The 143941-nt window shown below is 39.5% G+C and overlaps 11 protein-coding genes and 2 pseudogenes across 20 annotated transcripts; 7 read left to right on the forward strand and 6 right to left on the reverse strand.

Annotated features, from left to right (window-relative positions):
- Nucleotides 1-767: 767 nt before the first annotated feature.
- Nucleotides 768-3548, reverse strand: LOC102708053 (wall-associated receptor kinase 2-like). Its single transcript, XM_006653243.1, has 3 exons — nt 2747-3548; nt 2139-2279; nt 768-1951 (listed from the first exon to the last, which is right to left on the reverse strand). The coding sequence occupies exons 1-3, from the start codon at nt 3546-3548 to the stop codon at nt 768-770; spliced, it is 2127 nt and encodes a 708-aa protein (XP_006653306.1).
- A 17784-nt stretch (nt 3549-21332) lies between these two features.
- On the reverse strand, nt 21333-25470 carry LOC102708614 (wall-associated receptor kinase 2-like). Its single transcript, XM_006653245.2, has 3 exons — nt 24591-25470; nt 22888-23052; nt 21333-22706 (listed from the first exon to the last, which is right to left on the reverse strand). Exons 1-3 carry the CDS (start codon nt 25468-25470, stop codon nt 21529-21531), a joined length of 2223 nt encoding a protein of 740 aa, XP_006653308.2. The 3' UTR covers nt 21333-21528.
- Nucleotides 25471-42669: 17199 nt separating this feature from the next.
- On the forward strand, nt 42670-45401 carry LOC102708892 (chloroplast envelope quinone oxidoreductase homolog). The gene is made up of 4 exons (XM_040523077.1): nt 42670-42900; nt 43572-43713; nt 44239-44330; nt 44476-45401. Exons 1-4 carry the CDS (start codon nt 42814-42816, stop codon nt 45169-45171), a joined length of 1017 nt encoding a protein of 338 aa, XP_040379011.1. The 5' UTR covers nt 42670-42813; the 3' UTR covers nt 45172-45401.
- A 60-nt stretch (nt 45402-45461) lies between these two features.
- LOC102705616 (nuclear transport factor 2) lies at nt 45462-50288 on the reverse strand. Its single transcript, XM_015836670.2, has 9 exons — nt 50071-50288; nt 49811-49951; nt 49355-49700; nt 49031-49272; nt 48222-48384; nt 48015-48136; nt 47858-47923; nt 46494-46560; nt 45462-46010 (listed from the first exon to the last, which is right to left on the reverse strand). The coding sequence occupies exons 1-9, from the start codon at nt 50137-50139 to the stop codon at nt 45745-45747; spliced, it is 1482 nt and encodes a 493-aa protein (XP_015692156.2). The 5' UTR covers nt 50140-50288; the 3' UTR covers nt 45462-45744.
- Nucleotides 50289-62190: 11902 nt separating this feature from the next.
- Nucleotides 62191-66360, forward strand: LOC102705900 (probable magnesium transporter NIPA2). 3 transcript variants are annotated; one of them, XM_015836252.1, is made up of 9 exons: nt 62191-62308; nt 62861-63031; nt 63499-63555; nt 63883-63973; nt 64058-64218; nt 64506-64633; nt 64715-64852; nt 65300-65392; nt 65860-66360. In XM_015836252.1, exons 2-9 carry the CDS (start codon nt 62905-62907, stop codon nt 66016-66018), a joined length of 954 nt encoding a protein of 317 aa, XP_015691738.1. In that variant the 5' UTR covers nt 62191-62308; nt 62861-62904; the 3' UTR covers nt 66019-66360. The 3 variants fall into 3 exon arrangements, with proteins under 3 accessions (XP_015691738.1, XP_006652194.1, XP_015691739.1); XM_006652131.3 differs by lacking the exon at nt 62191-62308 and having other exon boundaries at nt 62715-63031; XM_015836253.2 differs by lacking the exon at nt 62191-62308 and having other exon boundaries at nt 62976-63021.
- Nucleotides 66361-72442: 6082 nt separating this feature from the next.
- On the reverse strand, nt 72443-75669 carry LOC102709172 (U-box domain-containing protein 9-like). Its single transcript, XM_006653247.3, has 2 exons — nt 74929-75669; nt 72443-73799 (listed from the first exon to the last, which is right to left on the reverse strand). Exons 1-2 carry the CDS (start codon nt 75667-75669, stop codon nt 72684-72686), a joined length of 1857 nt encoding a protein of 618 aa, XP_006653310.2. The 3' UTR covers nt 72443-72683.
- A 2787-nt stretch (nt 75670-78456) lies between these two features.
- On the forward strand, nt 78457-86760 carry LOC102706185 (protein DETOXIFICATION 16-like). 3 transcript variants are annotated; one of them, XM_040523684.1, is made up of 9 exons: nt 78457-78641; nt 84149-84442; nt 84551-85095; nt 85176-85262; nt 85365-85421; nt 85539-85777; nt 85891-86009; nt 86128-86214; nt 86344-86760. In XM_040523684.1, exons 2-9 carry the CDS (start codon nt 84197-84199, stop codon nt 86401-86403), a joined length of 1440 nt encoding a protein of 479 aa, XP_040379618.1. In that variant the 5' UTR covers nt 78457-78641; nt 84149-84196; the 3' UTR covers nt 86404-86760. The 3 variants fall into 3 exon arrangements, with proteins under 3 accessions (XP_040379618.1, XP_040379617.1, XP_040379619.1); XM_040523683.1 differs by having other exon boundaries at nt 84172-84442; XM_040523685.1 differs by lacking the exon at nt 78457-78641 and adding an exon at nt 80717-80903 and having other exon boundaries at nt 84172-84442.
- Nucleotides 86761-88548: 1788 nt separating this feature from the next.
- Nucleotides 88549-94849, forward strand: LOC107304061. 5 transcript variants are annotated; one of them, XR_005811707.1, is made up of 5 exons: nt 88549-89700; nt 91284-91575; nt 93302-93376; nt 94359-94389; nt 94499-94849. XR_005811707.1 is itself a non-coding variant. In XM_006653248.3 (2 exons), exons 1-2 carry the CDS (start codon nt 88581-88583, stop codon nt 91319-91321), a joined length of 1158 nt encoding a protein of 385 aa, XP_006653311.1. In that variant the 5' UTR covers nt 88549-88580; the 3' UTR covers nt 91322-92132. The 5 variants fall into 5 exon arrangements, 1 of the variants encoding a protein (XP_006653311.1); XR_005811705.1 differs by having other exon boundaries at nt 94359-94849; XR_005811708.1 differs by lacking the exon at nt 94359-94389.
- A 3164-nt stretch (nt 94850-98013) lies between these two features.
- Nucleotides 98014-103311, forward strand: LOC102709736 (putative disease resistance protein RGA3). 2 transcript variants are annotated; one of them, XM_015836280.2, is made up of 4 exons: nt 98014-98172; nt 98275-98386; nt 99013-101860; nt 102936-103311. In XM_015836280.2, the coding sequence occupies exons 3-4, from the start codon at nt 99015-99017 to the stop codon at nt 102943-102945; spliced, it is 2856 nt and encodes a 951-aa protein (XP_015691766.1). In that variant the 5' UTR covers nt 98014-98172; nt 98275-98386; nt 99013-99014; the 3' UTR covers nt 102946-103311. The 2 variants fall into 2 exon arrangements, with proteins under 2 accessions (XP_015691766.1, XP_040379548.1); XM_040523614.1 differs by having other exon boundaries at nt 98164-98204.
- A 4738-nt stretch (nt 103312-108049) lies between these two features.
- Nucleotides 108050-108850, forward strand: LOC102710017 (annotated as a pseudogene).
- A 4266-nt stretch (nt 108851-113116) lies between these two features.
- LOC102710299 lies at nt 113117-115847 on the forward strand (annotated as a pseudogene).
- Nucleotides 115848-118692: 2845 nt separating this feature from the next.
- LOC102710585 (60S ribosomal protein L35) lies at nt 118693-120364 on the reverse strand. Its single transcript, XM_006653250.3, has 4 exons — nt 120274-120364; nt 120027-120162; nt 119770-119926; nt 118693-118995 (listed from the first exon to the last, which is right to left on the reverse strand). Exons 1-4 carry the CDS (start codon nt 120275-120277, stop codon nt 118921-118923), a joined length of 372 nt encoding a protein of 123 aa, XP_006653313.2. The 5' UTR covers nt 120278-120364; the 3' UTR covers nt 118693-118920.
- A 10662-nt stretch (nt 120365-131026) lies between these two features.
- LOC102706465 lies at nt 131027-135569 on the reverse strand. Its single transcript, XM_006652133.3, has 4 exons — nt 135373-135569; nt 135184-135297; nt 133755-133859; nt 131027-131542 (listed from the first exon to the last, which is right to left on the reverse strand). Exons 1-4 carry the CDS (start codon nt 135476-135478, stop codon nt 131286-131288), a joined length of 582 nt encoding a protein of 193 aa, XP_006652196.1. The 5' UTR covers nt 135479-135569; the 3' UTR covers nt 131027-131285.
- Nucleotides 135570-143941: the final 8372 nt, after the last annotated feature.

The following is a 143941-nucleotide window of genomic DNA, read 5'->3' on the forward strand; positions in this document are numbered from 1 at the left end:
TTTACACCGTTGTACACGGTTATGATTGTGATACGAAGACTCGAGGATTGACGTGAGGTGATTCTTTTGAAGGAAATAAACTAAACGACTTATTAGCAAACAAAAAATAATTTATTGATAAAACTTTTATATATGTGTCTATAGAGTAAAACTAGTGCTTAAAATAAACTATGATGAAAAAAATCAACTTCAAAAATAACTTTTAAAATTTAAATTCTGACTTATAAGTAAAAACAAAAATAAAAGAAATAATGCCCTATGATATCATTTCTCATGTGAATTACTATCCATATAGATTCTTAGGGTCGACCCTGCCTACGTGTGACCCGAAAATCTAACACAATCATATCGGTCCGTCACCAGGCCGAACAGGGGCTTGTCTTGATTCTTTTAATAGGCCTCCATAGTAACCATGTAGTCGTAAACAAATTACCATATCATGAATAACACTAGGATGCCTGGTCACAAAATGCTGTGCTAGGTCAATATAGGGTAGTGTCTCATGCAGTTCTCCAATGAAGCACATCTACAATAATGCGCAAGATATATTGGAATAGAATTATTCAGATAAATCAGAGTATTTACCCTTTGTTAATACCAGTAATAACCACCCATACCTTGGTGTGCACAAAGTTTTCAAAGGGACATTCTAATTAACAATATTAAATTCGACGATTATATAGAATGGACATGCATAAGGCAAATATTATTGGCCTATGGATATAAGACCTCGCAATGGGACAACAAGAGCAATGGTACTTGTTGGATCATCTAGCAAATTCTATGCTCAGTGTGGACACCCTCCGAAGACTGTCATAACCAGTCGATGATTTGCCTATAAAATACTCCGATGTGTCTGCAGTTAAATGTGATAGTGCCAATGAACTAATACATGTAAGTACCCCACCGTCTTGTTGTACTTGTCTTGCCATTCGTTGCAGTTCCTCTGCAACCATGCTCATTGTTGGTCTGCTCTCACTAGTCATTGATATGCACTGGCTTGCAAGCCTTGCTAGATTACCTATCAATTTTGTGTTATCTTCATGCAATATTTCAGGGTCTATGAGCTCAAGAAAGAGACCATCTTTCATGGCCTCTTGAAATACTAATGTGAGGCTGACCTTGCGTGTTGACAATGGCGTTCGACGAGTTAAGAGCTCAAGAAGAACAACCCCAAAACTGTAAACATCACTCTTGTCCGTGAGCTGAAATTTCAATAGGTACTCTGGATCTAGATAGCCTATTGTCCCCTTCACCACGTTGTCATTTTCATCCGCTCGGCTAATTTTAGAGCACCCAAAATCGGAAATCTTTGGGATAAAATTGTTGCTAAGGAGTATGTTGGAGGACTTGACATCCCCATGTAAGATAGGGTGCTCCAGTGAGTGTAGATATGCAAATGCTTCCGCAGACTCAGCAGCAACCTTTAGGCGGATCTCCAGTGTTCTGATGGATGGATCATTTTGGATGTGGATTAGATAGTATAATGTCTTATTTGGCACAAATTCATAGACTAGAACCGGAGCTTCAAACTGCAGACAACAACCAAGAAGCTTGACAATGTTTTCATGATTAACCCGAGAAAGTATGAGGAGCTCCTGTGTAAATTCTGTTCTACTGTTCTCATCAAATCCCTTGCACACCTTGATTGCAACAGGGTTGTTTACTTGATCAAGATTATACCCTTTAAAAACAGTACCCTGACCTCCTTCACCGATGATTAACATCTTGCAAAAGCTTTTTGTGGCCAACTCAATTTCGTCTCGGTCATACAACTTAAATGAAATGTTGATCTCTGCATTCATCATATTTGTTAATAGTGCGCCTCCATGTAGATGAAAATACTCATCCCTCTTTATCAAGAGGTCTTGTCTTTTGGTTCGTTGTTTGTACTTGATCCATTCTATCCCTAATAAAGTTGTTAGAGCGACCAAAAGAGATGCACAAATTCCTGCCAACCAGAGGAAGACAATAATTTTCAACTCATTCATATCAATCGACAATTAGTCCATCGCATGTTAAAATGAATCAGTATGCAACACCTCGAAATATAATCAATTATAATCATGAAATTCATAATTTCATATTTTATTTAAATGTATATAAATACAGAAAATGATTAAAAATTTTGGGTGTACCAATAGCTAGCCCTTTGTCGCATGGTCCCTTGTAGGGATTGCCTCTTGTACCAAACGGGCAAGTACAATTGTACCCTCCATATTTATTTTTGCATTTTCCGTGGCAAGGGTATGTATTTGGTTCCTCACACTCGTCAATATCTGCAAAACAAATATAGGTGATAATAGGAAATGGAATTCATTGATACTATGTTAAACAAAACTGGCAATTTAGTGGATTGCAAAGATAAATTATATACAACTGTCTCTTTTACACCTACGGGTAGGTACGATAGCTTTTATAATTATTTACTTCTTCCGTTCCAAAACAAATGGAGTATCTAACGTACCCTATACCCCTACACCCATCTATGCCCTTTTTTGGTGCCAAGTCCAAAAAACCAAGCCCAAAACATATTAATAGAGGGAATATAGTCTTTTTACCTATCTTCTTATTACCCATTCCTGATTTGGAAACATGGTATTGGTGTTCACATCCTTTAATTAAATCACACGCTGATATGCGCGTGTCCCAATGCTATGGGTGTTTTGCACCATCTAATAACTAATCTGAAATTGACTTGCTTAATAATGCCTAAAACGATGCATGAGATTTATATGCACTTTACCTTGGCAGCTGCCGGGATCTTCTGGCCTCAAGTAAGGATTTCCATGGAATCCTCGGGAGCAGGTGCAAATGTAGCCTGGTCCGTTGCGCGAGTTCACGCACACGCTGTTTCCGCTGACGCATGAGTAATTGGGCCTATCTTGCGCTACCTCGCACGTCTCGTTGCCGATGGCCCAATCCACAAGCAGCGGCGCCCGCCCGCCGTAATGATCGTTGAACGCCGAAGTAGTAGAGTAGTTTGCGGAGAAGTTGAAGCTCGACGTCTCCAAAAGTGCCGCGTAGCTGCAACGGCTTGTCTTGTAGATCTGCGTGGTGTTGAAGCCTGAACTAAACGTGACCCAGTAGTACTGGAGCCCCTTGGGGATGGCTGTCTGGCAGCAACCTATCCCGGAGCAGACACCGTCGACGAGCCTCTCGGGGTGTTCCTGGCATGTGGCCACGCACCCGGTTGTCAGTGTGCCGTTGACACTGAGGTAGGCGAGCGTTCGGCACCCGATGGCGGTGAACTTGTTGCCGGAGTCGGAGAGTCGGTATGGAGTGTCCGTCAAATTGATCGACCAACCCGTGCCGTTCATCCCACGAGAGGTACTGTTGTAGCAGTAGTTGGCTATGGGCATCCTCATTCGGGCCTGACCTTCAAGCAGCGAGATGTTGAGCAGCTCCACGGTGATGTAATACGGTTTTCTGCCGTCCTCTGTGGTGTTGCAGGTGAGCTCGAAGCCCCGCATGGCGCAGCGAGGCTCTAGACCGAACGGGTATGGAATCTCTACGCCTCCGCAGCTTCTCACGCATCCGTCTGCCATGGCGGCCGGACATACCGCAATCACTACGCACAGACCTATTATTAGGACTGCTAGAATGTTGAACGATGGCGCCATGGAGCACGATTTGTGAATAATCTCTATGTGATCGATGTGTTCTGGGCGATCTTTGTTTGGCGTAAGGTAGCTAGCTATATATGCATAAGGAATTATAGGGCAATACAGTATATTAGTGGTAAGAGTATTTCCGTAGACTCGTAGTTTTATCTTTTCGCTTCTGCTTATAAGTTATAAGCTAAAATTTAAATTCTTAATCCTAAATTTGATGTTAATTTTACGAGTTTTTTAATCGTAGTTTATTTTTTAGTCTTTGCTTTTAAATCGATATGAATATATATATATATATATATAAGTTTTATGCACAAATTATTTTTCGCTTGTAAATATATCATTTTGATTTTTGTCTAAAAAAACCAATTAAACAAACAAACATCTAAGAAGACGATCCAATCCACGAGCGAAGATTCTAATTCTACCGATTCTGCCTTGACTTGGACTTCTTCCAAATCCATGCATGTCTAGCGTTAGGCATCACAATCCTTGGGACACCAGACCTTAATGGTACTACCGGGGTATGTAATGATTCGATCAGCTACTCATAAAACAAGCAGGAGTCTTTGTTCTTACTCGTAGTTCAGACGACTTAAATCGTACTATTACATACGTATGTCCGCTAAAAGGCTTGATTTTCTTTATAAATTTCTTTGTGATACAATTTTAGAAATAAATCCCGTAAATACTTAAGCTATGTTCTTTTCTTCAAATTATTATCAGCTTTTTTTTCTTGTCTTTACATGCATGCTTCGTAGCATTATAAACGGTGTTTTTTTTTTCCAAAAGTTTCTTTATAGGGATTAATCATTTCACCTTTCTGAAGTAGATTTTTAATTTTATATATAGTAGTTAATTCTATTATTTATACCATTAAATAGCTATAAAAAAATAAAAAGGTACACACTTTATGTTTTATCCAGAAAGAATTGAAATTCTCAATCATGGGCTGAACCCTTATTTTTAAATTTGGGATTAGACCTAAACAAAGTTTATAGCGCACCGTCATTATGTTTCGAGCGTTGTTGGTTTCGTTAGATTTTAATTAACGGTTTAAGAGAAACCCTAGAAATATTACCCCAATCATATTTGAAAACTAGCATAGAATATTCTTTTCTTTAATTTGAGATCTATGGAGGCATAACCTGCTGTTCATCGCAAAATAAAAGTTCTAGAGAATTTTATGTAGATGTTTTAAGTGATATCATTTTTTCTCTTCCTGCATGGTAATTGACATGTTATGTATAAAACAATATATACAGGAGACCATTGAGTTCATGCTGTTGTTTTTATATGAATATTGTTGATGCTTGTTCTGCTCTATGTTCCATACAAATTATGGGTGGTTTGTTCTGGTTAAATAATTCATGTTTCATGTGATCATCGATGTGCAATTTAGTTCTTTATTCATGTTTCTATAGATAAGCATTGACACTATTTACTTGGCTTTACCGTAAATGCTAAGAACATATTCATGATTGTTCGAGATGAAAACTACTATTTCAGTTTATGAATATACACGATGGAAACTACTCTAGTTGAACTCGTGCGTTTGTTTCAAATAAAATAAAATAAAATACCTTTCGTTTAACAAAAGATCTTTGTGTTTGGTTCAAAGAAAAGAAATATGTTTTATTAATTCTTTATTCACTAAATGTGTTGCTTCTATTATTTTAAGTTTCATATTGTACTTGCTAAGTATGTCTATCCTTGTGTTTTTTAGGTTGTTAATATAAAATGAGACCAGTATACATGGGCGGTAATGGATCATTGTTTACCCACATCTAGCTGAATACAATTTAAACCACAGTTTTATTATCATAATGTTATTTAGTCTATGTCGTGATTTGGGCTTGTAATATTATTTTGGCATATCTTAGCGTATACGTTGATCTTATGGTTCTAGTTATGGATTGAACGATGTGTATGTTACTATTATTTATTTCTCATACAACAGTCTGTGGTGGATATTGCTATTTACATAGGAGACATTGCTGAAATTTCTAATTTATTTAGTGGTTAGTGGTTTTTGAGTATGTTTTAAGGTAGCACTCCTGGTATGTCGATATCTAGGGCATTATAGTTGGTATCAGAATGTCGTTATATCTTTGAGAATTGAATTGAATTACAAGAGTAAAGATTGAGTTTTTTATCTCTATTTTAGCTGGATTATGAAATAAAAGTATTGTTTAGGTTGTTAACTAACTTTCGTTTGCATTTGTAAGTTAGTGCAAGGTGCATGCTAAATATTTTAATTGAAGAAATAATAACAATAATCAACGATCACGATTAAATAGAAGCTATTACCTCCTATAGGGGTAAGATAGAGCACCATAAGACACCTAATATATTGGCACTAGTGTTGTTTTTTAAGAAGAGTCGGCACAAGAAAAAGCTTAGACAGCCGAACCAAACTAAACCGATCAAGGAGAGGAAAATATCTTGAAGTCATTTCTCCTTCGTCTCCCCCTCTCATTCAACATAGTTAGGCTGCGTTCGGTATAAGTTATCTTATATAGTGCGGGAAACGTAGTAATAGATTAGTACATGATTAATTAATTATTTAATTATAAAAAAATTAAAAATAGATTAATATGATTTTTTAATAACTTTCATATAGAAAATTTTTACAAAAAACACACCGTTTAACCGTTCGAAAAGTATGCGCACGAGAGGCTCCCCCACTTATATCTTAGATTCTTTGTCTTTCCACAATCAATATAGGACTATTCAACAGTTATTCGGGTCGAACTAACAGGCAAGCTATGACCTCATTTTATAAATATGGGTCATTGAATTTATTTTTAATTGTTTTCATGTTATCTTTCTAATTCCCGCTTTAAATAGAAACACACGGAAAAAATAAGGAAAAGAAAGAGGAGGCCACCACACGCACACCCTAAAACCCTAGCAGCCACCCATGACAGTGTGCGTGCGTTGCTGCTGCCGTGTTCTGCAGCTACAGTGAGAAGACAACAAAGAACACAAAGAGAGGAGGAAAGTAGGAATAAGGGAAGAGAAGGAATTGGAGATTTTTGGTGGTTCCTAAAAATTCATGATTTTTGTCCCAATCTTGAGTTCTTCTCTGCAAGAGTAAATTTATTTTTGTTCATGGAAATTTAATTTTCAAAAATAAATCAGTTTGATCACCGGTCGCATGAATTGAAATTCTCGATTATGGGTTGAACCCATATTTTTAAATCTAGAATTAGATCATCGAGATCTAGATTAGACAATCTAAACAAAGTTTATAGTCACTGTCATTATCTTTTAAGCGCCACTAGTTTCGTTCGATTCCGATAAACAGTTTAGGTAAAACCCTAGAAATAGTACCGCAATCAGATTTGAAAACTAGTATAGAATTTTATTTTGTTTAATCCGAGATCTACAAAGGCATGACCTAATATTCATGGTAAAATAAAAGTTCTAGATAATTATATGTAGATGTCCTAATTGATATCTTTTTTCGCTGTTTGCTGGTTTATAGGGACCACTATGGCCGCGTTCGTCCAATGGTGGTAAGTTAACTTATCCCGGTGAGAAAACATAGTAATATAGTAGTACATAACTAATTAATTATTAATTATTAAAAAATATAAAATAGGTTAATATGATTTTTGAAAACAACTTTCCTATAGAATATTTTTTGCAAAATATACACCGTTTAGTAGTTCAGAAAACATGCGTGTAGGAAACGAGTGAGTTAAGTTAACTTACACCCTAGACGAACGCGATTCTTTTCTACTCCATGTTACATGCTAATCACAGGTGATTTGTTCTGGTTAAATAATTTATGTACCATGGGAGCCGTCGACGTGCAATCTAATTCTTTATTCAAGTTTCCTTGGGTAAGCACTGCCATTGTTTAGTCGGCTTTAATGGTAAATGCTAAGGATGTATTTATGAGGATATGGGATGAAAACAACTATTTCAGTTTATGAATATCCGGGATGGACAATACTCTTGTTAAACTCGTGAGTTTGTTAAAAAATTGAATTTGGTTAGAAAATATGTATTTATTAATTTTTATTCGCTAAATATTCTGCTTATATATATTTTTTTGTTTCATATTGTACTTGCTAAGTACGTATATCCTCACTCTTGTTTTTTTGGTTGTTAATATAAAATGAGATCAGTATGCATAGGCGGGTAATAGACCGTTGTTTACGCACATCTAGCCAAACACAATTTAAACCGCAGTTTTAGTACCACAATATTATTGAGTCTATGTCGTGATTTGGTCTTGTAATATTCTTTTGGCCATTTCTTAGCATATACGTTGACCTTATGGTGCTAGTTGTGGATTGAACAACGTGGATGTTACTATTATTTGTTTCTCATACAACTGCTGTATATCCCTATTTACATATCAGAACTCGCAGTAAATCTGTGGAAAATGAATTGAATTATAAGAGTAAAGATTGAATTTTTTAATATCTAGTTAACTAACTTGCATTTGCGTTTGTATTAAATAACATAACAAAATTTCACGCACTTCTACACAATAGGATTTGTGTTTGGGGTCCTCATTTTATTTATGCTTCCGTTATTTTTATTTATTTATTTGATTGCTTTGTTTAATGTTTAATGTTGTACTTGGTAAGTATGTCTAACCTTACGTGTGTTTTTTTATTGTTAATATATATAAAATGAGACCAATATTCATTGGTGGGTAATGAACCATTGTTTACCCACATCTAGCCGAATACAATTTAAACCATAGTTTTAGTACCACAATATTATTTAGTTTATGTCGTGATTTGGTCCTGTAATACTATTTTGGCTATATCTTAGCTTATACGTAGACCTTATGGTGCTAGTTGTGGATTGAACGATATGTATGTTGCTATTATTTGTTTGTCATACAACTTCCATTCATGAATATCCCTATATTTTACATAGGAGACTTTTCTAAAATTTCTAATTATTTAGGGGTTAGTGATTTTTTTAGTATGTTTTAGTGTACAACTCCTTGTACGTCGATATCTAGGGCAGTGCAGTTGGTATCAGAACTGCGGTATATCTGTTGGAATTGAATTAAATTACAAGAGTAAAGATTGAGTTTTTTAATCTCTATTTTGGTTAGGTTATAAAGTAAAAGTATTATTTCAGTTGTTTACTAACTTTCATTTGCGTTTGTATTAATTAACTTAACAAAATTCACGCACTTGTGCACAATACGATTTGGGTTTGGGGTCGTCATTTTATCTATGCTTCCGTTTGTTTTTTTTATTTTATTTGTTTTTTGCTTGCTTTGTCTAGCGGTGGAAATATGATTGTTGACTAATTCTTTGTCGTTGTGGTTTGGTCGTATCATGCCTAGGAGGATTATTACGTGTAGGTAACCATTGCATGCAGGCAACACTTCGCAATCACAGCGATATACGGTCTCACGCGCATCAGTTAATTACCTGTAGCAGTCATCGGTGTCTGATCGTGGTGATCCTACGCACGATGTATGATGCATATATCAAGTCCTGCACGGTGCTGCTGAGTGCTGACAAGTCCTGATCGAGAATGCTTTCAAAACGTAACATGGAAAACAACACCATTTTCCACGATTTGCACTGCCATATATTTCAACTAACGAAGACAAGGTGGTTTCTGCGCTACGGTTTGCCATAGGAGAACATAGTTGCTGGCTTGCCCTTGCAACGGATAGTCAGTAGCTGCGCCCATTCAACGGCCAATCGGCATGGGATAAGCTTGATCGCTTCTTCAGCGCACTAATATATGAAAAATCCCGCACTTTAATTTCCACATCAAACTGTCAGTTGAGTCTTGTGTACTGGCTGATAACGACTTCATCTGAATCCAATGAGCATGAGAGTGCTGTAAAGGTTAAACATAGTTTTAGAATTGAGTAACATTTAATTAGTAAAGTATTCTTAGTAGCTTTCTCTTAGAGGGTCCGAAAAATGGTATTTTAAACCTTGAGAAGACTCTGAGAACCACGCACATAACGTAGATTCTGACAAGGATTGAAATATTGGAATTGTAAATTGTGTTCATTTCAGAAGGCTACGCCAGGGAAACCTCTTAACGGCAGAATTTGGCATTGACGGCTATTAAGGGGTTAATGCTGGATCGGATGAATATGACATTTGGATGAAGTCGATTGGTAAGGAAATCGGATAAGGAGAAAGAGGAGATCGGCTGATGGAATTCGAATTGGACAGAAAGTAAGAATTGGATTCGGACAAAAGTCAGTGTACAAGATGGAATCGACTGGAAGGGAACGGACAATGTAAAACAGGATAGTTTGGCATCAATAAAACCTTACTTTTTGTTGACGTCAAAAGTTAACTGTTGATGTGTCACAAACAATAGCCTAGGAGTCACGTCTTAGAATGCTCTAATGCAGGATCTAAATTCTTAGAAAACTAGATGTGCCAGTAGGTTTGATCCTGTAACTGATAAGATATGAAAAAGACATGAAAAAATGTTAAACCCAAAGACTCTATCGGCCAGGAAGTCGATATCGCTTCAGGACCCTAGCTGATACGTTAAAGCAATCAATTTTACAGGAATTTAATGATATAATATAAAAATACCTTATCGGTTGAATTGTGAGGTGGATAATTGCTAAATAGTTCAACCAACTAACCTCTCTTGAAAGATCGGACTCAACCGAGATAGTTTCAAGATTAATAATCAGCCTATCGGACTGATTTAGTATTTATTTCACATGCAGTTAGCAGCTGATAGGGCGCGACGTGAATTAAACATGGTAAAACTAGATTACTAGACTAATCGTCAGCATAAGACAATAGTAAATAACTACATGTATGCTCACATTAAACCTATAAGCTTAGTAAGCAAGCCAATAGACTACCTAAGATAATGTGGGCTACAACTTCAGCGATAAGATCATGTGAATACTCAATCTAATATATAAACATGAATCTGACTAACCAGATTGATCGGACTAAACTGAGCCAGAATCAACCAAGCAAAACTCATATTGACATATTCAATAAAGCGCTCATACAATCTTGTCGAGAACCTATTGTACTTTAAACCAATAAATAGATCAAAACAACAACAAGCCTCAGGTGAACCGTCGAACAGACTAGATAGAGGGTCGAACTAAATAAAGGCAGTTCTATTTAGCCGATGCGACGAGTTGACAATCACGAACTACATTGCGAAGCTCAGAAACCTCACGCCGAGAGCTCGCTCCTGTCAAAAGTTTGGCAATGTGCCGAAAGATGTATTTATCGTATGATTATTGATTATTTACAAAACCGTAAGGTGTTGTATTTATACCCCTAAAACTAACTAAAATTGGATACGGAATCGTATCTATTATCTAACTTATTACACACGAACTCTATCCATTTCCCGAATCTATTTGCATGTTTCCAGGCCCAATCGGACTCTTCTCCTAATCCGAGCCAATTCTTATCGACTCTATCTGAGTTGCTTTCCAATTGCTTCTTATCCGTTCTGTTATTGTTCCTGATTTTCCCTCCAACGACTATTTCAAAATTCTGGTTAACACTTTTGAACCAAAATTTAAACAATCATATAAAATTTAACCATATTATATTTGTTGAAATTCATTCATAGTTTCAATTACCGGTAGAAAATACCGAAGCTTTTAGTGATTCTTACTTGTGCCCACTATAAATGTGAGTTGGGCGAAAGAGAAGAGAGACTAGACACCCCTATTCCCAATACTCCAAAAAGGGTTTTCTACGACCAGTTAAAACATATTTTCATAGGCGGGTGGGTTGCCACATGTGAAGACACATCTTGACAGACGGTGTAGCTCTCTCGCCACCTGAAAAGACTATATTTGTAGGTGTTAACTGTGAAATTTTGATAGGCGTTAGTATTTTGACCATGGATTGGTTGTGGTACAATCGAAATTCGATGCGATTAGGAAGGTTTCCATAAATGGCACTTACAATTTCCTAACTGCTAATGTATAGGTTTGGAAGCTGATATATATATGCGGGAAGGTATTGATATAGAAGTTTGATGGTTTCCAAATCAGACTCTTGTACAACTTCCTTAGGTTTGTTAATTCTTTTTCTTTATTAATGTAGATTTCTGACTTGTTGCCTATAACTGGAATTGGACTCATTTTCCCCAAGGGTACAAAAATTTCTACCCTAAGTTTTGCAAAGGAAAAATCAATATCAATATAATTTCGGCGTATCACTATCCAAGGTTCTAACTTTCGTTGAAGCAAGCTCTCCGCTAGGCTACATTGGTTAAGTTCACCTTGAGTGCGTGAGTAAGTTGTTGACAAATGGTAGTTGTGTTGGTGAGATAAAGACTTTCGTGGTTCAGTCCAATATTTTGATAGATCTTGTACAACTTCTGGTTATCATCTCATTCTCAATTCGAATAATTCTTATATCTTTGATCTCTTTGGTTAATTGGCGTGCAATCTTATAGATTAGATTAAGATTTTCTTAGTTCAATCCAATAGTTTGATCAAAAAATATGTTTGTACACACCAATTTGTCTAGTATGATCTAAGTTGTAGTTGTCTCTTGAATTGTACTGATCAATCATTTTTAGTATTTTAATTTAGTTTGATAATTATTGTTTGTTATTCTTAATCTTATACTGTTTCGGTTAGGTTGATCAAACAATATTTATCAGACTACTTTATCTTACTCACTGTTTCATCAGAGTTTTAGCTGATAAATTGTCATGTTACTGTGTGCTCTAAGCCATCGGCTCGTGAGATGGATAGCCAAATATAGACCGGTAGGCTGGTAGAACAGAGGAGTTGAAGCAGACACTATTATGGCTTTTGTAGACATACGAAGTAAGATTCTTCTTCGCTTCCGTGCAGTTGGGGGGCGGACCAGATAGCCTAATCAAGCACCATAGGCGCTTGGCCACCATAGGTGTTTTAAAACTCCATTGGTGAAGTCAGGTAGGTAGTCGAGAAGGAGAAGTTGGACGGTTCCATGAGAACCACGTAGCTGCAGGGTGTCGCGTTGCAGATCCTTGACTGTTCATGGTGTCGTCGAACCATACCTGGTTGAACCGTACATGGATGGCGCTGGTCAGGTCACCTTGCAGGCAGGAGGAAACGCAGCTGCTCATGTTGTTGTTCACACGCATCATTTAATTGGTTGCCGAGGTAGAGCAGTGTCCGGCAGCCCATGACCGTGAACTTGTTGGAGTCGGAGAGCATAGACGGCGTGCTAGTCAGATCGAACTGCCATATTCTCTAGTTAATGGAAATACTGGCTTTGCTTCAAAAGAAGATACATAGATTATCTTTCATGTTCTCTAGTTGTTTCTGCCTTGGTATTTACTTGAGCGAGAGGAACTATGCAAAGTAACTACTAGAGCAAGCAACTTACTAGAGTGCTGCACTAATGGAGCTATATATTTAGGGGTCCACCTATTGATCAAATGTTTAAAAATTTTAATTTTATCAATCAAATCCGGTCATTTCTATTGAATGATAATTTGAAGGCATGCATACAAGTCCAAAATCTTAAACACGCCCTTCCCTCAACCACCGCATGCATTGCACGTGTATTTGACAGAAAAACAAAAAATCAAACGTTTAATCAATAGTAAAAGTGATATATTTAACACGCATGAGTGCATGAAAAATTTATCGAAAAGTTTACTTGTGGGCCAAAATTTTTTATTTTCTGAGGGGTCGTTACTGCCACAAAACGCCTTAATTCCTATACCCTGTGAGAGAATGCCTGGTAACTTATCCATCTCATACTCTATCTTAAAAATAAATATAAATGTTAAAGGGTAAAAGAATATGGTATAGCACTTACTCCAATACATCCTGTATTTTTAGCTCCATATGTGGAGAGAAAAACTGTAAATTTAAAGTTTATCTCTCTTTACTCCAAATACCAAATGTGATGCAACATTATTTATGAGTAGTATATGCTCAAGAAAATTGGTAGTTGATGCATATTAACAAAATACAGTTATGTGTGATGTGAATAATGTAATATAAAAAATCTACTGGAATACAACCAAATATGAATAAGAATTTTTTTAGACCGTTATTCAACTAGAAATATAGAAGATCAAATTTAAATGAGGTGCTGCACATGCTGCTAGTGTCGATCAGACAAAAGAGAGAGAAAAAAAAGTATCCCACACCTCAACCCGCATGCATGCCGCTCGAACAGATCAACATCAGCACTAGCTGCTGAGAGCCTGAGACTATATTACTGTCGATTCATGAAAAAAGCTGCACTGACGTACAAGTAATATTGTTCTTAATAAAAACCCAGCATTAATGTTCCCTACACCAGCGTTGGTTTTTAAGATGAATAGGCACAAGAAGAAACTGAGGAAGCAGAACCAAACTAAACCATTAAAGGAGAGCAAAATATTTTTTCCGACAATTTTAACGTCCTTAAAAAATACTTCTAAATACCAAAATTTATCTCAAGTTACATAGTAACTGGAGGCATCAAATTTTACGTAAACCGACAATGACCTCAGGTTATATTTCACTGGTTCAATCTATCGGACAACAGGTGTAATACCGTTTAAAAGATAGAAGATTTCATATCTACGACAAAACCCTTGGTATAATTTGTCTCTTCATGTTATTTTCAAAATTTTAAAATGTTAACACCTCCATGCTAAAATGTACTAACCCTGTTTCACAATATAAAATATTCTAGTATAATGTGAATTCTTGACCCAGCTAGTGAACATTTTCTTAAAATAACACACTAGCACAGCATTAGAGGTATAAAGTGTAAATTTGTGAAACAAATATAGTTTTCCAAATTTTTAATAGAAAGCATATGAATAAAGATATTTCTATTTCTGGACAGGTGGTTTTCCCATAGCTGGTTTGGCTTGCAAGCTAGCTCATTATGTCTAACGAGTTGTACCCCTTACAGTCTATGTTGAATATATAAGCACATAACGATTTAATTTATTCTAGAAATAAATCATGATATTAACCATATAAATTATAAATTATGATACTCAGATCATACGATCTACACATGTAAACTAGACAGTAAAATATAAACAGTCCGTATACAAAAGGCATGGCAAACACGTACCGAGTGTTCTGATATTGTTGTTGATCGTGTTGAAGAGAAACCGCACAAACTAGAGGAATGACGGGTGGTGTTGGATGTTGTCGACGACGCGCAACCCTCGAGTGTAGAGGTAGATGAACCTTCATGGAAGACTAGTGAGCTATCACGTAAGGCGCTGCCCAAAAACCTTATTGCCGCTTTCTCCAGGTGCAGGACGTTAAAGGCAAAGGTTCCTAAGACCTGCTCTCCCGATCATCGGTGCATGCTAACGAGTGGGATGGAGTAGACTACGAGCGACGGAGTAGTACAGAGGAGGAGGCAAAAACCTTGATTGTTTTTTCGTGTTATGCGACTATGTGGGACCGATCCTAAACCGAATCCAAGCGTCCCTCGAATCACATAACTGCCGAGAAAGTTCAGTTACGCGCAAAATGATACAGAAACAGAACTTCGATTAATTATACAAATCAAATAGTTTTTCATACAACTCCAGACTAGGCTAAAACACACGCAATGGGTCTACAACGTTCCACTTTACAAACAAAAGACGCAACTCTACACCACAAGAACAGCCTAAGCATAGAGTTGACCTAAAAGTCAAAGTCTTTGTCTTCGCCCAACTCCTAAGGTTTCTCAAACACTTCGGCTTCATCTGTAACTTTTTCTTGATCAACTGGAGCTAAAAGTATGCGAAATTGAGTACTCAAGTACTCTACCAGCCAAGCAGGGCAAAAAAAATAAAAAGTAATGCATATTTATCAAAGGAGGAAACTACTTCAACTCTTTAACCTTACTAGTTGTTTACAAATAAACCCAATCAATAACCCGTAATTATAATCAAAATATAACCATCATTTTATGTCATTCACTAGTCATCTTAAACATCATTCCAACTCTATCTTTTGCCACCACTCTATATTCACGCATAGACATATATCAATTAATCGGAAGCACGACATATTTGAATACCAAACGACTCTGCAGCATCTACCCAGCTTTACCCACACGATACCTACAGCTAGCCAAGTTGTGGATAACATAACACAATATTGTCCCACGCTTATCAAAGATCTTCCTAGCAGGGTAAAGGATTTTGTGGCTGTTGACCCCATCTCGAATGTAGAGGGGCTGTGTTCTAACTGGTCATAACTTTCACCCACTATTGTGCCATCTTGGAGGCACATCAGCTCCTCTAGACCACACTAGGTTCACGTAGTGCCCTGGGCACATGCAGCACCCTCACTCATACAATTCTCACAACACTCATTGACCAGTACACACCTAATACCGATATATTGCCATATACACTCAAAGGTTGCATATCATCAACTCACTAGAGCAGCATATGCTATATATGGCCGAATATTTTGATCATGTGGATGGGAGTAAATTAAGTTACTTATACTGGCATAAGGTTATTAAGGCCTTGCAGCTTTTTAAATAAGCCATATAACATCCATGCTTTCACATAAAATAACGATAACCATGTATATATTTTGCTTTAACAATAATCATCTGGTTTGAACTAGGATTATGAACGCTTAACATGCACAATATCAAGGTATATATGGCAATATGTAAACAATAGAGTAAATGGGTAATTTCAGATGATAATTTAATTAATTAACAGATGCAAGCTAAATATGTACTTCAAGGTAAGTACGAGTATCCAAAATATGACCTAGCTCCAAATTAGGTTCAAATATGATCAAAAGAATGCTTAGGTTGACTTTGGGGCTGGCATAGTCGTCCGAGGCTTCGGCCCTATCACTCCAACGTTGTAAGCGTTGGCAGCGAACTCCGATCCGGCTCCTTCTGGATATGTGATGACATAGTCTATCGATACATAAATAAAATAAAATAAAATAATTAACTCCAAATAAAATACCGAAACATAGAAAGTGCAGAAAAAAGGTGAAAAAAATGCTAGAATGATTTTTTGGATTTTTGGGATTTTATCGGTCACAAACCCTAGGAGTTAAAAGGAGTCTAGAGAAAGTTTCAGAATTGAAATTGGAGATCAAATGATGGGATAAATTGATTTGGGGTGAAAAGGCTATCTTTGGAATTATTTTTAAATAGGAATTTGTGTTCTTCTCTTTATTTCTCTTTCTTCTTCTTTCTCTCTTTCTTTCTCTGTCATTCACAGAGAAGGCAGCCGGCAGGGGAGGAGGCGCCGGCAGCGGGAGGGACCGGTTCTGGCCATGGGGCACCGGATCTGTGACCTAGGGGCCCGATCAACCCCGTCCAGTGAGGCGGCGGTGGTTCTGGCCGTAGGCAGAGTGGATTCAGGGGAGTGGGGGAGATGGTGAGACGGACAAACGGATGGAGCAGGGAGATGGATGGATGGATGGATGGCGGCGGTAAGCTTGAGCTCTAACTCAGAAGCTTGAGCAGTGGGAGGTAAAAATCAGGTTTTGCTTGGAAATTGACTGGGTTAATGATAGTGAATGGATGTACGATGCTAGGGTGGGAGAAGGTGGTGCGTGGGCGGTGGCAGTGAAGGGATGACGACCGACCGACGGAAAGATCTGCAGAAGGGAACTGGGGATGGTGGAGAGATGGGCTGGCTCGGGCCGACTCGATCTTTGTCTGGTTTGGGCCAAAAGAGAAAATTAAAGAAAAACGGGTTGGTAACGGATCGAAAAAGAAAAAATGGGAGAATTTTAGGAAGGGACGTAGCGGATTCATCCATAAATGGGAGAATTTTGGGAAGGGATTTGCACTTTTGAAAGAGAAAAAATAAAAACGACGAAAGAAAAAGAACGGAAAGAACGAACGACTTTTAAAAACCAAACAAAACGAAAAACTTGACACACGAATGTTTAAACTTTACCACAAATTAAAATGGTTTTAAAACTTAGTAAAATTTTAGCGGTGTTACAACGATGAGATGATGACTCGGTATATATAAAGATAACAGATCGCGTGATATCTCTATTTCACGTAAGCTTAAGTTATCCAAACTCCACACCACTTAAAACATGGTTGCGTTGATGAGAACCCAGTTTTGATGGATCACTCACGCACATGTCATGTACACACTTCTGGCGAGACAAGTAAGCACGTGTTCTACCTCTTCTCTACACCACACATGTCTCAAATGGTTAGGGTACTCTCCCCTTGTAAGGAGGTCTCCCTCTCCCAGAATAAACAATATGGTACTAAACTTTCTCATATGACATGCCATAAGTTGTATTTTCGTGATTTTTTAAAGATTTAATCTTCGTATGGACTAAGACCCATATATTAATTCAGCAGCCTAGTCCAGCTTGTTAGCAATCCTGAACAAGCCGAGGCAAGCTCACCGAAACATAGCGAGCTACCTATCACACGTATTTGTCTTTAGCAGGCTGTAAACTTTTTTTTGTCTTTGCTACTTTAAGGTAGCAACCAGAATAAAGATGTTCGACCGATTTTTTCCCTTGGCTGAACATGAGTGGAATCCCTTTGGCTAATTTTAATACACTAGTGAAAACTCAGAGTAAACACCGTATTCCTGGTAAAAGAAATAGTGGATAAAAAAACAATCTGATGTGATATGATTAATGTGTTGTTTGCCACACGGACCATTTCAAAAAAAGCAATTTTATATTTCTTGAGGAGGTACCAAGAGGTACCAAAATTTTAATGTAAAATTTTGATACCTCTTGATACCTAGATACTAATAGATACCAAATTTTACATTAAAATTTTGGTATCTCACGGTATCTCTCACATTACCTATTACCTATTTATTACCTATTTAAGTACCGTAAAATTATTCTTTCGGAAAAGATGGTAGAGCAGACTTAACAGACGCGTCGATGATTTGAAGACTTTGAAGTCAGTCGTCGTCGTCGTTGCATCTAACCTTGGTCCGAATAGCGTTAAACATCACGCACAGGAATCCATTGATGCACATCCAAGGGGATGACTGTGTGGCGTGAAAAAAAACCAAATGATATGGTTGCAAATAAAAAATAATTTATGTATTAAACTATTATTTATGTATTTTTAAAGATCTAAAAATCAAGACGGTAAAATAAACTTATGTGTAAAACCTTAAAATTAACTCTAAATTTAAAATTTAAAATTTAAATTTTAGTTTATAAGTATAAACACAAATGAAAAGATATGGCTATTCGCAGCAAAGTACCATGACAATCGTCCCTTGTGCTCCATCATTTTCTCAATGTGCAGTGACTCTTCTTTTTTATCAAAAGTCATGTCTGTACAGTATAGCTTCGACTAAACCTGCAAAATTAGAGTACCACGTGAATTGATATCGAGTGACTGATACTGATAGCCAACCTTTACACCGCTGTCCACAGTACGAGCTGAAAGCAATCACTCTCCTAGCAGTTAAGGGCTAAATCCTGAGTTAATTAAAAATGTATCATTCAAAACTAGACTAAATTGGGGTAAAATTAAAAATCTTATAGCCATTAAGGTTTTTCATTACATAGTGTTCACAATTTTGATTTGATACTTATGTTAAATTTTGTATTATCAAATAATTTGGTTGTTTTGAAAGGGAGTTATTCAGATTACAATTAATTGTCGAATGATTGTAATGTCAATAGAATTCATAAATGCATATGTTCAAGGACTATTGCTTACTGATAATTGAAGTAGAAATTAATGGCAATATGACTCAATCAATATTTACATTCATGAAGGCATGGTAGAGGCGACTTGTTCTTGAGATGATTAACTAGGTTGGAGAAAGAATGGTTCATAACGATGTGATTGGTGTAGACAAGTCACCCAAAATACATGGAACAGATGCCTTTCTACTATTGTGACGTGACTTACATGTCATGGTCGCTTACGACATCAACTCTGACCAGACAGTTCCGAATATTCACCTCGCACGACTATAGTTCTCGCACGACTATAGTTCGTCTTGGACGAATAATGTCGTAGGTCTCGTTTAGCTCCCAAAAATTTTCACTCAAAAGCATCCCATTAAATTTTTGGACATCTAAATAAAGTATTAAACATGAATAAATTGAAAAACTAATTGTACAGTTATGTGAGAAATCGTGAGATGAATCTTTTGAGTCTAATTAGTACATAATTAGCCATAAGTGCTACAGTAACCCACATGCGCTAATGACAGATTACTTAGGCTCAAAAGATTCGTCTCGCAGTTTCCATGTCAGCCGTAAAATTTGTTTTTTCATTCTTGTCCGAAAACCCCTTCCGATATCCAGTCAAACGTCTGATATGATACGCAAAAATTTTTATTTCACCAACTAAACACCCCCACGATCAAGGGTGGACCTACCATGAAAACAACGAGCCCTGACTAACCATCACTAGAAACCATTAAGAACCTGTTTGGATACCGGGACTTTTGTTTAAGTCAATGTCACATTAAATGTTTGGACACTAATCAGAAGTATTAAATATAGACTATTAATAAAACTCATCTCATACTCTCGACTATTTCGCGAGATGAATCTATTGAGCCTAATTAGTACATGATTAGCGAATATGATGCTATAGTAAACATTTACTAATCGAGACTTAATTAAGCTTAAAAAATTTGTTTAATGAAATACTCTTTATTTATGCAATTAGTTTTGTTATCAGTCTATATTTAATATTTCTAATTAACGTCTAAACATCCTCAAGGGACTACCAAAAAAGTCCTTAGATCCAAACAGTTCCTAAATCATTCTGAAATTTTATGCTAAAATTCAATAAAAAAAAAGAGGTTGAAACAATTCGTATCCCCTAATATCATTTATTGGATCTACTACTCATAGCGATCATCAATGTCCGTCTGTCCCCTTGTTTACCCCTGATCAACGGTGGTGGGTGCTGACAAATCTTGAGAATGCTTTGCAGCTTTCAAAATATCAGAGAAGCGATTATTGTACGAATAGGTAGATAGATGGCGAGGATGCCAAACACAATAAACAAGAGCTTGGTACCTTGGGCTTAGCATTATAAGACTTTTTAGCCTTGTCTAAATTTATTAATTAATGAACGTATATAATTTATATATGTCCAAATTTATTACCATCTATATAAATCTAACCAATGCTAGAAAATCTTATATTATGAAACGAAGGAGTAACTACCACCGCTAATTATTTTATCGGAATTGCCAACTAGTGGAAGACGGAATTTTGACCTCAAAACTATCCATTTAGAGCATTTTTTTCATCCTTGAGTAGGTATCATAAGATACCACTGTTTTCTATGTAAATTTGGTATCTTCTAAGATACCAAGAGCTACCAAATTTTATATAGAAAACAGTGGTACATTCTAATACCTTTTCAAAGACGGTAAAATTGCTTATCCATCTATGGATTGTTGGACCATTTTAAGGTTCATATTTATTTAATAGGATATGATACATCCAGCGGATATACATAAATATCGATGTGAGACTTAGGTTTTACGATCACTTAGAATTGGATGGACTCAAGTAAACTGTGCGTACGATGACAATACTAGCCAACTGGCAATGCCAACTTTGCTACCATCATGTCCAGATTCATGCGAGATGGTGAGGAAACAGTTAATTAGTCAGTCTTGAGCTCAGAATGTCATGCACGTGCGTGAATTTCCCAAGCCAACTGCGCCATGTTCTTTATCAATTAGTTATATATACATTAAATCTAAAAGTAATCCGTAATTACTTCCAACTACACTACAGCTATATTTGAAAGTTTTTAGCAAAACACTCTTTGTATAGCTATTTTCTATTTTATTACAATTCTACTAGTCATTACTTCTATGACACACTTAAATGCTACAGTACTATCCTGCTTTACAAGCTCTAGTACACAGTGACAAGTTCTTTCACCTCTACTTGGGAATAACACTGTACCCAACACACACCTACAAACGACACGAGGGACTGATCGATCCATCAAGATAACAAACTATGTATCAATCATCTCGCGAATTCTATGCTCAACACAGCTTTCTTCTCGAGACTATAAACCCCGCTAGTCTTAGTGTCACCATACCACGTGGACGTTGTGGCCCCCATCTCCATAAAGCTTATGTCCTCAAGAACCAGTGGCGGCTGTGGGCATCGCTGCACTTCATCTTCTGCTGCTAGCCGCCGGAGCTCCGCCGCCACTAGTGTCATCGCCGGCCTTGTTGCACCTGGCACAACAAGGCATTGAGCTGCTAGCACCGCTGTCCGATTGATCACCCTCATGCTAGCTTCATCGACTATTTCGCTGTCAAGGAGTTCAACGAGTGTGCCATCCGCCATGGCCTCCTGGAACATCAAGGTCAAGCTTTTCCTTTCTTTTGACAGTGGCCTCTTACCAGTTAGGAGCTCGAGAAGAACGACACCGAAGCTGTACACGTCATTCTTGGCCGTGAGCTGGTACTCCACTAGGTAGTCCGGGTCAATGTACCCTGGTGTGCCTTTGGCAATAGCTTGAGTTTTCTCATCGATCGTGGAACACCCAAAGTCGGACACCTTCGCAACCAGTCCCTCGGCGAGAAGGATGTTGGCTGGCTTGACATCGCCGTGGAGTACCGGGTGCGGCAAGGAGTGGAGATGCGCGAGCGCATCGGCGGACTCCGCGGCGATTCTTAGGCGAGTTCCGAGAGTGACATGGTACCTCCTACTCCGCTGGAGGTCTAGCAGCTCCTGCAGCGTCTTGTTCTGCACGAACTCGTATACAAGCATTGGCGCCTCGAACTGGAGGCAGCAGCCGCGCAGCTTGACGATGTTGGGATGGTCGACGCGGCAAAGGATGACCAGTTCCTGCATGAATTCCATCTTCCTGCTCTCGTCAATCTCCTTGCACCTTTTGATTGCAGCGGCATCTCCGTCTAGCACCGCCCTGTAGACGGTCCCCTGCCCTCCTTCCCCGACGATGTGCACCTTGCTGAAGTTATTTGTGGCAGCCTCGATCTCTTGTCTGCTGTATAGGGTGAACCCAGCGTTGCCCTCTGCTTTCATCATTTCCAGGAGAAGCTGGCCTCCATTCTGTTGAAAAAATTCGTCGTTTTGTCTTAGTAGAGCTTGTCTCTTTATGCTCCGTTTGTGCCGGATCACTTCCCATCCAAGGAAACCGAAGAGGCAAGATAGTATGATGGCAGCAGCACCTTGAGGGAGAGAGACAAAGCATTAGTTGAAAGGTTTTATGAATGTACCATCTATAGCTAGCTGTGTTTGACATGCATCGGTGCACTTGAAACACAATATAGGAAGTTAGGAACAGATGTTACAGATCAAGGAAACCATAAAGATGAGGCAACGTAGTGTTGGAATGATAAGTATACGTACCAATTGAAAGTTGTACCTTTGGCGTAAAAAACTTCTTTCGGCATCCTCCTGGAATAGAGTAATTTCCTCGGGTACCCGGAGGACAGAAACAATCAAATCCTCCAGGATTATTGCGGCATTCTCCAAAGCACGAGTAGTTCTCAGGATGTTCACATTCATCAATATCTACAATCAATTATATATATATATATATATATATATATATATATACATTTATACATTTATATATATTAGTTTTTTGAAATAGAAAAACTATAAGATACACAAAGCTAGAAAGGAAAAAACAGTTATTTTTTATATGGTTCCGGGTTGCTCCTTAGTCTGGTCTAGTAGTGAGAATACACAATAGGAAAATTATACATGGAAACAACGGATCCTAACAACTTTCAGAAGGGAGAAACACACACGAGGGGTATTTTTGTAAGTTGAGAGAGGGTATCGCCGGTTAATTATTTAGGCCTATATTTATATAAATTATAGAGAAGCGGATGCATTAGTTGCTTAGTTGCATCCTTATTTAAAGGTAGAATAAATAAAAAACCACAAAAACCCTGCTTATATGATGGTTGGATGTATCTGTTTGGACTTCTGTGCCTGGGCTACCGACAGAACTGAAATGTCATAGTCAACGTAGGAAATATTTTGGTACGAAAACTTGAAATTAGAATATATGTTTTCAAAATTCACAAGCTATCAAAAATTTGGGTCTAAAATTTTATTGTCGAATTCTGAAACCAGTTTATATATATTCTACTTCCTTCATCCCTAAGGCCCCCCGTGATTCAAAGGAATTTAATAGAAATTTTAGATAATTTTATTCCTATAGAAATTTTTCCTACAAAGCCTTTTGAATCAAAGGAATGAACCCTATGAAATTTCTATGGAATGCATCTTACTATACAAGTTTTGGAGGAAATTTAATAAGAGGTTGAACGTCATGGAAAAAAATCCTGAGTCTATATCTCTACTGAAATTTCTGTATTTTTTCTATGGTCCAATCAAACGGTAATTTCTACGTTTTTCCTATGTTTTACAATCCTCTGTTTTACACCTACATTCCTATCAGAATCCTACGTTTTTCCTATATTTTGCGATCCTCTGTTTTACACCTACATTCCAATCAGAATCCTATATTTTTTCTATTCTTCCGTTTTTTATTCCTGTGATTCAAAGGGGCCCTAAATGTTTGACGCTGTTGACTTTTTTTATACACGTTTGATCTTTCCTCTTATAAAAAAATTTACATAATTATTAATTATTTTTATATCATTTCGTGTATTGTTAAATATGTTTTTATGCATATATATAGCTTTACATATTTGACAATTTTTTTGAATAAGACGAATAGTCAAACGCGTATAAAAAAGTTAACGGTGTCAAATATTTAGTGATGGAGGTAATACGTAATAAAGAATACAGTACATTCTAACACTACCTACTTTATATACTGTTTGTCGAGAATATATGCATATGAAATAATAAGGGTTTAAAAACTTGTAGCTAGGATATAGGATTATATATATGGGCAATTTATTATCACTGAGAAAATATCCGTAGGTACTAAAATTTACTATTAAAATTTAGGTAACTCAATATACAATATACAAAATAACCGGAGATACTAAATTTTACATTAAAAATTTAAAAATTTATTGTACCTCCTATTTTTTTTAAAAAAAGTAAAATTTCTGAATGATATTTACCTTGACAACCATCATGACCTTTAAGATAAGGATTGCCTTGGTATCCTTTGGAGCAGTTGCAGGTGTAGGCTTGTAGAACGGATGAGAAGCAGACACTGTCCTGGCTTTTGCAGGCATACGAAGTAAGATTCTTCTTCGCTTCTGTGCAGTTGGGGGCGGACCAGATAGCCCAATCAAGCACCACAGGCGCGCGGCCGTTATAGGTGTTGTTAAACTCCAATGGCGAAGTCAGGTAGGTGGTCGAGAAGGAGAAGTTGGACGATTCCATGAGCACCGCGTAGCTGCAAGGTGTCCGGTTGTAGACCCTCGACGTGACGTTCATGGTGTCGTCGAACCATACCTGGTAGAACTCCAGGCTATTTGGGATGGTTGTCTGGCAACAACCAATACCAGAGCAGGTGCCGTTGGTGGCGCTGCTCAGGTCACCTTGCATGCAGGAGGAGACGCAGCCGCTCATGTAGTTGTCCGCATCATCTCGGTTGCCGATGTAGGCTAGTGTCCGGCAGCCGATGACCGTGAACTTGTTGGTGTCGGAGAGCATGAACGGCGTGCTAGTCAGGTCCAGCTCCCATCTGGTGGAGTCCATTCCTTTGGAGGTGGTGTTGTAGCAGGAAGAGGATATGGCGTTCATCACCCGGATCTGCGCAGGCTGGAGGGAGATGCCGAGCACCTCGACATCTCCGTGGAACGGTATGCTGTTGTTGCAGTCGATCGCGAAGCCAGGAAGAGAGCAGTTGTCCGAACGGATGCCGAACGGGTAAGGGATGTCTAGGCCACCGCACTTGCTGTTCGGGCATTGCCCCTTCGTGCCGCCGGCAAGGAGCGCCGCAGCAAACGCTACGGTGAGACATAGGATTTCTAGCGCTCTATGGGAAGCCATGGATGTCATGAGCTGACCGTGTACATCCATGTGTACCTCCGTTCGACGAATGCTCGAATTATATGAAGAGACGAGCGGATCGGCTTGGTGGTTCCTACTTGGACAATAGCCATGCACAAAATTTTAACATATACGAGAAAGCGATAGATCCAACGACCTGGACAAAGTCTTCGCACAGGCTACACCCATTTCCCCTGGTATAAGCATTCCTGCAAAGATCAATATGTTGTTTTTCATATTAAAGAACATCCAACAGCCTTTTTTTAAATGCCCCTAGCTTTGCTTTTCTAGCTAGTGGTGCAAGAAGCTTCCGGTTTAAATCCTGTTGGAAATGTTCTCGTCATAATTCGTATAGTCGTTGGTTAAACGCCGAGTTTAATAAAACAATTTTTAGGTGAGCCGAAACTATATATGTTGTTTTATATGATCATTCCAACAAAATAATATATAGCAAGACTACTGTGTACCCCTTAGGATAACTACTTAAACTAGAAGCGATAATTGATCGATAATAGCAGGATAGTAAATAAAATATTTTAAATTTCAGCTTATAATTTTTAATTGTATATTTAGAAAATTTCACATATTCTAGTTGAGAAAAGCCGAACATTTTGAATTTGGTTAATAGTAAGCAAGGACGACTATTATATGTGCATTAATAGTCTACTAATTATTTGGTCACGGCAAGTCAATGCAAGGTCCATGCTAAATATTTTAATCGGAGAAATAATAACCAACGATCAGGATTGAACAGAAGCTATTACCTCTTAGGGGTAAGATAGAGCGCCATAAAACACCTAATATGTTGGCACTAATGTTGTTTTTTAAGAAGAATCGGCACAAGAAAAAGCCGAGACAGCCGAACCAAACTAAACCAATAAAACCAATAAAGTAGATGAAAATATGTTTAAGTCCATTCTCCTCTCATTCAACATAGTTATTCGGATCGAACTAACATAGTTATCAATAGGGGTCATTGAATTTGTTTTTAAATTTGTTTCTGTTATCTTTCTTCCCACTTTAAATACAAACACACATAAAAAAAAGAAAAGAAAGCCATATGGGCACCCTAAAAACCCTAGCCACCGTTGACGGTGTTGCCGCTTCCGTTTCTGCTGCTGCTGTTGCTGCCGTGTTCTGCTGCTACAGCGAGAAGAGAACAAAGAACCAAAGAGAGGCAGGAGGAAAGTAGGAAGAAGGGAAGATAAGGAATGGGAGATTTTTGTTGGTTCCTAAAAATTCAAGATTTTTTTCTTAATCTTGAGTTCTTCTCTGCAAGAATAAATTTATTTTTAATCATGGAAATTTAATTTTGAAAAATAAATCAGTTTGATCACTGGTCGCATGAACTGAAATTCTTGATTATGGGTTGAACCCATATTTTTATATCTAGGATTAGATCGTCGAGATCTAGATTAGACGATCTAAACAAAGTTTATAGCCACCATGATTATCTTTCAAAAGCCACTAGTTTCGTTCGGTTCCGATAAACGGTTTAGGAAAAACCCTAGAAATAGTACCACAATCAGATTTGAAAACTAGTATAGAATTTTATTTTCTTTAATCCGAGATCTACAAAGGTATAACTTAATATTCATAGCAAAATAAAAGTTCTAGAGAATTCTATGTACATGTCCTAGTTGATATCATTTTTCGCTTTTCGTTTGCTGGTTTATAGGAACCACTATTTTCACGATGTTATTTTCATATGAATATTGTCGATTCTTATTCTACTCCATGTTACATGCTAATCGTCATAGATGTTTTGTTCTGTTTAAATAATTCATATCCATGGAGCCATCGATGTGCAATCTAGCTACTTTATTCATGTTTCATTGGGTAAGCATTGCCACTGTTTAGTTGGCTTTAATGGTAAATGGTAAGGATGTATTCACGATTATCTGAGATGAAAACAACTATTTCAATTTATGAATATCCGGGATGGAAACTACTCTTGTTGAACTCTTGGGTTTGTTTGAAATAAAATAAAATTCCTTTCATTTTTAAAAAATTGAATTCGGTTTAAAAATACGTTATTATTTTTTATTCACTAAATATTCTGCTTTTCTTTTTGTCAAGTTTCATATTGTACATGCTAAGTACATCTATCCTCACTCTTGGTTTTTTTGGTTGTTAATATAAAATGAGATCAGTATGCATAGGCAGGTAATAGGCCGTTGTTTACGTACATATAGCCAAACATAATTTAAACCATACTTTTAGTACCACAATATTATTTAGTAGTCTATGTGGTGATTTGGTCTTGTAATATTCTTTTGGCCATCTCTTAGCATACACGTTGACCTAGTTGTGGATTGAACGATGTGGATGTGGATCTCATACAACTGCTGTATATCCCTATTTACATATCAGAAAGGGTAGTAGATATGTGGGAATTGAATTGAATTACAAGAGTAAAGATTGAGGTTTTTTTATCTCTAGTGAAATAACTTGCATTTGCATTTGTATTTAATAACTTAAAAAAATTCACGCACTTGTGCACAATAGGATTTGGTTTTAGGGTCCTCATATCATTTATGCTTCCGTTGTTTTTATTTATTTTTTCTTGCTTTGTCTAGTGGTGGAAATATTATTGTTGACTCTAGTTGAACTCGTGTGTTTGTTTCAAATAAATTAAATTCCTTTCATTTTAAAAAAAGTACTTGCATTTGATTCAAAGAAAATAAATGTTTTATTAATTCTTTATTCGCTAAATTTCTTGCTTATACTTTTTTTAAAAGTTTCATGCCGTACTTGCTAAGTATGTCTATCTTACGTATGTTTTTTGGTTGTTAATATAAAATGAGACCAGTATGCATGGGCGGGTAATGGACCATTTTTTACCCACATCTAGCTGAATATAGTTTAAACATAGTTCTAGTTTCACAATATTATTTAGTCTATGTCATGATTTTGTCTTGTAATACTATTTTGGCTATATCTTTGCGTATACGTTGACATTGTGGATTGAGTGATGTGTATGTTACTATTATTTGTTTCTTCTCATACAACTGTCTATCGTGGATATCCCTATTTACATAGCAGACTTTGCCAAAATTTTTAATTTATTTAGGGGTTAGTGGTTTTTGAGTATGTCTTAGTGTAGCACTCCTAGTACGTTAATATCAAAGGCAATACAGTTGGTACTAGAACGATGGTATATCTATAGGAATTGAATTAAATTGCAATAGTAAAGATTGAGTTTTTTTAATCTCTATTTTGGTTAGCTTATAAAGTAAAAGTTTTAATTAGGTTGTTAACTAACTTTTATTTGCGTTTGTACTAAATAGGCTTCCAAATTTCACGCGCTTGTGCACAATAGGATTTGGGTTTGGGGTCCTCATTTCATTTATGCTTCCGTCGTTTTTATTTATTTTTTTGCTTGCTTTGTCTAGTGGTGGAAATATGATTGTTAACCTAATTCTTTATCGTTGTGGTTTGGTAGTATCAAGCCTAGGAGGAGTATTTCGTGTAGCTAACCATTGCAGGCAACAATTCGCAACCACAGCGACATACGGTCTCACAGCGACGCACGATGTGCAAGCTACAAATATAACAAGTAGAGGACGATGCATGATACATCTCTAGGAATTCACCAGCCTAGCTAGCTTGTTGGCCCCTTCACGGTGCTGCTGACGAGTCCTGATCGAGAATGCTTTCAAAACGTAACATGGAAAACAACACCATTTTCCACGATTTGCACTGCCATATATTTCAACTAACGAAGGCAGGGTTTGATCCTGCGCTACGGTTTGCCATAGATTGCTGACTTGCCTTGGCAACGGATATATAGTCAGTAGCTGCGCCCATTCCACGCCCAATCGGCATGGGATAAGCTTAATTGATCCCTTCTTCAGCGCACTAATATATATATAGGAAAAATCCACGCCCATTATATATATTGTGTACTGTCAGCTCTGAATTCAGAGACCATGAGAATGCTGTAGAGGTTAAACATATGTTTAGAATTGCGTAACGTTTAATTACTAAAGTATCCTTAGTAGCTTTCTCAAAGTGGCTAGGAAAAATGATATTTTAAACCTTGAGAAGATTCTGAGAACCCAATGCATAAAACGTAAATTCTGACAAGGATTGAAGTATTTAAATTGTAATTAAATTGTGTTCATTTCAGAAGGCCACGCTCTGAAAACCTCTTAAAGGCAGAATTTAGTATGGATGGCTCAGCCTGCAAAGGGGATGGGATGGATCGGCCGTTACCACCCCTCTCTGGCTCATTTACTTTGATGGGCTGGCCCGACCCGACCCTTCTTTGGAGGGACAGTGGCCGGACCATTAGATTTGTGGGCTGGACCGTTTGCAGTGTCTCACTGCATGTCTGCATAAGGTCAAAACATGAAACAATAACACAACTATTCAATTTGTTTTATCATAGAACATGTCTGTTTGATGCCGTCTCGAGTTGATAGGCCAAATAAGAGAAAGGCAGGAAACAATAACATAGCAGTTCAATTTTTTTATTATACGTTATGTAAGCAAATGCTCACAGTTCAAAGTAGCATCACACCAAATATTATTCAATAACACAACTAGCAAAGGTAATGGAAGAGATCACTAAAGGTTTACACTATGGCACCATCGTTTACAACAGTTAACAAACAATAATAAAGTAGCTCTGTTGGAACTTGGAAGTGCTTAAAGAAGCAAATAATAGCGATGCAGATACATAATCGATCGTGTATGAGATGAAAGGTTCAAAATAAGGAGCGCCGCAGCAAACGCTACGGCGAACCATAAGAATTCTCTCTCTATGGGAAGCCATGCATATGTATGGAATTCTATCGTGTACTTGTGTACCTCTCAGTTCGACGAGGGCTCGTATATGAAGACGAGCGGATCGGCTTGGTGGCTGCAACGACCTTGACAATGGCCACAAAATTTTTAACCTACGAGGAAGCGATAGATCCAACGACCTGGACAAGTCTTCCCACAGGCTACACCCATTTCCCCCTGCCAGAAGCATTCCTGCATAGATCACCAAAACACTGGGTCATCTTTTTACCTTTTTTGAGAAAAAAAAAAGATAAACGATATATATTACAAATGAAAAATAATTTATGAATCAATTTTTTATATACATACTCATAACGATCTAAAAACCAAAGCTAGAAAATAAATTATAATAAAAAACCTATGAAATAACTCCGAATTTAATGTTAAAAAATTAAGTTTTAGCTTGTAAGCCCAAGTATATGTCAAAAGATAGGGCTATATTGTTTTTCATATGAAAGATCATCCAGCAGCCCTTTTTTTTAAATTGCCCCTAGTTTTGCTTTCTAGCTACTGGTGCAAGAAGCTTCTAGCTTAAATCCTCTTGGAAATGTTCTCGTCATAATTCGTATGGTAGTTTGTCAAACGCCGAGTTTAAAAAAATTAGGTGAGCCGAAACTATCATTTCGAAAATAATATAGTATATGAGAAATTAAATCTCTAATTCTAGATATTATCTTTATTTTTTAGATGATGAGAATATTGGCTTTACTTCAGGAGCAATTTTGTAGTACTTGAGAAACTACCAGGAGCTACTAATTTTATAGTTCTTGAGAAGAAGGTACCATGAGGTAAAAAATTTAGTGTAAAATTTGGTACCTTCTAGTACCTATGTATCAATAGGTACCAAAATTTTACATTAAAAATTTGATATCTCATGATACCTTCTCAAGAACTGTAAAATTGCTCGCTGAAGAATTGGTATCTCCTATTAGCACACTAAATTAGTACCTCTCTCGGTGCATGTACAGTAAAATTGTTTTTACTTCAAAAAAATCCACGTAGATTTTCTTCATGGGCTTTACTTGTTTCTGCTTTGGTATTTATTTGGGCGAGGGGAACTATGCAAAGTACTACTAGAGAGAGCAACTTAATTACTACGTGCCCTACTAATCGAGTTATATTTAAGATTTTTATTTACGCTTTTGCATTGGTCAAACGTTTGATTTTTTTTTTTTGTCAAACACACACGTAATGCATAGGGCTAGAGAAGGATGGTGTGTATGGAATTTTTGACTTGCGTACATGTCTTTAAATTATCATTCAACATCAGTAACCGGATTTCATGGATGAAATTAAAAAAAATTTAAGGTACACCAACTCTATTTGTAGTCATCCATTGTGCATTGATCGGATGACTAGTATTACACTAACCTGTTATATGTGGTCAGAGTCATTTATTCATTTGTTACGTTATAATAAGTAATGAAACAATGTTTTCGTATATAGAATGTGGATTAATAGAATATATGTTCACATACTAAGAAATCTTAGCCTTTGACGTGTAGCTCGAGATACGTGCTATATATATATATATATATATATATATATATATATATATATATATATATATATATATATATATATATATATATATATATATATATATATATATATATATATATATATATATATATATATATATATGTGGATGGATGGACGGAAATGATATTACTTCATTTTAGTGGTAAATTGTCTCATCACAGTTGAGTTAGCGTGTACTGCTGTTAGGCCTACATGAACAGCTACAATTCTTGAATTTTTTTTTTTTAACTAGAGTAAGCCTATGTAGTTTGACTATTCATTTATCATGCCTAAAATGCCCCTGATAGATGAAGCATTCATGTTATGTTTCCGGGGAACACATACAACACAACAAATCGTCTCTCTCCTGTTTTGTATAACTCGCTGGCGGCCGTGCTCATTTGCGAATCAGTAATCCAGCGTGAAAAATATAATAATAAATTAACACATATATAATTAATTAATTACTAGTTATAACAAAAATTAAAAATAGATTAATGTGATTTCTTAGAACAATATTTAGATTTTTTAAAAAAAATACGTCGTTAATCAGTTCAGAAAACATACGCACCAAAAACGAATAAATTCTGGGTTAAGAGGAGGAAAACTCGGCCGGCGTCTCTCTTTCAACAGCCGCGGGCGTGGCAGTCATCTCGGCAGCCCTCTGGGATCTGGGAGGACATATCCATTGTGACGCCGGTGAGGCGTGCTTGGGCAGTTCGGCCAGACCTACCGCTCGGAACCGTCTCAGGGCTCTCTGCTCTCTCGACTCTGGAGTCTGGAGCTCAATCTGAGCCTGAACACTCGGAGAAAAAAGACAAAAATGTTTCGGGCTACAGAGGATGAGACTATATATAACAATTACTATCTCCGTTTCATATCGTAAGTTTTTTAGTCTTGTCTAAATTTTAGTTTTAGAGATTAATTTTAGACAGATCAGATACTCTAAGGTTGTTTTTTTAAGAAGAATTGGCACAAGAAAAAGCTGAGACAGCCCAAAAAAACTAAACCAATCAAGGAGAGGAAAATATCCTTAAGTCATTTCTCCTTTGTCTCCCCCTCTTATTGAACATAGTTATTCGGATCGAACTAATCGGCAAGGCCCTCAGGTTAGAACCCATCCATATTTTTATTTTAACATATGCTATGATTAATTTTTTGGCACATGTTTCATCATTTGTCTTATTTTAAAATTTACGTAATTAGTATTTATTTTTTATAATTGGATTAATTGCTAAATGCATTTTAACTGTAAATTTGCAATCAAACAATGATCAAATTAACACGTAGTATTTCACTAGTTTAGCGTATTGGACGACAGGTCCAATACCGTTTCCTACCTCAAAACCGTTTCCTACCGTGTTCGAGATCGCCTCTCTGCCTGGTCCACTCCGGTTTATTGTTTCCTATAACCCAGGGAAATGTTAATACCTCCATCCTAAGATTTTACGTTTAATTTGTCTCTTCATGGCACTTTCAAATTTCTAAAATGTTAATACCTCCATTGATCATGTATATTGCTATGATCAAATACATAGCCAAAAATTATTGTATATTTGGGAGGAAAGGAGGAAGTAGTTAAACGGCCTACTTATAAATGAAAAATAATTTATAATAAAAAATTACATACGTCTTTTTATAATCTATAAACAAAGACTAAAAATAATTTTTGATAAAAAACCTAAATCAGCGTAAAATTTAAGATAAAAGTTTAAATAAATAAAAGCGGAAAGATGACGATAGAAATATACATTGGTGACCCCTTTATTCGTGGCAGCACCGATGACCTTTAAAAGAACCGGCACCATGACCTCTTCTCCTTAAGATATAATGGACATGTTTATTCCGGTGACATGCACTTAACCATTTAATTATTATAATGTAGTGGCGTGTAAAGACTTATAATCAAATTATAGTTTTGTAAACCTTTGGGTATAAAAGATTGCGATGCCATTATGGCAATATCTTTCCGGTTGATTTACCACAGATAATTATTATAAGCCCTTGTCTTTTTCTCTCGTGCTTTGAATTTTTGTCCTTAAACTTAGAGTTGATCTTGGCGTTTGTTCATTGTAGTTTATTTTTTCGTTGTTGCTTTTAAATTTCTAAAAACGCATATATAAAAATTTTATTTATAAATTATTTTTTATTTATAAATATATCGTTTGACTTTTTACGTCGGTATGATTCGCACACCGACCGTTTCAAAGAGGATGCTCCAACGAACGATAATTATCAAAGTCTCCTTGGCAACTCGCCGTGTTCGTCCAAACAAATAATGTTCAACGTTACATTATCACATACATCACATACAAGAATTTAACGCGCATGCAGCGTCATATACTGATATACTCATATCGTATTCAACACTTCAACTTGCGTGCGTTAATTCCCTTTACCCTCGTCTTTTTTCTGCTTATATTTTATAAGTTAAGCTTTAAATATTTTATTCATAAATTAGAGTGTTGGGTAATGTCATTGACGCGCACCCCTCGAGCATAGAGTAAGACAAGCCGTTATAGAAGATCAGCGAGCAGTCGAGAAACGCGCTACCTAGAAACGTTATTGACGCCTTCTCCCAGTACAGAATATTGAAGGTGAAGGTTCCGGAGACCAATTCCTCCGATCTTTGATGCATGCCAGGGAACGGGATGGAGTAAAATACGAGCAACGACACAGTACAGAGAAGGACACAAAATCGTTGATTGTTTTCATGGCTTTTGGCCTAAGGCGGTGAATCGATTTATGCAGAGATAACAGGATGTCTGATCAGTGATGCACCGTCTCCACTTCGCGTAACCAAACCAGGTAAGTCACACATAAATCTTAACCGGACTCCACGTCATGCCGCGTCATGCACCAGATTATTCAAATAAAACAAAACCAAATTGCAGCAAAATAAAATTACGTGAGCGTAAGGATGAGGAATCAATTTTAGCAGACCATTCACACACATGTCACGTACGTACGTGTGCGCCTGGCCGGTCTAGCCTGGCTGGTCAAGCCAGGCGGTTGGGCGTGTGTGCGTGTTCTTATTCTCTGGACGTCAAAATATTTGCTGAATTTTATGTTCCGACAACAGCAAATGCTTCGCCCTCATTTTTGCTCTTTTGCATACACTTATAAGTTAAATTTTTAATTTTTAATCTTAAATTGAAAGTAGATTTTTAGAGTTTTTCATTATTTTTTTCTCAACTTTTAGATATGTATATCTAGAAACACGTATAAGAAGGTTTATTAACAAATTATTTTTCATTTTCAAATAAGTCAAATGATCACCCCTTTATACTGGCTGATATATATCGACTACATCTGAATTCAAATACCGTGAGTATGCTGTAAAGGTGGAACATATGTTTAGAATTTCCTAACATTTAGTTACTAAAGTATTCTTAGTTGCTTTCTTTAAGCGGATAGAAGATTGCGATAACCCCTAAAAAAGTAGATTTTGAGAAAGATTGAAATATGGAATTGTAAATCTGTTCATCTTCAGAAGGCCACGCATAGGAAACCCTTGCAGGCCACGTTCGGCCATGATCATAAGTTAAGTAAGCCCTTCTCGTTTTCTGCCGAACTGCGTATTTTTTTACAAAATTTTCTATAGTAAAGTTATTTTAAAATATCATATTAATCTATTTTATATTTTTTAATAATTAATAACTGATTAATCATATACTAATCTATTAGTACGTTTTCCTTGTAAAGTATAAGTTAACTTATGCCCTCCTTAGATTCGGTAGTCACATCTCAAACATGTAGGGACCAGGCATGCTACCTTTTTAGTTCCATCACGACATTACTGATTTCAATAGCCTGTGTGGTAGAACTATGGCGCGAGAGAAAGTTTGAGTTCCATTTATCTTGGCTAGACGGAAGAAAATATGAAAGGTCAAAAATATACTCATTGCCGTGTGCTTCTGTTGATGCCCGAACATAGATAATTGCTATATATATTTTGTTAATCATGTTCTATCATAAAAAATGCTTCGTTCGTAGTTGTCGTGTAGACAAGAGGGTCACAAGATATGGATGCTTCTGCGACAGCACCTACACGGTTGAAAAATTGGACGCACAATCGAGCAGGGACCAGCAGTTGGAAGAGCCGGGCTGCCTAGCAGGATGGGAGTTGCTAACAAGATAGCTACTCGCTACGAGAGCCACACCGTCTACGTTTAATAAAAGACGGAGTTAAAGAAACCACTGCTGAGCTGAAATCATGTGGATTCACTGCACCGTAACACAAAACCCTCAAACAGACGATCCATCGCTAGAGACCAGATATGAAGACAAAATGTCGGTTGCGTAAAACTCAGCCTGCAAAGGGGGCGGGCCGGCCTGTTAGCCCACCAGCCCGTCTCTAAATTTTGGCACCAAAATATTTAGTTTTAGGATACAGCTAAGGCTAGACCCATTGGACCCTATATTTAACCCTTGCTCATTGGACTCCAAGCAGAGCGACGGCGGCTGCAGCTCCCTTCCTCTGGCACCGGCAGCGGCGTGGCGCTGTTCTTGATCCCCTACAGGCTACAGTGACGGCTTCAGCGGCGGCGGCGGACGATGGCTGTGGCGGCGAATGGTGGACCATGGCTGTGGCTGCGGCGGCCTCCATGGTGGACTGACGAGTCGATGACCTCTCTGCTCCCTGACGGCCTCGACCTCTCTACAGCCGCCGTCGTCTCCTAGGTGCGGAGGGGAAATCATCTGTAATGCAATGCAATGATGCTGTTAGTATCTAGGATCTTGTAATTTGACTGCTTTCTAGCTACATTTTCTTCAGTTATTTTGGCATCAAAGTACGTGGGAACCTACACATTCTGAGGATTTGTTCTGAACTCTAGTTGTCGTAGGTCTGGGACAACGATGTGTTGAAGAAAAACACGATGTTGAATTGTTGATAACCTGTAGTTTCCAACAGTGGTTTAATTTTCTCAAGTCTTTTTTAGCAATAACTCACTATTTGTCCCTAAGGACATTAACCTCACTAATTCAGTATTTTTCTGAGCGAGCTAGATAAGTCTGCATCCACCATGAGAACGCTAGCAATAGAACTTTTTGAATTTTGAATTTTATTTATTAAATAACTTATAAATTTAATTTTGCATTTTCAAAAAATCACACCGCCCTCTAAGAGAGCGGAAAGATGACGTGGCAAACGGCCACTCAGTCCTGAAGGACGACCAGAAACGGCGACACGTCAAATTTTATATTTAGGCCACGTCCAAAAATTTTACGATTTAACCATGGTTTGATAGACATGTGTATAATGTATGAAATTGTTTAATCAATAATACTACTTGGGTCTCTTATGGAGATTCGACCTCTGGTCTCCAAAATAAAAGCAAGGAACGATGACCACTGAGCCAAGGGAGTACTTGTGATTAAACAATTACGTAGGTAATACATATTTGTATCAAACCACGGGTCAATAAAAAAATCCCAGTTCAATCACAAAATTCCCAGACGGCACGACGAAATTTGCATTTAGACCCTTTCCGCCATCGCCGTGCACCGTTTCCAGCCGTCCCTAGTAGGAAGAATAGGCACAGGGAAATTGTACATGAATATCGAAAGTGGTATTGGAAACTTAAGAGTCTTTATTACCTACATAGTATTCATGTTAGAGCAAGACTAATAATATAGCCAACAAGCTAGCTATAAGACTTTTTATAGTCTTCTCTTAGTCCACCCATATACTAGTTAGCTTTTCATCATTAATGCAGGACCCACATGTCACTCTCAGAGTTTCTTGGTTTCTGTGCCCAAGCTGACTACACGCTTACAGTCTGCTTACACTCTCTCTCATCTACTCTATCCTCCACGTAAGCATATAGCCAGCTTATAGCCTAATATTATACTTGCTCTTAGGCTATTGTGGGAATACCCTGTTTGAGCTCGGTATCCCGAAACCACCCACGATCGTCCAGGATTTTGATCGTGCACAGATTGATAAACAGAACGGCTTCAATTACAATACCGATATAATTTACATGAAATAACATACAAGAGACAACTACAACAGCTTTTAGGGGCCAAACGGCCAAACTCACACAACAGACTAAAACACAACAGACTAACCTACAAGCAAAAGAACCAAACACAAAACCCAACTAAACATCACAGGAACGCCTGAGAGCAGGCCGACCTAAAAGAACTCCTCGCCACAAAAGAACTCTTCACCTTCTGACGCTTCTTTGGCGAAGAACTGCTCCTCTGAACCACATTATATGCAAGGGGGTGAGTACTGACGTACCCAGCAAACCACAAACCAAGAATACAAATAGAATACATGCAAGTAGTACAAGGATATAGGGTTTATCAAGATTGGTTGATAACAAGCCTATTATAAATAATAATTTTTTTTTCCTATTTTCATAAAACAGCTTATTTGCAAACATTTATAAATCAAAGGTTTAAAAGGTAGCAATATAAATCACCATCATTCTTATCTGATTCCAATCCAGATTTTAATTATAAAAACTACTCATACCATAAGAATAGGAATCACCCAATGACACATCTCCATTAACCGGGAGCACGGCGTATTCGAATACAGTACGACTCTGCAGCGTCTGCCCAGCGTTACCCACACGATACCACGACTGGATCAGAGTCGAGACAACAGAACCGTTCATTAGTCCCACTTACTACTAGTACCGCCCAGTGGGATATCATCCGTCCTAGCAGTCGGGCACTCGCTCGGCCACAAGCAAGGCATAGTAGGGTCGCTGCTTTCACGGGTGCCACTGTTGTGAGATCATGTCAACTTGGCCCGTGGCCCCTTCCACATGTCCACTCCTATATGCTCCTAGAGCCTCTAACAGTCGTTCGTATAGTGGGACCACGTACTAAGTTAAGTCCGATTACTCGGTTCCGTGGATGGGCGCGAACTATATCATTTTCCATGGCATAAGAGGGTTTTTATCCTTATATCCGGGGAAGCAACCAAATTAGCATAGCACATGCATAAAATAAACACAGTAATACATGTCATAATATCCAGAACAACAACCTTCACCCGGAATCACCTTCCATATCACTCAAGACAAGTGATTTATATCAAAACAATATTTTATGTAGCTCGATAGCGTCATCATGTGACGACGGGCACAACAGATGTATGTGTATAGAAGTTTGGTGGTATTATCCACTACAATGTTATTCTGAAGTATGCAAAGCTATACCTAGGTTATCAAGGTACAGGATGTAACAATTCAAGGTATTGGCTGTAATAACAAGTATATAAAAAAGACAGTAACTAATGTAACAAGATTATTTGAAAGTAATAATACGCCAAAATAACTTTGCAAGTAATTAATGCATAAAATAACTAAGTGGTTCTCTACTTAGGTTCTCAAAATGATCAAAGGATGGTTTCGTGGCTTGCCTTGCACAACGTGGTCTTCTGAAGCTTCAACGTAGCCTTCAGGGTCCACGTCAGCTCCTGCAGGGTCGTCGACGGCTTCGGGTTGATCTATCGCGCACACACACGAATTAAAAACAAACCAAATAAGCCTATAAACAAAATCTATAAATAAACGAAATAAACAAATAAAGAAAGGACAAAACTGGAGCTGAAAGGGATAGATTAACGATTCAAAGGGGTGTGAAAGGCTTCAAATGGATTTTAGGAATTCTTGGATGAATAGTAACCCTAGGTATAATTTAGGGTTATGCCTTCGAAATTTTAGATGACAACGAAACTATCGCCGTTGAATTTGGAATGACTCAAAGAGTCGGATGATGGTTTCGGATTTTAAATCCGGGATTTGAAAGTCAAGGAATTATTTAAACTGGAGAAAGAATTATTTAAATTTGGAGAAAAGGATAATTTTTGGATTTATTTTGGATAGAAAAAGAAATTAGGATGGACTCCAAATATTTTATTTTATTTATTTTTTTCATTTTTTTTCTTTTATTTATTTATTTTTCTTTTCTTTATTTATTTTTTTTTCTTCTCCTCCTTTCTTCTTCCTTCGATCGTTCTCCTTCCTTCACGTTCTTTCTCTCTCTTTCACAGGATGGTGCCCGACCATGGAGGGCAGCCGGGCGGCCAGGGGAGCATGGCTACGGGACCAGGAGGCCGAGGGGGTTCCATTCCCCTCGATGGCGGTGCCCAGGACGGCGCCGGGAGGGCCGGCGGCGGTGGCCGATTCAGGCCGGCGGCGGCTGCCATGGAGGCACCGATTCCGGCGAGCTCCGGTGAGGTCAGAGGCTGGGGAAGGTTCAGGGAGTTGTGCGGAGGCTGCTGCACGCCCAGGTGAGGCCGAGACATCCGGAGGTGGCGGCGCGACGTGCAGCCGATGTAGGACGAACAGAGGAGCAACGGGTGGCGGCGACACCGGTGGGTTCCGGCGGTGATTTGGCTCTGGAAAGTGAGGGGAAAGAGGCACACGAGCATGGCGAAGGTGATTGCTACCTTGATCTTGGAGGATGGCGATGGCAGCGGCGGATTTCGTGAAAAACGGCGTCGACGGCCGGTTGAGTCCGGCGGCGTCCTTGCGCCGGCTGCGACGAAATAGATGAAGATGGTACTCGCCGCCCCGAGGGAAGGATCGGAATGGACGGCTTTGTTTTCTCTGGGTCGTCGGCAGCGGGAGAGAAAGGATTGGAGAGGGAGGGCAGAAACGGTGGAGAGAGGCGGCAACCGAGTAGCTGACGACGAGCTCGCTTCGAGTCGGTTCGGCCGCACTTCGAACGACGACGCGTGGCAACGGAGCAGCTACGTGTCCGCTGCCTTGGCAAGGCATCGACAGCAACGCGCATACGGAGAAGAAAACGGAGCGAGAGACTGTGCGCGCAAGAGAAAAACAAAGAAGATAGATGGCTGGGTGGATGGATGAATGGATAGATTTAGTCTAAAATAAATTAGACAATGTTTTAGAAATTTAAAAGGAATTTAGATGACGACCAGTGGGAGCGAGAGAGAGTTGGATGGGTGAATGGATGAATGGCTGGACGGATGGATGGATTTGATTGGATGAATACACAAAATGGCGATTCGCGTGAGATCGACGACGAATCGGAACGAATGAACTCGGGAAATTATTGTTTGAGATGAATTTAGAAGATTTGCGATAATTGGATGAAATATAAATATCCGAGATTTGGATTCGGACTATTTTGAGCGAATGTGATATTGTCCTGAATTTTTTTTTTAAAAAAAATAATTTCGCAAAACTTTTACCCTGAGAAATCTAGTATGTTACAGCTATTCACAGTGTTGGTTTCATTTTCAATAAGTACGATGCCATGTCAGCAAAACTGATGACATGCTATAAGATTTACGAGGGGTGAGATGAAATTAGTTTCACCTAGATAAAAACCGGTGGTGCACTATTTCCAACACTTTGAAACTAATTGAAACTAGAATTGGAACACAATCAGTTCCATTTCAACTTCTCCCCACCCAATCCAACCATAGTTTATGTGGTAAATTAAATACAAGTTTGCCTAACAAACAACGAAAAAAATAAAACTGCACGTTAGAAGGAATGGTTTCATTGATGGTTTTATAGCACTTGAGCTAATGTGGTATCTTGGAAATAACAAAATGAAATTTGCCATTAGGAATAGCCTTGGATTATTAAGAAGGTAAAATAGATAAATAATGAATGTATAGGTTCATTTAGGTAGTCTAGAATTGTTAAAATGGGTCCTTTTTCCAAGTAATCCTTCAGTTAAAGCTATCCCTATTTATAACTTGTAGGAGAAAAGACGGAATGAACATAGTTAAATCTTTATTGCAGCCCCTGTTTATGTTTTTCTTGTTAATACGTCATGTTTTCACATGTTGCGGTGACAAAATTTGATTGGGTAAGAAACTAAGGGCGTGTTCCATATTAGTTAACTTATCTCCCTCATTTTCCGCGTGTACGTTTCTCAAACTGTTAAACGGTGTATTTTTGGCAAAAACTTTTTATAGAAAAGTTGTTTTAAAAAATCATATTAATCTATTTTATATTTTTTTTAATAATTAATTAATCATGTACTAATCTATTACTATGTTTTTCGCATTAGGGTAAGTTATGTACGAGCACTCAAACAAACACGGCCTAAGCATATCTTCGCAATATTGCCCTACCAAAAATTTTCCTTTAAAGAGAAACTCTAGTAAAAAAATAGCAACTTGGGTGAACATCTTGCATTTTAAAGACCAGATAAAAAGAGTTTTTATGTAAAAAAAATATTTGCCTAAAATATACTATTTTATAAGTTCAAAAAGCATGTTGACAAAAATCCATAATCTCGTGGGAAAAGAAAATATCGAAAGTTTCTTTCATATAAATTGGTTTTTTTAGAAAGGCAAAAGGCGTGTTTGGCGTAGCTTCTGGTAGTTAGAGATTCTAACCGAATCTCTAAAAGTCAGAAACTCTCTAAACAACACTCAGCTGATAAGAATTTAGAGTTACATAATCTAGAAAATAAACTAGAAAAAAAACCAGCTTCGCTAACTTTTTACGAGATGCTTGTCAGAATATTAAGCTCCCTAAACAGCCCTAAGTTTACTCGCTAGGGATAATTGGGCTACCTACCAGGTGAGAACAGGCTTAAGCGCCTCAACCGGCGCGTGCATTTCAAGGCAGTGCGAGACAACGCGGACCACCTCCCGCTCCGGCTCCACCTACGTGCGCGGCTCGCCGCGACCGTTCACATGGCAGGCAGGTCGGGATGGGCCGGGCGGGCTGGCGCGCCGCGTCACCCGTGACGCGCCCCCCAAACCCCCTCGTACCTTCTCGAATCCCGAGCCACAGCCACCGCCACCCTCGCCGACAACGTAGGCCCCACACGTCCGGACCTAGAGATCCCCTCACGCCACCTCGCGTCGCGTGCGTGCGTGCGTGCGTATAAATACATATACCCAGCACAAACCCGCACGACGAACCAACCAACCGACGCAAACCAAACCCAACCCCTCTACTGCAGCGACGAGATTCTCCCCTCCCCTCCAATCTCTCCGCTCACTTCTTCGTCTTCTTCTTCTCCTTCGGTTCCAACCCCTCCACCCTCCTCTCTCTCTCTCTCTCCTCCCCCATGGCCGCTGCCGCCTCCGGGACGCCGCCGGCGAAGATGCGGGCCGTGCAGTACGACGCCTGCGGCGGGGGAGCCGCCGGGCTCAAGGTACCGAGCGCGCTCGCACAACCCGCCTCCTCCTCTGCGCTTTCGGAAGAGTTCTCGTAGCAGTCGATTGATTGGTGATTTGATATAATTTTCCTTGCTTGATTCGTTTGTTGGCGACCTCTGGACTGGAGTCGCGGACTCGCGATAGAATTTTCTTTGTTACGCTTTTTATGGTCAATGATTTTAAGGGCTTTACTGGATTTTTATAGATGCCAGGATCAAATTACTTCAGGTGCTGTGGTGATTACGATTTAATCCTATATTACGTGACTACAGAGTAATGTTTGGTGATTCTCCTGTTGTAAATTTCATGTCACTGTATATTTAGCGGAACCAATTTTTCTTTATCCCAAGACTTGGAAACAACTTCTTCTTTCTCCCAAAAACTTGGAAACACTAAAAGGTGTCAACTAGTTAGCCAAAGAGTAATTAGGATGATTGACCGTTGACTCTTTTCACTCCAAATAAGGAAAATTACTAAACTAGAGTTACTAGAGTCAACTAGGTACCTACACCATTCCTGTGGGCCAGATGGATGATTCCCCTGTTCTTAGGGTTGAACTGTAGAGATGAGACTCTGGTTGTACTCAGCATTTTTTTTTCTCGTATCCTATTTTTCTCCATTTCTTTACAAGAATCGGTAGAAACATTTTAAAATACTCCTTTTGCAGCATGTTGAAGTTCCGGTCCCTTCAGCGAAGAAGAACGAAGTCCTGTTGAAGCTGGAGGCGACAACCATCAATCCAGTTGACTGGAAGATTCAGAAAGGGGCGTTGCGTCCTCTGGTGCCTCGTAGACTGCCTTTTATCCCAGGTAAATTAGATACTCTCGTTGTGGAATCACATAGCTTTTTCTTTCGGAGTTCTTCATATGTATCGATTCAGGAATTAGAAATACACTAAGGGGTGGGAGTCAGGAGATGGATGGACAGTTGGGGCTTAGCAACAACTCAAACATTATCACTGAACTGACAATTTGCTAAATTTATCTTCTACACTTATTGCTGGCAGCAATGATGCTCAGCCTTTAACACACGAAGTGCTTTTTGTTAAGATTGACAGAAAGAAACCCTGTTTAGAGTTAATTGTCATATATATTGTTCCTTACTGTATCTGATTGAATTAAGACCAGATGACAGAGTAAAACATGCCTTTCTTCCAGCAACTATGCCTGGAATAACGCTTCATCAGTGTATAGTCGACACAAATAGTAATTGATTTACACTAAAATCTGTTCGTGAACATGATCATAGCTGCATCTCTATATTCTTTTTTTTTTTTGAAATTCTATAATAATTTTTTTTTTTTGAAATTCTCATCTCTATATTCTGTTTCGCAGTGACCGATGTTGCAGGAGTAGTTGCTGGTGTGGGTCCTGGAGTGGAGGAGTTCGCAGTGGGTGATCAAGTAGTTGCTATGTTGAATTCTTTGGTAAGTTCATTTCTTTATCATTTGTGTCCTTCAACTTCAACAATATCATGAAAATAAATATATTATTGCCAGTCCAATTATCTCAGCGTGCGTCTGAATTGTAAGGTCGATCAATGTCTGAAAATTTATCCTTTTGGGACTACAGAACGGAGGTGGATTTGCAGAGTACGCCGTATCGTCGGCGAGCCTGACCGTCAAGAGGCCGCCCGAGGTCTCGGCCGCGGACGGCGCCGGGCTGCCCGTCGCGGCGGGCACGGCGCTCCAGGCGCTGAGGTCCATCGGCGCCAGGTTCGACGGCACCGGCGAGCCGCTGAACGTCCTGGTCACCGCCGCGTCGGGCGGCGTGGGCCTCTACGCCGTGCAGCTGGCCAAGCTGGCGAACCTGCACGTCACGGCCACCTGCGGCGCCCGCAACGTGGAACTGGTGCGGAGCCTCGGCGCCGACGAGGTGCTGGACTACCGGACGGCCGAGGGCGCCAGCATGCGGAGCCCCTCGGGGAGGAAGTACGACGGCGTGGTGCACTGCACCGTGGGCGTCGGGTGGTCGGCGTTCGAGCCGCTGATTAGCGCCGCCGGGGGGAAGGTGATCGACATCACGCCCAACGCCTCCGCCATGCTCACGTCAGCGCTGCACGCGGTGACGCTGCGGAGGAAGCGGCTGGTGCCGCTGCTGCTGTCGCCCAACAGGGCCGACCTGGAGCTGCTGGTCGCGCTGGTGAGGGACGGGAAGCTGCGGACGGTGGTCGACTCGAGGTTCCCGTTGAGCGACGCCGCCAAGGCGTGGCAGAAGAGCATCGACGGCCACGCCACCGGCAAGATCGTCGTTGACATGGAAGGCTGATCATGTAGCAGCATCTGCTTGCTTGGTTTGGTGATATTACGTTTATTTGTTTTTTTCTCTTCTGCTTTCTTAATAATTTGGGAGTTGTAAATCCTAGGGCATAGATCGAGACTACACTAGTTCTATTGAGTTTTTCATTGTTACTGTATACTTTGAATATGTACATTTAATGACAATTCATGAACAAACGATCTTGTGCTGATTGTGGAATCTCTAAATCATCACTTGCTTCAAGAGTAGATAAAAACTATCAACTCAACCGCTAGAAAAGAGGGCACAAGACAGAATGAGGAAAAACAAACATCAGATGCTCCAAAAAAGGGTTAAGCTTACCAGGACTACATCTGAAAATTCTGAATAGACGTATATGCTACAATTAGTAAACCAATATGACCACTGCTTTCCCTTGCCACAAAACAAGAGAAGCTTTGCTTCAATTTATGACCCGATTTGTGCTCATAATCTCTCTCACATGAACCCCAACTCAACACATACTCCCTTGCCGAATCTGTGACAATTCCAACCCACGAAAAATATCAAACTTCTACCGACGCATATAGCCACTAACTCCGCTCACTTCGCGGCTGCACTAGTGCCCGATGGCACCCGGCCAGCACGACCACCTGCTGCACCAGAGTGGTCGACACGCTGGTAGCCAACATCGCCACCACCACGTGATGAACCACCTCTACCAGCACCTCTGCCTCCGTAGTCGGATCGATAATTGAACTCACCCCTTCCGTAGCCCCTCCCTCCAGTGTAATTGCCGCGGCCTCTCATGCCTTCACCCCGGAAGTTACCACCTCTACCAGGAGCAAACCTTCCTCTGCCACCACCACCTAACAAAAATAGGACATGTTGATGCTTAACGGAAAAGAGAAGTGAAAAGCAAAATGGGGATGCAGACAGATAATGATATTTTTGACCATGGCATATGTTTGAATTTGAACAATGAAATGCAAAAATCAAATGGTTCTACAGAACTTGTATTTTCAGGCAATTCGGTTTTTCTTTTGTCAGAAATGACATTGTTTTCTCTAAATATAATCAGACAATTCAGGCCCTTTCGATTACTGGGACAGAACCAGGAGGGGCAGTGTATGAATTGTGATGGGCACAGCACATTTTTTTTATAACAAATGTGAGCACAAACTAAAAGAACACATCAATTATCAAACCAATGCAATCTGCATGAAAAGTGAGCTACATCAAATATTCATTTGTCATAAGTGCCCAATTCAATAGCCCATAGAAACATATCCAGAATTTCTTCCAAAAGACCCAAAACATTGACAAGACACTACAATACTTTATGAACTTACCACGTGAACCATTAGTTCTCTTTTCCTCCACAAAACATTGACGATCACTTATCATCACAGGAGAACCCTGCAGAGAGTTCATCAGATAAAAAGATCAGTTAGTTTGTACTTATCATGATGACCTGTTGGTGTATTCACTTGAGCTCTTGTAGTCTTGTCAAAGCTGATTCAGCATTAGAAAAGAAATTGTATTAAGGTAGAGTATTTTTATAACAACAGTACTAATACACACAATGCTTAAATTTCTTAACAATAGAATGAAATAAAGCATCTGTGGTTTGCTCCTCGGTGGAGACATGTGAAATAATTCTCTCTTGTACATAAATCACCATTTATCTTAATTGTCAGTCAACCCATGGGTCATATTATCAGCACCATTAAGATAGTAAAATGTATTTTCAAATCAAAGAATCCAAACTAGATATATTACTCAGGGACATTGATAATCATCAACTTTGTAGATGTAAAGAAAATACAACATCCTTTTTCCAATAGTGCAGGCATGCTAGTGTTAAGATATTGGGAATAAAAGAGAATCATTATTCCCAGCTCCACAATTGCTGGTTAGATTATGGCCCATGTAGTTGAATTAAGTACAGAGGAAGGATCACAAGAGCTTTAACCACTAGTCCAAATCCATGAACATCCCCATGCTTTAAAAAAATAGGTGGGGACGGTAAGGGGAATCAAAGCTCTCAGCAGTCCAGAACTAATGGGATCATAAATTGCCTACTAGCAAATAACAATGAACAGCTAACATTCCAACGGCATTGATTCCACCAACCGAGCAGATAGCAAGGTCCTAAAGGTTGCATAACAGCATCAGGCCACTACCGGAAAAAGGAAATGAAAAAAAGGGTGATGGGACAACAGGGATTATACAGCTTTATCAGTAAATATTAAGTATGAAGGCAGAGTTGACTCAAGTAATTCAGGAAAGTAAGGGTGGATTTAGCTGAGCAAGGAAATCGCCTTTCTTATATATTATGTTCTACATCTAAAACCAGAAGAATTTGGCACAGGCATAGTTACATTGTAATTTGGACTAGCTCAAAAGCTAATTAAGAAATGATAATACACACTTTTCTTAGTTCTATCTGCTAAAATACGAATAAACCAACAGTCATAGAAGAACAAAATTAGAAAAAGATAATGCCATGTATACATGCCCTCACAAACATCTAATCCCTCCCAAGAAACTTATTAACACCCCTGTCAAATGAACTTACGACAACTCTTTAGTCACATATGCAAGCAATTATCATCAAAATACACTTTGCAACAATTCTATAATAACTAGATGAAAGAAATGAAGATGAGCAATCTTCAATATCATTGAAGACAGATTAGTTAATGGGAATTACCGCTATTGCGCTTTGGACTGCACTGGGATCTTCAAACTCCACAAAGCCGTAGCAGAACCCTTGAATCTGTGTTATCAATGAAAATAAAAGGAGGGATGGTTGGCATTGAGACTGACTCACATAAAGCTCTACTTTTATGTACAGCGATAAAAAGTACCTTGTGACTTCTAACTTGGATTCCATCCGGCTTAATAGCGCCAAATTTCTTGAACGCTTCTTCTAATTGTTCAGGTGTGGCATTTAAAGGCAGACTTCGTACATATATCGCGTGTGCGTCAACTTTGAAGATGATTATGAAAGCATTTCAGGCAGAGATCAATCACATAAAAAGGATTTTAAGTACAAGTTTCAATCTAGATAATACCTTCTGCTTCTTGAATGTTGCTGCTTTCAGGGTTAGGACTGAAAGTTGGAGCATCAGCAACTGGAGCAACAGGAACTGGAGCAACTTGCCTCTCTTGTTTCGGTGGCACCGGCCTGGAAGGAATTGCAGAAATTTGTGGTGGAGCTTCTTTCATGACTTTGACCTAAAACACAAGAAAATGCAACAGTGATAAATCTTACCATTACCAGCACTGAAATGTACAATATTGTACAGGCAGTATAACTATCTTAATAAAAGTAAACATTTATTATTTTTTATTGTATATATTTTAATAGAAACTCATAGTCAAAAATAGATTTAGAAGACCGTGTCGTTGTCCAAAACGACAAGAATTATAAAACTGGAGGGAGTAGATAATCGCAACCAACTAAACTGCTACTGCAATTGAAAACAGAAAAATCATGACGCCAAGAATTAACACATCAATCTTGATATAACCACTCCTATTCCCAATCACCAAAATGATATTCCCCCCATTGATTTATTGCGTAGTGCAGTATTAACATTTTCAGCTGGGTTTATGCAGCACTAACATAACTGGAAGGTTTCATGTGAACATCTACACATCAGAAATTGAAATGCATCAGGAAGCAAGAAAAATCCTGGCAATTACTTATGCATGTTTGCTCGAGGTTGAAACAAATGCAGAACTCCATGAAGGAACGAAAATTACATCTCACCTTTCATGATCAGATTCAGAGGTATTAAGAAACGTATGCAAAGATCTATGTATCATACAGGTGACTTTCAACTTGGTGGCTGGTAGGAAAACAGCCTTAAAAACTTACAATTGAAGCATACGACTTCTTGGGGGCCTCCTCCTGCGGTACAGGGGCAGGTGGGCTCGGAGTAGCCACTGCTACGTTATTTGGCACTTCATCTATAACTTCAGGAATCGACGTTTCCTCCACAGCAGGCTCCTCTGGGTTGTTAGGCGGGTTATAAGCCTCCTCACCGTTCGGATCAGCCTCCTGAGGGTGAGTTGCAGTTGCAGGCTCAGCCACATGCTGCTCCGGCTGCGAAAAAGCCTCTACAGATGGGCAAACACAATGAATTTGACCATATGCTCCATAGTAAAGAAACAACATTGAAAATGCTCAACGACCACGCACCCTGTTCCCGAGGTACACTAGTGCCATTTGCTGCAGGAGCAGACACCGAATCCGCCTCCTGAGCCAGATTCTGCTGTGGCGGTGGCAACGGCTGGTCCAGCTCTGGCTCCTGCTCCGGGTCCTGATCCCCCTCCCCGACGTAGCGCAGAATGTCGTTGAGCACGAAGTAGCCCTTCTCCTGCGGCGCGAGGAAGAATGACTGCGAGAACTCCCTGCGCACGTCGTCGCTCCCGGTGAGGTGGCCAGTGACGAGCACTGTGACGCCCCCTCCCAGCGACTCCTGCGCATCGACCGCCTTGATCTCCGCCCGCACGATGTCCATGGACACGATCTTCGCGTTAATCGCCTGCGCACACAACCAAAAACACACCCAAACCCCTCACAAACCCTTCGGGTCTGGGCAGATCTGAGCCCGAGGGGAGCCAAAACGGTGGCGCGAGAGCGGCCGGTACGCACCTCCATGGTGGTGACGGTGTCCATCTCGGCGCCGGCGCCAGCGGGGCGGCCGATGCGGCTCCCGTCCTGGTAGAAGCGGTGCACGAGATCCGGCGACTGGTGGAGGATGTTGTAGTACTGGTGCACGAACGCGTTCCCCACCTGTTGGTAACCGGAACACGCACGGGAACGAATCGAGTCAGCGCGGATCCAGCAAAGCTCGGCGGCGGCGGAAGGCGTACGGATCAGGGGAGGGGATGGGAGAAGCTGTCGCTGCTTACCACTTGCGCCGACGGCGGCGATCCGGGCGCCGCCGCGGCGGCGGCGGCGGAGGGCGGAGGCGAGGCCATGGTGGCGGGTACTACGACGTGCGGCGGCGGCGGCGGCGGAGGAGGAGGAGGAGGGGTTAGGGTTTTTGTCGGGGAGGTGGGGCTCTCCTCTCCTGTGCGCGTGCGCGTGTGGGCGGTCGCGTTTCCGGCAAAATTGGCGAGAGAAGGAGCGACGCGGCGGCGGCTGCGGGGGTAGTAGTATACGGGAGGGAAAGAGAAACGGAGGTGGGAAGCGGGGCGGCACGTGCGATGCGATGCGCGGGGGATGCCGATCCGACGGCGGGGATAGGATGCGGGGTGGTGGTGGCGGCGGTGGTGGGGACGGGCCTCGGCCCGGCGGCACGGGCGTCACGTGCGCGGCGGGTAGTGGCGGCAGCGACTCGATCAGGCGAGCGGGCGGGGGGAGGCTGGCTGTGAGAGCGTGAGACTATCTGTGTGGTTTTCGGTGGTTGGGATCTCGACGGGGTATCTGGGCTTTCCGAATTATTGATTCTGGTGGGGGATTTTTGGCCGAGAACGGCAGCGACGTGTACGAAGTGTTGTATATGGGTGGTTTGACTGGTTTGGCTCAGGTGAAAGAATCGGCTAGATCGGCATGTTGGGCTGCGGGACCATATCAAATCGGATGTTTGGACACTAATTTAAAGTATTAAACATAGACTAATAAAAAAACTATTTTCATAAATGAGTGCTAATCCGCGAGATGAATTTTTTAAGCCTAATTAATCCATAATTAGAGCATGTTTACTGTAGCATCACATAGGTTAATCATGGATTAATTAGGCTCAATAGATTCGTCTCACGAATTAGTCCAAAATTATGAATGAGTTTAATTAATAGTATACGTTTACTATTTATAATAAGCGTCCAAACATTCGATGGGACAAAGGACTAAAAATAAGTCCCTTGTCCCAAACACCACCTATGCTACGGTATAATAGAGTGGTTTCCGTTACTCACGTAGGTGAACAGTTTACGAGGAGGAGTTTGGGAAGTGGGGTAGGATAAATAGTTTCATGGGCCCATGCGTATCTTCTACAAAACACGGCAACCACATAAAAAAATATGTGAAACCCCACACACCATACTAGATATGGAGGAGGAGATAGCGGAATGGTGGTAGCGTGATCTAGAAAAATCAATGTACTAGTTTGTGCACACGAAATTAATGAAAATAAGAGGACCACAACCAATGCCAAAGCATCACTACAAATGACAAAACTGTGTCGGCTAAGCGATGGCAGTAACAACCATATTAATGGGTCATTCCTCATAATTGTCATCACCCTGAGTGTTAGGAGCTCCTCCACATCACCAAGCCAAGCTCCACATTCCCTATACGCATTAGGTGCAGAGTGGCAGTGACCTTGCAGCCGAAACTAAAACTACCACCAAGCTCTAGCTCCAATCCACATTGTCACTGAGCTGCACACACCACCAACCTCTGAGATAGTTGGGTCATGCCTCCTTGATCGATCGCCCTTGGTGTTAATTGACTACATTGCATCAATCTTGGAGAAAGGACTAGTGACCTTGGAGAGTGGAGAGGGCAAAGGTAGCGGAGGAAAGTCAACCCTGTGAGGAGGGAGGGATGTGGGAAGGGAAGGATTTATGTTCATATGTTTATATTTTTGGGTGTTTGTGTAAAAATTTGGACTTACATGTGAATTGATAAATACAAGTACTGAAATATAAAATATTAGGGGCTAACATGAAATTTTGAGACTATCAATTGAAGCTAAATGCATCATGAAAAAAGAAAATTGCCTCTTGAAGCTACATGCACCATAAAAGAAAAGAAGATTTTCGAAGAGCGGTCTTAGCCCACGTGGCACTGAAGACAACTCAAATAAATTAGGTTGTATTGTGAATGGCATAAGCATTGGACCTACATTATGCAGAGGTTTAACTATTCACCACTATTTATAAGATCTATCAATCCCTCTCACAACACCCTTTCATACAGAATGGCAAATATGTTGTCGCTGATCCCTTAAGAGTGGTAAAATTTTAATTTTTCCAAAGTCGTATGGGTGTATAAATCTCATTTAGGTCATGTTTAGGATAATCTCTTCCAACTTTAGCTTCTTTGAAGATCTCCAATTCTACAAATAATTTATAACCATGTAGATCTTAAGAATTTGTAGCTAGAGAATGAACTACTTCCTCCATAAAAAATACAAGGAGACCAAGAGTTTGAATTTCATCCAACAATATAAACACATGTCCACCTACCTTCTCATCTCAATCAATCATAATCATCCATCATTTGTTTTTATCACCTACTTCTCCATCAATTTCCACCAATGACAACCCTCCACTATCTCAACTTTGATCGCTCAAAAAAAAACTCCAAATGTTCTTGGGGCATGTACAACCCATAACCCATAGACAAGTATCGTCTATAATCCGCCACGTAAGTAGAACTGGCTCATGTGTACACTATTGAATGAAGAGAGAGATCCAAGTCATCGTCTCATGAGACACCAGCTTCGCCCCGTGCTCTGAGAAGAAGGCGACACATTATAGGGAGTGTCTCCTTCTAGCGACGATGCAATCGATCTTGTGTGGGCACACTCATTTGCCGAGTAAATCTGTTGTTCGTGCAAGAACTCCACCCCTGCGCGCTTTCTCCCCAGCCTCACTCCACCTCATTTGCATTCTTAATATTGTAGCAGTTGTGATATATATCACTCTGCTTGTTATACATGTGTAACCTGGTATCCAACTCGCTCAAGCAAGTGGCTTGGCTTCCTTCACTTCAGAATCTGCAGCTACTTTGATTTCTATTGTTTCACTCTTTACCGGTGATGCCACACCTTACTTAGATATACTCCCAAGCTACTTTGGCCTCTTTGGAGCGACATGATTAAGTTCCCAAGCAGCAGGGGCAATCTATTTGAGCTTGTCGGTGAGTAGCTTCAAGGTGGCATCATGGGCAAAGGCAACTGCAACTGTGGGGATATACCTAGATCTTGGTGATGGTGTGTGTGGTGGCATCCTCGGTGTGTTGATCTGCAACTACATTAATGAGAACATCACTCCTTCGGATATAAAAAACAATCCTCCACTAGTCATTCAAGGTACAATCCCAAGAGCTCACGCGTGACAATTGAATTTAGAGGTGAGCTCGTTCCTAAGTTCTTTTTTATATGATTTTGAGAATAGATTGTTACCTAATGATTATATTATGATCAGGGCCGCGTTCGCCGGAGCCAGTAAGTTAACTTACTCGTCTCGTTTTTCGCACGCACGCTTCCCGAACTGCTAAAGGGTGTATTTTTTACAAAAAAATTCTATAGTAAAGTTGTTTTAAAAAAATCATATTAATCTATTTTATATTTTTTAATAATTAATAATTAATTAATCATTTATTAATCTATTACTACGTTTTTCGCGCCGGTGTAAGTTAACTTATCCGACGCCTCCCGAACGTGGCCCAGGAACAATTTAGAGGACAAGAGGACACTTAGATAGATACTTAGAGGCGTGGAGTACCAGCAAGGGCGTCCAAGTCAAGATGGAGGCCCAAACCACGTCGACTTCGAGTATATTTTAGAGTCAAGGACTAAATTTGTACTAAAATAGGCGTCTAGGTCGCATACATGCTTGGATTGAAGCGTTCTTTATATGGATGGAAAACTAAGAAGATAACATTTTTAATGGTTCTAGTCCCATGTCCAAATTCATTACGATTCATTGGGAATCGACCAAACAAGTTGATGTCCAAAATCTGCTCTAGTGTTGCGTCACTGAATTTTGGACTTTGGGCCATGTATCATGTTGGAGTCCGTTAGGGTTGTGTCAAGGAGTGTTTGCAAGCCCCTAAACTCCATATATTGGTAGCCGCCACCACTTATAGGGTTTGAGTTTTGCTTAGATTAATATGTGAAGAACATTTTCGTCGATCCTTCAGTTTTTGAGACCCCAACTTGTGACTTTAATCATTCATGTATAATTTGGTTGCAATCTTTCTTGTTTGCGTTCTTTGATTCGCAAGCAGGGATTAGCCTTCTCGCGTGAAGTCAACTGGGTTTCGACATGGTCGATAACTAGATGTGACATGGTGCTATGCTTCGGGGCTCGACAATGTGTTGTTTAGAAGCCGGATCGACTTGTTTTGCAACTCCACCAAATCGATTGTTCATCAGAACCTTTCGAAAGATTGAGAACCCTTGTCCACATCGGTGGTGGAACATGGTGGGAATCCGATGAAAATGCTGAAAGCAGAGGAGGACGGAAGGAAGGAAGAGGTGCAAGAGACGTGAATGTGATGGGATTCTATGGGGTTGTCAACTATGGTAGTTTGATCTTCTCGATAGCATTGGTGTTGCTCCATGGGCTTTTCCATGTGTTGTCTCTCATTCGCTTGTGACCGCTAGTCATTGGCCTCGACCTCAATAACCATGACAACCATATGTACATAACCAAATCTATACATCATCTGGGCCTTCTTGGTATATGCATTTAAGTATAAAATCTCATCAAGCTAACATTGACAACAACATTGGTGTAGATCGGATGCAGATGGGTTGTCGTATCAATCATCCACCACCTACACAGAGGTTCCAAAAGAGGAGGATGTGTGCACATAGTTGTATACTTGTATATTTACCTCTTTCTTCTATCTCCCCTTCTAGAATGCTCCTTGTTCCAATGACTTCAATCACCCCTCTTTGTTATACGAAGATTAGTGTGGAGGGAGATATTTAGCCTAATTCTTTCTTATAATTAATTAAGGTGTAATGACTACGGTAGCCTAGACAATGTAGTCGGAGTGTAGGACCCTTCAACAGTGATGAGACGGTGGCTGTCGATTGTATAATTACAAAGTAAGAGTGCATCATTCAAGTCCTTTGACAACACACGGATATTTAGTACTTATATTTAATTTCCAAGCAGTTTTATCTTTTTTATTCTACTTATACAGAATTTAAATTTCTAACCATTAGATTTGGGGGGTTTTATCTTAGTTTACTCTTTAATCTTACCTTTTAGATTGCCATGGACATGTATATAAATTTTTATTTATAAATATATCGTTTGACTTAATGTCTAAATAAGCCAAACTATCGACCCCAGTATGTCTAAGGTAAATTAAATGAACTACTTGAATAGAAATTACCCCCCATTACTTTCTGGAAGAGAAGCAGCAGACGAAAAGTGATTACTATGGGCTGTCAGTGGGCTAGGCCGATACGAAGGTGACGAAGCCTATCAACTCCTGTGGTTAGATCGATCGAGCTCTATCATCTTGAATTTTTACATCACAGACAAATCGTTCCATGCATTATTTATATCGCATTAGCTCTATCCCATCGTTTGCTGGCGACGAAAATATATATGATACTTTAGATATTTAATAACAAAAATGATGTCATTAACTATTACTCTCTTCGAGTTTTTTTACACGATTAACTTTTAGATTTACGTTTAGCTATTCGTCCTATTCAAATTTTTTATTCAAATATACAAAATTATAAATCATACTATAGTTACTTTAGTAATAAATCAAATCATAACAAAATAATCAATACTTATATAAACTTTTTGAATAAAACGAATTGTTAAACGTAGATCCAAAATCAACGGCGTCAATTAAAAGAACACCAGTGAGTACAAAGCTAAAAATTACTTTATAAAAGTGAGATAAGGAATCTCTATATAAAAACTTTTAAAAATTATATTTAAGTACTACCTCCGTTTCATATTGTAAGACTTTCTAGCATTGTCTAAACTCATTCATTGATGAATATATATAATTTATATATGTTTTTAGATTCATTAGCATCTATATAAATCTAATCTAGACAATGCTAGAAAATCTTACATTATGAAACGGAGTGAAACGGAGGGAGTAATTAAAAGAATGCATAGCGATATCTTGGATTCGTATACATGCCATTGATTTGATCATGGGACCCGTGAGGCGTTTAGGCATTTGATTGCTAGTATGTATGCGCATATTTGAGGTCAAAATTTTAGCTCCATGTGTGCTAAGACACAAAACCATAGAAGTTCCTTTGTCAAAATGAAATCTTTAAAACAGGAGAAACCTTAGAGCTTGTGTTGCTATAAGTTGGAGTTAACTTTTGCCATACCAAAAATTTGACAACTCCAATAGTATCCTATATGCTAGGTAAGGATGAAAGTGATACGGATAGTTTCCGAGTTCCGAAGCTATTTTTGAATTCGGATAGGGCCGGTTCGGATTTTTTTCGGATTTTTCCGGATTCGGATTCGAATTCGGATAGTTTTTCCCGGATACGAATTCGAATACGATAATGTTGTTATCCGCCGGATTGCGGAATCGGTCGGAAACTATTCGGTCTTTTTTTCCGGATATCCGCCGCTTCATAGGCCATAGCCCAAATATTGTTGATTGAGCCCAATAGCCCATAAGGCCATAGCCAGGTTAACTCAGACCCAGACACCCAGTACGTGCGTGCAAGCTGCGACTGTGAGCATGCGACCAGTGCGGTATCGGCAACTCCACGCCGTTGGTGGGTGGCGGCGCATCTAGATCCCCACGCGCCCACGCCACCCGCCCGCCCCTGCCGCCGTCGCCCATCGCCAGGCGTCTCTCCACCTCCCCTCGTCTTCCTCCTCGCCATCTCTGTCGGCGATGCCGACGCCCCCACCACACCACCTCCACGCGTCGATACGGCGACGCCCCGCCGCACCACCTCCACGCGCCGACACGCCGACACCTGTCGCGGCACCATCGACGCCTTGTCAAGTCGCCGTATGTGACGCCGCTGCTGCTACACCACCACAAGTACGACGACGCCTGCCGCACCATCACCACCAACGAATCATCGTGGAGCCATCTTAATTCAGCGATTCATCATCTCAACTGGTGTTTGTTTGCTCTCTTGTATTCTGTGCATTTTACTGCTCTCTTCTGGATGAACTATCTTATGTATGAACTAAGTGTGAATGTGTGACAGGCTGTGACTGTAATGAATTTATTTATGATTAACTTATGCTGTTATGTACTTCTCTCTAAATTTGAATCTGTGACAGATATGAATTATGTGATTTACATGTGGTGTTTCGAATTTCAACACATGAATGTGGTGATGAACTGATGATGGGGTCATGTCGATGGTTTTCTATGATGTGTTTCATTGAAAGTCAATTATACAACTATTATTTTAGAAAAGGTAATCAACTATATATCTTCCTTGATTTGAGACGCGTGGCTTGAGGGGTTTTCAAATCCAAAAATTATTCGTTACCGTATTCGTTCCGTTTTATATTCGGTCCGTATCTATATTCGACACTATTCGATTCCATTTTCATATCCGGAGTTTCTGATTCTGATTTCATATCCGAAAAAAAATATGAAAATGAATATGATATAGCTAGTTTCCGTCCGTATTCGATCCGTTTTCATCCCTAATGCTAGGAATGCTATATTTTTTGCTCACACCAGTTTAAATTCTACACTACCAAATTGAAAACTTAGTTTCAAACCAAACAAACACTTAAAGTACCCCATTCGTTTTTTATTTGATGTTGTTAACTTTTAATTCTACGTTTAACGATTTGTTTTATTAAAAATACAATTTATTACTAAAAGCACTATAAGCATGAGCATAATTTCATATATTTGTATAAAGCTTTAAATAAGATGAACAATTAGATCTAAAAGTTAACGGCGGTAGGTGGACCGTAGCGAGCATAACCGGGGATAAACTTGGCAAACATTTCTCTAGGTTGCGCCGTGGTTGCTCTTGATTAAAACCCCCGTACTCTATGCTCTATGACATATGTGCAGTGATTAGTTCGATGAATATGCGCTACGATGTTGTGTTTAGTAGTGCTTAAGCTCCAAAAAGTTTTTGATAAACTGAAAATAGACTTAAATCACTCTGTTTTTACTATGTGCGCTCATGTTTCTATAGAAAGATTGAGAGCCAGAACCGTACCAAACAAGCATGGCGAATTAAAGACCATTTTGGATTGCCACATAAACGTGATTCCATATATGCAACTTCAGCAGTACTACCTGATTGGAGCTTGGAGTGGAGCTAAATTTCGATCATGTTAATATGGTAGCTTATAAAATTATTAGCAGTGCCAAAACCTATCCACGGGCAAAGAACCAAACTTGTCCTGCACAGAGGCTTCAATTAGGCATGGGGACCAAAAAAGAAACGAAAAAACAAAGCACTTTTGGGCCTAATCGTGCTATACTTTGGGCTCGGTCCAGGCCAGATTTCATGTGGCCCACCAGAGATAGCCAACAAAGCTGGTTCCACATTGACTATCGATAAATTTGAATATTGTTTTTTTTAAATCCATTATTCAACATTCTGGTGAACTGTCACGATGAACCCACGTATTAATATAAATAAATTGATAACAGAAAAAATTTAAATCATCCTGTCCACTTTCTCTATTTTTTTGTATTTAAGACCGTTGACATTCATCTTATTTAAAAATTTCATTGAAACAATACTAAATTATCAAATTATCATTGACGACAGGTGGAGAAGGGAGCACAAATTTCATTGAAACAATACTAAATTATCAAATTATCATTGACGACAGGTGGAGAAGGGAGCACACTGCACGCATATGCAAGAACCGTCATCGTACGTACAACTACTAATCTCTCCGTTTTTTTAATTAACTTTGTTGACTTTTCATCTGCGAGTGATCATTCATTTTATTTAAAAATTTATATAACTATTAATTATTTTTTTATAGTTTGATTTATTGCTATAATAAATTTAAACATGATTTATAACTTTACATATTTATAAAAATAAATAAATAAGATAAATAATCAAATTTAGATAAAAATCAACAATGGAAATTAAATAAAACCGAAGCGAGCACCTTGGACGTGCGTCCAAACCCAAGAATCTCCGAATCTTTCTCGCGTGAGAGACCAGGGTGGCAGTGCAAGGCACGATCCAACACTCGAGAACGTGCACACCAGCTAGCCGGAGATGTCTACGTTTCGTCTCGGGCTCGTTTGGGAACCGGTGAAAATCGCACGAAGTGTTGACTAAACTTTCTAATCGGATAATCGGATGTTTGAACATTTATTATGAATAGTAAATATAGATTATTAATAAAATTTATTTATAATTTTGGACTAATTCACGAGACGAATCTGTTGAGCCTAATTAATCTATGATTAGCCTATGTGATGCATAGTTGTGAAAGGGCATGTAACCTAGTAGTTACAGTGAACTAAGTAGCACCCAAAATCCTAAGTTCAAATCTCTATAGTAGCATGAATTTCAGATTGGGTATTCAAGGGGCTAAGTCCCTATTTGGGCTAAGTTCTCGAAATAAAAATAAAAAAAAATGACCTTATATATCCAAGTGGATACAGAGGCCGGGTAAAAGTACCCTTCTCTAAGAAAAAATGTGATACACAGTAAACATACGCTAATTATGAATTAAGTAGGCTTAAAAAATTTGTCATGTGAATTAGCTCTCATTTATGTAATTAGTTTTATAATTAGTCTACGTTTAATATTTATAATAAATGTCCAAACATCCGATGTGACATGAGACTAAAAAGTTTAGCCCGATCTAAACACCCGATCTAAACACCACCTTATACACCTCAATCTTCTCACTTTTACTTATAATTATAACTTAAAATTTAAAATTTAATGTTAATTTTACAGTTTTTAATCATAATTTATTTCACTTGATTTTAGTCGGTCATTGCAGTAGTTTATTCTCGGTATTTTTTAACTAGCTAAGGATGCATATTAAGAAAAAAAATACCTAAAAGTGTTACATGGTCGCTAAAGGCCATTATGCTTTATAATCAACATAGACCAAACATTATTTTGCTCTCGTAAAACGTTACGGCTTATTTTTTGACAAATGGGGCATTAATAATTTACATAAAAACTTGAGTAGTATAAAATTACTTTCTCCGTGCTAACATATAAGACGTTTTTGTTCTCCTCAAAGTTAATATTTAAATATTTTGATTAATAATTGAGGTAATGATATAGGTGTTTTGTATCATCTACTATGTAGTACCATTAAATTCGTATTTGAAACAAATTCATATCATGCAGGTACTGGTAATATATATATTACAAAGAGAATAATATCAAAGAATTAGTATATTTGGAAATGTTCTCTGTTAATACCATGGGGGCTAATAATTTACGGGATCCCATTTCCAAATAGCATGATATCGCCCGTCAACATTATAGGAGCTGGTCATGTTTGATGTCATTATATTTATAAATTATGTACCTGATCTGATATTAATAGAGAGATAGTGATACTTGTAATTATCAGATCGGATAGTCATCAATACAAAGTTATATCCGATGATACAACTAAGAGGAAGAGATGGGAAATGGTGGAGATGGTTAAGGAAGGTTAATTGTATAATCCAACTCATGTTAACGTTAATGTATGACCCAACATAATATATTAATATCCAACACTCTCACAATTTGTTGGAACATATATTGGATTGACTACAAATAGCACGGCTAAGGCCCTTTTGATTCAAAGGATTTTCATAAGTATTTTAGAGGGTTTTATTTCTATAGAAATTTTTTCTATAAAACCCTTTGGATCAAAGGAATGAATTCTATGAATTCTTATGAAATGCATCTTTCTATGCAAGTTTTGGAAGAAATTTAGCAAGAGGTTGAATCTCATAGAAAAAATTCTTTGAGTCTATATCTCTCCTTAAATTTCTGTGTTTTTCTTATGGTCCAATCAAACAGTCATTCCTACGTTTTTCCTGTGTTTTACAATCATCTGTTTTATACCTACATTTCTATCAAAATCCTATGTTTTTCCTATTCCTCTGTTTTTTCAATCTTGTGATTTAAAGAGGCCCTAAATATTTTTCTTTCCCCTTCGACACATTTAAATGTGATGTGTTAATTTTTATAGCTCATCTTACTGTACTCGTTTTATTTAACCTAGCTTATTCTCAATTTCTTTCTTCGCCTTTACACACGCGCACCCCTCGCTGCTTAATGGTATATTTGTTCCTCGTCTCATAATGCCAAAGTAATTTTCAACTTTATAATACTACAATTCCATAATTCATACCATTAACTAGCTATAAAAAAATCGATTTCCCCTTTTCAAAGTTGGTCTATATAAACAACACAGCCTTGCCAGTGGGGAGCAATTTCATTTTCTGAAAAGAAAAAATATTTTTTATGAAAAGAAATATTAATTTTATGATCGGTCGCTGCCAATGTGGCAGTCCCGTGCTCGTCCTTTTCCGAAAGAAGTTCCCATTGTAACGGAAGAAGAAGAAGGCGATCTTCCCCTGCAAAATCCGAGCGCCACCCGCCTCCGCCTCCTTCCCCAAGCCGCGCCGCCGCCGTCTCCTCCTCCTCCTCCTCCCCTCCGGCGATCTCCCCCCCCCCCCCCCACGGCAGGTACGCTCCCCCGGTTCCGTCTTTTCCCACCCACTCTTCCGAGCCCCCGTGAACTCTTGTCCGCCATCCTTTGCCTGATCGCTTCGTACGTGGAGTGGAATGGATGAGCCCTAGACCGTCCTCCTCCTTCTCGGGATCTTCTCGTCTCCGGGGGTTTCTTGCCGTTTGAACCCTAGATTAATCGCGAGTTTTAGCAATCAGCATTACCAGAATTTCTCTCTCTCTCTCTCTCTTTTTTTTTTTTGATAGGGAGAATCGGTTAGCGTGATCGATCCATCGGGGTTCTAGTCTGCGTGTTTTTTTTTCTGTTTTGCTGTTCGGCGATTAGCCATGGATTCTTTGTTCTTGTGAAAATAATTGGCACTAGTAGTGTTCTTGAGGGAAGCAGTAATTCGAAGAAGCTTGTTGTCCACAGTACGATCGTTTCGTTGTTCTCGGCGCCTTTATTTCCCCTGCTGGACAGACCGGCGCAAAAGCTTGCACCTTTCTTTCTTGAAATGCTTTTCCCGTGGTTGGCTTTCTCTTCTATCGTTTACTACTGCGAGCATCTACTGCTCATCTATATGTGTAGAGTTTGGCCGTGTCCTTTTCCTGCGCCTCACGAAATGCGTCCATTTGAGGTGTGCCAATAAGACGGAGGTCCACTCATGATGGAAATGGGACTCGCTGTTTTGGTTTTGAGGGAAGTGGTGGATGCGAGTTGCGACGACCGATCTTTTTCGTGATCTGTTTGGAACCGACTTCTCGTGAAGTGGTTTGGAACCTCGATTGGAGAGTTTTTCCTTGTGGTACAACTTTGTGCTAGTTGTTGCTAACTTGCTATTTACCATGTTTTCTTTTTTAAAAAAATGTTTTTAATTATTTGACTGGCTCACCATCTATGCTAATGCTATGCTCTGTTTTGTCTCTGCACTTGCCCTTTCCTTTTGTTCCAACTTAATTGGAGGATTCCAATTGAGTGGTTGGGCTCTTCTTGTGGATCTACTTCTATGTGCTCTATAGGTTGTTTATTCCAACTTTTTTAATTAAATTATGAATTCTCTTGTTCAGTGACCAAAATCTTGTGAGCTCTAAGTACATACCCAGGATTACTTTTACTGAGAGATGCAATTATTGCATCTAGGGCTGTCTGATAGATCGAAACGATTGAACTAGTTTAGCGGTTCCGTATTGGGTTGTTTTATTGTTCTTGTAATGGCACTGGATGCACCACTGCTACAAATTGAGACACTACAGAGTTGATTCTATATCCTATAACCCAAGGTTGTTGCGTTCCTTTGAGAAACAGAATCTAAACATTTTTAAGTGGTTTAGTGAATGGAAACTCTGTTGTTGTGTAGGACTGTTATTGGATTCTGCTGTTTTGGAAAGCAAATAGACTGAGATGGTGATGTCCATAGACAATGTGAGGGGCTTCGCACTGGCCACATCATCAAGTGCATTTATTGGTTCAAGCTTTGTGATTAAGAAGATTGGGTTGAAGAAAGCGGGGGATGCTGGGGTAAGAGCAGGTTGTGCCTCATCCTTTTTCTGGTTAAATAATTCATTTTTTATTTGCATATAAGGCGTTTTTTTAAGTGGTTGTTTGGATCCATGGACTTTTTTGGTCCCTTGTCACATCGGATGTTTGAACGTTAATTAGGAGTATTAAATATAGAATGATAACAAAACTAATTGTATAAATAAAGACTATTTCACTAGACAAATTTTTAAAGCCTAATTAATCTACGATTAGCAAATATTTACTGTAGCATCGTATTCGCTAATCATGGACTAATTAGTCTCAATAGATTCGTGTCACGAAATAGTCCAGAGTATGGGGTAAGTTTTTAGTCTATATTTAATACTTTTAATTAGTGTCTAAACATTCGATGTGGCAGGGACTAAAAAGTTGAAGAGAATGCCTTGTCCTGCAATTACGCTTCGGTATCTACACAGGCTCTTTAATTATAATCCATTCTATCCTCATGATTTGCAGGTTCTGGAGGATACTCATACTTATATGAACCATTATGGTGGATAGGAATGACAGCTAGTAAGTAGGGATTACATTGTGCTCTTTTCTATAATTCTATTGATAGTGCTTGCCAAAGAAGCCATTCTGAGTGTAACCCAGTTGCCATTTGTTATATCTACTAATTCATGAAAATAATTTTGTTGTTACTACTAAGGTAGCTTCTACGCTCATATGTTAGACACAATATTAGATGAAAGATTAAAATAATGAGTAACCGGTTGTCATAAGTACAACACAGAAACCTATTTCTATCATTATTTATATATGATACATATAAAGCTTCAACAATATTCTATAATAATACAATGTAAGCTCAAACTATAGATTTTATCTCCTCTTTTACAGTGATTCTTGGTGAGGTGGCCAACTTTGCAGCGTATGCATTTGCTCCTGCAATACTCGTCACTCCTCTAGGAGCACTGAGCATCATATTCAGGTTTTACACATATCTTTGCTTCTAGGAGATAATATTGCTTAATCAATAATATAATGTTCCCTTAATACTCTTTTATTCATTCAGTGCAGTGCTAGCACACTTTATTTTGAAAGAAAGGTTGCATATGTTTGGTGTTGTTGGTTGCATATTATGCGTTGTCGGTTCAGTTGGTATAGTTCTACATGCTCCAAAGGAGAAAAAGATTGATTCTGTTAACGAAATATGGCATCTTGCAACTCAACCAGGTAGATCTTATCTCAAAGTTTTTTAATAGTTGTTCTAGTTGTCATTGCAGTAGATATAGCTATATGTTTACCTTTAGGAAAAGTGATTCTCGAACAATCAGTTTCTTGAGAATATTCACATGCATGACCTGTTTTTGTGGAAAACCCATTCAATGTGCTGCGATTTTCCCATCATTCTACCAGAATTAATGTATGTATGTGCTGCTTGTGGATATAGTTTCTAGGTAATTATAGGTATTCTACTTTTTAAAATTCATTTTGGTGCATAAGAATAATTTTTCTTTCAGGTTTCATAGTCTATTCTTGCCTGGCGGTAGTTGTTGCACTTGTTTTAATTTTCTGGGTCGTTCACCGGACCGAACAAAGGAAAATGCTCGCATATATTGCAATTTGTTCTCTGATGGGATCTCTTACGGTAGGCTCACTGTCCTTAACAATTGAACTGTTTGAATCAAGTTGATCCATTACCTTCTAATAAAGCCTGTACTTGAGGCAGGTTATCAGTGTAAAAGCAGTGGCTATTGCTTTGAAGCTCTCATTTAATGGAGTGAACCAATTTATCTACATCCCAACGTGGTTCTTTATTGTTGTGGTGATTATATGCTGTTTAGTGCAGCTCAATTACTTAAACAAGGTACATGGTCACATCATATGGAAACATTGAGCACTTTTTTACTTGAAGAGATCGTGCTGTTTCTTGTAAATAGATCGCTACTTTTTTTGTTACTGATATATGTTTATTACTGGTACCATCTATTTATTTTGGTTCTTGTGGCTCAACATGGGACTTCTGTTCAGAAAAAAAATCACATGAACAATGATCCATGCCAAGAACATCTAGTCTTTCTGTAAAATAAATATTTACTTCACACTGAATCTTGTGCGCTGATTTATTTCTGTGTAGAGTCTATCACGTATGAATCATTCCCCATCTCTCACAAGTTCCTTGATTTCTTCATTTTACATTTCTTAATCGTGTTCTATGCTTTACATCATTTTATCTCGGCCTGTGAGTCTAACATATTGAAGTCAATATCTTCTTTCTTTTCTTAACCTTTTCTGTGAATTTTTTTTATTGTAGGCACTTGATTCATTCAATACAGCTGTTGTTTCTCCTGTCTATTATGTGATGTTCACCATTCTTACTATTATTGCCAACATGATCATGTACAAGGTGATGTGCGCATTGTTTATATCTTTCATTAGTTCAGTTCATATGATATTTCTACATTAAACCACTTGCCTATTTGATGAAACCCAACTCTGAAAGTATAGTGTGTTTCTTGAAACTTCATTTCACGGAGAAGCTATAGCACCATCTTGAAATTTGCTATGTAAAACTAAAACTTTAACATCTGTCATAAGCTGGTGTATTCCATGTCTAGTATGACATTGTTGACCAAAAAAAATATTTCATGCCAGTATACATGATATGCATTGTTCATAAAAGGAGCCTGTATCAAGATTCTTGTTGCAACTGGACTTGTAGCATTCTTTTAGTTTGACTCAGAGAACTAGTTTTCGAATTATGCGTGACATTCCATTGTTCATCTTCTGTCTTTTGATAGTGTTAACTCATTGTTAATGTGGCTTTTTTGGAGATTGACAAAACATTTGATGGTGACTAAATTTTCATTCCAGGACTGGGCCTCTCAGAATGCAACCCAGATAGCAACTGAGCTTTGTGGGTTTGTGACAATTGTTGCAGGAACTTTTCTTCTGCACAAGACCAGGGATATGGGAAACGAACAATCTGAATCACCATCTCTGAGAGGAGAATGTGAACTCCAGAATCATTAGCTAGTAACATACGTCGTTGAACATCTAACATATACAATACCTTCTAGGATCTCAACACATGATGTACCTTGGAGTCACTTAAATGATACTGAGTTAGCTCGTTGGAAATTTAGGATATATATACAAGCAGAATCATATGCTTTTCGCTGGAATATTTTGATAGATCAATCATGGAAATGGTTGACCATTTTGTTAGTTCATGAAAAACTAAGTAATTTTCCTTTGTAAATAGAGTTTGCGAAACTTGTGTAAGTACGTGCTGTGAAATGCCGAAGCAATGGCTCAGCTACTCCTGTCGTCCTATGTTGCATAAGCCGAACCATTTATAATATCAATGCAATGCCCATCTTTTGGTTTATTATAGGAATAAACGGAACGACATATTTATAAATAAACAATAATTTATAAATAAAAATGTTATATATATATATATATATATATATGTTCTTAGCGATCTAAAAGTCAAGATTGAAAAATAAACTATGATGAAAAATCCTAAAATCAAATCTAAATTTAAGATTAAAAATTTAAATTTTGATTTATAATGAGGGTGGACACAACCAGCTTTCCTACTGTGCTCATTTAAACCCTCATTGGTTTTGGGGACAAGGCCAATTTTGTAAAACCTTAAATCAAATTACCATAAAACTATAGATTTAAAAAGTAATCACAATTCTACTTGTTATGGATCTATTTATTCATATAAAAATTTTGATTTATAATGAGGGTGGATACAACCAGCTTTCCTACCGTGCTCATTTAAACCCTCATTGGTTTTGAGGACAGGGCCAATTTTGTAAAACCTTCAATCAAATTATCATAAAACTATAGATTTAAAAAGTAATCACAATTCAACTTGTTATGGATCTATTTATTCATATAACTACATATTTTGTAAACAAATATGCAAGGACAAAAACACAAGACCTAGATAGACCATAGGAAAAAACACATTGGTTTCTTAGATTCATAATTAATATGTGCATCCACAAATAAAAAATAATCTATCTCAATGCTTGAACCGCAACAGAAAAAAAAAAGGAGGCTGCAACGATGCTGACGATGATGGACATCCGGGCTTTACTTTAAGCATGACTTGATTTTTACATAGTTATAGAATTTTTTTAATAAGATGAATGATCAAACACATATAAAAAAAGTCAAAAATGTTATTTATTGAAAACCAAAGTGAGTACAACAAATCATTATAGCTACATTTTTTTTGTTATTTTCAATCAATTTGTGGTTTTATAGTTTACCATTGTCCATCTTATAATTGACCACAACATCAGTATTATATTTGGTGTTGGTTGTGGCTTCTTTAAAAGCAAAGAACAAATTTACTCAAGTATCGTTTGATCTGAAGCATCCACCGCTGATCGAACGGCCAGGACTAATCCTCGTGCTGCAATTCTGCAAATGCTCTTGTGCACAGGTTGTGCAGAGAGGCATCTCAGCAAAGCTGAATGATTGACGTGCGCACACTATATTTAGTTTTTCTTTTTCTTGATTTATGTGGGTGCGTTTCATAAGTAAAATGATACCACATTTGATCCAAAATAAGTTTATTTTTTAGTTTTTAAAATAATATTTCGACTCTTCGTCTTATTTAAATTTTTTTACGATTAATATTTTTATCGTTACTAGATGATAAAACATGAATAACACTTTATGCGTGACTAATTTTTTTAAGTTTTTATACAAACTTTTTATATAAGATGAATGGTTAAACATTAAACATAAAAATCGAAAAATAAAATTATTATGGGATAGAGGTAGTATGCTATTTTAAAGTTTTTTATATAGAAATTGATTATCATACCTTTTAAAAGTAGGTTTTAACTTTTGAGTGAGTAATTTCATAATATTAAAAAAGTAGATAATCTTTTATGTTTTGCTGTATTAGCAACAAAAGAAAATAATCATTTTTCAGTTTTTTGATAAAATGTTTTAACTCTACGTTTTATTTGAAATTTTTCTGCGATTAATATTTTTATTTTTACTCGATGATAAAACATAAATAGTATTTTCTATACGACTAATTTTTTAAATTTTTTAATAAATTTTTTAAATAAGACGAATGATCAATTGAAGAAAAAATAAAGTTATTATGGAACGGAAGAGGCAGTAGCAATAGCGTGGTGTAGCATTGAACGAATCCAACACCATTGCGCCAATTTTCGTGTACGCTCCCGCCACTTCACGCGGCGTCGTTTGAACGGAGGCGGCCGTCGCGACCCTCCGTCTCGTCGTATCCCGGCGCCACCAAAACCCCTCCCTCCCGCACGCCACGACGCCGCCGCGCGCGCCAGCCCTGAGCCTGAGACATGGAGCCGACCGTACGCGACGTCCTCGCCTTCCACCGCATCGACCGCGCCGCCTACGAGCTGCTGCTCTCGCTGGGGGCCCCCCGCGCGGCCGCGCGCAACGCCGTCGCGCTCCTCATGTGGCTCCACCACCACAGCGCCAGCGCCGGCGCCGGCGCCGGCGTAGACGCCGTGGACCGCGCGCGCCGCCTCGTACGCACCCCGGAGGACGCCGCGCGGCTCGTCTCCGAGGCACGCGCCGTCCTCCACGGCGGCGGCGCCGCCGCCGCCAGCCTGGAGCTCACGCGGTGCTGCTGCGGCGGCGGCGCAGAGGAGACGCTCATCTCGTCCATCCTGGGCGGCGGCGGCGTCGACGTCCGCCGCTTCTTCGCGCTCGTCCCGGACGACGCCCCGCGCCGCGGCGTCGCCGAGGTGCTCGACGGCGTCGGGGCGCTTGTGTTCGACGACTCTCTGCACGCGCTGCTGCGCCGCCACGAGGAGGAATGCGGGTGCACCGGCGGCGCGCTTCTCCCGCCGAAGCTGGCCGCGCCGTACCGCCCTCACCTGGCGCCGGGTCCGGCGGATGCGGCGATCGGGGACGACGGCTGCCGGTCGCTGTTCGTCACGTTCTCCAAGGGGTTCCCATTAACGCGCGAAGAGATCGAAGAGTACTTCACTGAGTACGTAGCTCATCTCCAACTCTCAAAGCAGTGCTACTTAATTACTGCATGCATGCGATAAACTTTGACCGATTAGTTGGGAAACCATGCATTTATGGGTTCACCATTCCGGTTCATATTGGGATTTGGGAATACCATTTTTCAAGCCTCTTTTTCTTAGTCCAAAAGCAAAATTATTATACAATCACCTATGATATTAAAACTAAAAAAAAATCATATTGTTGCCCTTAGCTTTTTCGGCCACTCGTGCTGTTCGAAAACTTTCCAACCTTAACATTTTAAATTATGGATTCAGGAAACTGTTATCTACTTATCTTTCTCCTTAAGATTATTAGAATATTTATTTCAAAGTTTAAATCTCTGTATTTTGATATCATAGGAAAAGAAATGTTTTTAATTTGAAGTTAAAAGTTAACTATTTTTCAGAGGTTGAATGATATAAATCCAGGTTATATATAGATGAAAACTTGAAGGTCAAATTTTCAAATTCCAATATAAAGAAATTCTCCATATAGTTTGGTAATTACTATCATTTTGGATATGGTTAAGGTCAAACTTTTAAAATTTTGACTATAAATATTTTTTTAAAATATTTAGTTTGAAAACTGTTATACTAGGATAACATGTATAAATGGGTCTAAAAATTTCTTTAATAGAAATACATTTTTGTATATAATATATTAATATAATGGAAATTCGTAGATAAATTTTGGAGAGCATTTTGTTGTTCAAAATGATAGAAATTATCAAACTGAAAGGAGTGATAAGCTAGGACGAGGATGAAAAGTCCAATACTATATAACTGACCATCCTAAAAAAGTAGACATATACAAGAAATTGGTCATTTTGGTTGTGTGCGTGCGGGTAATTAAATGGCCATGTTGCGACTTTAGTAATAGAAAATGTAATGAAGGTGATATGTTAGGGTTTGTGTCATATGGTAACATTTATCGGTGCGCCGACGGCATATACTATGGTACTATTTCACAAGTCATGAGGGATCATGGTGACATTCACAAAATTCTCTTATGTGTGACAACTGACAACCAGTGTTAGTGGGGAATTTAACTATTTACCACTATTAAAAGTGACATCTATTTAAATGTCATTCTTATGTTTGATCTTATATTTTTGCTATCGGAGAGAGAAGATTGTCTAATGTTTTGTCACTATCGACTACATGACATGTCACATCATAGTGCCAACATGGATATGATGTCCAGAAAAGTCTATTTTGCCCATGGTCCAACGTATTTGATCTCCATAGTGGTGTATACGGTATTTTTATTTTGGTGATTCAACTTATATAAAAATATTTTTCTAATAAATAAAAATATTATTTAGTTAAAAAATTATATAAGTTGAATCACCAAAATAAAAATCCTGAATACAAACTACGGAGAGAGAGGGAGATCAAATACATTGAACCATGGGCAAAATAGACTTTTTTAGGCATCATGTCCATGTTGGCAAGGTGATGTGGCATGCCATGTAGACGAAATTGGCAAAATATTAGACAATCTCCTCTCTCCGATGGCAAAAATATAAGACCAAACGTAAAAATGACATTTGAAGAGTTGTCACTTTTAATAGTGGCAAATAGTTAAATTCCCCTGGCTAGCAGCCACAGGTTGGTTGAGTTTTTTTTTTCTAGGACTTTTTTCTATATATTCATGGTTTTCAAACTACAGAGAAAATTGTAGTTTTGACAATCGAAACTAGTGGCGGAACTAGACCTAGTTCATAATTCCTTTAGTATCATATAAAATTTAAAAATAGATAATACTACATTAACTTAGCCTTACTCTTTGAACTTCTATGTTCCGCCCCCTAACCGAAACTACTGTTCCACTTATGCTGCAGGAGGTGGGGCGACTGCTTGGAGAAGGTGATGATGGAGAAGACGCCGGCGGCAGGTGGGCCACCGACGTACGGAAGGGTCGTGTTCCGCCGCCCGGCGATGGCGGCGGCGGTGCTCGGCGGGGAACGCCTGGTGAAGCTGGTCATCAACGGTCGGCAGCTGTGGGCGCGCAACTACGTCCCCAAGGCAGCCTAATTCAGCCATAGCTCCACCAATTAAGCTAGAACACACACCAATTACATATATATATATACTCCTATACTAGCACGCTTATGAGAGACAATCCACAGTTTTTGTTTAGGCTATATACATGAGAAATTCCACGGGGCTTGACCACGGTTAAGTATCAAATTTTACACTAAAAATGTTTCGCACCTTAAGACATTGTATCTAGATATATTAAATTTTACACTAGAAAATATGGTAACTTCTAATAACATTCTAAGGATACTATAAAATACCTTATATACGTATATAATTAGATATCAATACGTAGCTGACTCCGGTGCATTTTACTGGTAGTAGAATTTAATCCATAGTTCCATATCATTGATATATTTTTATCGGATGACTGTGATTAAATTATACTACTAATAATATTAGGTGTAGTATAAATTTAAAGGGATAATATTGTCGTTTTTATTGTGGTCTTTATTATAAAAAAATTATAAAATACTACTAATCAAGTAATTAACAAAGTATAAAAACACCCCTTTTTACTGGTAGTATAAATACTACCAGTAAAATACACTGAAGAGTTGCCCTTTCAATATACATAGCCTCCCATGCATGGGCCATTACATACGTTATGTTCTGTGATCCATCATCCACCATGGCCATGTCATTCGTAAAGAAGAAAAAAAGTGGATCAAGACGTTTTTCAGATAATGGCAATAAACCATGTTGGATGGCTTTGATAGAAGATAGGTGATTAAGCAATTGGACATGCAAATTTTATTAGATGACTTTCATTAAAAAAAATTAGTCCGTTAAGCCAAAATGAGATCGGTTTGATGGATTTTGGGAGATTTGCTGCCCACCTGTTGAACTACATTGCATCAAGGCCAGCGGTTTTCAGACATTGAACAGTGCATCAAGAGAACAGCTGGAGCTGGACTCTTGTTTACAACTTGTATTACAGGTAGACAACTGCACTGAGATGTTATATATAAGAGGAGAGAGTGATTGTTTGGCTTATTTAGGGAAAAAATAATTTGTAAATAAAAAATTCATATACATGATCTTACCGATCTAAAAGCTAAGACTGGAAAAACTATGATAAAAAGAACTTAAAATCTACTTTAAATTTAAGGTTGAAAATTTTAATTTTTGTTTATAAGCATAATCAAAAACGAAAAGATAAGACTCAAGGTTATGTATGTTTCAAATTTTAATCTGACATGGAAGGATCAGATTTGTCAGAATGCACACAATTTCATACGTTATCTCAGAGAAAAGGATTTCAATATTGACCTCCAATGCTTGCAGTTAGCCAAAGACACGCCAACCAATTGTATTAAGACTTGGAAGTATGTAGCTAAACTTCACATCCATTGAAGCTATATTAATCAGGACTGTGGAATGGCAATTCATCAATACAGTTTTTTCAGCTATACACACTGGAACGGTACAACAATGATATGTTCAAATACTATCAGTTATCCTTTTGACATTCAGAAAAGATCAGAATAACTCTTTAGCTTGAGTTGAGCTACCGTAATGTACAGGCTACAAAAAATGTGCTATGTCAAAGAATCAGGTATGACTCCCAGCTACAATTACACTCCTGTTCCTACACACATGTTGGCCTGCCGATGATCAACCTATGTATCTGTATGTCCGAGGGTGGAACGACCTCCTCTGCAGCCATGAAACAATGACCCTAATATCCTTCTTGGTCTGCTCTGTTAAATCAGTATCTATAGGCATTTCCAAAATCCCCTCAGAAGATGTTTCAGAAGATGTGTCACTGGCTGATCTTTTTGAGGCAGATGCACGAGCAATGTTGACACACCTTTGAATTTTCGCTTGGATGAAGGTATCCCAGAGGCTCTCAATCATCTTCTCGCAGTTGTCATCACCAACAAATGATTTCAGCTTATCCAGAATCTGAGTCATGGCCAGCTCAAAACCCTTAGCCTGCAACAAGATGCTGCGGGCTTCGTCCACCAGGTTGTCGTCGCGCAACAAGGATATAGCAGCATCTGCTACTCCCTCTCTGAGAAATCTGCCCCAGTTCTCCTGTGCTTCGCAGAGACTGGCGATTGCCATTGCCACCGTCTGCTTGACATCTCTGTCTGCCACCAAGAGCAGCAGCTCCATCAGTGCAGCAAATCCTCCAAGCTCACCAATCTTGATCTTGTTGTAGTAGTTGTCAGCCAGCAACCCAAGGATTTGAGCACACTTGACTCTTGTGGCCACAGGCCCTAGCAATGCCCTTGCAATCAGCACGGGTATGGCATATCGATCATCTCCTAATATCACTTTATTGGGGCTGTAGGAAGCTGTCTTCGCGATGATTTTGAGGATAATGCCGTCCAGTTCTGGGTCAGGGTCCAGGCATGTCTCTGGTAAGATGCATGCAAGCTTTGTGATCATGCCTGGGCTTCGGCCGAGCAGATGCAGGAACGAGCACTGAGCATTGTTCATGAGTTCGTGCAGGCGTAAAATGGCATCAAAAGTTTTGTCAGAGATGCTAGGGGAGTGAGCCAAGAGGCTGATTTCATTCAACAAGGCTTCCTCATCAGAAGATATATTTGCTGGTTCTGCAATTGCCGTCACATCTGCAATGTCATTTTCTCTACGCCATAGCGTTATGCACAGCGCGATGAGGATATTGGGGATGAATATGTTGTCGTCGAGAATCTCATCAGTTACTGGACAAACGCGTCTGTTTTCGCTCCACCATTTATCCAATGCCAAAACATCAACAGTCTGTTGCCACAGAACAGATGCAGTCAGTTATCAGTGAGATAAAAAAAAAGCAAGTAGAATCAAGGAGTTAATATTCACCATGGATGATTTCTTTTATTCTTGACGAAAGAGATAAATCCTCTAACCGACTAAGAAGCACAGTAGTTAGAAAAATTATGGTGAGATTTAATAGGACAAATGGAGATATATAATGAAAAACAAATCCTTTGTAATATATGATCAAACAATTTAAACATATGGATTTTTCTACATTGCATCACTTGAACAAACTCAAGGCATCTTGCAGGATCAAACTCAGGCAACAAAAAACTCCATTTTCACGTATAATCACATTTGAATCTCTGAATTGCGTTCTATAAAAGGCCATTGCTGAAATCTACATGATGAAAGACAGGAACTCCACAACAATGGTGTACTTCAGGGAACTCGTCCCATCAAGATTATGTTTCTTTCCCTTTTTAAAGAGAACATGTAAAAAAAACAACAATTGCAAATTATAATAGTTTTGTTTGGTGATATCCTTTGGCCCAAAGGAGCAAGCATAACGTTTTCTGAAACAAAACAAACTCTAGTTGGAATCAAGTCCTCCAGAACATGTAATCATAGCACCTAAGGGAAGATTCCAGTCAGAACTTGATTTTAGCAATCTAAGAGGAAATCTGACATCCAAAATAAAGTGCTTCTAGAATCCAAACTAACAGTAGCGTTACTAGATAAGAGCTCAGTTCCTCATAGACAGACACTGACAAGCCAATAGAACACTAACATTTCCACATTGCTACCAAGCCCAAAGGAGCAAGCATAAAGTTTTCTGAAACAAACTTAATCAAGTTCTTCAGAACAAGCTACAGGGGATCTGAAATCAACCTAACAGAAATAACATAACAAGATTCCAGGCGGAACTTGATTCAAACAATCTAAGAGGAAATCTTGAACCCAAAGGAACAATAACATTGCAGATTCCTCACAGACAGAAATTTGAACAAGCAGACAGATCGCACTAAGAAAAGATTTCCACATTGTCACCAGCACTAAGAAAATAGTAGGAATTATCCAAGAACAAGTGTAATGGCAAAGAACAGCGCAAGAACATGCTAATAAATTGAAGAAGGTTAAAGATTTGGCGCACCTTTCCAGAGGAGATGACGACCGGATTCTCCATGACCTTGTTGGAGATAGGGCAGAGGAAGAACTCCGGCACGGACACCGAACCAGTCCAGTACTTCCTGAAATCGGCGCCGCGGTGGGGCTCGTCGGAGCGCGCGGCCTGCAGGGCCCGGAACGCGCAGTCGAAGAGCTCGAGATGTGGCACCGGCGAGCGCTCCTCGTCGTCGTCAGCGCACATCTCCGTGAACCACGCGAGCTCCTCGATGGCCTCCCACCGCCGCAGCCACCGCTCCAGCCCCGCCAGGTCGAGTACCTTCCGGTCGACGAGGAGCGCCCTCTTGATCTCCCCCAACCGGACGCCGGCCGTCGCTGCCATCGTCATGTCCAAGAACTCCACCCTCGCCTTCTCCCTCCTCTCCGCCTCGACGTTGGCGAAATGGCCGACGACCGCCGCCGCGTCGACGACGGCCGGCGGCGCCTCGAGCTGCGGGAAGGAGAAACTCCCGGGCTTCTCTTTCCCCTTCCGCGTGACGGCGGCGGATCCGCCGCCGCCATCCGACGGCGCGAACAATCTTTCCCTTGAGGCGCCCTCCCTCAGCGAGGAGATGATCTCCTCGACGAGGCTGCTGCTCCCGTTGTCGGCTCGAGCGCCTCCAGATCGCTGACCCGAGGCGACATCCGGCGACGCCGTCGGGCTCCTCCTGCGCGTCCGCGCCGAGGCGGCGGGGGACCTCGGACTCGACGGGGCATCCGGCGACGCCATCGGGCTCCTCCTGCGCGTCCGCACCGAGGCGGCGGGGGACGTCGGGCTCGATGGGACATCCGGCGACGCCGCTGGGCTCCTCCCGCGCGTCCGCGCCGAGGCGGCGGGGGACGTCGGGCTCGACGGGGCACCCGGCGACGCCGTCGGGCTCCTCCCGCGCGTCCGCACCGAGGCGGCGGGGGACCTCGGGAGTCCGCCCGGCCAGGGAGTCGGCGGAGGGGACGGGAGCCTCGCCCTCCGCGGCGGCCGCGCCAGGGGAGGTATGTCCTCATCGCTGACCCCTTCCTCCATCCAGTTGATGATACCGCAGCCTCCGTCCGTGGCCGGCGAAGCGGGGAGGCGCCGGCTTCTTGCGTTCTTGGCGTCTTCTTGGCTAGAGAGAGAGTTGGGGAATTTGTGGGAGGGATGGGTTTTGGCGGCAAGGAGGCGAGGGCGGTTTGGGTTTCGGCCGTGCATGGACTGTGGATGGGCCGAGATTGATGCCCATCTAAAAGAGATTTTTATTTTTTTTTTCATTTTTTATTATCAAGAAAAAATTGTTTTTAAAAATAGCAAATCTAACCCCCAACGCCTAGCAGCGGGCGTGAAATATAAAATGCTCACTGGCTAGCCGTGGCATACTACGCGGCAACCGACAAAAGAAGTGTGATGTGCGATCGTTGGATAGTCATAGACAAGAAATGTGACTGCAATGGTTAGATAGTCATAGAGTGTGAATTTTGCAGTTAGTCCCTCACCGCCCATCTACTAGGCGTTCTATCACGTAGACGAGGCCATCTGCAAAATTGCTAATACAGATAGGTAGAGAGGGCCTAACCATTTTGTAAGCAGCCCCTTAGAGTATTCCTAACAACTCATCCATACTATCATTTGTATAACCATCCAAAATAGATTCTCTATTCATATCAAATATCACTCCAACATAATCTTCACATTACATCATTCATATATATTTTATTAATATTTTACGACCACATCTTCTTATGTTGTTATCGCTCTATCCTCTTGTGATTGGATTTTGAGATATAGAGAAAAGAGATAAAACATCCATATTTGGAGTTTCTCATTTTAATATGAATGATACTTTATTTTTTGATGATAGAATAGATGACTTGCTGAAACCTTTTTTTTCTCACATCATCTATTATTAAGATGGATGATAGGATAGATAATACGCCGAGTTTGCTCTTACTGCCCTATAGCTGATCGTTTTAAGACTGAGCAAGGGACTACTTACAAAACAAATACGAGAAGTATTGGAAGGCTTCTTCTCTCCAGTGAAGAGAAGAGAGAAAGAACTTTTAATTTAATTTTATTTCTTTGATATTTTTTATTCACCTAGATGCATAGAAGAACCAACCACAAAAAAATCTAAGCTCAAACGGTCGAACATCCATAGAATTCTTCAAAGTTCTATCCAATGGGATTTCAAAGCTTCTTGTCCAAAAAAACACAATTTTGTAAGTGGAGTTTCAGATTCTAATTTTGTCAAACCTAGCTAAGCAGAGATCTAAATGCAAGATATATTTTAGCGATAGATCTGATAGTGAATGCATTTTGTAAGTACAACTCTTTTAATTTCACGTAAGTGGTGGTGTCGAATGCCCCCATCTTGTGTAACAACGATCGAACCACTGTCTCTTCCCATGGAAGATGCAACGCACATGACACGACATAGACCCTATCGTGGTATCGTGGTCACCGGCGTTTTGCGACGCATGCCGGTGAGGATTCTCTACAGCACCGTTCCATTTTTGAGCGTGTTTGGTTAATAGTTGAATATTCTTTAAGACCTATTCAGTTTGAATGAATTTTTAAAGAAAAAATGGAGGAATTGAAATGTTTTCTTTGAAAATCGTATAAAATTTCTATGACACGAAGAAGCCCTTAGCCTGGCTGATGTGTGATAGGACGTGTAGTGTATGGTTGTATCTGTTGGTTGAGTCTGTTTTTTTCCGGACGTTTGGTTGGTCCTGCCCTTGTTTAGTTGTGAAATAAATATTTTGGATGTCACGTCAGACGTTTGACCAGATATCGAAAAAGATCTTTTGATACAAATGAAAAAACAAATTTCGCTTGGAAACCACGAGATGAATGTTTTGACCCTAATTAATTCATCGTTAACACATGTGAGTTATGTAGCACATATGACTAATCATGGATTAATTATGCTTAAAAGATTCGTCTCACGATTTTCCCCTAACTTTGCAATTAGTTTTGCTTTTTATCTATGTTTAATGCTCTATTTAGGTGTCCAAAGATTCGATGTGATGTTTTCGGAAAAAGTTTTTTGAGAACTAAACCGGCCATCATATTAGCCATAAAAAACAAAACTAACTGCACAGTTATGGGGAAATCGTTATACAAATCTTTTAAGTCTAATTAGTTTATGATTAACCATAAGTGCTACATCAACTCATATGTGCTATGTTAGGATTTATCTTGTTGTTTTCATTTTATTACTGAGTTGAGTTGCTGAGCATTGAGTTAGTTGCATGTGCTAGGAGCAAGTGAGTGAGTGTATGTAGTGATAATTGTAGGCTGCATGCAAGTGAAAACATGCAGCTACTGCGCGTTGCCTTGGAGGAGTGGCCAAGTCACGGCTGTTAGTGGTACTTTGCATGCAAGAAAGTGCAGCTTGCATGTAGATTAGTTAGTGAGTGGGTGGTTAGCCATGAGAGTGCATGGCCGGGTCGTGCGGTCAAATCGTGGTTGAGTGATTGCTTGATTAGCAAGTGTGTGTGGCTATTTAAGCATGTAAGTGTCCTGTGATTAAGTGCAGTGGAGAACTGAGAGTGCATTGCTTTAGCCGCTGGTGTGCAGCGCTGAAAAATTCTTGTGCGTGCGTCCTTGTATTCATGTGTTTGCCTTCTGGTTAGAATTTCCAATCGCGTGTGTGATCTTGTGCTTGAGCTGGGCCATCGTGTTAATGACGGATTTATTAGACTCAAGATTCGTCTCACGGTTTCTAGGTAAGCTATAAAATTTATTTTTTTAATTTATATCTGAAAACCTCTTCCAACATCCAATTAAACATCCAATATGACTTTTTAACCAACTATAAACACACCCTAAATCTCGATTTCACATAGCTGGTTCTGTGGAATGCCCCACTGCCTTGCATGCCGCTGCAGCATCTATCGTTGAGTTTGTCTGTTCCCATTGACGCGACGCACCAGAGATTGCCAACTAGTATTGATTTTTTGATGCTGGGGTGTGTGTAGTCGTGACCTCGTGGGAATTTATAGCACACGTATAAATATGGTTTATTAGCTGACTCTTTTAATCGTCATATAAGTAATTTGGTGACGTAGAGGAAAGAGAGGTAATTAAGAAGGTAGAAAAGCTATTGTCATGCATGACAACGGCTTAGAGTCGACTCTGATTATTTATTAAAGAAAACTTTTTTGCATGAGGGTGTATAAATAGAAAACTAACGTAATAAAAATTATTTTATTGCATTAGTGAAGAAACCACACCTGACTGTATCTTTATACGTATTATTATAAAATACTCTTGTTGTTGACGTGGCTTGAGATTAAGCCTACAATAAGCTCTACCATTAATCATATTCTTAGAAGGAAGACAACTAGAGTTTGAATGGTAGGGGGTTATTGACCGTGCTATTTGGATGGTGGGTATCGAAAGTTTTAGTGGTAACTGAGAAGGTGAGCTTTTTTATATCTGTAAAAGATAAAAAAAAAGTCTCAATTAGCCAAAAAGAAACAACCAATGTATCTACATGAGCTATCTCCCTTCTCTACCCAATTTTGGCTCGGTCCAGTTCTGTCATTTTCACCAATTTTTTTTATCATTTTATATGTTCCGTACATTGCTATTATTTAACTATCATAACATTCATATATTGAATAAGTTTAGTTTTGATATTATACAAGTCAATTGTTTAGGTTTTGGATGCACTAAATTTTGTTAACCTTCTGCGTTTCAAACACCCAACTTTCTTAATCTTGGGCCCACCACAGCCCCAGGGAGGCATGGATCGACCCAGGGGTAAAATTTACGTTTATTTCAACTAAATAAATTAAATTTTATTTTATGTTAAAAACTAGTTTATTTATTTTATGTACAAAATGCTATAAAAATCAATGTATGCTTGATCATGGATATATGTATGCATTAAACAACATACAAACAACCAAATAAACAACATCGGTCTGAACTATTGCCTAGTTTATCTGTTTCGCTATCTATATGTGTCAAATAGACAACAACTGTTGAATATGCTCATAAACGGGTAGGAGTTATTGACCGTGCTATTTAGATGGTTGTTCAACTAAATAAATTAAATTTTATTTTATATTAAAAATTAATTAATTTATTTATTAAACCAAAGCTGATCCTAAATTATCGACGAATAACAACAGATGTCCATACAGTGGATGGCTCCTGGAACAGTGTTACTACCAACCAATCAGATCGAGCAGAGAGAGCGAATAAAATTTAGGCTAGCTGGAGCCTGACGGCGATCGACCTACCCTGTTTTCCTCCAAAATTTTTAAGTTTATATCACATCGAATCTTTATACACTAATTAGAAGTATTAAATATAGACTATTAATAAAACTCACATTATACTTGAACTATTTCACGAGACGAATCCATTGAGCCTAATTAGTACATGATTAGCAGTAAACAATCGCTAATTATAAATTAATTAAACTTAAAAAATTGTCTAATAAAATAGTCTTTATTTATGCAATTAGTTTTATTAGCATATATATTTAATAGACCTAATTAATCTATAAACATCCAATATGATAAAAGACTATAAAAAATCACTAGATCCAAACAGCCGTGGGAGCTCTGGATTCTAGTATCTGTCCAGCCATGCATCCAAAGATCCAGCCGTGATCTCCAAGAAAAAGCACACACTGACAGGCTGACAGCCATGAGCCATGGCCCCAGCACCGCACCAGCCACCGCCGCCGCCGGTAGCCGCCCGTTGCTCGCGCGAACATGCAGATATGGCGCACGCAGCAAACACCACCCGTTTTTTTTTTCTTCTCTCTCTTTTGATCTTTTCTGATGATTAGCTAGCCTCGCCTCTCTTGTGTCCGTCCGTCCTGCTCCTGCATGCGAGTCGGACTCAAGGCAGCGCTTTTCGTTCTTCCATCTTGCCCGAGGAGGACGACGAGGAGGAGACGGTTTCTCCTCCGTCTCCGGTCTCCCTCGCCGCCGCCGCCGCCGCCATAAGTGGCGCCTCCTGCGGTAGCGGTAAGCACGGTTATTATCGGTTTTTTAATTTTTATTTATCATCATTTGTGTCGCGTCGAAGAGATTGGCTTCTTCAGGAGTTTTTCCTGCCTCGTTGTTTTCTCTTCTGTCGATTCTTCTCCCTAAGTAAATTGGAATTGAAATTGCGAATTTCGTTACGCTTGGACTTATTATGGATACACTTGCTAGACTTTGTTAGTATTAAAGTTCAGAGGTACATTTTTCGTTTTTTTTTAAAAAAATTGAAGATTCTTTTTTACCATCTTTAATGAGGTACTTTAAGATACCTCAAATCAAATATAAGAACTTGTAACGTCAGGTATTAGGCTCCTTGCAAAATTTTAATAGCTCTAAGTATTTTTTTTGTAAGGATCATAAAATCTCTCATTTTTAAAACAGCCTTTAAACTTTGTAATGTAAATAGATGTTTCGTTCGACTTTTGAACCTTATCCTTGCAGTTTTGAACCAAATGCATTCTGCTATAACAAAATGCCTCCAGAATAGTCAAACTCCAGTATCGCCTCACTCTTGTGGCTCTGAACCAAATGCATGCATCTGTTGAACGCTGGGTCGTCGACGTCGTAATCAGAACGAGTCTTTGGCACGCGAGGGTCAGGCATGAGAAACAGAGAATAAAAAAAAAACTGAATGGTATTTTTTTCAGAAATTTTGACATGTGCTGGTTCAAAAAAAATATCGATTTCCTCTTCCAATTACTAATTCGAATTATAGTCGTGTCACAAGTTCAAACGGTCCTTTTATAAGTACAATTCTAGCTCTTAATAAGCAACTTAATTAGTTGCGAAGAAAAGCGAGCTAAATTTCACTCGGTACATAAGAAGGCGATAGAGAGTACGTGCTCAGTTGGGGTAAAATGCAGCTCAATTTAAATGAAAGATAATTTATAGGATAACTTTAGAGCTCCATCTTTTTGTTTCTGTTCATACTTATAAGCAAAATTTTGAATTTTTAACTTTAAATTTGGAGTAGAGTTTGAAATTTTTTTATCGTAGTTTATGTTCTAGCCTTAGCTTTAAATCGCTTTGAACATATATATATAAATTTTATTTTCTAATTATTTCTCAATTACAAATATACCGATTGGTTTTTCCTTGAATAAACCAAACAATCACCCCTTACACTATGTAAATATATTATTTACAGGATAAATTTGAATTTTATAAATGTGACTGCTGTGAGACAGAGATAGGAGCATAGGAAAGAGGAGCAGATCTGGTTGATTAACCTAGCTGTGTTATTTTGTTGATGAAAAATAAAATATTATCTGATTTTTTGTAACTAATTAATGATATAAACGATGAAATTAACTATTGAAAAGATAAAAATCTAGTTTAAGAAATATGAGATAATAAACTTTTGTAAATATTTTCTAAAGACACACAGTTTAGCCGTGCCATATATAAGGACATAGCCTAATAGTACCATATAATTTGTTTCCGACCTAATCTTTTTGCTTTTGTTTATGCTTGTAACCCAAAATTTAATTTTTTTACCTAGAATTTGGAATTAATTTTAGTTTTTTTATTTTATTGATTTTTTTAGTCTTTGCTTTTAGATCGATAGAATCATGTATATAAAAGTTTTATCCATAAAATATTTTTGTTTGCAAATATATATTTCGTTTTATTTTTCTAAAAAAACAAAACGATGAGCCTGTTCATCTTTAGACTAGTAGTGCAAAGGAAATAGCCACACATTAGGTTATCTAGTGTAGAGTGTCCTAATCGGCAAACATTTCTTCGTTGTTTACTGTTGAATCCAGTATTATAGTGTTATATGTTAACTTGCTAAACTTGGCTACCAAGCTAGCTGTTGTTTTCCCATGTTATACTGAACTTCAGCGCTTTGACTGCAATATATATTACAGTTACAGTGAAGCCGGCTCACTTTGACTGGCGATAGCAGTCTTAGCCTCGTATTTTTGCTTTTTATACGTATACCTAACTGTTAATGATTAAAAAAATAATTTATAGGTAAAACTTTTATATATGTGTTCTTAGTGATCTAAAAATTATTGTTGAAAAATAGACTATGAAAAAAAAACCAAAATCAACTTCAAAATTAAGTTTTAAATTTAAATTTTGGTTTATAAGCATAAACTAAAAGGTTTGATATTTGTCTTAAAAAACGGTTTCAAAATACAATGAACTGCCATACATCTTTTTATAGGTTTTACAATAGTAATAATAATGAAACTAGCGCTTTGCTGACCGTTTTGCCATCCAAATTGATACATTTTAAAGTATTTATATAGTACTGCTTAGTATATTCTACTTCGGTATTTGTTCATAAAAAGAATCTCGACCGTTGCTTAAACGCTACTACAAGCAGAAAATATATGCTGCCACTAGTCGTTGATTTGATGGTAAATAAATATGATCATTGAGTTTTAATATACTATAGTTGAGAGCATGGTTAAACAGCTCAGCATTTTTTTGGGTACAGGTAGTACTACTGTCATGACCAGTTTGTCCTTAAATCCAGTTCTATAAAGTGCGTTAGTCTTCCTTGAATATCCTCTCTGGTCACAGGCTAGTGACTGCTATTTCGTAATGCATATATACCCCTATATTTTAGAAAAAAGCTAAACACTATATTTTAGAAAAAATAATTTTATGAATAAAATTTTATATATGTATTCTTAACGATCTAAAATCCAAAGCTGAAAAATAAGAAAAGATAAAAAAAACCCAAAATCAAATATAAATTTAAGGTTAAAAATAAAATTTGATGTATAAACATAAGCCGAAGTGAAAAGATAGAAATGATAGTCAATACTTTTACACTGTAACCATCGATAACCCTTAGAAAAACAAATATTTTTATCCAACTATTGAAAATGATGTCTCCATACATTTTGTGTTAAAAACAGTCTTAAAATACTGTAAATTTGCTACATGCTTTGTCGATTTTATAGCAGTAGTAGTAATAACACGAACAATCAAACTAGCGACTTGGTGACAGTTTTGCAATCCAAATCATTGCATTTTTTCTTTGTGTGTGGAGTTAATAGTATATACAACAGTACTGTCATGATCAGTTTGCCGGATAAGACATATCTTTGTTCTTTCCTCTGCTCGTTTTAGCCTCTGAACTTGGCTGTCAAGGCATGCGTGCCCTTGGTTTCCTCGCGGTTTCGTCCCAAATCGCATGTCCTTATAAAGACTTTTTTCAGATCATCGACTGATTTGCTGCTGTTGCTCACAATCTTCACTTGAGTTAGTTCGCTTCTCATCTCACAAGCAGAGCAAGAAGCTTGGAGCGAGCTGGCATGGCGCAACCGAGCATGGTGGAGCCTCTTCTTGGAGGCAATTGGGCGAGGAAAGGAGGAGAGAGCTTGGTGGTGGCCGAGGTGAGGAAGCAGCTGTACCTCGCCGGGCCGCTCATCGCCGGGTGGCTGCTGCAGAACGTGGTGCAGATGATCTCCGTCATGTTCGTCGGCCACCTCGGCGAGCTCGAGCTCTCCAGCGCCTCCATCGCCACCTCCTTCGCCGGCGTCACCGGCTTCAGCTTGCTGGTACGCGTTCCGTACATGAACGAAGCCTTCGTCTTTGGGCAGGTTTTCTTGAATTCGCCTGACAGCTTGGTGTTCGACCGGTTTCACGGCTATGGCTGGCGGCGGCAGTCCGGCATGGCGAGCAGCCTGGACACGCTGTGCGGTCAGGCGTTCGGGGCGAAGCAGCACCACCTGCTCGGCGTCTACAAGCAGAGGGCCATCCTCGTGCTCGGCCTCGTCAGCGTGGCGGTCGCCGCGGTGTGGGCGTACACCGGGCAGCTCCTCCTCCTGTTCGGCCAGGACCCGGAGATCGCCGCCGGGGCCGGCAGCTTCATCCGGTGGATGATCCCGGCGCTGTTCGCGTACGGGCCGCTGCAGTGCCACGTCCGGTTCCTGCAGACGCAGAACATCGTGCTCCCCGTCATGCTCAGCTCCGGCGTCGCGGCGGCGAGCCACCTGCCGGTGTGCTGGCTGCTGGTGTACAGGGCCGGCCTCGGCAGCAAGGGCGCCGCGCTCGCCAACGCCGTCGCCTACCTCGCCAACGTCGCCATGCTGGCCGCCTACGTCAGGCTGTCCCCGGCGTGCCGGAGCACCTGGACGGGGCTCTCGCCGGAGGCGCTCCGCGACATGCTCGGCTTCCTGAGGCTCGCTGTCCCTTCTGCTCTCATGGTCTGGTAAGTTTCATCTCTTCTTCAAAATTTCAGGTAAATTTCTTGTTTCGTGTTGAATTTGGCGAATTTTACATGTTCTGCAGCTTGGAATGGTGGTCATTTGAGCTCCTTGTGCTGCTCTCCGGACTACTCCCAAATCCTAAGCTGGAAGCATCAGTATTGTCCATTTGGTGAGCGATCGATCGATCGATGTTTTTCATGATTTCAACGCACATTCTTGGCAACCAATTTGCCTCCTCTCCTCTGATCGCAGCTACTGAATTTCCCTGCAGCCTGAACTCCGGCTCCTTGGCATTCATGATCCCTTTCGGTCTTGGTTCAGCCATAAGGTCAGTTTCATCAAATCAAACTGACAAACACACCCGTTTCAGAAACAAAAACAGGAACTGATCAGAAAACTTCTACGATTTGGTTCTGGAGGTAACAATTCTCTGTGATCATTTCAGCACCCGTGTTTCAAATGAGCTCGGCGCCGGCCGGCCGGAGGCGGCCCGTCTGGCCAGCCGTGTGGTGATGGGGCTGGGCCTCGTCGTCAGCGTCATGGTTGGGCTAACAATGATCTTGGTGCGCCATTTATGGGGCTACGCGTACAGCGACGAGGAGGAAGTGGTCCAATACGTTGCCAAGATGATGCCCATTCTCGCCGTCTCGTTCCTCTTCGACGACCTGCAGTGTGTTCTGTCAGGTCGGATGATACTCATAACAAACAGAAATCTGAATGTTTTTGGAACATATTATATCTAAATTTTGTATGATTATCTCTGAGAAATCTGGAATCCTTGTTTGATGTTTATTCAGGTGTTGCTAGAGGCTGTGGGTGGCAAAAGATTGGTGCCATTGTGAACCTTGGAGCATACTACCTTGTCGGAATTCCTGCGGCGCTATGTTTCGCCTTCGTCTACCATCTTGGTGGAATGGTGATCCTACTGCTCACATGAGAAATCATCAACTCCCCCCAAATTCTCTCTCTCTTTTGAATAGAAGAAATTGATCTCTGAACTCTGAAGTCTGAACAATACTTTTTCAATCTTGCAGGGGCTGTGGCTGGGGATAATGTGTGCACTCATCGTGCAGATGCTGTTGCTGCTGGCCATAACGGTGTGCACCAACTGGGAGAAAGAGGTGAGCAAATCATTCAGAGCTTCTTGCTAGCTAGATCACATATGCAGATATACTCCACCGTGTTTTTGTCAGCTTTTGTCAGTGTTTTTCTTGATGTTGTGGCCTGTTTGTCCGTGTGTCTTACCATAGGCTCTGAAGGCCAAGGAGAGAGTTTTCAGTTCGTCCTTGCCTGCAGACATGACGAATTGACGAGATGGCAATACAGGGACTGATGCAAGATAGGAAATTTTTGTGTCTGGCAGTAGTGGCCAAGAAATTCTGCAAGGAGATAAGAAGCTCATGGAAAATCGCAGCTCTGGAGCATCATCATTCATCTCCATGGAACCCATCAGCAATTTAGCATGGAATAGCTTTTCTACGTTGAAACGCCGGCCAGTGAAAAAAAATTCCGATTTGGTTACTTTCGGCAGATGCAGAAACAAAATATTTCGGTCAGATGCAGAAATAAAATGTTATGGAATAGAGAGAGAGAATTTTGTTGACTATAGTGGATGTCAGGATTTAGACAATGAAACAATTTTGGTTCTACTATTGATTGGATGATTACCGTTACGTTTTTGTCTCAATAAATCTTCCTCATCCTTATAAAAATCCCCTATATTAACTCTACATGAATATAAATGTTAAGAATATCGAAATAATCAGAATCGATAAACTCCTAAAATTCCCACATTAATCGATAACATTAACAGCATAAATTCAGAGGTTCTGGTGGCTGGCAGGTTTGGTTGATACACACGGGCACACGGCACAAGTAGAGGCGATGGCAGATGGGCATGGGCCTAATGGGCCATGGAATGGCCATCTTGAGCATTCAATGCTAAGGGGAATAAGTTCACCAGAGGTCTCTTAACTTAACATCGAGTTTTCAAATCATCCCTAAACCATAATACCAAAAATATTGGATCTTGAACTTACAAATCCCGTTTAAAATAGGTCCCAGGACAGTATAAAAAGATGGTTTCTCTGACGTGACATTTTAACCCAAGTATACTTGTGCTGACTAAGCGCTTACATAGCAAGAGTAAATATGGGCTGAGGTGTCATCCTCACCCTCAATCTCTCTTGTCCTCCATCTCTTTACCGGTGAAAAGGGGGGTCGCCACCGATAGCTCGGCTTGGGAAGAGAGGACGGCGGCGGCGAGGCAGGTCGTCGTCCGGGGTGTTTTACGGCGGACGAGGCACGCCTGGCTCCGGCTCTCACTGTGATCTCTGCATGCATTGCCACCGTTGCTTACATGGGAATTAATTGAACAAACACAAACAAAAAATACATAGGAAGAAGAACACATGGCATTGCTGATACCCTCAGATCTTGGAACTCAACAAAAGACCGATTTTGCATCAACAACTTGAGCCATTTCACATGAGATTAGCCTTTTGCTTACCTGTATCATCTCGACACCTTAAATCCCTAGCCAAAAAAAAAAGCAAATACTGCATTACCACTAGCTAGCATTACAACAACTAGAGTTAGATCCAGATGGAACCCGAACAGAGGAGGGGAAAAATTTTCGCAAAAAATACACCGTTTAATAGTTCGATAAACGTGCGCATGAAAAAAGAAAGAACCTGGGGCTAGAAACATGGATGCCGAACATAGCCTATGTACAATTCGTACTAGTATAGATAGAAAAATGATATCAATCCAAACATATGTATGATATTATTAAAACTGTCAAAATTTTTGTTAAGGCTAAAAGTTTGCATTAATTTAGTTAGGGCCAAGGCCTCGTTGTTATAAACAGTGTATTTTATGGAAATTTATACTTTGTTGAAATAATATATCGTTTTCTATTAGCAAGTTTTTCAAACTACTACCAGACAACGTTTTTTGGAAAAAAACATAAGTTGATTAAAAAATCAAGTAAATATATTTTTCTAGTTTATAACAATTAATAGTTAATTAAACATATACTAATAATAACAACGTTTCTTCTACGTCTAAAAAAGCTTCTGGTAGAACGAACCGACTATCGCTAGAGCTCTACGAGGACTTTTTTATTTTTAAACTTTTTAATAAATAATTTTATTACTAATTATCGAAGAAAAATATTTTTAGCATATAAAGTTTTTGGCCATTCTATCATTGGTGACATAGCAACGCAACGCTGCCACGCATGATGTTTAACATGGTAGATAACGTTGTCTAAGCTGGTAGATAACTTGTCTTGTTTTGTCATGCTGTTAATGAGGAGACCAAAATGTTTATACAGAGAAAATATTTTTCTTTATACTTCAGACTTTCAGTACTAAAATTATTTATTAAAAATGTTTTTAAAAAATTCAGCTACAAGACAGTGCGCACCGTGGCCGTCACTTTCCCCCAATCCCCATCCAAAACCCTCGCTCCCGCTCCGCTGACCATGGCGCCGCCGCGGGAGCCGACGGCGGGCGACGTCACCGACTCGCTCGCGCCGGAGCTCCTCTCCGAGATCCTCCTCCGCCTCCCGCCGGACGACCCGGGGCACCTCTTCCGCGCCTCCCTCGTCTGCAAGGCGTGGCTCCGCGCCGTCTGCGACCCCTGCTTCCTCCGCCGCTACCGCGCCTTCCACGGCTCCCCGCCGCTGCTCGGCCTCCTCCACAGGCTCCAGGTCTTGCAGGGGGACCCCGCCCCGCGCCTCGCCCGCACCACCGCCGTGCCCCTCTCCCCCGACCCCGCCTTCCGCCGCGCCCTCGACTGCCACCATGGCCGCGTCCTCCTCCACGCCTCCGACGACGACTGGTACTTCATCGTGTGGGACCCCGTCACGGGCGAGCAGCACCGCCTGCCGGAGCCCGGCATCCCGTGGCTCATCTACTCCGCCGCAGTGTTCTGCCCAGTGGGTGGCTGTGATCACCTCGACTGCCATGGCGGTCCCTTCCGAGTGGTCTTCGTCGCCACCGACGATGATGACGAGCTCGTTAAGGCGACCGTGTACTCGTCGGAGTCGGGTGCGTGGAGCACACCAATCATTCTTGATTATGTAAGCCCACAACAGCGTCTGCAAGACATCTATAGCGGTGAATTGTTTGCGCCGTATGTCCTGCCTAGGCGAGGTGCCCTCGTCGGAGATGTAATCTACTTCACACTTCGGAAGAAAGACAGTACAATCATTGAGTACAACTGGAACATGAACTGCATATCTAAGATTGATGGGCCCGCGCGAGATGTGTACGCCGTGGCCCTCATGGAGATGGAGAATGGTTCACTGGGGTTTGCCTGCATTCAGGGTTCCAGCCTTTATGTGTGGTCGAGGAAGGTGAATTCAGAAGGGGCTGCAGAATGGGTACAATGCTGGGTCATCGAGCTGGAGAAAATGATACCCGTTGCCAATGGCGATCGTAAACCATTTGTGGTTGGCTCTGCAGAGGGTCTGGGTCTCGTCTTCGTGAGCACGGGTGTTGGCTTATTCACGATCGAGCTCAAGTCAAAGCAGGTGAAGAAGGTTGAAGAGCCTGGGGTCTACTATAGTGTCTTACCCTACATGAGCTTCTACACTCCTGGTAATTTAATAGACCTTGACTATCTGCTGTCCTACATTTTCTGTGCAGATGCTATTTATTTTTGTAGTTGTAATGTGACTGCAATATTTGTTACTTTGTGTTACACTGACTGACAAAGACAGTTTTTTTATGTTAGAGAATACTGAATATATGGCATTGGAAATAAGAAACTGATTTATTTTAATGAGATTTGACCATGCATTGTTAATTGCTAATATGCATAAGAACTCCAGTATCAGCTGTTACCTGCTAGAAAAATTAAGAGTAAACTTTACAAAACTACACATAGTTTGATCAAACTATCACAAAAAATATAGATGTAAGGGCTTGTATCACAAAACTATAGATTTAACACTAATTTTTTTCACAAAATTACAGATTTAAGTCACTGTATCACAGAAGTACAAATTTAACATCAATTATTGCAAAACTACAACTTTTGTAACTTAAAAAAATAATTTGGATCTCTATTAGTTAAATACCCGTGCTTTGCTACGGATTTTATGATGTGTTATCAAATTTTCTTATATGAAATAGTCACCTTAATTTGAATTTCTATGTAGATACCAATCTATATTTAACTGGTTTTTAGTATCAAGAAATTTGAGGGCTAAATTGTAAAACTGTACTGAGGGTAGGTGGTGGTGGCAGATTCACTGCCATCACCACTACTCCTTTTTATAGGAGTATAGATGAAATAGTCACCTTAATTTGAATTTATATGTAGATATCAATCTATATTTAACTGGTTTTTAATATTAAGAAATTTAAGGGCTAAATTGTAAAACTGCAGTGAGGGTAACCACCACTACTCCTTTTTATAGGAGTATAGATGAAATAGTCACCTTAATTTGAATTTATATGTAGATATCAATCTATATTTAACTGGTTTTAAATATCAAGAAATTTGAGGGCTAAATTGTAAAACTGTAGTGAGGGTAACCACCACTAGTCCTTTTTATAGGAGTATAAATGAAATAGTCACCTTAATTTGAATTTATATGTAGATATCAATCTATATTTAATTGGTTTTTAATATCAAGAAGTTTGAGGGCTAAATTATAAAACTGTAGTGAGGGTAACCACCCCTACTCCTTTTTATAGGAGTATAGAAAACATGTAGTTCTTTCATAGTATAACCACAATTTCTGTAGTTTTGTGATACAAGACCTTCGATATGTAATTTTATGAGTAATTTGTAGCTAATCTGTAGTTTTGTGATAATTTGGTTAAAGTACCTGGAGTTTTGTGTTTACTCAAACTTTAATGTTATTTTAATTTCTGGCTTAGCTGAAGCTAACTTCTTAGGCTAAAATGATAATGTAGTTGATGAAGCATGAGGTGGCTACTAGGCTAAAATGGATATTGCTACATATTAGAGAACCTTGTTGCTATAGTATTATCCTTTTCCCTCTCTTAAAATTTTTTAGAAAGTATTTTGTTACTTTCTGGCAGAGCTGAAGCTGACATCTCAGACCCAATCCTGTAACCTTTGCCACTGAGCATATAGCTTGTCTAATTGTAAATTTTGAGCTGATCAGTTGGTTATGAATTGTTTCCTTGCCTCCTCGGTGTCTTTTCAGATTGTGGCATATTATCATCGCTAGCGAGGACTTGCTGATCTTTGATGTCAAGCTCAAGAGCAACATTTTGCAAAATGGACAAATCCATCATCTTGATTCTGCTGCCATTGACTTCTTACAGAGCTACTACTATGAACTCATCTATTTTCTGGTTGGTAGTACAATTATGAACAATGCAAGTCAATGTGGTTGTCGTGTTGAATTCATTCTACCAATCATGAAGGCACTAGCTATATTCAGTTTAATAGGCTTGGCATCTTTCAGCTACTGTTTGGTTTTATGTTGGGCCCAGGTATATGAAACTAAATTTATGCTGACTTGTGTTGCTTCCATTCAGAGTTCTTCATTGTTCGTTTTGATCATGTTTGCTTTGATTCCAGCCTTATAGAAATGGGCCAGCTATCCAGTCCCATGCCATAATGTTTGCTAACGATCGTTTGCATGCATAGTTCATTGGTGTTAGCAATCATAATTTGTCGTTCTGAATTTTATTTTCCTAATGTATGTATCGGTTTTGCATCTTGATGAGTTTCTCGCTGTGAGATTTGACCAAAACGTTCCACCAGAATCAGTGAGAAAAACAGCTCCTTCCATTTTCCTTGGATTTTTTTAAGGTACACTCCGGTGCACGTGAGCCATCCATTAAGACTAATCCAATGGCTTAGATAGATTATCAATGTGATAGTTAAATTATGTAGTAGTGCAGTAAAAGGACAATATAGGTTAAAATAATTGTGGCATTGTTGTAATTTGGGAGTATTGGAAGTGTAGAGTGCTAAGGGCTTCGTATGGGGATTAGGCTGGTCTTGTCCTAGACCTAGGGCAGCACGGGATGCCGTCGCCGCCGCCGTCGGGAGGGCATCCCGCATCGACGCCCGCCGGTCCCGTTGCCGGTTGGGCAGTTGGCCGCCAGTCCGCAACCGCCATCACAATCCGCTCCCCCATCGACGCTGACGCCGTGAGATGGCACTCCCGCGTCGACTCCCATCGGTCTGGTAGCCCGACGGCCGCCGGTCCGTAGCGGCCGTCGCAAGCCGCTCCGGCCAACCGTGCATGTACATGGATGCTGGTCTCGCTGCCACCGTCACAGCGCTCCGCTACCTGCACTGACTTGGCACACCTGGCGCACGTCCTACTCCAATTCCGCCTCACCTACATCTCCTGCGAGTCCCTTGTCGTCGGTTGCACCCCTGCGCCATCGCCGCGCACTACGCCCGCTCCCTCAAGGATCTATAGTTTGACATCTTCGTCATCCTGCCCATCCCACAGGTCAGCTTCATCTCTCATCACCATTTTCAATTCACCCCCATTTTCACCATGGGGATCAAGGATCCTGAACACCTAGACCGGCATGATTCATGCACATCACGATCTAACCATGTAGATGGTTGATTAAACGCTCGTGATTAGTAGGCATTCATTATGTCTGTTTCTGAGACACATCACAGCTTCCTTGTCGAACATGTTACAGTAGGAATTGTAGGGCACACTACATTAGCAAGTACATTGCAGGTGCAGACAATCTCCAGTTGCTAGTGAGAGAGCCCATGTGTAACCGAAAACCTGCAAGTTTCTACTTCCCTACTTGTTTATTGAATGTGACAATGGATGTACGTAGTGACTAGTGAGGCTTCGACTACTGGAATTACCCTGGCCACAATGATGGATGGGTTAGCTAGAATTCTGACCGAAACTCAGTAGTAGATAAGTGATAATAGAGTTCAATGAGCTTACTGAAGAAGTATGGATGGATGAAGGTGTAACGCCAATGATTGGCAGTGGTCGTAGACTAGTAGTCCACAGCCGTCGTCACAAGGTGTTCCCCCGTTGACGCTGTCGTCGTCGGATGCCACTCCCGCCCCTCCACTTGCGCTAGCTCCGCCACCGGTGACCCACCCATGCGGCCCTGTTCTATCATGGTTTTCAAATAACTAAAGCCATCTTTTGAAATAATTCAGTTCTATCTTTTTTGTTGCCTATGTGAACCATAGTTATCTGACAAGAACATTTCTCGTAAGGTGTTTATAGGACTTGGGCGTCTTCTGTTGAACTGGCAGAACATATTCCGGTATGGTTCTCTGAGCACAAGAAAGGTAACATTTAAACATCAACATATTTCTGTATTGGAGAACAATGTGAATGCTTGATACATCTGAATGCAATGTTCAACATTTTGGGTTCTCTGTTTCAAATATAGTTAAAAATGTATTCAAGGAGTGTCTGCCATCTGCAGGATTTTCTTTTTTGCCTACTAGTATATCATGAAATTTTTTTATCCTGTATATTCATGTGATGCACTCAAACTACATTCAGTTACAACTAAATCAGTATGTTTTTCTTGTACATAATTTCACTCCTTCTTAATATATCCCCCGGTTCTTACCGGAAGTTTTCAAAAAAAAAAATCAGTATGTTTTTCAGGTTCTGGTATGTTGCTTTTCATGGCTAAATTTACCATTTTTTTTACAGTGGAAATTACATCTCCTGCATTACTTTGAACATGGAAGCAATAAACCAGCGTTTGATTGTCTTCTTTTGCGTTGCCATTTCCTGTTGCACCTGTAAACTTAATCAATATTCTTCTAAAACAAAGGAAATACAACAACTTAAATCTAGCTGTCTAAAATTACTCGTGGGCTCGCCTGCATCTGGCATCCTTATTAGTTGAAATGTTTCTTTGATCATTTTCTAGCTCTACCTTGTTAATTGATATAAGGCACCTAGATGTCACATATTTATTGAGATACCCTTGTTAATTTATATATGGGACCTAGCTAAAATGTTTCTTTTTTCTAAGAGTTTTACTCACATTCTTCCTTTTGTACCTCGAGGTGCCGGTAGCTCGTGATACCAAATCATTTCTGATCGCTGGATCCAACAGTACACATCCTACTTAGCTAGATCCAATGGTGAGAAACGATTTGGTACCGTGAGATACCGGTACCTCAAGCTAAAAAAAAAGTAAAACTCTAGCTAGATCCAATGGTGAGAAACGATTTGAGGTACAAAAGGAAGGACGGAAGTAAAACTCTTTTTCTAAACTGTGACTTATCCTCCCTTGTTTCCGAACACCAGATGTTGAAACCAGGAGGTTCAGCTGAAAGAGGTAGTAACACAGAAATTGGACGAGGCAACTGGGATTTCTGCATGCCCTGTTATGAAATGTTAGGATATTATCTTCCATTCTGTCTAAAAATATGTTTGTTGCAATGCAGGTTCCTAAGCTTAGAAAAGATTACATTGATGGGGTTTCTGTCCAGCTGATTTGGAAGAGAAACTTGCTTTTGGAAGATTACATTAATGAGGTTTCTGCCTGTTCCAATGATTTAGGAGCTTAAGGAGACCGCACCTTGCATTTTGTAAACAAATTAGGTAAAGTAGCTGGCTGTATTTGTTGGCTTGTGCACATTTGGTTTCGGAATTGTATTTGTGTAACCAATCCATGTTGGTTGTAATTACTTTGTGATGTATATATGATGTTTGGCGCACAAACCAGATTGTACTGCTGCTGTAAATTATTTCTACAGATTGTGTGATGACATGTGTGATAGCATGAAAGAATATAACATCGCTTTATATAGTGTTTATTGGGCGTCCCTGCTGGCTGCTCTGCTGTGGGCCTGTGGCCAATCTGTTATTGTTTGTTCAAAGTAGGGAAACGATACTGAATTCTATCGTAAATCCATAATCATGAAACATGACCTCGTTCGTACAGCTTACTGAGCAAACTTTAATGGCATTCAACCAGAAGAAACATACATGGTCTACTCCCTTCCCTCCATTTCACATTGCAAGTTTTTTACCCTCATACAGATGATAACCTCAGGACATGTAAAATTTGCAAGATATCTCTAGGGAACAACTAAACAAGGGGCATACTTGCATATTCGCTCCATCTTGTAGAGCATCATTACTTTGACTGTTTTGACTGCTCAAATGGTGCTCGCACAAATAATTGTCTATGGAGAGTGACAACTGCTGAAGTTTGGTGAGGATCAATTCGGGAGAGCAAACTAATGACCTAAAGTGTACCAAAGGAATTCAATTTATGACGGACGGAGAAGCTGCCGGAGACGGATGGGAGGCGAGGCCAACGGCTGAGGTCCGGCTTGTGGATGGAGACGGGGCTGGCGGGTGGCGGAGGGCCTACAGCCGAATAGAGGCGACGTAACGACGCCGTTTCTCTCTGCTCCAATGCTCCATGCGTTCTTCTTTCTCCCCAGCACGTTCTCTTTGTTTTTTCTTTGCCGCACGTTGAGCCGTAGACGGATGGGCCTGCTATCTCAGCCCACTCAGAAAATAAAACAAAAAGACTAATTTATCCCTCAATTTATTTAAGCAAATGACGAAAATATTCATTAAAATCAATGGTTATAGATTTATCTACTACACTACTACGCATCTAAGTACGGGGTACCGTAAAAGCTCCCTTTTCCTTTGCCTCAGAAGATATTTCCCCTCTTCGGTTGTTAGGAGAGATTCTTCCGTGACCGTGCTTGCTTGTAAATTTGAGGCAAGAGGGGACTGTTTTAATGACATGAACATATTCATCGTTTTTGGCAAACGTTATGCTGACTGAGAACAGGCAGTCATGATGTAACCAAGAAGTGGCAAATGGCACATCATCGCACGTTATTGGCAGTATCCGTGAGAGTAGCATTCACACTGTGGATGAGCCCCATAAAAGATCCCCATCATCCAATTAGGATGAGACCAAGTGGCTTTAACCGAGTCTACGTCACCCTTACACTTTTCTATTTTACCCCACATATTTTTCTTACTTACATAAAAGTATAAATCTTTACAACAAGAACCTTAAAAATAAAAGATTCCTATTAAATCTACTCCTCTACTCTCTTTCTATCATTTTCCTCTTCTCCACCTCCCCTCCAACGACATTGGTTCCTCCCTTCACTGCCGCCGACGCTTCCCTCCCCCATTCATGCTGGTGATAAACTCCTCTCCTGCTCCGCCGCCACCGTCGACAGCACCTCTCCTACTTCACTGTGCGGTGCTTTCCCTTCTCCCTTCTTGCCGGTGTCATACCCCTCTCCTTCCCACCTCCCTAGCCGGTGACGGTCGTGCAGTGGCGGTAGAGCTCAGGCGACTACGTCACAAATTGGGGGCTACACCTATTATTATACTCTATGTTTAATTCTTTTACATTTAATCATAGAGTTGGGGGCTACACCTATTATGTATGTACTTGATGCACCTAAAGTTTTAATTTGATAGAGTCTTTATCAGACTTTATGTTTAAATTGTTTCTGATTTAAGCATAGAGTCGGGGCTACACCTAATAGGTGAATTTATTCGATGCACCTAGTTTTTTCTTTTCTTCGAAGCCCTACACAACCTCTACAATTTAGGAGAACAAAGCATTGGAGAGATGTCCAACATATTGTGTGAAGATATTCCTGGTGATCAGTCTAGTTAGTTGTAGTTGTCTGGGATATGATAACATGTGGTGGGTTAGGAGGCTACCTTTGATGGGTTTTGGATCCCAGGCCATCAGAGGTGACCCATACACCAGTAACCACTTACCTATGATGATATCCATACCCGACAGAGATGAGGGTTTTGGCCCCTATGGTCATAGCTAGGCTGGGCCGGCATAGTGGCGCCAGCTTCTATAAAAAATGTAAAATATTGTCCTAACACATAATTAAAATATTCTGTCCTAACATAGAAGGGCCGCGTTCGGCAGGTAGGGGTAAGTTAACTTATCCCTGACATGGAAAACATAATAATAGATTAGTACATGATTAATTAATTATTAAAAAATATAAAATAGATTAATATGATTTTTTAAAACAACTTTCCTATAGAAAATTTTTGTAAAAAATACACCGTTTAGTAGTTCGGGAAGCGTGCGCATGGAAAACGAGAGAGATAAGTTAACTTGAGGGGGGCAAAGAACGCGGCCTGACTCCATTCTATGAACTTCTTCGTTGAAAAGGTCTAGTCTACACTAAGGGGTTGTTTAGATGGGGCTAAACTTTTTAGCCCTATGTCACATCGGATGTTTGGACACTAATTTAAAGTATTAAACATAGACTAATGAAAAAACTAATTTCATAAATGAGTGGTAATCCGCGAGACGAATTTTTTAAGCCTAATTAATCCATAATTAGAGCATGTTTACTGTAGCATCACATAGGCTAATCATGAATTAATTAGGTTCAATAGATTCGTCTCAAGAATTAGTCCAAAATTATGAATGGACTTTATTAATAGTCTACGTTTAATATTTATAATAAGCGTCCAAATATACGATAGGACAAGAGACTAAAAATAAGTCCCTTGTCCCAAACACCACCTAAGACTGACTGGTCAGTCAAACATATGGATTGAGCAATGGTATCTCTTTCTCCAGCCACACGTTCTCCTTCGAGATATTCACGATTCTTCATAGGCGCCGTTTAGATGGCAAAATTTTTTGGGGAGAGGTCTCATCGACGAATACAGTCATACATTTGAAGTATTAAACGTAGTCTAATTATAAAACAAATTTCAGATTCCTCCTGGAAACCGCGAGACGAATTTTTTGAGTCTAATTAATCCGTCATTAGCATATGTTCGTTACTGTAGCACTTATGGCTAATCATGTACTAATTAGGCTCAAAAGATTCGTCTCACGATTTTCTCCATAACTGCGTAATTAGTTTTAATATTCATGTATATTTAATGCTTTATTTAAATATCTAAAGATTCGATGTGATGTTTTTAGGAAAAAAAATTTAGGAACCTTAGTAATTTCCCAGAAGGCTAGCTGACGAGTTGTGCGTGGAAGCAGCGTGTGGCCACTAAAGAGAGTTCAGCCCCTTCTTCTACCTAGGAGGAGGAGGAGTGGTGTGTTCTCTCCGTTTGAAGTTGGGAGACGAAATTGGTACTCTATCTGGATCTGGGACTAGCGAATCTGTATTCTCCTTTCCTCCTTTCCTCTCTAATCTCTGTTCATATAAATCTAATAGTTTTTGTGAACAAACAGGTGATTAATTGCTTCGCTCGTAACATACGTTAAGAAGAGCAAGGTGAAGAAGAGGAGCTAGCCATAGCTATGTAGTACGATTATTTGATAGAAAGATTTGTGAAGGACCCAGGTGCGTGATCCAATTAATTCCCCCTTTATGCCCAGCTTGGTATATTTTAGAGTGTTAGAAGAGCTTTTTTTTATTATTTTGAAAAAGTATCTTGCAGTACCATATTTTTCAGTATAAAAATTTAGGATCTTGAGGTACAAATGTATTTAGGTACTATAATTTGACACTAAAATTTTTGATACCTCGAGATACTTTTCAAGGATGGTAAAAACCTATGTTAGAAAGTACTATGGCTGAGAATAGAAACTGTTATTTTCCAATTGTACACCAGTCTGCATGTTTAAATCATGTGTTCTTCGTCAATTTTATACGTACCATAATAGCAACCGTTAATTAAAATTTCAAATTGTGCTTGTTGTCATATATGTCATAGTTTTTTTTACCATACTTGACAAAGTTTCATAAGGTATCATATTTTTTAGTACGAAAATTTAGTACCTTAAGGTACAATATATCTTAAGGTATAAAAGTTTTGCACTAAAATTTTTGATACCTCAAAATAATTTTTAAATATGGTAAAAAACAAGTACATTTTAGTAATTTACTTTTAATAAGTCTATATATGTTCTTGTAATTTTCATTCTATAGATCATGATCTAGACCCATCATAATTGTATTTAATACAGCCATGGACAGGTACGTCTTTGGAATATTGAAGGGAGCTGCTGGTCTTGCTGCCGATGCCAATGCGTTCCATGAATTCTTCAAATGGGTCAAACCACACATCTTAGCTGCCACACGTACTCAGCGGCAAGTGGATTCAGGAGGGCTAGCATCAGCATCAGCTGGAGACAACAGAACAGCTGCACAGCACCAAATTCAGGATGAAGATAAGCTTGAGAAGCTCGAGCACAGCCTTTGGGCGATCCAAACAACCATTACATCCACAATGTATGACCTCATCGACCGTCTTGAATGGCAGAGCCACAAGGAAACAGAAGCCAGACACCTTCGCCAGATAAAGGATGTAGTGTACGATGCTGAGGACCTCCTTGATGAGTACAATTACTATGCTCTAAAGGTGAAGGTGGAAGCGAGCAAGAACGACTTGGGGCAAGATCACAGGCATAAAACCTTTCTGGAGTTCTTGGACAGTGTTAACTTCAGCAAAGTGATGGAAATCCAAGACAGATTGAAGCTTGTTCTTGACCAATCCAAGGATTTGGACTTGCACAAAACACCCAAGAAGTTTGACCGATTAGTCAGACCAGAGACATGCCGTGTCCTCGACGAGCCAAAGATATTTGGTCGTGAAAAAGAACTGGAGGAATTGAAGCAAATGCTAGGAGTGCATCAACGCAAGAGAGGCAGGCCTGTGGCACGCCCCACAACAGGTGAAGCAAGAAGGGCAGAGTTACCTGTGTTACCCATAGTTGGCATGGGCGGTGTCGGGAAGACAACCATGGCCCAACAAATCTGCGAGGATGGAGCGGTACAGAAACACTTTGGCTGCATAATCTGGATATGTGTTTCGGATGAGTTCGAAGTAAACAGGTTAACAAAAGAGGTTCTGAAGTCTCTTGGAGAAAAAAACTCACAAGACACTGATTCAAGGGATACTCTTATGGTCAATTTACGTGATCGTGTCAAGTCAAAGAAGTTCTTTCTTGTCCTGGATGACATGTGGGATGATGTCTTAAAAGATGAGAAAGGATGGAGGACATTTCATAGAGCTTTAAGCAATGGTCTCGAGGGTAGTAAGATTTTAGTCACTACTAGATCTTCCAAGGTTGCTAACCTAGTCAGCAACAGTAATCACTATGAGCTGAAGGGATTACAAGAGGATATTTTGTGGAATTTCTTCAAACTATGTGCATTCGGATCCAACAGTTCTCCCAATAACCCAGACTTGGAGTGCATTGGTAGAGATATACTTCCCAAGTTGAAGGGTTCACCTTTGGCTGCCAAAACTCTTGGACGCTTGTTGAAAAGCAACCTAAGCATAGAGCATTGGGAGGACATATCAAAAAATGAGCTGTGGCGATTACAACAAGACGAGACTGACATTTTGCCAGCCCTTCGACTGAGTTATGTGTACTTGCCACAGTACATGAAAAGATGTTTCTCAATCTGTGCTCTGTTTCCAAAGGATCACATATTTGAAAAGGAGTTTTTAGCAGATATCTGGGTAGCACAAGGCTACGTGGAGCCTCAAGATGCATCTTCTTGCTTTGATGACCTTGCAAATCGGTCTTTTTTTCAGCATGCAGCTCGTCAGAATAATAAGTACGTAATTCATGACTTGATACACGATACTGCACAGCTAGTCTCCAAGGATGAGTGCTTCATCATTCAACATGTAAGTGACCTAGCTAAAATCCCTTCCAAGGTTCGCCATCTGTCAATATCTACTGATGGAAATATCAGCTGTGAACAATTAGTGTATATTTGCACACAACACAAAAAACTGCGGTCCTTGGTATGCAAAAAATCTTACAGAGGTCGAAAAGGTGTTGCTCCTATGATTGATCGTTGGTTCATGGAACTTGACAATATCCGTGTATTGATTTTTAATCTTTCAACAGTGCAAGAGTTACCTAAAAGCATAGCCAACTCAAAACATTTGCGTTACCTTGGTTTATTCGGAAGTTCTACTTTCGAGACCCTTCCTTCATCTGTTAGCCTGATGTATCATCTCCAGACTATAAATGCCAAGGATTGTAAATTCAAAAGATATCCTGAACGTTTGGGCAATCTGATTTCCTTAAATAAAATTATATCAAGGGGCTTCAGATATATTAAGAATAACTTTGATGAGCTATACCTAAGTTGGCCGGAAAGAAATAATGACGAGACACAGATGACAGAGGAACAGATTAAATTGTTACCACATCCACATTGGAATTTTCAGCATTTGATAATAGAGTATTACCCAGGTGAATCTTTCTCCAGCTGGCACTGGCCTGACTTGCTGTCAATGCTAACTTCACTTAGAGTTACTGGTTGCAAGAACATTCAGAGCCTATCCCTCACACCCATCTCTGTCTCTGAGGCAAGCAGAAATTGCACTGTTGAAGTATTTTCATCCCTTTCAAAAGTCATTATTAATCGTTGCGATGCACTATTGAGTCTTGATGAGTTCCTGATGCCCGCTTATATGCCTGCCCTGAAGAGTATTGTGGTGGATGCTTGTTACCAATTGGCATCTCTGCCGGTTGATCAGCTCCACCGTTTTTCTCGATTGGAGGAGTTAGGCATTTCAGCATGTCCCGAGTTGAATATGCAGAGGATAATGACATTACCATCCTCTCTTCAGAAGCTCTGCCTATGGAATTGTCCAAGCATAGAGCGCATTGATAACAGCCATCTGGGGAGTTCTCCGGCACCGCAGTTACTCGGACTTCACCTTCGTAGATGTCCAGATCTCACTTCTGTTCTTGGTGTAATATCTCTTCCCGAAATAGGGAACGTATCCATAGATAATTGCCCCAAGCTGACGGAGATTCAACAGCCTTTCAGAAGAGGTTATGCCTGGTACGTGTTATGCAAACCTAACTTCATAGCTCTTCGATTAATCTGTTAAAAATGGTCATCTCCATATTAGAATAGAGTGATATCATTAACTGATTGATAATCGTTTCATGCTAGAATTGATCGTGTATTTTTTTTTTGTATAATTTCTTGGCCTCCCGGCTCCCTCAAAATTTCGTAACTGGTATTATAATTATTTGTATTTTCATCAATTGTGGTGAATGGACCGACTCCCGTTGGCAGCTGTCAAGTACTCTCTTCATTTCAAAACATAGGGCATATTTTGTTTTATTAGGATAAGGATTCAATCAATAATTACTTCATTAATATATTAATTGTGACACAAAAGTATAATCATGAAAAAAAATTAATACGAATATAACAATATCAATTTTGTGTCATAAAAGTTATATTCTAATAGAGTGATCTTTGATCAAACTCTTACGCTAACAAAGCAAAATACATCGTATATTTTGAAATAGAGGGAGTAAACAATGAGCCAATACTTTTTCAAGACTTGATGTTTACATTAGAAAATAAAAGCGATCTAGATTACGTTTACTAACTGTAGAGAGCATTATAGAACAGCTAGTTCCCGACATAGAGACGGGTTATGTAGATGATTCCACAAGTTGATGGAAATAGAACAGATTTTCACAAGAGGTGGCTGGTATGTGTTATGAAACCACACTTTATATCTCTTTCCTTGTTCTGTTAAAAATGGTTGTCTCCATCTGTCGTAGAGTGATCTCATGAGCTTTTTGATAAGTTTATTGTGTAACCTATTAATGTCACAGCAATTTGGCATACTGAAACTGCGCTGCTTCCATTATATACGGCGTTGTACTTTTTGTACAATCTTTAGCCTCCTCAAAATTTCATAACTGGTATTACAATTAATCACATTTTCATCAACGATGGGGAATGAAATGATTCCCGTTGGCTGTCAAGTACACGATAAGCCAGTACTAAATTTCTCAAGACTTTATTTTTATATTACTATGGCGTAGAATACTTGTTTAGCTCTAGTTTTTTTCTGTACGCAAAGAACACTTAAATAAAGTATGAAATTGTGCAGGCCTAATTAAAGTTGCACATGTGAAAATGAGCTGTACAAGGTTCCGTTTGGCTGGCGTCATGGGCACAGGAGTGGAAGATGTGGGAGATAGTCTGCAGAAGAAAAGCTCAGTTTAATTAAGCTGTGGTCTGGATGCTTTCTTGGCCACTTGGGGATTGTAATTCTGTATGATGAATAAAAAAAAAACAATGTTCTAGGTAGAATGTTATTCTCCTAGAGTGTTTGGGTCTTTTGGCACCTGGGTAATATGTGATGCACAGCAAACCTTGCTGTAGAACTCCTCTGAATTATAAAACTTTGTAATAAGTGGTTGTAGCTTCTTTGAAGTCAAGGTTGGATATTTATCCATTATCTAAAAAAGAACTCCTCTTATTTTGCTGCTTATTAAAGTATTTGGTTCTGACTGTAATAACTGCTTGGTTTGAATCAGAGCCTCAATGAACATAACTTTGTTTTACAGTGTCTGGTGCCAGCTTGATTGATCCAGTCAGGTAGTTTTCTCACATACATGTCTACCGTGAACAAAAACATAAGGATGTTGATAGGTTGTTTGAGATAAATTAGAGCACATAGAAGCAGCCATGTAAAAATCGTCTTGAAATATAGATGACTGTAGCCCTGTATGCATGGTCAGTGGAGGACAACGACGATCTTCTGGTTCCTCTGTTCCTTTTCTACCATTTCCCTCGCCGGTAGGGGTGAAAATGGCTTGGAAACCACTTCTACCATTTCCGTTTTTATATCTATTTTAGAATTGGAATCAAATCGAAAAGTTTGGATATGAAAACGAAATCGAATATTATCGAGTGAATACGGCAAGGAAATTTATTGCATTATAAAAATGCTCAAACCGAGCTTCCAATTTTTTTTTCTAAAACAATAGACTAAAAATTCCAAACTTTAGCAACTCACAATACCACTTCGTATCATAAGAATTACAACCAAGTTCATAGAATACTTTGTCAATGTTTGTCTCAATACTACGTAACATATTATTATAAATTAAAGTGTACATCTCACAAATATTACAAAGCACATATTATATAATAAAGTAAAGTATACATCATACGTGATAACAAAGTGAAGTGTTTGTGTATACGTCTTGATTAGTTAAGAACTTAAGGTTAACTTGCTATGGGCCGAGCTATCTAGGCTAGTATCGTGAATTTATGGCATATGGGCACGTGGAAATTCTGAGAAAAATTGCTCAAAGTTTTCAACTGGTTCCGATTTTCTAATGGATAGTACTCTTACGTATCTATTCCGTTTTCAAGAAAAAAATATGAATCCATTTATGATAATTTCAAAAAAAAATCGACCTATGATTTCTGTTTCCAAAAACTGATCCGGAATCCAGAAAGTTTTTGAAACTTTTTCATCCCTGCTCCTTGGTACAACCTGTGACTGTATGCATGGTCTGTAGAGCACATATTTGTAATGGTTTATTCTCTTGAAATGGTGGCTCGTTGGTACACTGGAAATAACCTAATCATCTTTCTTTTTTAAATAACTTAGGCTGCGTTCGTCGGTCCTCATAAGTTAACTTATCACCATCGTTTTCAACGCACACGCTTTCCAAACTGCTAAACGGCGTATTTTTTGCAAAACTTTTCTATAGGGAAGTTGTTTTAAAAAATCATATTAATCTACTAGCAAAATATCCATGCTTCGCCACGGACTTAAACAAAAGTTGAAAAATTATGAAAATGCTCAATTGAACCATGCTTGCTTAAAGATTATAGCTGACATGTAATATCTCTTTTTGATTTTGTATTCGAGCTTGAATTTTTTTCAACACAAAAAATGGACAGTTTCAAATATAGGGATGAAAAATAAAGAAGGTTGGACTCTTATAGTGGCCCATGTCCTCTCGTTCTCCTTAACGAGGCATGCAAAACGAGAGACCTCATCCAAGAAAAATAAAAAGGAAAAGGACATTCTCGTATTGTAATCCAAGCAAAAAGTATTCGTCCCATATTTTCTGTCTTAAGTGAATTTAAGCTAAAACTTGCTCTCAGTTTCTTTCAAAGCATTTAGTTTAAAGACAAGGGAGCAATAGGAGTTTATAAAAAAACATTTAATAAAAATAAAAGCATTTATCTATTATATATAATTATAGTTAAACATAGATTTTGGAGATCACATGGTTATTCAAAATTACAAGAAGTAATTAAATTGGAGGGAGTAATTTTTATGACTTAAAATATATAATTATAGTTAAACACAGATTTTGGAGATCACATGGTTATTCAAAATTACAAGAAGTAATTAAATTGGAGGGAGTAATTTTTATGACTTAAAATTGACATTACTATGTTGCTTATACTTTCATGTCACACTGATGACAATACATTGATAAAGCACCTTATTGGTTAAAGCTTGTATGAAAAAAGAAAAACCCAAAACACGCCAAGACGAAGAAAGTACTGTACTGCTATTGCTGCTATAGTCCATAAAGAAGAAATAGCACTCGCTGTTGTCGTCGCCAGTGTAACGGTGATGAGGTGAAAGGAAAGGAAGCAAGCAAGAAAGAAAAAATGCTGTGCTGCATCCACCACTCGTCCTGCTGTGTGGACGAGACGCAGAGGCCCATGCGCGGCCTTGTCGGACCGTCCCCGCGCGCCTTCCGCTTCGTCCCCACACAGCAGCCAGCCAGCCAGCGAGCGAGAGCGCACGCCATTGGTGAGTCTAGGACGACGACCCATACGCAGCCGCAGCCAGCCAGCGAGCGAGAGCGTGGGCACCATTGGTTGGCCTAGGACGATGGCCCACACGTGGCCTGGTTGGCCTAGGTGGTGACGGACGCAGAATCGTTACCGTTTTTTATAATAATATAGATTTTATGTTTTTTTAATAATTAATAATTAATTAATCATGTATTAATTTAGTTATACGTTTTTCACGCCGGGATAAGTTAACTTATCTTCACTCTAACGAACGCGGCCTTACTAATCTCCTAAGCAGGCTACGAAAAATAGTGACCGCCCCTTCCGTAATCAGCACTGAAAAAACAACGCAATGTTTGTTATAAAACTGGCCCCAAAATCACTAATGGAAATAGAACACGGAAACACTGATAGTAGATAAAGGATCCAAAACTGACGACGACAACACCTAGACACGAAATCTGTTAATGAGGTTTAATCGTAGCCTAATCCTCAGGATTACGGGTGCTCATGCCTGATCCCATTTAGTTACAACGTATTAGAGTTACAACGACCATTAGCTTGTTGCCGCCAACAGCTATTACCTCTCACCTGTGCTATGTCACCGTCAAATTGAAGTAGAGGTGTCTCTCTATTTATAATAGAGAGCGTAGGACAGAGTTCAACTCTTCTACTATCCTAACACCTAACATAACATAAAGTCATAAACTATAACTAATTGTGTACACTTATTTGACACAAACTCTAACAATGTTGACGGACATCAATGATATTGTCGGTCGGTGATGAAAAACGTAAGAGGCTTCTATGACTGCAGTACAGATAAATCTTTAAATTATCAAACCTATTAATATAATACAGAAAATATTAAAAACTTAAGTGGGCTCCTGATGGCAAGGGAAAACAAAACAGAGTTTTCAATAACTTGTCATGCTATTGCAAGGCTACCTATCATCAATGAGCTTTACTCTCATCCTTCATTTCGTACCACGAGGTACTAAAATTCTCACTTGTGCTATCCACCTCACGATCAAGTTGATACTAAAATCCCGACTGTTGGTAATGATAGATCAAACGGTCACGATTGCATGGTACCTCGAGGTACCAACTTATTTACACGAGTGGAGATATTAATATCTCGAGATATAAAAGAAAGAATGGGAGTAAAACTCCTTATCAATACCTGCAGCCTGGTGTTCCAGCCAGTGCTTTATATACTGTTCTCTATAATCTCAGATTGAAAGGGAGGGGATGAACTTGCTCCCGTCCGGGAGATTTTTTTTTTCCCGCTAGCAGTCCGTACGGTCAGTGCATTAACAAACTTAATTAGCTACCCATTCATAGTGGTGGTGTCGTACTGTTGGTAAGGTCTGAAGCGTTGCATCACCACCACTGAGGATTTTTTTCTTCTTCGCTACTCCCTCCATATTTTTCATATGACACCGTTAACTTTTATGTCCACGTTTGATATTTCGTCTTATTTAAAAAATTATATAATTATTAATTATTTTGTTATAATATGATTTATTATTATAGAAACTTTAAGTATGCTTTATAATTTTATATATTTAGATATAAATTTTAAATAAGACGAACGGTCAAACGTAAATAAAAAAATATGGAGGGAGTATTAATTTGGCAGCTGTTCTTGACTAAACACCATGCTTTTTTTCTCACTGTTTCGCAACCATGAATTCCAGATAATAAAGCAGCCAGTGTAACAATACAACCAACCCCTCTCCTTTCGCCATGGCTACCCTCCTCCTCCTACTCCTCACTGCGCTCCTCTCCCTACACGCCCCAGCAGGATCATCTGCGACGGACACCATCTCGGCCGGCCAGCGACTCGGCCGCAGCGACAAGCTCATCACCAGGAACGGCAGGTATGCGCTCGGGTTCTTTGAGGAAGGCGGAGACTCCTCCCAAAACACCACAAGCAGCAGCAGCAGCAGCAGCTGGTACCTAGGCATCTGGTTCAACACCATTCCCAAACTCGTCGGTGCCATACTGGTCCAGCGGTGAGTGGAACGGCCAATATTTCTCCTCGGTGGCAGAGATGTCAAGCCGTGGTTTTTTCAATTCTACGTTCATCAACAATGATAAAGAGAAGTACTTCACATATACCTTGGACGATGCGACTGTGGTGATTCATCGTTTCTTGGATGCCACAGGCCAAACAACGATGCGCATTTGGTCCGAGTCCTCGATGGACTGGGTAATGGTGTATGGACAGCCTAAAACCCAATGTGATGTCTATGCAACTTGTGGACCTTTCGCTATTTGCAACGACAATGAACTTCCATATTGCAATTGTATGAGAGGATTCACCGTGAGATCACCCAAAGATTGGGAGCTAGGGGATCGAACTGGTGGGTGCTTGAGAGACACTCCATTAGATTGCATTACCAACAGAAGCACAAGTTCAACAGATATGTTCTATTCTATGCCATGTGTCAAGGAGAGAAGCAATTTAGGGCCGAGGTGAGCTCAATTGGAATAATACAACACATCAATTTAGTAAAATTAATCGGTTTTTGTTGCGAGGGTGGAAGAAGGCTGCTTGTTTATGAACACATGCCAAAACAATCCCTTGATGTTCACCTATTTCAAAGCAACAATACAATGTCTTGGAATACGAGGTATTAGATAGCTCTCGGAGTTGCTAGAGGATTGGCCTACTTGCATACGAGTTGTCGTGATTGTATTATTCATTGTGATATCAAGCCAGAAAACATTCTTCTTGATGCTTCATTCGTTCCGAAAATTGCAGACTTTGGAATGGCAAAAGTTTTGGGGAGAGGCTTTACTAGGGTTTTGACTACAGTGAGAGAGGAACTGTGGGATACCTTGCACCTGAGTGGATCAGTAGTGTTGCGGTGACACCAAAGTTAGATGTCTATAGTTATGGAATGGTTTTATGGGAGATAATATCAGGTAGGAGGAATTCATATGCATCATGTTCCTGTGGTGGAAACCATGATATTTATTTTCCGGTCCACGCATCATATAAACTTCTCGAAGGAAACGTGTCGAGTTTGGTAGATGACATGTTAGAGGGTGATGTTGATCTAAATAAGGTTGAAATAGCTTGCAAGGTTGCGTGCTGGTGTATACAAGATGATGAACTCGGTCGGCCAACAATGGGAGAGGTGGTTCAGATTCTGGAGGGAATTGTTGAAAAAAAAGATGCCCCCAATGCCCAGAATGCTCCAAGCTATGGCTGGAAACTCATATTTGACATGCTCCTAATTATTTCTGGAAGACAAAAATTTAAATCTCAAAGAATCAGGAAGATACTTGTTTCTCTTCCTTGTGTTAGAAATATAATTATCTACTTGTAAAAACGTATACCAAATATCCATATGATGGAGTAAGTGATATAGGATGAAATTAAGGTGCTCTCACTGATTCTGCCATATAGACTTTATACACATTTTATTAGTTTGTGGAATAAATTCTTGTGCAATGAAGCCTGTTACCATCTATTTTCGATGTGTAGTCCCTGCACTGATGAGAAGTCTGTCCTTCTCATTAGCTACCTTTCTATTTGTGCGAATTTTCAATGTTTTCTTGTGTGAATTAGAGCCGTCCAAAATTGTTAAAAAATTCGATAGAATTAGATAATGTCATGCACATTCTATGCCATTGCAAATAATTAAAAAAACTCAATTGCATTTGCAAATTAACCATATGCTTCGTGAACAAAGCTATAATGAATTTGTATTTTTAAGAATAAATTTAGTTTAATTTCCAGTACTTTTGCAACATGCCAGGTTTCCTCTATGTCAGGTAATGTTTTGGAAATTTGGAAACATTTTATCTGGTGCAACAATCATATCTATCTTGGATTTTTTTTTTTTTGAAGAAAGCAATCACAATAGGGTAAGTGAGCTTAAAAAAGAAGCTCATCCCTGTCATGCAGTTAAGCGAGGAAATGAGCCTCACTAATTCAACTGCAAATGTGCCATACGGCAACCGGCAAGTTTCACACCACCTATTAGGGCACGTACAAAGATAATTATGAGCTGACTCTCTTAATTATCACACGAGCAAATTTAGTGACGTGGAGGAGAGAGAAAAACCGTTGTCATACATGGCAACGGCTTAGAGTTGACTCTTAGCATTTATTAAAGGAAATTTTCCTGCATGACGGTGGATAAAAAGGAAACTAGCGTAATAAAAAACATTTTATTCCATTAATCAAGAAACCATATCTGACTCTATCTTTATACGTATCTTTATCAAATAGGCTCTACCTTTGAACATACTCTTAATAGTAATTAATAGAGGCTCCTCTTTTGGCTTTATCATAGAAAAAGTCAAATATCATATTTGCAATGAAAATATTTTATAAATAAAACGTTTATATACATGTTCTTAGCGAATTAAAATTAAAGACCAAAAAATAGACTATAATAAAAAAACTCCAAAAAACAACTCTGTTAAAAACTCGAAATTTAGTTTATAAACATAAGAAAAAAACAAAAAGACAAGATTGATATAATCATCACTCGTGTTAAGCAGTCAATCCACAAGGTATATGTACACAGATGTCCTTGCACAGATTTATGGTCAGGATGGGACACTAGACCGTACCCTGCAACATCTGCAAGCATTTTCGTGGTTGAGGACTTCTGAAAGAGACCCTCGATCTTTGATTCATTTCAGATATACTGGATTTTGGGAGTAAATATAGCCCATTTTCGATGCAATTTACTCCGTACATGTATATTAGATGTAACTGCACACAGTTAACTATGTTTTCTTTCACTTTTGACGCAAGGTCAACAAAGAAAATCAAATATCGATTCATGTTTATTTGATAATTTCCATGGTACAGTTTGTTAGCATGATATTTTTAGGACAGACGATGTAAAAATTTAGGGCTTGAGAAGTAACTTTAAGTAAGTTTAGAAGTAACAAAAAATCTAGGCAATGCTCAGTTGACTAGTGTAGCGGTCGGTGCACACAGCCCACCCAGATTCAATCGGAAGTAATCACAAAACCCGAGTATTCCACTAGCGGTTGTGTATATCCGATGGATACAGAGGTCGGGTCTTATCTTATTTTAAAAATTTATATATATGAAGTACCTATAGAGTATACAGAAACTTTACAAGTTCAAGTTGTGCTTAAATTTTACAAGTTCAAGTTGTGCTTAAATTTCTAGGTAAAAGATGCAAATATTTATTATGGGAAGTGGGTTTAATCATGTTTAGAAGTAACGTTAAGTTAGGCACAATTTTTTTTTTGAAGCCCCAGTTAGGCACAAATTTCAGAGATAACAGATTCTAGGAGTAAATATGACCCATTTTGGAATTGTATTGCGTATGTCTTAGATTAACTGCATATGACGATGCTTCGTTTCACTTTTGACGAAGGATTAATAGAGAAAGCCAAATATGGATATTCCTTTAATAGTCTAGAAACCAAACAAATCGATTTGATGGATGCAGATATGAGTGTTACAATACATAATAGATTGGAACTAAATTGATGAATGATTATTTGATAATTTCCATGGTACAGTTTATTCACGTAACTTTCAGGACAGAGTTTGATAAAAAAAAAATATGTTCAGGACAGAGGACTTAAACTTTTAAGGGTTTGAATAGTAGGTTTAACTAATTTTTAGAAGTAACCATGGACAGGCTTTATGAGCTGCAGCGCTGCTATTTTTTTCATAGTTGTTGTATATCAAAACATGAGAGAGGTTATCTGCCCCGCAAAGGGTGGCAACCCTAAGGAGGTCGGGAGATGACACATAAACGTCGCTCAGTCTTTTTTGTTAGACAAAATTCGCTATGGGACATTGAAAAAAGAGTAATTAGCCGGTGAACACTGAAGATCACGAATTTGCTGCAGGGCACCATAAAAATATGATAATTAGATGGTAGACACTCTGGTCATTATTTTATTAATTTTGGAGTCAAAAATTTTTAGAATGACGAGATTGCAAGCATTCGCGTTACTTCAGCGTGGTTGAGGCCTTCTGAAAGAGGCCCTCTTTGATTCATTTAACTGTTTTTTTTTTCATCTCAGTTCATGGAAGCTATATGACATTGACTCCCAGATTTTGTCATCTGCCTTTGTCACCAGGGCACTAGTTGCAATAACAGCAACGATGGACAAAGCTGTAAATGCATGGTGACATCTGTATGTTGAATATTTTGTCTGTGTACTGGCCTGCTCACCATCAGGATATGTAAATATTTCAATTTCTTAAGAAGCCTAGACAGACCTGTGCGCGTTCTTGCATTATTTTCTTTCATCCTTCGGAGGGAAAAAACTCAACGGATGAATAACTCGTCTCAGAATTCAGGAAAAATTGCAAAATATTGGGGATTCACAAGATAATGCTATAAATTAATGTCAAAATATCCATCGCTTGTGTAAAAGTTACTCCCCAATTGGCTCAACCGTCACCGCTGCCGCCCGGACGCTATGGTTTAAGTGACAGTGTCCATCAGTTTCAGCATTTCACACACTTGTACAACTTTGGTAGCTGAGCAGTTTAACTATTTTTAAGAAAATACTGATAGATACTATAATTTTTATAGTGTAAAATTTAGTGCTTTTAATTACTTTTGTATGTTGAGATACCAAAATTTTAAATATAAAATTTGCTATCCAGAGATACTTTTCAATAATGATAAAATTTCACTTAATAGATATGCGTGTGGCTTGCTGGGACGTATTTATTTCTTCGGATAAGTTTTTGGTGTTTCGATCGTATTGGTGTGCAAGAACGTGCCTGGTGTGTGTCACCAACTCTCTTAAAAGGGGTATCACTAATGCGCTCTCTACTATTATACTACTTGGCTACTAGTATTATCGTCAAATCTCGACCACTAATTTAGACTCTACTATGTGCAGTACATATAAAATAAATCTGATTTATGAGATTAAAAAATAAATAGTCTATATTAACTATACTATCATCAACTATTAAGTTAAGTTTACTCGCCAGTAAATACATACACCACCTCCCAGGCAGCCATCTATAGTTGTACGTAAGCATCACGACACCATCAAAATCTTGGCGAAAAGGTAACATTACGTATGTATTAATTAATCAATACCATTTGTCACACGTACGTAGTTGCCATACCAAGGATGTCTCTCAATTCACAGCAAAAGATCTTACAGAAACAAATTTTCAAGATCTTACATCACCTTCGAAACAATTTTTCTCTGTACCATTAATTCTGCCCTCCACCCAACATTATGTATATATGTGCTATATATAATACTCCCTCCATCTTCATTTAATTGTCACTCTTGACCATTACTATTACAACTTTGACCATTGATAACAATTAAATGATCCGTTAATGATTTGTGAAAGTTGTACTGCCGTATATTTATACGTTATATATCACAAATATAATATAGTTTTTGATATACACAATATTTTTTCAAAAACGACGAATGATCAAAGTTCCCAAATAAATAGTAACGGGTGTCAATTATTTGAAACCAGAGGGAGTACGTTGTTATTTCCCTGCTATAAAATGAAAGCAGAACTGGGGAGCATCATCAATTCATCACCTACTCTAAGGTTGCTCACCATGGCCTCTAAGGTTGCTCACCATGGCTCTCCTCATTCTTCTGCTACTAGCGTTCTCCCCATGCATCCCAGCAAACTCTGCTGTGAAGGACACCATTTAGCTGGCCAAACATTTGCAGAAACTGACAAGCTCGTCTCAAAAAATGGCAGGTACGCACTTGGCTTCTTTGATTCTACATATGCAAAAGGGTATCAGAAAACTGCAGGCAGGTGGTACTTGGGGATATGGTTCAACCAGGTCCCCAAGAAAACCCCTGCATGGGTTGCAAATAGGGATAAGCCAATGGATGATCCCTCATCAGTGGAGCTGACAATACTCCATGATGGAAATCTTGCTGTCCTAAACCAGTCAACAAGGACCATCATTTGGTCTACCCAAGCCAAGATTACCTCCAATAATCATACCATTGTTGTGCTCTTGAGCAGTGAAAATCTCATCCTGACAGACCCCTCAAGCTCTTCAGAAGTTTTCTGGCAGAGCTTTGACTACCCAACTGATACATTTTTCCCTGGGGCCAAGCTTGATGGGACAAGATCACTGGCCTAAACCGCCGTATTATTTCTAATAAGAACTCCATAGACCTAGCTACCGGTGCATATTGCAAAGAGTTAGACCCTGCTGGTGTTGATCAGTCCTTGCTTACACCATTGGATTCTTTCATACCATATTGGTCTAGTGGTGCATGGAATGGAGAGTACTTCGTTTCAATCCCTAAGATGGCAAGCCATACTGTCTTCAATACAACATTTACTCACAATGATAAAGAGAGCTACTTCACATATAATTTGATGGATGAGAAGACTGTTAGTCGTTATATACTGGATGTTAGAGGCCAATCAAAAACGTTCCTTTGGTTTGAGGGATCAGAAGATTGGACAATGATCTTTGCCAACCCTAAAACCCCATGTGATGTCTATGCAATTTGTGGGCCTTTCACAATTTGCATCGATAACGAACTCTCAAATTGCGATTGTATCAGGGGCTTCACCATAACATCACCAGAGGATTGGGCACTGGAAGATCGAACGGGTGGATGCTCAAGAAATACTCCTATAGACTGTATTAACAACAAAACCATAACTCATTCGTCAGATAAATTCTATTCTATGCCATGTGTTAGATTGCCCCCAAATTCCCAGAATTTAGGAAGTGCTAAAACTTCAAGTGACTGTGCACAAGTTTGCTTGAATAATTGCTCTTGCACTGCTTACTCCTTCAACGATGGTGCATGCTCTGTTTGGCACAATGGATTGCTCAACATAAGAAAAAACCAATGTGGTGACAATAGCAATACAGCTGGACAAACTCTATACATTCGTCTTGCTGCACAAGAATTGTATAGTCAAGAGGTCGATAAAAGAGGAATGGTTATTGGAGTTATTTTTGCATGTTCTGCCTTTTTAGGATTGCTACTACTAATCCTACTTGTGATGATTTGGAGAAATAAAACAAGATTTTCAGGTGGCACAGCCAAAGATTCTCAGCTATGCAATGGGATCATTGTGCTTGGATACACTGCTTTGCAACATGTAACTAACAATTTCACAGAGAGGCTTGGGGGAGGTAGTTTCGGTTCAGCATTCAAAGGTTCCCTAAGTGATTCCACAACTGTAGCAGTGAAAAGGCTTGACCATGCATGCCAAGGAGAGAAGCAATTCAGGGCTGAAGTAAGCTCAATTGGAATCATCAGACACAACAATTTGGTTAAACTAATTGGTTTCTATTGTGAGGGTGATAGGAGGCTGCTTGTTTACGAACTCATGCCAAATCGTTCTCTAGATCACCAACTATTCCAGACTAACACTACAATGACCTGGAATACTAGGTACCAAATAGCCGTTGGAATTGCTAGAGGATTGGCTTACTTACATGAAAACTGCAAGGATTGTATCATACATTGTGATATTAAACCAGAAAACATCCTTCTTGATGCTTCATTCGTTCCAAAAATTGCAGATTTTGGGATGGCGAAGCTTTTGGGAAGGGATTTTAGCAGAGTTTTGACGACAATGAGAGGAACTATAGGTTACCTTGCGCCTGAATGGATTAGTGGTGTTCCCATTACGCCAAAAGTCGATGTTTATAGCTATGGGATGGTTTTGCTAGAAATAATATTAGGAAGGAGGAACTCATGCACATCATGCTCTTGTGGAGGTGACCATGATGTTTACTTTCCAATGCTTGTGGCACATAAGCTTCTTGATGGAGATATGAGTGGTTTGGTTGATTATAGATTACATGGTGACATCAACTTGAAGGAGGCTAAAAAGGCTTTCAAGGTTGCATGCTAGTGCATTCAAGACAATGAGTTTAATCGACCAACAATGGGAAGAGTGGTTCAAATTCTCGAGGGTCTAGTTGAAATCAACGTACCTCCAATGCCAAGGCTACTTCAGGCAATTGCTAGAACCTCAAACCCTACATGTTCCTCACCTTCTTTTTCAGAAAATGTTTCAGTTATAGAATCCTTGTAAATATGTATAGTTCATTTTACTACAGATTTATGTACAAGTGATGGATGGACATAGTGTGCAACTTTTGTTGACATTTTTGCAAGGACTAAAAGGGGCTTTGTAATTCCTGTTATAATACTTCTTCTTCAATGGAGTTGTTTGCAGCCTATTCTCTACTCATTCCATAGCACTGCTAGAGTTCAGTCAAAAATTAAAAACTTGCATGGCCAAATAGAACAAATCTCTGACCTTAGGGTCTTGCTTCGTGACTATGTAGCAACAGGGTCAAAGGCAAGGTCATTGCCTTTGCACCCTCATGGGCTTTACCGATTATTAAATAGGAATGATGTTGCTTCTTGATTCTTTTAATATTAAATTTCTCCACGGTATCCCAAGAATGAGCAATGGTGGTAGGAAGAAAAGCCTTTTTATGGCAAGTGATTGGGTTTCTCCATCTTCATTATTATTTCCACCATGGTAATCACCTTTCAAACAAACAAAAGGATTCCCATGGGCAAATTAACTCCACATGCAATTCTTGGTGGCTTTAAAGTTGAGACTAAAACACTGTTATATATGATATATGAATGGTGCCTTAAGAAATAAGAGGACCAAGCCCAAGGGAAGGGGCACCGTGGCAACCCCTAGACGTATAAAAGGAGGACTGAGCCCGGGAGAAGGGGGACACATACATTCGTCATCATCCATATCACAGGAATATGATATTATGCACCCAAGCGGCCCGCGCCTGTATACTTTGCTTGCTTGTTTCCTCATTCACCCAAAGGCGTCTCTCGCTTCCCACCAGTCTCCGCTTCCACCCTCTCTCCCCAGTGACCCAGATGGGCAGACAAGACGCTCAACGGCAACCCCAAAAACAGATCAAGCCTAGCGGTGACAGATCAATCTGAGGCATCGAGTGCTATGCGGACGATGACGGATTGAGCTCGAGCGATTATGGATCGACCTCAACAACAGTGGATTGGGTGTTGTTCGAGCTTGGCAGCAACAGATTGACCTCCTATGAAACAAATTGAGCTCTCGACAGATTTCGAGTACGTTTCTCGACTGCTACCCCTCCTCCCCTTTGGTGCTCCAGCAAATCCAACGAGCTCGTAGCACATGGGTCTCCCCCTGGAGCTTCTTCCCTAGGTCATTCGTGGCACCTTCCTCTCCTCCCTACTGCTTCCTATGCCCACACTAAGGCTTGCTCTGCCAAGGACACCTGTGCTATCTATAGGGTGCATATATTTACACGCTTCTACGACATGTACTTAGATGTCTATATTATTTACAAAGACTCAAGCGTGTATAAAAAAATAGGAAGGGCTAAAACATAAAATATTGATGGGGTCTACTACGCGGGCTGCATTAAGGAGTATGGCTTCATTTTACGTGGCATCCAAGATCACTCCTATTGAGTGACTTTTGTGCATGCCCTTAGGCAAGAGACAACATAGGGACGCCTGTCTTCTCAAGGCTATGATGTATCCATATGAAATGACATACATATGATCAATGTACCACCAATGCAAAACTACCCATATCCATCTATTTTGGCAAATCCCTTCTTTCTATGAAGTTAAGACCCAAAGCTAAATTATGGTTGAACCACGTCACCTATAAATTTCAGCCATTGGATCTAATCTAAACGTTCAACAACCACTAAGTGTAATTAATGCTAATTCTCTCTCCTTTCATAAAGCCACATCACCTCAATTGCTTTTAGCTTTAGGATAATACATCAAGAGTGTAAATTATATCTCATCACATCAAAAATACACCATATAACCCGATCATTTATAACCTATGAATAGATAATTGATAAAGACAAAAAACATATAAAACACATGAAAAAATCATATAGTAGGCAAGAAAAAAATTTGAACTCATACCTACTATATTATTCCACGGTTCTCCCATGCCCGAGGTATCCATCTAGTATCCTCAACGACAATGTACAAAGACTAGTTTCGTCATTTGTCTCCCATGTATAATTGCAAATATTATCCAAAGGTTAGCTTAATGAAGGTGGCTTGGAAAGAATTGATATATAATTGCAAATAGTATCCAAAAGCTAGCTTAATCAAGGTAGTTTGGAAGGAATTGCAAAAATTATCCAAAACCTAGCTTAATCATAAGCCTACTGAGATATTAGGGAAAAACGAATTAAATGATATATACCATAAAATTTTGTATTGTCTGTGCGAAGTTGTATCGTGGAGTATTTATATTGATACGAAAATAATTATCACTCGGAGCACATTAGTTATGGATTTCCCTTCTGTTGAGAAGGCGATAAGGTGGATCAGATTGCATGCTAAGAGACGACCGAAATTTGCAGATCAGGCTTCAGCAAAACTATCCAAGATGAACAACGTTCAGCTGAAACTTCATCAAGATAAAAATATGTGAACCTCAATTAAGCCCTAGCACACTAGCTTTGCTATGCTATAGATCAGTCTACCATTTACATCTTACCAAAAAAAAAAGTCTACCATTTACAAGAAAAAAATCTCACGATTACCTCCCCCGTTTTACTCTCGTTTCTTAAGACACTATTGATCGTGAACCCATATTAGGTTATTTACCTTGTGTAAAACCGAACTATTATATACTACACGTAGGAATAGAAAAGGATTACAAAAAACTAAGTATTCATATTCTTGAGATTATTTAGCTACAGACACAATAAACAGCTCATAATTCTTGGGTAATTTGAACGAATATTAAGGTAATTATGTTAGAATTAAGCCATATAGTTTAATGTTCACCTCAATGAAGCCCTAAGACAAGCTCCGCTATGCTACAGATCAAAACCAAACAATGCAATTGCAAGCAGTAGAGCATGGGTTACCCACAAGTAAAATGTAAAACCATGTTGACTGCTGTCTTTACCCATATTGAATCCAGTATGGGCAACCAACATGTAAAATATTAAACCCAATTGCTGCCCACCAAATTCTTGGGTCTCAAACGAACATGCTTATAGATAAAAAAAAAAATTGAAACCCCGTTCATACCCATTGGGCATAATTCCCATGGATATCTGGTACCCATGGAACCCTAAGCTGAACCATGTTATCTTTGTTTAGTCGAAACTCCTGTCATATAAGCTAACCATCACATTTCAACACTGACTGGCTAACCAAATCACGACGCACAAAGGAGAGACAGTACGCAGTTCATGCAGTAGATCAAATACATTGTACTTAGGTGACAACGGATGTCCACACAAAACATCAAATTCAGGCAATTGGGCAAAACTTGACTGGTAAAACATGTGTCTAGTAAACTAAGCCTTAACAGCATACTTCCTCATGGGGAAATACTTCTCACGCTTCTTCTCCCTCTCAGTCTTCAAAGAGAGCTGCACAGCAGCAAAGCAAATCATCAAACCAAGAGTCCCAACTATTTGATTAATAACTGCAATTGGATCAAATTAAACCAGGAAAGATTTCATGACCTCAAAAGGAACAACATTAAACCTACTTATATAATCAATCAAAATCCTATGTGCATCATAAATAAACCCCACACTCTAAATCTAATTTGTTTCGGTTAAAATAGGTGCACAGAAAAGGACACAGTCTGACATGCAATCCATGTTATCATATCCTAGTGCGAATATAACTAGTAAAGAGCAACAGAAGAACTAAACCATAATCTTGAATATGAACATCAGGCATGCAAATCCAAATCAATAGTGTGGACCAAAAGGATATTAAACAAGTTTGGCTCATTGAATGACTTCATATAGGCAGCAATTATTTATATAATTAAGTGTATTCATACCAAGTGATGGACAGCTTCGCAGCAATCATCATATAACAATTTACAAACAGCTTATCACAATTAACCTGACAATTGAACCACAAAACAGCTAAACAGAATCATAGCACAATCCACCAGCAACAAAACCCACACAGAAGAACACACTCCATAAAAATCTGTTCTATAAACTTATATGCCCTAAAGATCACATTGGCATAGACATGGTCCCTACTTATCATTCTAGCAATGAAAAAGGCTCCCCTTCACTGATGGATAAGAAGTTTCAGTGAATGTTTCAACATCATTTTGCAGCAATCTGACCAATCCATCGTCCAACTAATAATGCAAGGTAGATAGATGCATTCTATACCTGGTGCTTGGTGAGGCGCCTGCGGATGGCGCGGGTCTTCTTGGGGCGGAGGTCGAGCGGCAGCAGGCTCTTCTTCTTGTACGCCTCCCTCAGCGCCGCCTTCTGCTTCTGCGAGATCACCGTCAGCACGCGCGCGATCGAGGTGCGCACCACCTTGCTGCGTCCCACCCCCAATAGAAACCACCAACCACGCGTCAGCGAGAGCGAGAGCGAGCGCAAGCGCGAGCGAGAGCGAGGGGAAAAGGAGAAGGACTCACATCTTGGAGAGCTTGTTGGGGGCGCCGCCCGTGACCTTGGCGACGCGGAGGAGGGAGAGCTCCGCCTTGAGGTCCTTGAGCTGGGCCTGCAGCTCCGCCTTGTTCTTCCCCCTCAGCTCGTGCACCTTGATCCGGGCTGCGCCGCCGGCCGGAGCCATTGTTCACGAAAATGGTTAGATCCGGAAGGGAAGGGGGGGGGCTGAGAGCTAATCGACATGGACCGGAGAGGGAGACGGGGAGGGCTTACCCATGGCGACCGGCGAGCTTGGCTTGCTGCGGCTGCGGCGGCGGCGGCGGCGGGAGGAAAATGGAGTGCGAAGCTGAGAGAGGGGCGGCGGCGTGCGGGCTTATATATGTGTTGCGCAGGATAAACCTCGGAGGGCGACGAGGAAACCCTAAGCTTTAGCTGGGCCGTAATGGGCCTATCGGTAATGCCTTATAGTGGACTTACATGGGCCTAATTGGTAATGACTTCGGTGGGCCTTCATAAATTGGTTTTCGATTTTTTTCCCTATTCTGTGGTCTTTCATGCTTTGTGATACACGTGACTAAAGTCCTCCGTTCCAGCGTTGAATCATTCATGTGATTTGAATCTTGCACGAAAATATAAGTAATTTAATATTATTTATAGTACTAGTTATCACATCAATCATTTTGTATTTGAAAGTGTTCATATTTTAGCTCCATCTACCCTCCTATTCCCATTCATTTCTAATCTAATTAGAAATCCTTACCTATTGTGATAAATCACCTATTGTGATAAAGGTAGTATCTGTTATGAAATATTTGGAGTGATCTGATAGATCTAATCTATCTAGATACAAAGGAGGAGAAGCATGATTCACATATTTCTTCAATAACTTCTCTCTGTAAAGAATACGATGTTTCTCAAACATCATACTCTCTCGGTTCACACCGTTTCCCCTATATATAATGGATTGACGATGAATGAGAAGATCGACCTATTTCTCTTCCTCTGTCGTAATTTTTCAATTTTCAACGGTTCGCTTTTTCCCACCAAACGCAAAGCGAAAGAGAAGAGAAGTGAAACAGAAGGTCGACATCTTGTTCGCTGTACAGGGAGAATGCGCCGGCACAATCCCCATCACCAGTGTCACCATGTCGCTGCCTCCTCGCTGTCGACGGAGTGCAGGCATGCGATGGTGCAGCGTGGACGACGACGACCACGGCAACCGACGGCTGCCATGGCGCAAGTCGGTGGCGGTCACGGCGTTGGCTGCCCGTCGTCGGCCACGGTGCGGCCGGGCACGGCGACGCGCGACTTGCGCGGCATGGGGCCCGGGCGGCGTCGTTTACGCGGCTTGGCGGCGTGCGCAGGCATCATTTGCGGCGGCGGCGTTTATTTCCAGGGGGAGGCGGCCACGACGTCGTTCGTCTGTGCGTCGTGGGGACTAACCCCCTCCCCTCCGGCCTCGCCACCCCTCCCTGATGCAACAAGCAGGCTGGCCCAAGGACTCTCCCCTCTAGCACGCGCGCAGTGGGCTGGCCCAAGGCCCCCCCATCTCCCCAGCAGGCCGTGCGCCCTTAATGGTGGTGGGCTGAAATTCCATATTTTGGCCCACCACCAGTTTTATTTTTTTATCACTTACTGTTTAATTTTTAATATTAGTTTAAAATTAGTTTTAGTCCCTGAAATTTACTAAAAGCAGTTTATCAGTGTAATTACCTTCATGTAATTGACTTTTTAGTCCCTGATGTCTATGATATTTACATTATTAAATATCCTGTTTTACTAAATTCATTCATTGTCTTAAATAAAATGCCTTCGCATATTATTTCAAGACATGCTCTACTTTCTCGCTTTATTAAAATTACAAAATTCTTTAAATTTTGTATTTTAATTTATTAAATTCTCTTAATTATGTCTCACATAATTAATGAAGAATTTAATGCATGTTTGACTTTAATAATTTGACTTGGCAATAAAAACCACATGTAGATGGAGCCTTATATTTTGGTCACAAATGATCATTACTAGTCAGCGAAATCTTCGCCTATCATTAAGCGGTCTACGTTACAAGATGATTAAAAGATGGAATCCTAATATTTTTGGCCACTAGCGGTCTTAAATTTAGGCGGCGAACATTTCACCCGTCACTAAAAAGGTCTACATCTTATAATAATTATCCGCATGTGTTATTCCAAGAATATGTTTGAAAAACACACAATCGTTTTTCAACACATGACAAATTATGAGGTCTTACATTTCGCATTGAGATTACAACTTCTATATATCATGTTTTTTATTAATTTACCTCCATAATTAATAAATGTTAATCATGATTGTAGGGACAATGGCAATCAGAGAGTTCGATGAACTCGCCCTTGATGGGAGTAACTATCTAATTTGGGCTTCGGATATCAAGATAAACTTTGCTTCTCGTGGGATTATTAAAGCAATTGAGGACCCCATTGATGGGGACCCGCTAGTTGAGGACAAGAAAATAATGGCTGCCCTTTTCTTCCTTCGGCTTTATATCCATAAAGACCTCAAACATAAGTACACGTTGGAGATGAACCATCTCACTTTATGAAAAGCTCTCAAAGATCGCTATGATCAGCAAAAGTAACTCATTTGGCCTGAGGCTAATTTTGAGTGGTCTCAACTACGCCTGCAGGATTTTAAAACTATGGCAGAGTTCAACTATGTTGTTCATCAGATTTGCTCCAAGTTGAAGTTTTGCGAAAAAGAGCCTACGGAGGCAGAAAAGATAGAAAAAACTCTGTCTACTATGCTTCCGGAGGACAGGGTACTGAATCAACAGTATCGAGCTAATAATTTCTAGAGGTATTCTCAGCTTATACATACATTAGCTAAGGCAGAAAAACATCATGAGCTTTGTCTCAAGAATGCTCAACAGCGCCCTCCTGGCTCTGCACCTCTGCCTGAGATTCACTTCAGTGCTAAGTATAATGTTGATAATACAAAAGGATTCAAGGGAGATTCTTCGAATAATCCCAAGAATTCAGCTGGAAAGCACAAACACAACAATAGGCGCAAATTCAAGGGCCGAAAGAAGTAAAACGGCAAGGGAAAGGCACCACAAGCCCGTCGCAATAACAACAAACATTGCGACAGGTGTGGATCTGACTATCATGTCGCTAAAGATTGCTGTATCCCAAAGCATCTTGTCCTCCTGTATCAGAAATCCCTCAAGGAGAAAAGTCATCTGAGGAACCAAGATATGAAGCTCACTTCAATCTCACAAATGAAGCTAGACCAAAGGTTGGAAGTTCTCAGAAAGCTCCTGTTGAACCTGAGAACAATCTCGATCTTCTACCAGAAGACATTGGTCCACTTTCTTCGACAGATGACATGCTCATTGAGTTTTGCTCAATGGATCCACTTGGAGATTGTCACGCCTAGAAATTTACACCAAATTTCTGAACAATAGCATGTATTAAATCTCGGTCCAGGAATCAGCCCGAGTACACACTATGACAAATTAATACACAGTTCCATCACTTATAAACAAATAAAAACAATCATCTATCGAAATGCAACGGAAAAGGAAAACAAACTAAACCATCTACTCTTCAGCTTCAGCTGGCGATGACGGCTCCACACCACAGGCATTCTCGATGGCGGACTGAATCTCACTTCAACCTTGGGAACCACCCTCTGACTGAAACTCTGGCACATGCTCTGGAGGGGGAAAAATTAAGCAAGGCTGAGTACAAACCACCGTACTCAACAAGTAACACCCAAGAGAGGAAGAATAATGAATACAATATGGGATCAAGGATAGGTTGAGATTAACTTGCACAAAGCAGCATTTATTCAGCAAAGCAGTAAATAAGATAAACTGAGATAATAGTAAAGTAAATAGCTAAAATAACCATCCACTGTCCAATGTTACACCACGCTGCAACAGGCCCAGATCGCTGTCGAACGTTATACCACGTAGCGACATGGTCAACCCCCTGCCCAACGTTACACCACGTTGTGGCAGACCCAAACCACTGCCAACATTACACCACATTGACAGGGTCAAACCAGATCCAAGTTCACCAAGTTATTAAAAGGTTCACTAATCCCAGTGAATCTGTAAGTTCGCCCCATAACCACGGACACGGTTATTCGAATAGTTTTACTCCGCAGAGGTGTACAACTTTACCCACAAGACACAGTTCCACTACACTTGAACGTGCGTCGGTGTATCACCATGATACCATAGAAAGAAAACTGTGATAGGACCCGTCACATAACCCTCCCTATTTAATTGCACCGCACTTCAGGTTTCACCCCCTTCTTTACACCAAGTCGGGCAGTCCCCTCTTGTGCCTTGGTAGATCCGGAAGCAGCAGAGGCTTTCATTACACCACGATTGCCCGTCCATACTCCATCACGCCTACCCTTGCCTTGGTACGTCAAATAATTAGAAGCCATGCTCCAAATCCCACCTTACCCATTTTGGCTTGTGGTTAGTACCGGTAAGACTTCCAAGGTTTCTCGAGAACCGGTCCTTAATTGTCATGGGTGTGACTCTCAAAACCATGCACCCACAACCCACCATAAGCAATCTTTTAGTTGTATTTAATCCACAACGGGAGATTAATTATGATCACAACCATTAAAGGTCTATCAAAGTCTAAGCAATAATTAAGTAATAATTGGTGAGCTAGTTGTACTAAGCATGGCTAAGCATTGACTAACCCTCATTCTAGTCAAATTAACCCTGGGATGATAATAATAATGAGTGGGAATCAACAGGTATAAATAAGGGTAGTTGCCCAATAGATAAATAAAATAAGTAGGTTAAAACGATGCATGTTTGAATGTAAAGCTAGGGAATTTTATAAACATAGGTTCAATATGATCAAAGAAGGGTGCCACTTGCCTTGCTTAGACTCATGAGGAACTTCGGCGACGACTTCGCGAACGAACGACGCTGCGACGAGGTCAAAACCTACGACAACAAGGCAAAACAAGTAAAAACAGACTATAAAACTACTGAAACAAAGAAAGAAACTATTTTTAATAGATTCTTGACAATTTTATGAATTTAATGAAATTTGAATGGGCCTAAACGGAGACTAGATGAATTAGATATGAATTTTAGAAGTTTTCTGGGTTTTTAACTAAATAGAAAAGTCCTAAATCAATTATTGCGCAATTAATAGGGCTGCTGACGTCAGCGAGGGGAGAGGAGGTGCGCCGACAGGTGGGGTCCACCTGTCGGTGAGGGAGAGAGGGAAGGAGAGGCTGACGGGTGGGACCCGCCGGGAGGAGAGAGGAGAGAGGGGGATGGCTGGCTAGCGGCTGCCTGGTGGGCCACGGGGTGAGGGAGAGAGGGTGAGGCCGACGGGTGGGTCCCGTTGGTCAGAGAGGGGGAGCAGGGGAGCGGGGAGCAGGTGCTCGGCCGACGGTGGCAACCGGCGGGCGGCGATGGCGCGCGGCGCAGCGGTGACGACGCGACGACGCAGCGACGACCGGTGACCGACGATCGATGACGATGGCGACGGCCGGCGCAAGGTGACGGGCGGCGGCGCATGGTGCCGAGGCCGATGGCGACAGCGCGCGGGAGGGAGAGACGACGGCGGGCGCCGGGAGCGACGGCGTGGCAACTGCGCGGCGACGGCGACGTCGGGCGGAGATGCGGTGGCGAGCACCGGCAGCGCACGGCACCCGGCGACGGTGCGGGTGTGAGGAGACCCGGCGGCGAGGAAAAAAGAGAGGGAGAGAGGAGGGGAGGGCTCACCGGCGGCGACGGAGGGTGACAGCAAGTCGGCGAGGAGGAGGGACGGGTGACGGCGAACGGAGCGGAGGTGGCGACGCCCGAGGCACGGACGACGACGCGCTGGCGACGACGTCAAGCGTGGCGGCGAAGAGGGCGAGGAGGCGACAAGGGCGCTCGGGTGTCCTCCGGCGGGGACAGAAGCCAGCGGAAGGTCGGCGAGACGACGGGGCACGGGGTGGCGGCTGGCGACGAGTGGGAGAGGCGGCGGCGCACGAGATCAATCGGCGATGACGGTGGCTCGAGCGCGGCGACGGCTCGGGTGGGTGAAGAAAAGGTGGCGGCGGCGCGCGAGGAAGCGGGATTTATAGGGGGTGGCGCGGCTAGGGCGGGGACAGCCGTTGGAGACCGAGTCGGCGACGGGGCGGACTCGGCGGCGGCGGTTGCGGCGGCCATTGCGGCGGTGCGGCAAAGGCGGGGCGGAGGCGCACTTGGCCAGCGCCCGGACCGGTCGCTGACAGGCGGGCCCCGCTTGTCCGTGGTGTGAGGGAGGTGGCGGCAGACTTGGCGCGCGGGCGAGCGGCGGAGAGCTAGGCCGAGCGGCGGCTGGGGCCGGCCCAGGAGGGAGGAAGGGGAGGCACGCGGGAGGAGAGGAGGAAGCGGGCCGGCTTGGCTGGACCGGGCCGGGAGAGGAAGGAGGGGAAAAAGAAAAAGGAAAAAAAGAAGAAGGAAAAAGAGAGGAGGAAAATTGGACTTTGGCCCAATTTGGGAAGGAAGGGAAAAAGAAAGAAAAAGGAGAGAAAAAGAAAAGCCCCACTTTTGCGGAGTTCTAAATTAATTTTTGGGCAAAATTTTATACACTGTAATTTGAGTTTACATCCAGTTAATCAATTTGGAACCTCGATTTAATTAAATTAATTCCTTTAGAGAGATTTTTCCTGAGTTAATTAAGCCAATTATTATTTACGAATTTGTTTTACGAATTTAGCCTTGAGATAAACTCCGGGTGTGACAGAGATTTTCAATTAATCTCAGTGCATCTTACTTGAAGATAAAAAAAACTTTAAGTATTAGTATGTGTGTTACATACAATGATATCCATGTATTATGTCAAAACAATAGTTGTGGTAATAAGTAGATAAGTACGAACTCCCTTATGTAATAAAGTAGTAAGACTTTTTAAGTCTTTAGAGTATGTACTATTAAAGCTTATGTAAACATCATTTGTGTATTTGATGTTTTGTTACTTACTGTATGTATGGATTGATTAAAGAATTATTTACTACACAATTTTCTTTCTTTCAATATAGATGTCTTACGATATCACTCCGATTGGAGAGGAATTATGCCTTGTGGACAGCGGTACCACAAATTCTATAGTTAGGGAGATCAAATACTTCCAAACTCTTAAAAAGAGAGAAGGGAAAGTTTTGACAATCGCTAGACGCGATACTGTAATAGTTGACTCTGGACGAGCAATTATTACACTCCCAATGGGTACACAAATCATAGTCGAGGATGCTTTATTGTATCCTGATTCAAACCATACTCTACTAAGTTATTGAGATATCCGTCAAAATGGGTTACACATTGAAACCCATATGGATAATCGAGAAGAATTTCTTCTCTTAACCAGACAAAACGGATATGGCAAGCATACTTGCGAAAAAATTCTATCTCTTACATCGGGTTTGTACTATACATACATTAAGCTCATTTCCCATGTTGCGTACAAAGTAATTTTTCAAAATGTCAATGCATTTCACACTTGGCATGATCGACTTGGGCACCCGGGTATCGGGATGATGAGAAAAATTATTGGCAACTCTATTGGTCATAATTTGATCACTGAAAAATTTCCCAAATCCTCTGATTTTGTATGCACTGCATGTGCTACAGGAAAATTAATTTTGAGACCTTCTTATCTTAAAATTGGAGTTGAACCACTTCGATTCCTTGAACGTATTCAAGGCGATATCTGTTGCCCTATTGTGCCACGATCTGGACCGTTCAGGTACTTTATGGTTTTGATCGACGCATCTACAAGATGGTCTCATGTGTGTCTACTATCGACACAAAACCATGTCTTTGCTAAATTTATGTCCCAAATCATAAGGTTAAAAGTAAGTTACCCTGAACATAGGATTCAATCAATCCGTATGGACAACGCTGCCGAATTTATGTCCCAATGCAGTTAGTACGTGGAAATCCTCCAAGTATTTCCCATTTGCGTAAGTTTGGTTGTGCTGTCTACATACCGATCTCACCACCACAGCGTACTGCTATGAGCCCACACAGGAAAGTGGGGATCTATGTGAGATTTAAAACTCCGTCGATCATAAAATATTTAGAACCATTAACTGGTGATCTATTTACTGCCCGGTTCGCTGACTCTATTTTTGATGAGTAACATTTCCTGGCATTAGGGGGAGACTTCAAGTACCAGAAAGAATGCCAGGAAATTGATTGGAATGCTCAGGGTATTCCAGCCTCATATCCACATACTACAGAAACTGAACTACAAGTTCAGAAAATTATACATTTGCAAAGACTTGCAAATAACCTGCCAGATGCATTTACCAACTACAGAGGTGTGACAAAATCTTTCATTCCCGCTCAGAATGCACCAGAAAGAGTGGAGGTACCAAACAAAACCACTCAACATTCACTCTCTAAAAAGAGAGAAAGAAGTATGGTCACTAAGCGAGATACAATTGCTAACAAGCAAAGAAAGATGGTAAATGTAAACCAGCCTTTAGTTGGTACAAACCAAATTGATACTAGATATCAAGCGGATCATGATAATCTGCAACCTAGCTCAGTTGTGCACAATGCTGAGACTAGAAATTTTGAAAATCATAGACACATTATGTTGGGAAATCATAATGAGTCTATGAGGGTTGATGAAATTGCCATCAATTATGGTGACACTGGAAATTCTTTTGATAGAAGAGCTACAATTGTCGACAATAAATTTTCCGAACAAATTGATGATTGCCTCCAAATTGATCCAGAACCTAGGTCTATAAAAGAGTGCCAAAAGCGCTCTGACTGGAACAAATGGAAGGACGCAATTGATGCGGAATTAACTTCGCTTTATAAAAGAGATGTATTCTCGGCTGTTATGCCTATACCTCATGGTATCTTTCCTATGGGATACAAATGGGTTTTCGTTCGGAAACGAAATGAAAACAATGAGGTGGTGAGATATAAATCAAGGCTTGTAGCACAAGGTTTTACGCAAAAACCTGGCTTTGATTTCAACGAAACTTATTCTCCAGTTATGAACAGTATAACTTTCAGATACTTAATATCATTGGCAGTACAAAATCGTCTATCTTTGCAGTTGATGGACGTAGCAGCATATCTTTATGGGTCACTTGATTCAGAAATTTACATGAAGGTTCCAGATGGAATCGACATTCTGAATCAAAAGGTAAATCGTAACATGTATTGTGTTAAGTTACAGAAGTCACTTTATGGTTTAAAACAATCGGGCACAATGTGGTACAACCGATTAAGTGAATTCCTATCACTAAAGGGATACACTAAAAATGATGATTGCCCGTGCGTTTTTATCAAAATATCCCCATAGGATTTTGCATTATATCAGTATATATTGATGATTTAAACATCATTGGCAATACACAAGATATAAATGAAGCACGTCATCATTTGAAGACGGAATTTGAAATGAAGGATTTGGGTAAAACCAAATTTTTCTTAGGTATATAACTTGAGCATTTACCTTCAGGAATCCTTGTGCACCAAAGTGCTTATACCCAAAAAAATATTGGAGAAATTTAATATGGATAAGTCATATCCTTCCAAAACTCCGATTTCTAGACATAGAGAAAGATCCATTTAGACCAAAGTAAGATAGAGAGGATGTTTTAGAACCTAAATTTCCATATCTTAGTGCTATAGGCGCATTGATCTATCTTGCGAATAGTACGCGGCCAGACATTGCTTTTGCGGTAAATCTATTAGCAAGATACAACGCTGCTCCTACCCATCGCCATTGGACTGGAGTTAAGAGTGTCTTTCGATATCTTAATGGCACAAGAGATTTGGGATTATTCTTTAAAAAGAACCAGGATCCAACTTTAATCGGGTATACTGATGCTGGTTATCTATCTGATCCCCACAACGCCAGATCACAAACAGGATTCGTATTTTTACAAGGTCGAACTGCTATTTCATGAAAATCTTCGAAGCAAACCCTGGTAGCCACTTCCACAAACCATTTTGAAATAATTGTATTATATGAAGCATCACGTGAATGTGTATGGCTTCGCAGAATGGTTAACCACATATTAACATCTTGTGGTATTGGGTCATTAGAATTACCCACCATTATCTATGAAGATAGTGCCGCTTCTGTTGTTCAGATGGAAACTGGTTATATTTTTAAGAGCAACATCACTAAGCATATTGCTCCTAAATTATTTTATCCTCATGAGCTTCAGCAACATGAAGAGATAAAAGTCTTGCAAACCAAGTCATGTGATAATCTTGCTGATTTATTCCCAAAATCTCTACCATATTCCACATTCTCTAAATGTATTGAATGAATTGGTATGATGAGACTTAAAAGACTGCAAGATTCAAGGGGGAGTACCTCTCTCTGGAAAATAACCTATTTCTGTTATATTATACTCTTTTCTTTGTATGAGTTTTTCACCCTTTGGGTTTTTCTCATTCAAAGTTTTTAATGAGATAATATCAACACAAGCTCTTAATATCAAGTTATTCTCCTTTTTCTTTCCATTGGGTTTTTGAGGAGTTTTTACCTGATATATCTAAATAATGGATTATACAATATCTTTTCAAGATTTTACAAATCTTCCAAGTCTAGATTCGATCAAGGGAGAGTATTATGAAATATTTGGAGTGATCTCATCCATACAAGGGATAGATCTAATCTATCCAGATACAAAGGAAGAGAAGCATGATTCACAAATTTCTCCAATAGCTTCTCTCTCTGAAAAGAATACGACGTTTGTCAAACGTCGTACTCCCTCGGTTCACACCGTTTCTCCTGTATATAATGGATTGACGATGAATGAGAAGATCGACCCATTCCTTTTCCTCTGCCGTAGTTGTTCAATTTTCAACAGTATCTCTCGAAAATAATTCCATGTAGTAAAACGTTTAGTTATTCTTGTATGTATAACTTTTGCACTCGTTTTTGTGATGCATTTTCAATAACTGTGAATCCATGTAGAAGAGCTCTTGAGATTGTCTAATAACATTTAATAGGGATGAACTCATAAACAAACAGATAAAAGTACTCAATAATATTTTACATAAAAACAATGCATTTAAATTATATTCTGACTGGTGATACAAAGAGTTCATCTCCAAAAGGTGCCAGGTTTCCTTTCCAGTACAGCAATGATCATCAAAGTTTCTCCCATTCCATGAAAAATCTTTACAAAGGACAGGAAAAAGGTTAAAGTCTAAAATCTCAATTTCTGACAAATTTAGCACTATAGTGGTGTATGTAACACACGGCGCCTTGACAAAAATTATCGAGTCTTACACATATCTAGTGTAGCTATGGCTCCTCCTTGCTAAGTTTACCGAATGCCCGCTGAGCAAACAACTTCTCTTCTCGAGCCCGTTTCTTCGCCATTGCTTCCTCATCCAGCACCTGGATAGGAGACCATTCAGGGAGCTTAAACCAGTCTTGATCTCTAGAAAATTGTTCTTTCAGGGCATGCCATTGAGGGCTCAGCTTCAGTGCGGCGTAGTCCATTGCGGTACCAGCAGCTGCAAAGGTGACTGCGTACTTAACTGCTCCAAAGTGTCCGCCTACAGTGACAATGGTCAAATGCAAATCATGAGACATTCTTCGTGCGATCCCGGGGGCGCATACAAAGCATGTAAATATAACCTTCGGCAAGTTCTCAAACATTGCACATTTCCCAGAAAATGTCCACCAAGTTGTCTGGTAGTGGTACAGAACAATTAATATAATCATCTGTGTTTACGTCACTAAAAATGGAATTATCGTACCTGTGTAAACGCATTCAGACAAGTTTGGATCGTAACTCCAAAGGTGTTCATTCATCACAAGGCTTAGTTTTGACAAAAATGCCCAAACTTGCTAATAATTTCAGTAAGTTCAATCACACTGGACTATATATGAAATCTCAAGGCAATATAAAGCAATAGTCAAGTAGAAATTCTAATCGAACAGAATATAAGCAATTAAGAATATAGCCCTAGATATGCAAGCATACTGCATACTTGATTGGTTGGATCTAATAATGGGTGCGTTCTAGAGAGCATGTCCGGGCTAATGACTACCTATTTTTCCGTGCGCACGCTTCCCAAACTGCTAAACGGTGCATCTTTTGATAAAAATATTTATATAAAAGTTACTTTAAAAATTAGATTAATTCATTTTTATAGTTTATAATAGCTAATACTTAATTAATCATATGCTAATGATGTTCTCGTTTTGCGTGTGCTGCTAATTAGAATCTCAACCCATCCTCTCGAACGCGGCCAATAGCTTAAGGTTGAAAGCTTATCTCATTTGTTCACAAACATAGAAAAAAGATGGATCAGTGGTGGCCTGAGAGAAATCCAAGGTTAGCATAGTAGCTTTGAATAATGAAAACAAATACAATAACGATGCTTTCCATTCAAACGGAACTGAAGATCTTGTTGTGACTAGACTGAGCTGAGCAAGGACACTGGTACACTGGTCAGCCTTGGACAACCCATGAGAACCAAGTTAAAACACCTTAAGCTCTTGAATGGCATTAGGCTAAGATTGCCGGATTATCAAAAAGGCTACAAATTGAAGGAAATAAACTCTAATTTTCACTACAGACTGCAGGTAATAAGTGCTATTAACTACAGTGATGTTGAAGGCTGCAAGGTGAAAGTTTTTATTTAGATTTCTATTTGGAGGGAAATAAGACCAAAAGATGCTATGAACATTCTAGACATGGATAGGTGCAGAGATAAATGTACAATCTCTAATCGTGCATCTAATTGAAGATGGGAACTGAAAGACACTCAAGTTCAACAAGCGGATTATCCGTGCCATGCTTCCAAAGTGTGATTTCTCCTAAATCTTTCCTACATCAATATTGCTTATACAATTTGTTCTAAGCTATTTGTTATGTTTATAAATATAATACTTAGTTCATCCCTATGAACAAATTCATCATCCATCAGCCTTCATCTGCATTTCATCTATAAAAGAACGAGTCCCCCTTACCAGTACACACATCACACAAAATTCTGGGAAATCAATGGAACAAATGAGCATATCACAATTTAAAATAAGAAATCAATGGACATGGGAGTCAGCACATTTTCATTCTTATACAACCCTATGCCGCCCTATGCTAGTTTTGAGAAAATAAATGGGCCTAAATTGAAGTTACACAAGAGCACTTGCCCAGACGATGTCCAAAGCAGGCATAGCTTCTAGCTTATAATAAGTTGTCTGAGCTCCAAAGCTCACACCCATGCCTGTTGGCTATCAAGACTTTTGGTGAACCTCAGTTTCTTACTTTACATGATATGCATTTTGTAAAGAAAGCATGTTGTATATATGCATTTTGTAAGAAAGCATGTGGTAATATACAACATACGTACTGCCTCCATCCCAAAATGAAGTTATTTCTACAACCCACCATTTGTCCCAAAATGAAGCTATTTCTCCACCTACCTCATAATTTCAACCAATCACAACCATTCTCTACTTAATTTTCTCACCTATATTCTATTCTCAACCAATCGCAACCTTTCTCCAATTATTCACACCTACTTTGTTAATCCCCGTGCGCAGCTCTAGAAATGGTTACATTTTGGGATGGATGGAGTACTTTGAGATCTAAGTTGTAAAAAAAGTGGGAAAAAAGAACAAGAAGATTAAATTAGCTATGTGAAACATAGTATGGACTCTAGTTTTACTGACATGAAACACAAAGTTCCTGGAAAAGATTAAATTCTTCTAAATATGGAAAGAACCAAAATATGATCATGCAATATAATGACCAACCTTGTATTCGACCAAGAACAGCTCCGCTTGCTAGCCCCCCAACAACAGAGTTCATGGGATCATCAGGTGTTGAAGCCCGAGCATCTCTTGCAAGTTCACGTGCCCCTGAATGGCAAACAAGCATGTGCTTTACATTAACATATTGTATAACATATTCATATGGAGGCTCTCAGTCACATTTATTTATTCACATGAGTTAACCGAAATTTTAGGGTAATTAGTAACTGTTGAAATAAAGGATAAAACACTTAAAAGTCCATCTTTCACAAACATGCGTAACATCTTCCCAAAACAAAAATCATTGTGAAAGAAGACATATATATAAGATTTTATTCTAATATTTAATAGATTAAAAGCCAAAAAACAAAACTGTACAGTTGTACATTTGTACTGACAACTAGTAGAGTTAAAACCCATGTCAGCTTCTAATGTCAAAAGAACAACAAATATTCATGTTCATACTTCATACCATGTACAAATGTAGGCAATGATAGCTCATACTGGCCAAGTTCAAACTCGTCAAGTAGACTATTCCCAGAACCCATGAACAACTAGTGACATCCCTGGCTCACAAGAAATTTCTCCACATTTGTTGTAATGTTAAACAGTAAAACACTGAACTTATTTCCTCTAATCAAGTGCTCAGAACAAAAATTAGTAGTGAGCACTTAAAAAGTTCTGTTCTTGGCATGGCTTACAAGATTATAACAGCAGACGTTCCACAATCCTGTAGTACTGATGAGTAATGAACTTAACTTACAAAGATCTCATCATATCGAGGTCAATGGATCATGCAAAGATTTACTTAGGCACTGAAACTTTGCCAAATGAAAGTGAGGCTATACTAGCAATAAACTAATAATCATTCTTTATTCTTGTATTCACAACAGCTTTGTGGATGTTGATAACACAATTTACAGTATGCTCAGAGTATTATGGATAATTAGAACCCTTAATAAGGAGGGACTGGACGCATGTGAGAAGATTAAATTCCCCATCAAAAGCGGCTAACCTAACCTACACAAAAAGAAAACCTTTCCTGTTCAAGAAGAATAATAATTCAGTACCTAAGCCGGAGACATGAGAAATGTAAAAATCTTTATATAAAGTGTGTATCATTTTCCAGGCAACCTGACTCCAAAATAGTTTAATCTTGATAAGTAACTTAGGCTGTTTGTAGTGACAATACCAGTCTCTTATCTTTCATAATGGTGAAAACCGAAGTACAGATCAGCCAGTCAACCAACCGCCGCGGGGCTTGGATCATCAAATTCACTAGTTTAGTGAGGGGATACTACTCTCGCAATCCAAATTGAGGTATTTAAGCACAATTTACAGCGCCAAAGCTCACCATTTTCAGATTAAACTCATCTACAGGCTTTGCAATGCAACAAGAAGTAAACAAAATGGAGGGCAAAGAAATGCACACCGCCGTAGCATCCAGCGACAATGAAGAGGTTGGCGGCGTAGGTGGCGGTGGCGCGGGCGGCGCCGAGGCGCGCCCGGTGACGCGACAGCAGCCCGAACCCAGCCCCGACCACACCTGCAAAAGCATCCCCAGGTCAGCAAATTCCTCCCAAGAAATTCTCGACTCCAGAAGGAGGGGGGGCGGACTCACCGGCGACCGCGGCGGGCACCAAGATCCGCTCCTTCCAGTCGGCGGAGAACGGCGCTGATCCCTCCGGCGTCTCTGCTCCGGGGTGCTCGCCGACCGGAGTAGCCATCCTAGGGGTAGCGGCGGCGGGTGGGAGCAGCGCGGTGTCGAGGAGGACGCAGAGGCAGAGCTGCCACAGCGCCTGCCCTGTTTACTTCCAAAATATTTTTCCAAAAATATCGCAGAGAATTTTAGACACCTAAATAAAAGACTATATTTTAATCACTGCTTCAGTTTATGTTTGGTTCAAGTTTAATCACTACTTCAGTATTAAATATGGGTAAATTCCCGGTATAAACATGCAAACTTACTCCATCTCTTCTATACACTTGAAAGTTACCCGATCCTTTCCATACCTTTAAAATTTTAATTTGATCCCTTCTGTTCGCTTGCCGTTAGATTTTCCTTTATTTCACCGTTAAGTTTATGACAAATGACTTCAATGTCCTCAATTATTTAGGTTTGAATATAAGCTTAAAAAACAATTGAAAGTATACGTAACTAATGAGATAAACATAATTAGTGTAGAAATTTTTGAAACAATTTAAAAATAAAACAATATAATAAAATAATTTTTTATTTGAAAATTTAATAGGACAATATATTTTTTATCGGGAACGCTCTTAAAAAATATCATGAACATTGATCTATCTTTATACGAACACTCCTTATTTTTACGAATTTTTAAAAACAAAATAAATATTTTTTTATTTATTATCTATAATTATTTTTTATAAATAATGTATCAAATAGCAAACTCATAACTACTAATATTCTTATGAGATAAACTTTTACATTTTTAATAATGTAATTCATAAATTTATATATGTTTATCTAAAAAGTAAAATGGTCAATCTTATAGAAATTGGACAGTCAAGTAACGGTCAACTGACGGGAGTGGTATGGAAGAGATCAAAACTAAAATTTTAGAGAGTATATAAGGAAGTACGTAAAATTCGGGGGCATGGAAGAAATTAGCTAAAATTTGAGGTGCATAGAAGAGATTATCCCATTAAATATCGACTGATAATAAAACTAATTGTATAAATAAAGACTATTTTATTTGATATTTTTTTAAGCCTAATTAATCCACGATTAGCAAATATTTACCGTAGTATCACATTCGCTAAACATGGACTAATTAGGTTCAATAGATTCATCTCGCGAAATAGTCCAAGTATGGGGTGAGTTTATTAATAGTCTATATTTAATATCAAACATTCGATTTGACAACGACAAAAATTTTTTTTGAAATAAACTACTATATTAAGCTATGTACAATAGCATTTTCCTTTTACAATTGTATTTTTGACAAGTTCATGTGTATAACTGCTGACAACATGTGTGAAACACTAAATCGTGCCTCACGAGGCACTATTCTGTTTTGGGTAGCTCATATGAATAGTTTCTCGGGCATGCTACCTCCATTCCTAAATATTTGTCGTCATTAACTTTTTTAATATATATTTAGCTACTCGTTTTATTCAATTTTTTAATAAAATATGTAAAGCTAAATATATGAATAAAAATATATCTAATAATAAATAAAATGATATAAAAATAATTAATAATTTTGTAATTTTTTTAAATAAAATGAATAGTCAAACGTGTATAAAAAAGTTAACGGTACCAAACATTTAGGACGGAGAGAGTAAAACCATATTTAATGGATATCTATCACCACTAACACAATAGATGTGAAATAATCAATCGTGTTTTACGAGGCGCTATTCCTTTATATTTAACTAGCAAAATTACATTGGGTTGCAATAGACTTGAACAAAACTTGAAAAATGCTCTATTGACAAAGGCTTGCTTTAAAACTATAGCTGGCCTTTTTGTTTCAAAAAAAAAAATCATAGCTGGCCACAAGATCTCATTGTGATTTTGCATTCAATCTTGATTTTTTTTTTAACATAGAAAAGGGACAATTCCAAATTTATTGATAGTTTTGTTTAATTTGAAATATCGATTTCATTATAATAGTGACCGGTATCTTTTTTTTACTTTGATAATGTGTTGTTATTTGATTACCTGATTATTGCTGCTTATAAATACCTTGATCTGGTATATTGGGATACAAATATATCAAATCATAAATTTGAATCTAGATTTAGCTAAAAGTAGATAAAAACATCAACTATATTGTGAGAACTTATATATACACAATATTCTTCGTATACTTCTTTCTAAAATTCTTCTATATTTTTGTTGAATTGGTACTATTTCTTATGATGTTCTTCTGGCTCATATTTTGTTGGGAATGTTTTTTTCCTTTCCTTTGAATTGTGATCATGTACAACAAAAAGGCTATTTATGACTTTTCTTGATGTGACTCTAGAAAGTGCAGCGTATAGCTGACCATGAGAAAATATTGGTTCTGGTAAGTACACGCCAGATATTATATATGGTTTGACCATATGCCTTGTTTATTATACCAACAAAACTTAGCCTTATAGGAAATTATTTCCTCGTAAATCGGAACAGGAACATCTCATCATCAGACGGACACAGTGGGATTCGAGGAAGGAAAACTCGTGTCTAGAATGTTGTCATAACACAGTTTCTATATCAATGGTATTTTCTAAATCTTCGAACCAACAATTTTTTGTATTATAATACTCTCTCCGTTTTATATAATAACACTTTCTGGGTTTATCTAGATTCATGCATATATCAATGTATATGTTTTGTATATGTGTCTACGTTCATTAATTAGTACACATATGGATCTAGACAAGACCAGAAAGTCTTATAATGTGAAACAGAGGAAATGACTATTTTTATAGCCCATTATGATGGCCTTGCTCTCGTTGTCCCCACCATATAAGATTCTGTCACTTTGTCCTATCGATCAATTTTTACATTTAATTTATCTCAGGTCTATGATGAAAGAAATGAGGTTGAACCGTAATAATAGAATAAGTCTATGTGAACATAAGTGGCAAAAATGATGTGATCATGCTAGAGACCTATACTCTCCTACCATGAATGGACAAATTCTGCAAAATACATATCACGGGCAAATGACATGAACGAATAAAGAATATGCAATTAATGAGTTAAAAAATACATGTAAGAAATGCATGAAGATCTCATGTTTGCAATGGAAAGAAAAGAAAGTAGGAACATATATAAATCTAGGAATGGCAATTCCACCTGCTGGTTCGGATCCACGATGGGTACCGCCCCTACGGGTACGAGGTCGGATATGAATTTTGACCCATGGGTGACCGAGTCCGGGGCCCCGCATATGGGCGGGTGAGGGGCCGGGTATTGAGTCCTACTCACGGGTCACCAACGGAGACCCGAGGGGGTATATTAGACTATAATCCCTTAAATTATAACCCATAAAATATGCAAAAGCCCAATACTAAGCCGGCGAGGAGTAACGTATAGAAACCGACGAGTGATGGATCTTGATTATTGTGTATTCGAAATGATGGATTGATGGATCATGCATAAATATTTAATTTTTGTTCAAGCTAAATTCATCATTGTCTTTTATTTATTGTGTTGATTGAAGTGAGATATTACTCAGTACGGGTGAGCGGGTCACCCGATCGGGTTGTGGGTACCCGGTCGGGTCGGGTACGGGGATTGAATTCTACTTGTTCTCCAATCGGGTCCTGGTTCAGGTATATAATTCGGGTGGCGGGTTTGGGTCCGTTCCTGTCCAACCCGCTCCGACCTGCCCCGTTGCCATCCCTATATAAATCTTATAGAATTGTTAACTCAATGAAAGAGTTTAATAAAATTCAAAAGAGCATTTCTCCTAGAAGTGAAAATATCTTCTAGAAGAGAAATAATATGTAAGAGAAATATTATCTCTCTTAGGATTGAATAGATTGAATAGATCGTTGAATGACTACGTATATGAAGGACTTACTAGTTGATCTGTGTGTAACACCAATAAATTATAATCCTATAAAGTAGACGGACCCATACAGACTCATTAGAATAACTGAGTAGTCATATGTAATATCAAGTACATATATAATGCCCTAAAATGCAAGTGGAGTGATGATTTTCTCCAGGCCATGAAGGTACAATTATTGGTGATATTTTGTAACATTATTGATCACCTATATATATGCCAAAATATAGACCGGCTGTATCTCACTCTTATGTGGTAGCACAAACTAACAGTTGAAGATTGATAAAACAATCAAATTAGCATTCCACTAAGAGTTGCATATATGTAGAACTACAAGGATAAAACATTATTTTTATTGCGCATATAAGTAAGAGGTTATTGTATTGTTAAGATTACTGTCTCCCATGTTACTTTATTTTCACAATCATGATAGAATTAGTGAAATAAGTAAGTGAATACTTAGCTTTGTAGTAAGTTTATTATCATTGCTTTTCACATTAATGGAAATACGACTTATTTCAAATATGGAAGTTTCAATGAATATCGTTAATTTTGAGGGGAGTATATATGCTTGATCGTGATTTAAGACTTGCATGTCTTAGTTTTGATATGATAAGAAATAACTAAATTGATAATTATTTGTTAATTAACCTTGAAGGTTATATGACTTAACCGTATTGTTAATTTAAGTTAATTAACATCACAAATTGAGATCATTAGCTATTGATGAATAATAGTTCATCTAGAAGATTATAAGTGATCAAGAAGATCATGTGTTGTACTCTTTTTCACTTGGTGAAGTTTTACTAGGAATTTTCTCACATAATAGCATATTTACAAATAAAAAATAATTTGTGAAAAAACATTTATATACGTATTCTTAGTGATCTAAAAGACAATGCTGGAAAATAAACTTTGGTGAAAAAAACCTTAAAATCAACTCTAAGTTTAAGGTTAAAAATTCAAATTTTGGCACATAAGCATAAGTAAAAAGATGTAGGTGAAGGTTTTTAATGAGTCAACAAGTGCAACGCAACTGGCATGTATGATGTACTCTTTTCTCATATCCTATTTTCCCGTCGGGTTTTTGGAGAGAGTTTTTAAAGAGGCATACGTATAGACTGATATTCGTCCAAGGGACAGTGACATAAAACCACCCTCTTTCGTCCCTACTGTTTATCTTCTGTTAGAGATAAAGATGAGCTCTACCAAATATACGTACACTTATCTTGATAAGACTCCCTATTATGTGTGTATATATATCGAGAGAGATTGATGTATCCATGACAAAAGTAATAAAGATTATCACTCTACCTACATCTGTGTCTACTCTTTAGCTACTGTTATTACACGCAAATGACAACAAAGCCTTCTACAGCTCGTCAACTGGCCACTTGTTTCTCAGCAACACCTTTTGCCTAGGCCCTCAGCAGGCCTTGATATAAAAACTCCCTTTTGAGGAATTTCTAGATTTCAAATTCTACAGTATTTTCCTATTTGAACTTTAAAATAAAATTTTGGAGTTTTCTAAATCTTTAGAAATTTGTTTTTAAATCTCTTTGTACTTACATTTCTATCAAAATATCATATATATATATATATATATATATATATATTATATTCGTCTGTGTTTTGAATGTATGCTACCATAACTCTCCATCTTAGGGAAATCACAATTTTTTAAAAAACTATCATATGTATGTCTCATTATCTTGTGTGTAGTCGTGCGACTGTGGACATAGCGTAGACTAGTAGAGGCGGAGGTGAAATAGACATTTTCATTTAAAAAAAGGCTAAGGACAGTTCATGTAAATGTATATATATTATCTGTATGTATTCAAAAATTCTATAATTGTTGTAGAAAACTATGAAATATAGGTACATTTTTCCTAAAAGGGATTAGATAAAATCTAGAGTAAACTGCAGCAGGAGCCCTTGAACCTGTCGGTCACCACCAGTCTCAGTTAGGTCCAGAACATGTAAAATGCATATTGTAAAACTTGCTAAATACCTCGTCCTGGTTCAAAACTCACAATGCCACACAAACACCAATGGTTCAGAACCCACAATGCCAAACAAATGTCAATAGGTAGATTCAAAAAGTCAACGAAACCAAATAAACAAACTAGGGCAGTAGTTATATCACAAACGAGCGAAATACAAATTAGCAAAAGGAAATATCTTATTCTGTAAATTTCATCGAAAAGAGGGGAAAAAAGGTTTTATCTTACCATCGGAGGAGTGGTTTTCATACGCATAATTGTGCGGTTATCACAATAAATAGTGTGAAAATTGGATGAAATTTATTTTAAAAAATCAAAATTTCTATTTAAATTTCCTTTGAATTTGAAACATTACCGAACACTTAGGTGGTGTTTGAGATATCTAAGTTTGAAGGATTAAAGGATTATTTGGTTTTGTGGTAGCTATTTGACTGCATAAATAACTCAACAACTACTGTAAAGTGAAAATGTCAATACTTTATAATGGTCAGATAAGGAACTTCTATAAAGCAAATTTATGTGCAAAAACATTGTTTAGTAGCGTGAAAATGTGCCATAAAAATCAATAATTTTTCATGGGATAAGAAGCCTTACATTTACCGTAACTCACTCATATCTCTATTTCAATAAGATAATTATTAGTGGGCGAAACGACTTTTTAGCCGTGGAAGAGGATGCCGGCAAGATCGAAGGTCAGTAAAGATCGGCTATCTTCGTTGGCGGACTGGTGCCACTAGCGTTAACATATCTTTGTTGGTGGGCCACCTAACATAATCGTCAGCAAAAACGTTCTTCACTGGCTGGCAACATGGCCCGCTAGCGAGAATATCTTCACTGGATGACACAATGCAATGTGTCCCGTTAGTGAAGAAGCATTCGCTAGAATCGTCGTCGTAATGTGGGCTGCCAGTGATAATTGTGTGTGTAGGATGTAGTGTTATATATACAATGTCTATGTAAATACAATACAGGGTTACAAAATTTATAAACGGTCCAAACATTCGACAACATAAAGATTAGTAATATTTATAACTTCAAGCTTTTAGTATCTCATATTTCAACTCCGTGTTTAGGCTTCCTTATTTATCTACCATGGAGTACAACAACAGGAGTCATCATCCTCACTTCTACATCCTCATATCCAACGACCTATGTCAATATATCTTGAAATCTACGGTTGAGATCGTCTTCAATCTGCTCTCCCTCGAGCAGTCACCCCTCACCCTAACAGACGTCTCCACCCATCCACCGCGTCGCCCCCACACCTCCACTGCATCCACCCCTCCATCGCGCCGGTGCTCTTCCAACCGCCTCCTCCCACCTATTCTCCCACGGCCTCCTCCTCCCAATGTCCCGCCTCCATCACCACCTCTCGACCACCGCCTCCTTCGTCGCCTCCATCGCAGCCTACATCGCCACCTCCGCCTTAGATCCACCACCGTCGTCACCTCCACCACTGCCTCGACCGCCAACTACGCCGCTGCCTCCATCGTCCCTCGGCCACCGCCCTTGTCATTGCCTTGGCAGCTGCCTCCGCCACTTATAAGCCAAAATTTAAATTTTTGATCTTAAATTTGGAGTTGATTTTATGGTTTTTTTATTAAAGTTTATTTCTGCATTGACTTTTAGATTGCTAAGAATAGGTGTATAGAATTTTTATTTATGAATATGTTTTTTGTTTGCAAATATGCATCACCCCTGAGGCCCTTTATGATATTGGGACAACGGAGAACATTTTGACTTTTAGGGAAGAAGTTTCTTTGGAAGTAAGATGTGATTGCAATTTGTCAGGTTGGGACCAGCAGGACAGGAGGTCTGGAGGCCACTGACAGTTTGCGCTCGGGGGAGTCCATGAAGTCCCAAGGAGATAGCCTAGAGGGGGCTGAATAGGTGTCCTGAAAATGTCTTCGAAAGCAGTGGTTAGTACAAACCGTCCAGGCTTAGGGGCCGGACCGTCCGGTCAGTAAAAAGGGTGACTTTGAAAGGCTCCTTTTATAGTGGAGTTCCTAGGAACGTGGTGTGTTTGTGTAGAAGCTGGAAGCAGAAAGGTCACAAAAATAGAGAGAAACCGGGAAACACTCAAAGAAAGACGAGCGATTTTACGCCGAAGTTCATCAATCTTACTCTCCATTGATGCGCTCCTACGAGAAAGATCTCTCTCGATCCTTTTCCTCTCTTGGCTTCCTCCCATAAGGCTAGCACGGGTCTCCGGATTCCCACCTAGTGACTAGCAAGCCCTTGATGACCACCAAGATCAAGATCAAGTTGCCTCGCCTAGCCCTAGGTTGCAACCCGCTCTACCCTGCATCCCTCTATGAAGAAGCGTAAGAATCCACTATGAATCTTACCTATTTCCTTGCGGAGGTTTGGCATGGACCTTCACAAATTGCTCTAGGGTGATCCACAGATTGGAGGCTTGCGACGCCTATCCGTCTAGGAGCTTGCTCTCCAAGAGTAATAGGTCACCGCATCTCCACATACATCCACTCTTCACTCAAGAACACTCGAGTTCACTCACTAATCCTAATTTCACAATCCTAGTCTAGATCCTTGCAATAATCACTCTAGGATGTGTTTTCATTAGTGGGGAAGGCATGGTTAGGGCTAGAATAGGCCTAGGAACCCTAGTGTTTGAACCTCCAACGGCTAGATT

The sequence above is a fragment of the Oryza brachyantha genome, chromosome 4 (assembly GCF_000231095.2).
Source record: "Oryza brachyantha chromosome 4, ObraRS2, whole genome shotgun sequence".
Classification (NCBI taxonomy): Eukaryota; Viridiplantae; Streptophyta; class Magnoliopsida; order Poales; family Poaceae; genus Oryza; species Oryza brachyantha.

Bases quoted from the DNA above. Each gene is read 5' to 3' on its own strand.
- LOC107304061 (XM_006653248.3), top strand. From the start codon at position 88,581: ATGGCGCCGCCGCGGGAGCCGACGGCGGGCGACGTCACCGACTCGCTC. The intron at 89,701-91,283 runs GTAATTTAATAG...GTGTCTTTTCAG, and splicing joins CATGAGCTTCTACACTCCTG to ATTGTGGCATATTATCATCG.
- LOC102708053 (XM_006653243.1), bottom strand. From the start codon at position 3,548: ATGGCAGACGGATGCGTGAGAAGCTGCGGAGGCGTAGAGATTCCATAC. The intron at 2,280-2,746 runs GTAAAGTGCATA...TTTGTTTTGCAG, and splicing joins AGATCCCGGCAGCTGCCAAG to ATATTGACGAGTGTGAGGAA. The intron at 1,952-2,138 runs GTACACCCAAAA...TCTGGTTGGCAG, and splicing joins CGACAAAGGGCTAGCTATTG to GAATTTGTGCATCTCTTTTG.
- LOC102705900 (XM_015836252.1), top strand. From the start codon at position 62,905: ATGGTGATGTCCATAGACAATGTGAGGGGCTTCGCACTGGCCACATCA. The intron at 63,556-63,882 runs GTAAGTAGGGAT...CCTCTTTTACAG, and splicing joins GTGGATAGGAATGACAGCTA to TGATTCTTGGTGAGGTGGCC. The intron at 65,393-65,859 runs GTGATGTGCGCA...TTTTCATTCCAG, and splicing joins CCAACATGATCATGTACAAG to GACTGGGCCTCTCAGAATGC.
- LOC102706185 (XM_040523684.1), top strand. From the start codon at position 84,197: ATGGCGCAACCGAGCATGGTGGAGCCTCTTCTTGGAGGCAATTGGGCG. The intron at 85,422-85,538 runs GTCAGTTTCATC...TGATCATTTCAG, and splicing joins GGTCTTGGTTCAGCCATAAG to CACCCGTGTTTCAAATGAGC. The intron at 86,215-86,343 runs GTGAGCAAATCA...GTCTTACCATAG, and splicing joins GCACCAACTGGGAGAAAGAG to GCTCTGAAGGCCAAGGAGAG.
- LOC102708892 (XM_040523077.1), top strand. From the start codon at position 42,814: ATGGCCGCTGCCGCCTCCGGGACGCCGCCGGCGAAGATGCGGGCCGTG. The intron at 42,901-43,571 runs GTACCGAGCGCG...CTCCTTTTGCAG, and splicing joins GGGGAGCCGCCGGGCTCAAG to CATGTTGAAGTTCCGGTCCC. The intron at 43,714-44,238 runs GTAAATTAGATA...TCTGTTTCGCAG, and splicing joins TAGACTGCCTTTTATCCCAG to TGACCGATGTTGCAGGAGTA.
- LOC102705616 (XM_015836670.2), bottom strand. From the start codon at position 50,139: ATGGCCTCGCCTCCGCCCTCCGCCGCCGCCGCCGCGGCGGCGCCCGGA. The intron at 48,137-48,221 runs GTATTATCTAGA...TCATCTTCAAAG, and splicing joins CAACATTCAAGAAGCAGAAG to TTGACGCACACGCGATATAT. The intron at 46,561-47,857 runs GTAATTCCCATT...AACTCTCTGCAG, and splicing joins CAGTCCAAAGCGCAATAGCG to GGTTCTCCTGTGATGATAAG.
- LOC102708614 (XM_006653245.2), bottom strand. From the start codon at position 25,470: ATGGCTTCCCATAGAGCGCTAGAAATCCTATGTCTCACCGTAGCGTTT. The intron at 23,053-24,590 runs GTAAATATCATT...AATTGATTGTAG, and splicing joins AGGTCATGATGGTTGTCAAG to ATATTGATGAATGTGAACAT. The intron at 22,707-22,887 runs GTACGTATACTT...CTCTCCCTCAAG, and splicing joins AAAGGTACAACTTTCAATTG to GTGCTGCTGCCATCATACTA.
- LOC102710585 (XM_006653250.3), bottom strand. The intron at 119,927-120,026 runs GTGAGTCCTTCT...GGTGGGACGCAG, and splicing joins CCCAACAAGCTCTCCAAGAT to CAAGGTGGTGCGCACCTCGA. The intron at 118,996-119,769 runs GTATAGAATGCA...GCTGCTGTGCAG, and splicing joins GGCGCCTCACCAAGCACCAG to CTCTCTTTGAAGACTGAGAG.
- LOC102709736 (XM_015836280.2), top strand. From the start codon at position 99,015: ATGGACAGGTACGTCTTTGGAATATTGAAGGGAGCTGCTGGTCTTGCT.
- LOC102706465 (XM_006652133.3), bottom strand. From the start codon at position 135,478: ATGGCTACTCCGGTCGGCGAGCACCCCGGAGCAGAGACGCCGGAGGGA. The intron at 135,298-135,372 runs GTGAGTCCGCCC...ATGCTTTTGCAG, and splicing joins GGTGCCCGCCGCGGTCGCCG to GTGTGGTCGGGGCTGGGTTC. The intron at 133,860-135,183 runs GTGTGCATTTCT...TTTGCCATTCAG, and splicing joins TGTCGCTGGATGCTACGGCG to GGGCACGTGAACTTGCAAGA.
- LOC102709172 (XM_006653247.3), bottom strand. From the start codon at position 75,669: ATGGCGTCGCCGGATGCCCCGTCGAGTCCGAGGTCCCCCGCCGCCTCG. The intron at 73,800-74,928 runs GTGCGCCAAATC...CTGTGGCAACAG, and splicing joins TCGTCATCTCCTCTGGAAAG to ACTGTTGATGTTTTGGCATT.